The following is a 144,179-nucleotide window of genomic DNA, read 5'->3' on the forward strand; positions in this document are numbered from 1 at the left end:
TGGTATGTAACTGATGGAGTGCTGTGAAGTATAGTACTGCATTCACAGTGGCACATGATGCCCACAGGGTCCCATATATAAAGAAAAAACATATACTTAAAGGTGTACACCTCTGCGTGAAATAGCATGGCCTACTACGTTATTTCATATAGTTAAAAAAAGGTATGCCAAGACATAAAGAAAAACATCTTGGCACAGCAAACATTGGGTGAAATAGAGTGCTATATGGCATATGTGCTACAAGTTTTCCTCAACTCATATGCTGAACATAGTTCATAAATGAAGTGTGAACAGAGCCTTATACTGGGTATAACCCCGCCCACAACCAAGCAGCCACTGCGGGGACCCCAGCACTGACTCACGCCTCACTTGACATGAAGTCAGTGGGGGGTCACGTGCTGCCTGTGAGCGGTCACCGATAGCGCCGCTCACAGGCAGAAACAGCACCAGGAGGTAATTAGAAAGAAGCTTCTGTGGCACCCCAGAGGGTCTGGTTGCCACAGTGATAGTAATACCATGTCTGGGAGCAAAAGAGGAGTTTCCTGGTCAGGAACACACTACATGCAACACCTCCTGCTCCAGACCAGAAAGGGGAGGATCCTGCCCTATATAACTGGATCTGGAGGCGGGATTAGCTCAGACAGGGCTGTAGTCGAGTTGAGGATACAAGAGCAAGAAGCCAGGGACTGGAGCTGGATATAGCTCATCCTGGACAGTGTACACAGAGGGCCGGACACCGGAGTCCGAGGCTGTGGGACCCTTCAAGCCCAGCAGCAGATACCGCAAGGCAGGAGATTGCAGGTCTCCTGGCCTACAGAAGCCCGGAGGCTCAGCCACACGACAGGACCAGTACCGCCACAGAGGAGCGAGGAATACACGGGATCCGAGTCGCCAGCCATGCGGGTGAGCACAGCACGTCACACTCAGGGACGTGGGCTACAACACGACTATAAGCGGGATAGCCAAAGAGTACAGTCAGAATGGCAGGCCTACAACTCCACCTGGCCAGGGGAATTCTAGGACTGCTCCCAGACTGATCAGGCCCTCATCCCGTTGGGGCCTATACAATTACCACCAGTAAAGACCCTAGGACTGCACTGCAAAGACTCCGTGTTCTTATTACTGATCGAGGCACTATCACCACCATCATCCATACACGCTGCCCTGAAGCTCTACTCTTCCTGTGGGGAGTTACATCACCTTGCTGCACATACCATCAGCTTCAGTGGACTGCTCCGCAGCGGCAGTTCCCGATAACCGCATCCCACAGGTGGCGTAGTCGGACTATCTATAACTGAGACACATAGACTACCCTGGTTTGACCGCCCTGTGTCACGGACCGGGTCGCCGCCACGGTGACTACAACCCCCAGCGTCTACAAGGCCCGGCTCCGGGTACCCCACGGCCCAGGGGGCGCGTCACTTCTATTTATCATAAAAAAACACATTTTCATATTTTTAAAAGTACTGGACAACCCTTTTAATAATTAATAAAATGTTAATAATAATGGTAATATAATAATATTTAAGGAAAAGACAATTCACGGTTTTGGGCTGCGCTAACTAAAATGAAGATCCTTGATCCAATACATAAAGCGTTTTTTATTTCGCAACGCGTTTTCACACCAGACTGGTGTCTTTGTCAAGTGTAATAGCCAACTGTACAGTACACACAGGAGCACGAGGGGTTTAAGTAGCCTAAAATATGTCATAAATAGTGAGTATAGATACTGTAAGAGATATATTCAAAAAGTAAAAAAGGGAGTATAGAAAGATTTGGTTATATAAAATGATGAATGAGTGGTGATATCCGGGGAGAAAAAATAAAGGAGAAGAAAAAAATCAGGGCCAGATGCAGAAGTGAACCACCGAGGAAGAGCAGGACCACAACCAGTGTATATAAGTCATTCATCTGCTGCATATATCCTGCAACCTCATTACCATCTTTGCAAGTCTGTTAATGGTATATATTTCATTCATCTGCTGCATATATCCTGCAACCTCATTTACATCTTTGCAAGTCTGTCAAAGGATATATCCAGGACTTCATGTAAAAACAAAAAATGTGCCTAAGCACTAACAGGCAGGTAATTGCAACTTACCTGCCAGTTGTGCACGGCGCCGTTCTTTCCCGGCACAGAACGGGAAAGAATTTGCAGTCATCATTGGCCCCGATCTCCTTCCTTTCATGTCCTGACTGCACTGAAACATTATAATGATGCATTGCAGAGTGCCCTGGATGAAGCTGCACCTCCTACATGTAGAACAACTCGGCACATACAGCGACAACCTGGCACACTGTGCAAACACGTTTTCTCCAACAGTGCTCCAGGTGAGCCAAACGTCTATTGAGAAAATCCAATGTGGCCGAAGATTTCGTCCATTATATGTTTATGCTTAAAACATACAACTTTGCCCTTTACCCCTCCAAGCAAACCTACTTCAACAACCTCATTAGCTCACTTTCAAACAATCCTAAATGTCTCTTTGACACTTTTCATTCCCTTCTCAATCAAAAAGTGCAGGTCCCAAACACCGACCTCAGCGCTGATGATCTGGCCAATTATTTCAAAGAAAAAATTTGCCATAACCGACAGGAATTTTTCTCCCGATCCCTTTATACCATGCACTGTCCTCCCTCCCCCCACTGCATCTACCTCACTCTCGGTCTTTGAAGCAGTGACAGAAGAAGTGATCAGGCTCCTTGCATCTTCTCGCCCTACTACTTGCACCAGTGACCCTATTCCCTCACATCTCCTCTAGTTCATTTCCACTCACCTAACTAAAATAGTCAACCTCTCTCTCTCATCTAGTATCTTTTCCTTCTCATTTAAACACGCCAACATACATCCATTACTTAAAAAAAACACCCTCAATCAAAACAGTGCTGCTAACTATAGACCTGTGTCTAATCTTCCCTTCATCTTTAAACTCCTGGAACGCTTGGTCCACTCCTGTTTAATCTGTTATCTCTTAGACCCTCTACAATCCGGTTTCTGCCCTCACTAAAGCCTCTAATGATCTACTAACAACTAAATCTAATGGTCACTACTCCATGCTGATTCTCCTGGATATTTCTGCAGAATTCGACACTGGATCTCCAGTTCCTCCCCACTATGCTACTCTCTATCGGGCTCAAAAACACCGTTATCTCCTTGTTCTCCTCCTATCTCTCTGACCGCTCCTTCGCTATATCTTTTGCTGGCTCTTCTTCCTCTCGTTTTCTCCTTACTGTCGGAGTTCTTCAAGGATCAGCCCAAGGCCCCCTCCTCTTCTTCTTGTATACTGCCCCTATTGGACAAATATTCAGTAGATTTGGTTTTTACTACCATCTCAATGTCGATGATACCCAAATATATGAATCATCTCCTGACATCACGCCTGCATTACTACAAAACACCAGTGATTGCCTTTCCACTGTCTCTAACATCACATCATCCCTCTATCTGAAACTGAACCTGTCAAAAAAAATGAACTCATTATGTTTCCCCCCTCCACTGTACCTATGCTCGATATTTCCATTTCCGAGTGTGGTTCTACCATTACTCCCCGGCAACATGCCCGCTGTCTTCGGGTCATACTTGATTCAAATCTCTCCTTCACTACCGACATCCGATCACTCGCCTACTCATGTCATCTACACCTCAAAAACATTTCTAGAATTCAACCTTTTCTTACCTTCGACTCTGCAAAAACACCTTCCGTAGCTCTCATTCATTCTCATCTGGACTACTGCAACTCTCTACTAATCGGTCTCCCTCTTACTAAACTCTCCCCTCTCTATGCCGTCCTGAATGCAGCAGCCAGGATCATTTTCCTCGCCAACCGCTACACCGATGCCTCTACCCTGTGCCAGTCATTGCACTGGTTGCCCATTTGATATAGAGTTCAATATTAACTCATCACTCTTACCCACAAAGCACTCCATGCTTCAGCACCACTCTTCATCTTCTCCCTCGTCTTAGTCTAACCCCCTACCCATGCCCTCTGTTCTGCTAATGACCTAAGATTAGCATTCTCAAAAATCCCATTCCAGTCCCCAAGACTTCTCCTGAGCTGCGCCAATTCTTTGGAATGCATTACCCAGGACACTTTGATTAATGCCCAATACCCACAGTTTTAAGTGTGCACTAAAAACACATTTCTTTAGACTGGCGTATCGCCTCACCTCACTCATCTAACAATCCCTGTTTGGTTTTGTTTATTATATTGTTGGCATGACTGTACAATACAAGCAATTGTTACCATCCACCTTTCGTATCTCCCCCATTTCCTCATAGATTGTAAGCTTGCGAGCAGGGCCCTCTCTCCTCCTGGTATCAGTTGATTTATGTGGTTGTTGTTATTCTGTAATGTCTTTTATTGTCAGTACAATTCCCCTTTAAAATGAAAAGTGCTGCGCAATATGTTTTCCCTATAGAAATATATACAAATAAAATTATTATTATTTAAAAAATAAATGTATAAAACAAGATGGAAGAGGGACTAGAACACCATAGTAAAAAAAAAGAAATGGGAATAATCTAGTAGAGCCACAGAATAATTGGAATAATTCCACTTAGATTATTGAGAAAACTGAGAAGGCAGAAGGGAATGGGGAGAAGAGGTGAAGGATAAGGAATAGTGATAAAGAATTGTATATGACTTAATAGTGTGAAGGAAAGAACAGGTGCATGAGCTTTGCGGTCGGTGTGGTTTTATGGGATAAAGGTGAGTAAAGTGGTGAGAGAATGGATAAAAATGAGCAAAAGGAAGAAGGTAAAAGGGGTGGATACCAGAAAAAAGAAAAAAAATGTGACCATAAAAGTGAAAAAGGAAAAAATCACTTGAGAAAAAATTTTGTGAGCTAAATAGTGCTTTAAAAATGGGAAAAGAATAAGTAGGTGAGAAAAGGGGGGATAAGAGCTGCAGTCATGATGAGAAGAGTAACAGCAAATTGTGGCCTCCAGGTGAGGGAAGTGGATAAACTGGCATATCTAAGGCACAATGGAATAAATAACAAAGTACGATCGATAAAAGAAATGAAAAGATAGGCAAACATGGTGAAGACCATGAATAGGATTAAAAATCACCTTAATTGCCTTCAGAAGCCATTCTATAGGAACTGTTTGGAAATTAAGATTTGGATATATGATAAAAGGGGACTATATGTAAAAATATTAAATGAAACCAACATAAAAAAGGGCAAAACATCACCACATCCCCCTCAAACCTAGAAACTAACACCTGTCCCAGCAATGTTTTTAACTTGTCTAATTACTCACTATTGTCCTCAGAAGCTTCCCTTCTCTCAAAGGGTTTATCCTTTTGCCCCATCTGTAGTCTTGATGATTGTTCTACCTTTTTTGATTTAGACTCCTTAGTGTGTAAATTAACATCAAAGGCATTAATTCTTAAAGACAAACCGGAAAACCCTGTCACTACCTTTCCCGGATTTCACATTGATGGCCAAAAAAGTTCAATTTTTATCCGCTTGAAAGCCAGGAACATTTGGTAACTACCTATTTGCAGATTTGAAGCATATAAAAAAGATCAAAACCTGCACGCCAACTAATAATCTCTCAAAAATTAAAAGATTGCCCTCAAATCCCTGCAAGAGAATTCCAACATTGTCATCAGATCAGCTGATAAGGGGGGAGGTATAGTCATTCAGAATAGAGAAGATTAGATTAAGGAGGCTTTTAATATTTTATCAAACCCAAAACACTGCTGCACTTTAGATCCCTTCCCACCCACCAAGATGAAATATTTTCAGCTTATCACCAAAGCATACAGGCAAGGGGTATACTAACCAAAAAAAGAATAGACATTTCTGACTATTTCAGATCCAGATTCAGATTTCATGTACCATCTACTGAAGATCCACAAAAGCCTTTCAGACCCCACATATTGACCTATTATCTCTGGCATAGGATCTCTCACATGTAACCTTTCTCTCTATCTTGATAACATTCTCCAAAGGTACATTCAGAGGCTATCTAGCCTTACAAGACCAAAATGTGGCTAGAAATAATTAAAGTGTCAATACACAACCACAACCGCAGGTGCTCAAAAGATCCCGAGTGTCGGGGGATTGATGTTACATAACAGCATAGTACCTACATGAAGCCTAATAGGCACCACATCTTAAACCATAGCAGATAGAGTATCTCTGTGTATTGGAACGCAATAAGAAGAGGCAGGGTAGGTATGGAAATACAGGATGGAAATAGATACAAACTGCTAGCACCCATGGAAAAACAGTTGTCCGAGTCAACGGTTTGGAACGATCAAAGGAACCATAACTGATTTAATGAGCCATTCGCAGTTTCACTGTACCGTCCGTGTGTACTTACACATGCATGGCTTAATCTTTGAGACAAGCATATGCTACTGGCAGGATCAACCAGGTGATCGCTCCAAACCGTTGACTCAGACAACTGTGGTAATTCTAGAGCTAATACGTGCAAACGAGCGCTGACCGCCAGGGATGAGTGTATTTATCAGAGGGCTCCTTCTACATTCCACGCTATCTTTCCAGCCTTGTAGCCTTTTTTTTCGTAGGTGCCAGCAGGTTGTATCTATTTCCATCCTCAGGGGATCTTTTTGTTCATTCATTTGCAGTCGTAGCCGCCAGAACTTTCTCATCTTTATGTAGCTTCCTTATACGACATCTGGCTTTTTTGTCTCTCTAAGGCCGTGTTCACACGTTGCAAAAATATATATATTTTTTTGTTTGTTTTCTGTAGGTGTGGGCATCAAAGTACAAGATAATAATCTTCTCTGATTGCTGCATTTTTTAGGCCTTTTCCCCATTATTTAATACATTTTTTGGTGCAGATGTGAAGCTCCATTTTTAATGTGTTTGATATAGTACAGAAAAGCTTTAATTCTGCACTTAAAAAAGTAACTGCAGTTTTTTACATGGGTTTTTTTTTATGCTCCACGCAGATGATTACAGAGAAAAAAAACATCAAAACCGCACAGTTCAACACCGTCTTAAGACCACAGGGGGCGCAGTTCTCATGAGATCACATCCTCTTTGCTTGGACAGTTAAACACAGCAGAATTTTTGTGCAAAAAAAGCAGCAGAAAATACGCAGCATTTGCGCTGCAAGGTCTAAATGTCCAAGCAAAGTGGATGTGATTCCATGAAATCTCCTCCATCGGAGCGTCTAAAGATACCGCTGAACTCTGAGGTTTTGGTGTATTTTTTCTCTATAGGCTTCTTCTGAAAAAACACATAAAAAACCAACGCCGCAGCATTTTTAAGTGCAGAATCAAAGCTTTTGTGTAGTATTAAAAAAAGCATTAAAAACTCTGCTTTATACCTGCACCAAAATCGCATCAAATAAGGGGGAAAACGCATAAAAGAAACGCAGCAAACACACAATAATCAGAGAAGATTATTGCATTGTGTGGTGAGGACCGCTGCAGAAAAAAAGCAGCAAAAAGAACGCAGCATTTATGCTACGTGTGAACAATGCATCAGCATTAAATTTTTATTACATTTTTTATGGATTTAATAGAGAAAAAATTTCAATCACGCCATTTTTTTACGTCATTTACCGATCTCCATAAATAATCTGATTGCTGTGCTGTGCGGGTTCTTGCGATTACAGGGACACCAAATATGTCCGTTATTTGCTGATTTGGGATGTTTATTATTTTTTTTAAACAATGCATAAATAATGACATTATTTTAAGTGTTTTTCATTATTTTTTAGTAATTTTATAGGATGAAAAAAATATTTTATTCTCCCTCTAGAACAGGATTCCCCAACTCCAGTCCTCAACTCCACCAACAGATCATGTTTTCAGGATTTCCTTAGTATTGGCCAGGTGACAATTGCATCACCTGCACAGGCAATAATTCCATCACCTGTGTAATATTAAGGAAATCCTGAAAACATGACCTGTTGGTGGAGTTGAGGACTGGAGTTGGGGAACCCTGTTCTAGAATACAAATACAAAGCCTGTGGCTCAATTGCTTTAGCTCCTGCTTGCAATGTTGAAGTTTGTGGGTTCGATTACTGGGAATGACATTTTTGTAATTGCTTTTTATTATTTTTAGTAGTTTTAGGCATGGGCACACTAGCGTATAGCATCTGATGCAAGAGTATTGAATGCGATATGCTAATGACACTCGGCACCAGCTCTGCTGTGAGCGGGAGCCGAGTGTCAGTGCTCTGTGCTCCAATTCTCTTGCATGAGAGAATCACATCACATCACAGGTACGCAGGAGATGGAGACAGTATTTTCTCCATCTCCTCCATTGCCTGTCTCTGCGTATATCGGACTGCACTGGGATGACATCTGAGTGCAGCCCGATGTTTCACTTGCACCCATAGACTTGTATGGGTGCGTATGAGCCGAGTCTCGTTGCCAATCACAGCATGCTTCCATTGTTTTCTCATCCTTAATTGCCATGAGAAAATAATCGCTGATCTGCACTGCCTCATAGTATAACACTGTATAGCACTCGGCCGTGTTATACACTCGTGTGAGCGAGGCCTTATATGAGCAAAACAATCTGACTTTTTCCTCACCTCTAGTATACAGGTAACATAGACATACATTGCTATATTCAATGTATCTCTATGGACATGCATATTCTGCTTCTGGGTTCACTGCCTACATTATGATTCAAGATTACCAAATTCTCCTATGTTTATCATTGTGGACTGTGGCTCATCGATAGAGCTGCTGCTTATGAATATGAAGATGCAAGTTTGGGTCCTGGGAGACCTGATCACAGAAGATGTGAATTAATTAATTGATGCACTGAGTAGAGAGATGCAGCCTCCCCCTGGGTTTTGTTAGGCTGTGTGCCCACTATGCATTTTTCAAGCGTTTTTGCCGCGGGATTTCCGCAGCGAAAACGCTTAAAAAAAGCTTGGTAATACGTGCCCCATGGTCCCCAATGATAATCCGCATGTGCTGTACGCAGCATGTCCATTAATTTTGCGGACACACAGCGTAATTGCCGCCATTGACTTGCATTGAAATGCTTGATATCCGCATAACTACATGTGCACACGCGGATATGAAGCGATTCAATGTGCGGATGGTACCCAGGCCTGGAGAAGAGGAGACTCTCCTCCAGACTCGGGTACCATAGAAACTGTAAAAAAAAAAGAATTTAAAATAAAAAATAAAGATCATACTTACCTTCCGATGTCCCCCGGGTTCCTCAGCGATGCGTGCAGTGTGTTGGGCGGCTCGCGGTGGTGTGAGGACCTGACATGACATCATTGAGTCATGTGACAGATCACGCGACCGCTGACGTCGGCGGTCACGTGACCTGTCACATGACTCAATGAAGTCATCGCAGGTCCTTCACACCACCGCAAAACACCGGGGAGACCGGACGCATCGGAGAAGGTGACCGGGGGACATCAGAAGGTAAGTATAATCTTTATTTTTTATTTTTCACCATTCTTATTCTTTTTTTTTAACTATTACTTGGTCACACTATATAAATTCATGCTGTTTGCATGGATTTATATTGTGTGACCAAGTTGTCAAGCACTTTTCCAAGTGATGCTAAAATCGCTTGGAAAAGCGCTTGATAACCCGCATGCAGAAATGCATGCAAAAACGCTTGACAAACGCTTCTACCTGGCGGGAAAAACAAATTTAAAATCCGCATGCGTTTTTCCTGCCAGGGAGAAGCGGAAAAAATATGCAGCATTTCTGCATCGTGGGCACTTAGCCTTAGGCTCCAGAAAAAAATGCACCAAAACTGCACAGTTTAGCAGCGTCTCTAGACGCACAGGGGGCACAGTTTTCATTAAATCACATCCACTTTGCTTTGACAGTTAAACACAGCAGAATTTCTGCGCAAAAAAAGCAGCAGAAAATATGCAGCATTTACGGTACATGTGAACATGGTGTAAATGTCCAAGCAAAGTGGTTGTGATTTCATGAAATCTCCGCCCTCGGTGCATCTAAAGACGCTACTAGACTGGGAGATTTTGGTCCTTTTTTACCTCTATAGGCTTCTATGTGGAGCCTGAAAAAAATGCTGTTGCAATTTTAAGCACAGAATCAAAGCTTTTCTGCACTACTATGAAAAACCTTAAAAACACGGATTCACATCTGCAGCAAAAATGCATCAATTATGGGGGAACACGAAAAGAAGAAAGGCAGCAAACACGCAATAAATTAGAGAAGATTGTTATTGCATTGTGTGGTGCGGTCACCTGCAGAAAAAAACAGTAGAATGCACGCAGCATTTACGCTATATGTGAACAGTGCACGGCCTCAGTGTTTTTATTAAAAGTGTTTTATGGGTTTAATAAAGAATCTCAATTTCGCCATTTTTTTACGCCATTTACCGATCCCCGTAAACAGTCTGATCGCTGTGTTGTGCAGGTCGTTACGATTAGAGGTACACCAAATATGTCCATACTATTGGCTGATTTGTGATGTTTATTATTTCTTAATAAAACACATTAAAAATTACATTATTGTAAGTGTATTTCTTCATTAATTTTTAGTAATTTTATAGGAAGAACAAACATCTTTCTTTCATTGTACCTCTAGAATACAGAGACACAAAAATACATTGTTATACACAATATATCTCTATGTCTCTATAGCATAATCTGCCTGTGGAGTTAGTCGCGCCAATACAGATCAAGTATCCAAAATGCTCTCAGTGACATCACCAGAGTCTATGACTCAAGAGCTTTAGCTCCTCAAAAAAGAGAAAATGCATTTTTTTTGTCATTTGATTTTCCTTATTTTTAGTAGTTTTATAGGAACAAAAAAAACCTGACTTTCTTCACCTGTAGAATACAAATACATAGAAATACACTGTTATGTACAATGAATATCTATGTATAATCTACTTTTGACTTTTGGGTTCACTGACTGCAGTACAGTTCAAGATTACCAAATTCTCCTATCTACATTAGTGTAGGCTGTGGGTCATTGCTAGAGCTGCTGCCTGCAAACATGAGTTTGTCAGTTTGAGTTTCAGAGAGTCCTGATCACAGGAAAAGAAGATAATAGAATTTATGCACTGAGCAGAGAGATGCGGCCCCACCCAATTGGAGTGAAGTGAGTATTAGAAGCGCGGGACAAAGCCCTGACGTGCCGGGATGGTGGGAATGAGCCCTCAAATCGGGATAGTCCTGCTGAATCCGGAACGGTTGGGAGCTATGCACATGTGTGTGCAGCAACAAAGCACACTTGCGACATTTCGGGGTCAAATAAAGCACTGTCTCCTTGTTTTTTTTCAACCCTATTTGTACATATGGGATTGGAAAGGCTCTCTTGTCTAGTCATTGCTTATTTTTCATCGCCATACAGCTGTCAATTTCCTGCAGTTGCAGAAATTGACAGCTGTACTTAAATGGTTAAGCTGCAGTGATTGGAGTAACCGTCGCGGCAGATACACCCAGATGCCGGCCACGTCACAAAGCTGACATCTGAGGCTGCGTGCACACGATGCGTTTTTCATGCGTTTATGCTGCGGAATTTCCGCAGCGGAAACGCATCAAAAACGCATGGTAATCCGCACCCCATGGTCCCCAATGGCATTCCGCAATGTCAATGCACATGCTGCGGATTTTTCCACAGCGTTTCTGCAGCTCAAATAAATCCGCAGCATGTTCATTAATTTTGCGGAAGTGCCGCCATTGACTTGCATTGAGACGCATAATATCCGCGTCTGTACATTTGTACAAGCGGATTTTATGCGTCTCTATGTGCGGATGGTACCCAGTTCTGGAGGAGAGAAGACTCTCATCCAGACCTGGGTACCACTGTACCTGTAAAAAAAGAATAAAATAAAAAATAAAGTTTATATTCACCTGTCCGGCGGCTTCTCTCTGCTTGCCGGCAGCGCTTCTCCCTCCAGGACCTGAGATGACCGCAGGCTGTCTCGCGATGTGCCGGCAACCCGGAAGAAGCCAGGACGAGCGCGACAGCACACGCCGGGGCATCGGGGGTGAGTATAGCTTTATTTTTTTTATTTTTACGATCACACTGTATAAATGCATGCCGTTTGCATGGATTTATACAGTGTGACCTAGTTGTCAAGCACTTTCCAAGTGATGCTATCGCCTGGAAAGTGCTTGTCAGTCCACATGCGGAAACACATGCGTTAACGCATGTGAATCCGCATGTATTCCGCATGTATTCTGCAGGAAAAACGCATGCACAATCTGCATGCATTTTTTCTGCCAGGGAGATGCAGAAATGCTGCAGAAATTTTCTGCTTCATTTCTGCATCGTGGGCACATAGCCTGATTGTATGAATCCGGCTCAACTAAGTTTTGAGGATTTATCAGTTTTAACATGAAGCATGTTATCGATTTTTACATGACCAGAACAACAGTCGGGACAGGAATACATCCCCAAGTGTATTACAGTGATTCCAGTTTCACGTCAGCCCCATATATACTTATGTAACATGAACCTACAATTCCCAGTATGTCCTTAACAATGGTAAGGAAATACTGGTAGCTGTTGACCATACAGGAACCACTGCACTGATGAGACATAGTCAAAAATAAACATTTACACCCAGGTACCTTATAGGTGATATCTTCTCTGATTGAAGTTGTTCCCACACCTTTTGTCTCCACATAGTACAGATGTTGAGATTTCATGCTCAGAGCTCCTCTCTGCAGACTTCCCTCTTCTCCTCTTCAGCAACACTTTCCTACACAGTGGCCTTAAAAGTATCATTATACTGCCCCATAAATATAAATATCTCCCTTGGTGCACCCTTGATTAAATACTTCACTGTGCTTCCTGTAAAAAATATCCCCCTCACACTGCCCCTCTTTATAATATCCCCCCACACTGCCCTTCTCCATAATAGTCCTCCACACTGCCCCTCTCCGTAATGTCCCCCTAAACTGCCCTTCTCTATAATATTCCCCCACACTGCCCCTCTCAGTAATGTCCTCCACACTGCCCTTCTCCATAACATTCTCCAACTACTGCCCTTATCTATAATATTCTCCCGCACTGCCCCTCACACAGCTCCTCTCCATAATGTCCACCATACAGCTTGCCCCTCTGCATACTATGCTTAATTTACAATCCCCCTCGTCATTGCCCCATAAGGTGCCCTCATAGTAACACCAACTTCCCTCCCTTCTACAATAAGATATTTAATCTTTGGCTCACTTACAGTTTCTGGCCACATCCTAGCATCCTCTACATTGTAGCACCGGCAACAGCAGCAGTGTGACAAAGTCACATAGTGGCGCAATGACCTCATCATGCTGCTGCACGTAGGGGTACGGGTTGGCATTTACTCCCCCGCCCCTGTCCCGGCTCCGAAGTGTTTAAGACGCGTTTTTAAGACGTGAATACAGTTGAATATAGGAAGATGAAAACCGGAGTCTCCTGTGGGCCGCACAGCATTCTTCGTTGGGCCGCACAGCATTCTTCGTTGGTCCACATGCAGCCCACAGGCCATATGTTGTGCAGGCCTGTTTTAAATGAATGGCCTGTTCATGCAAAGCTCAGATGAGCAGAGTCCTCCAGAGTGATACAGAAATAATAAAGTATTTAAAAATGGGTTTTCTAAAACAGAAACTTTTCTAAAAGGCTGCAGCAAAATTACGATGAATTGTTATATAGTGATTGTGCTCTTGGTTGCTTGGTTTTCTGGAAGTATCACTGTGACTGTAGAGGAACTCCTATAGTAAATTTTCTCATAAGAAGCAGAGTGATCTTGTAAACCTCCTGTGTGATCCTCCCTGTCAGGGGCAGTAGCTGTGATGGCAGGTGATGGAAGCCTAAGTTCAGACAAAATTCATTTCCCAGCAAGTGGTTAAACAGAACATGGAGCAGCTGTACTTGGTGTCTGTCAAACTCAAGTCCAGGGGGTGAAAAATTACAAGGTATGTGACAATTAGCACTGAGACAAAACAAGAGAAAAGGAAGAAGAAGCCTTGGATGATGCCCTCAAAGAAAACATTTCCATCTTCAAAGTAAAGGGATTAGCAAACACTGGCAGGTTTCAAACATATATGTGAGAATTACGCTCCAAAAGGAAGTGAAGAGTGGATACTGAGACATCTACCAAATAAACAGATGACTTAATACACTCCCAACCACTTTAAATGCAGCAACAAGACATCGTCCATTATCAAGAGAGCGGGCGGGACAGACTCAGGCCACGTCTGAGAGAGCTCAGCACTAACCTTATGAACAAGACTCTGCTCACATTCATTTAACTTAGATTATCTTTATGCATCACAGTTTATGGCTGGTGCATCTTGGAATAAAACACAATGTTATTTGTAAATGTTGGCTACCATATGGTATTAGGAAAATATTCCATAGTGTTTAGGCTGTATTCACATCACTTTTTAGCCAAATGTCAGTGACTCTGTCGAGTTTCCATCTTAGGGTTTGTGAACACGTTTCAGCATTTGATAGCAGAAATTTCTGCAAGGTTTCTGCATCATTTGACAGCAAAAATGTTGTAGCAAAAATGCACGTTTTGCCGCAATTTTGGTGCATTTTTGAATGCTTTTCTGATGCGTTTTTGTACAGCATTGAATGCTTTTTGGAGCTAAATAAAGAAATTTGAAAAAAGAAACGTGGGCAACCCTTGGATTACCATCAAACCTGTGGTGAGTATATTGGTTAATTTAAATGATTAAAGAATGTGCCTGTTGTATTTCAAATAAAGTGTTTTACTCTATGTGTGTGTGTTTATTTAACTCTTTACTTACAGATTTAGTAATGAGGGTGTCTGGTTGACACCTCTTCATCACTAAACAAAGGGCTTTGTGTCAGCGACAACTAATCCCATAAACCCTAATCCCATTAGCCCTAATTTCCATTCATGTCATTTCTGGGGCAGCGGAGCCCTGCTATTTTTAGCCTAGGAAGGGGCTATTAGGCCAACATGTTCCCTGACACAGCTCACAGCTGTTTGGTTAGCCACTACGTCCCCACGATCAACAACTAGCAGCGCTTTGGATGCAGCGTATTTTCGCTGCGTCCAGAATGCTGTGTTCTAGTGCCGCACTTGTTTTGTCAGTACATGCAGATCCAATTTTACTGATTATGCTATCTGGTTGATATTGTACACAGCGCTTAACTAAGTTAAAGGGAACTTGCCAGCTGATTCATGCTGCCCAAATCACGGGCATGATTGCAGCCAGGTATATTTTTCTCTGAGATGCCAGAGCTCAAGGCCATTTGATATGACCTGTCTATCACCTCCAGCAGTGCTAGGAAAAGCCGGACAGTTCTTCTAACTATATTTTATCTGAAATGCTCCAATCGTGGCAATCATGCCGCCATTCTCTGATACTTGCTGCCTGTGTTTGGTAAGTATGAATCAGCTAGTAGGTTCTCTTTAATCAGCTAGTAGGCCTAAGGCCACGGCCCCAATATCAGTATTTGGTCAGTATTCAATCAGTGTTTTTCTCAATGCAGAATTAGTGACTTGTTTCTAGTATACCTTTTCTCTGATTGTTTCTCACCTGGTTTTGGCTCCCACTCTTGAGAAAAAATACTGACCGAATACTGACCAAATATTGAGAGTAGGGCCACAGCCTTAATGTCATTATTGCACTATCAAGGCTTGTTAGCATGGTTGCCAGTTTTCCATAATTGATGGATAGTATGGTTATTGTTTGTTTGACACTGAATAGGACAATATGAGAACTGAATGGTGCTGTACTAACATTACATGACACTATCTATCCAGGCACAGTATGGCAGTATTTACAGTAAATGTTCATATATATTGCATACAAGGATACATTAATATAGTATATGACCTAAGTAGTTATTGAATCAGCATTAATGCATGTTTCAGAAACAGACATTAAATGTGAAGATATTAATTCCACATATTCCTGTATAATTGAAAAGTAGCCAAATAGAATAACTTCAAGGAAAAGACAAATCAACAAATTAGTATTTTTTTTTTTATAATATTTGCACATATTAATCTAAAATATAATGCACCTTATATCCTAATGCGTTACTTAAAACACCCCCCAGATATACAGTGGGTTCATTTAGTCACGTCTCAGTTTCTCTCAGCTCTATTTTTGGTGACTGATTATGCCATTGCCACTCACTTGACAAGCAGCAGGATAACAAAGAACACTGACACTGGATAGTATCTCATTTCACTCTGGAAATTAGCATTGTCACTCTTGGACCTTCCTGTACCACAAATACAAACTATGCCTAGCATTGTCAAAATGGCAAAACGTTGAAGAATTTGTGGAGACAGAAAGAGTCAGACACAGGAGCAATGACACTAAAGTGATGGAATACAATAGCTGGATTGAAAATATAAAAACATGGAAAAATATAGAAGCAAAATAACTAAGAAAGAAATACAGTGGGTATGGAAAGTATTCAGACCCCTTTAAATTTTTCACTCTTTGTTTCATTGCAGCCATTTGGTAAATTCTAAAAAGTTCATTTTTTTCTCATTAAAGTACACTCTGCCCCCCATCTTGACTGAAAAAAAAACAAACAGAAATGTACACATTTTTGCAAATTTATTAAAAAAGAAAATCTGAAATATCACATGGTCATAAGTATTCAGACCCTTTGCTCAGTATTGAGTAGAAGCACCCTTTTGAGCTAGTACAGCCATGAGTCTTCTTGGGAATGATGCAACAAGTTTTTCACACCTGGATTTGGGGATCCTCTGCCATTCTTCCTTGCTGATCATCTCCAGTTCCGTCAGGTTAGATGGTGAACGTTGGTGGACAGCCATTTTCAGGTCTCTCCAGTGATGCTCAATTGGGTTTAGGTCAGGGCTCTGGCTGGGCCAGTCAAGAATGATCACAGAGTTGTTCTGAAGCAACTCCTTTGTTATTTTAGCTGTGTGCTTAGGGTCATTGTCTTGTTGGAAGGTGAACCTTCGGCTAAAGTCTGAGATCCAGAGCACTCTGGAAAAGGTTTTCATCCAGGATATCTCTGTACTTGGCCGCATTCATGTTTCCTTCAATTGCTACCAGTCGTCGTGTCCCTGCAGCTGAAAAACACCCCCATAGCATGATGCTGCCACCACCATGTTTCACTGTTGGGATTGCATTGGGCAGGTGATGAGCAGTGCCTGGTTTTCTTCACACATACCGCTCAGAATTATCACCAAAAAGTTCTTTGTCTCATCAGACCATCTCTTGGTCTTATTTCTCATAGTCTGGGAGTCCTTCATGTGTTTTTGAGCAAACTCTACGCGAGCTTTCATATGTCTTGCACTGAGCAGCTTCCGTCGGGCCACTCTGCCATAAAGGCCCGACTGGTGGAGGGCTGCAGTGATAGTTGACTTTGTGGAACTTTCTCCCATCTCCCTACTGCATCTCTGGAGCTCAGCCACAGTGATCTTGGGGTTCTTCTTTACAAGGCTCTTCTCCCACGATTGCTCTGTTTGGCTGGACGGCCAGGTCTAGGAAGACTTCTGGTGGTCCCAAACTTCTTCCATTTAACGATTATGGAGGCCACTGTGCTTTTAGGAACCTTGAGTACTGCAGAAATTTTTTTGTAACCTTGGCCAGATCTGTGCCTTGCCACAATTCTGTCTCTGAGTTCCTTGGGCAGTTTCTTTGAGTTCATGATTCTCATTTGGTCTGACATGCACTGTGAGCTGTGAGGTCTTATATAGACAGGTGTGTGCCTTTCCAAATCAAGTCCTATCTGTTTAATTAAACACAGCTGAACTCCAATGAAGGAGTAGAACCATCTCAAGGAGGATCACAATGAAATGGACAGCATGTGACTTAAATATGAGTGTCTGAGCAAAGGGTCTGAATACTTATGACCATGTGATATTTCAGTTTTTCTTTTTTAATACATTTGCAAAAATTTCTACATTTCTGTTTTTTTTTTTCAGTCAAGATGGGGTGCAGAGTGTACTTTAATGAGAAAAAAAAAACTTTTTAGAATTTACCAAATGGCTGCAATGAAACAAAGAGTGAAAAATTTAAAGGGGTCTGAATACTTTCTGTACCCACTGTATACTGCAGACATGCACATGTCCAAGAGCAAGAGAAAATAGAGAAACAACAAAACATCTAATTTTTACTGAAATATTGGAAAACACAATGTCTTGGTTTCTGCTTGATGATTGTCCAGTATTGGCGATTGGAAGTTTTCAGGTCCTGCATGGGTCATCACTGATGTTGATCTGCGATGGCTGCAATAACCATCAGCAGATGAATGACCATAAACCTTATGCATTCTTACTTGCAAAGATAGAAATTCAAATAACAACGCATATGAGAAATATGAACAATCTAGTTTAATATACAAGTAGGGTCATCAGATATGACTCCTTAAATGTGTTCTCCAATGTAGAGAATGCCTTTTGTTAAAAGGTAACAGGTTGAACCCAGGGCATCCAACTGTGAGAAAACTCCCACAATCAGCTGTAATCTGTGGAGGGACACTATAGCATGTGTTTGAAGGGAACCTTTCTGTAGGATGAACCATCCTAAGCCGTCTATGTACATGTAGGTTATAGATAGTTGAATAAAATTATACCTTGATATCTGCAATCCAACATCTTATTACAAAATCCACGTTTTTCATATATGTAAATGAGCTGCTCAGGACTATGGGCCGGACACTCATCTCCATTAGACTCCGCCTCTAGAATGTATTTAAAATAAGAGGAGGAGTTACCAGTGTGATGTGTAATGGTTCCCAGTGTTCCCAGTGTGATGTGTAATGGTTCCCAGTGTTCCCAGTGTGATGTGTAATGGTTCCCAGTGTTCCCAGTGTGATGTGTAATGGTTCCCAGTGTTCCCAGTGTGATGTGTAATGGCCGCTCTCTGCTCTCCTGATCTCACTGCAGAGCTGTGTGTGATTATACCTGACACATCTGCATGTTCCTCTCAGCTTCATCTCACAGGCAGACAGGGTTGCAATAAAGCAGAGCTGTGATAGCTGCAGCAAATGTGTTTGTAAGATCAGTGTCCGGCCAAGGATCTTAACAGCTCACTTACCTATAAGAAAAACATAGATTTCTCCAGAATAACAGATTAGATTGCAGATATCAAGGTTTCATTTTCTCCAGATTCCTATGACCTACATGCCCATATAGACGACTTAGGAGGGTTTATCCTACTGATAGATTCCCTTTAATTTCCCTAAAACACCACCAATGGTGAAATTAGCTATTGTACAGTGCTGATTATAATATATGGTTGTCCATGCAATGTAGGAATGTGGTAGATCTGTAGGGTTTAGACATCAAATTGGATTTTTTGATCGTTTGCATGAGGTGCAACAAATACACTGAGATTAAGGACAAGTACAGTATGTGTCCAAAACTTGTTGGTTAATGCAGTCATTTCTTTCTGCAACACCGTGTTTGTGTTATGTTTTCTGATTTTTAAAAAAGCTGCTAAAATGAAACAGAGAAGTTTTTATACGGATTGTCTGGACTACTTGCATTTATCTTTGCTGTTCACTTTTGACTTTCAGGCTCCATATCTCACCATCCACTATTGCTTCAAATGTGAGTGTCACACACAGTGTGGGAAAGACTAAGTGCAGCACAAAGGGATGAGGGGATGGTAGCCCAAATGCTAAGGAAAGGGGGAGTGGAGACCCTAGGCAGATCTAATATCACCCTACCTGGCCTACCTGTCCCTATATAGGTTCCGCACTTATAGCCGAACAGGAAACCTACTCTCTGTACATCCCTAGAGCTAGGCCCTAGATAGGGAGGTGGGTGAGCACTGGTCAGTCCCCACTATAAACTAAAGACAAGGGAGACAAAGAAAGGGGGGAAAACTTAGCTTGAGCAGACACCAGAGAGATAACACCAAATGTCCTCCAAGGGCACCAGAGAGGAAGTTAGCCAACTGCTATTGCTCTAAGCCTTCACAAGGGAAAAATGAGAATATCACCGGCGACTCCCTGAAGCAAACTGAGAGTTTATAAACACCCAGACCAGGGTGTGTCAATCAGAGCAGGAGAGAGATTGCTGCTGGGTCAAAAAGTGAGAAGGATTAAGAAGGCGTCTGCAATGCCAAACGCCGTGACCTTCTGCAGCAAGATCCAGAGCGACTGTCTGTTACATCTGACACACCCGTTACAGTGAGACTACCATCATTGTATAGTCAATCATCTTGGCTATCTCATACATAAATTTGACTTGCAACTATTTTGCATATGACACCGAGCTATTAGGGAATGTGAGAACAGCTTGTAATTTGTAGCATACAGGAAGAAAAAGATTTTTCCACCACCAGGAGCAAAACAGTAACAATGCAATGACAAGACTCTTCATAGCTAATCATATGCAAAATAGTTGTAAGGCAAATTTATGTATGAGATAACCAAGATGATTGTCTATAAAATGATGGTAGTCTCACGTTCAAAGCTGTAGTGGATGGTGAGATATGGAGCCTGAAAGTCAAATGTTCAAAATATTGTTACCCTTTTGCTCGTCAGTGTAGTATAATGCACTTCCCATAGTCCTCCTCTATTATACTATATGGATGACTATGGGTAGTGAATTATAGTGTTATAATTCACTCCCCATAGTCCTTCTCCATATAGTATAATAGACTCCCTTTAGCCCTCCATATAGTATAGTACACTCCCCATACAGTTAGGTCCATATATATTTGGACAGAGACAACATTTTTCTAATTTTGGTTCTAGACATTACCACAATGAATTTTAAACAAAACAATTCAGATGCAGTTGAAGTTCAGACTTTCAGCTTTCATTTGAGGGTATCCACATTAAAATTGGATGAAGGGTTTAGGAGTTTCAGCTCCTTAACATGTGCCACCCTGCTTCAAAAATCGTTCAAAAATTCCTTTAAAAATTCTGAAAAAATACTTCCTCTTCCTCTTCATCTTCATTGTAAAACAGTTTTTCTGTTCATATCTTTGGTGTTTTAGGTTTTTTTTTTACTTCACATTTTGAAAAACACCTGGTGGAAATTAAGAAACATCTTTGAAGCAGCTCTTGATGGAATCTGCTCCAAACCAGGCACTGTCTAATCAAAAAGCTGCAAAAATGCCTCAGGAAAAAAGAAAAACATTGAAAAAATTCTTCAAAAAAATGCTTCTGTAAACATTTCAGGAAAAGAAAAACTCCTCCAAAACTCCCCAGAAATGGAAAGTTTAGTGAATTGGTTTCCACGTGAAAACGTAAGAGCATTTTGAGGAGTCTTTTGCAACTAATCCGTTCCAAAAAATGCTCGCTCAAAATTTTTTGAAAGACTCTTCCTATTGAAAAATGACTTTACTGTTCATATGTTAAGTCTTGTGATCATTTTTAATTGGCTTCAGTTTTTCAAAGTTTAAAAGCATTTAAAAAAACTAAGCAGACCATTCTTCAGGTGTTTTCCACTTTGAAGCCGCTAGGTACTTTACATTAGAATTCAATGAGAAGGCTACAAAAATGCCACAAAGATGCACGGGTGTCTTGTTCAGCATTTTGTATGTGCTTTTTTGAGAGGTTTTGCCTCTATTGTTTGTTCAATTACTTAATTGATTTAAAAAATATGACAAAATTTCCCACAAAAAAAGCTGAAAAATAGCCAAAAAAGTTTACAAAACATTAACCAAAAATGGCTGAGATAAAATCAATGCACATTAAAGGAGCATTTCCTCATTTTTGACTGCCTAAAAAAAAATGCCGCCTGCAGACCAGACTCCTGAGCAGGGATTTTAAAGGGAATTTGTCACCAGGTTTTTGCAACCTAATCTCAGAGCAACATAATATAGTGAGACCCTTATTCCAGCGATGTGTCGCTTATTTATTTTTGATAATACTAGTAGTAAATAGATAGTAGTTTGACTAGTAAATTAGATTATCACTAATCACTAGATTATAACTAGTAAAGCTGCTGCCATGTGGTCCTCCATATTCATGAGCTCTGTATATCCCCGCCCCCACCCACTAATTGGCAGCTTTCTGCCTATGCACAGTGTACACAGAAAGCTGCCAATCAGTGGTGTGGGAGGGTTATACAGAGCTCAGCATTCACAGAGCAGCTAGATCTGCAGCAGATAAAATAGTGATTTTATCAAAGCTACAGCAAGAACCCCAGTAAGTGACACATCGCTAGAATCAGGGTCGCTGCCCCTAGATTATGCTGCTCTCAGATGGGGTAGCCAATTCCTGGTGACAGATTATATTTGAATAATATAATGCAAGCAACAATGAATCCCACAGAGCTACATATTAAACTTCTTAGCATCGTCTGCTCTGTTACATGCTGCTTGAAAATTGGGGAATAATAGGTTCTCTTTAAGAATAAAACTCATCCTACACTTCTAATGTTGAAAAAAAATGATGATTGTTACAATTCTGCTATATCGAAACAATTTTGGTAAAACTCCATTTATGTTCATTGAGTAAGGCATTCCAATATGTCTCCTGCTATTGCACCATTGGGATGAATGAGAATACTCCTCACAGCTTTAGTTCTGCCCTTATGTCCCTAAAAGCCTGACTGGAGACCTGTCTGTAAAAACATTAACAACCAGCTAGGTATCACATTGCATTCCACCCAGTGATAAACTTCCTAAGACTGTGTGCCCACTATACGTTTTTCAAGCGTTTTTGCCGTGCAATTTCCGCAGCGAAAACGCTTAAAAAACACTTGGTAATACGTGCCCCATGGTGCCCAATGATAATCCGCATGTGCTGTGCACATGCTGTGGAAATTTTCGCTGCGGATTATCATTGCGGAAAAATCTGCAGCATGTCCATTAATTTTGCGGACACGCAGCGTAATTGCCGCCATTGACTTGCATTGAATCGCTTAATATCAGCATGACTACATGTGCACATGCGGATATTAAGCGATTCAATGTGCGGATGGTACCCAGGTCTGGAGAAGAGGAGACTCTCCTCCAGACCTGGGTACCATAGTACCTTAAAAAAAATAATTTAAAATAAAAAATAAAGATTATACTTACCTTCCAATGTCCCCCGATCTCCTGTACGGTGCGTCCGGTCTTTTGTATGGCTCGCGATGGCCTAAAAGGACCTGCGGTGACGTCATGTAGTCATGTGACAGGTCACGCGACCGCTGACGTCAGCGGTCGCGTGACAGGTCACATGACTACATGACGTCACCGCAGGTCCTTTGACCACTGTGAGCCGTACAAGAGACCGGACACATCGGAGAAAAGACCGGGGGCCATCGGAAGGTAAGTATAATGTTTATTTTTTACCATTTATATTCTTTTTTTTTAACTATTACTTGGTCACACTATATATGGATTTAGTGTGACTAAGTTGTCAAGCACTTTCCAAGTGATGCTAAAATCGCTTGGAAAAGCACTTGATAACCCGCATGCCAAACCGCTTCACAAACGCTTCTACCTGGCGGGAAAAATGCATGTACAATCCGTATGCATTTTTCCTTCCATGGAGAAGCAGAAAAAATCTGCAGCATTTCTGCATAGTGGGCACTTAGCCTAACAGTGGGAAAACCAGCTACAAATGCCAACCCCTGCCTGCAATGAGTCTGGATTTCCTTACAGCTTCCCCTATAAGTAACAAGTCACCCATATATGCAGAGCACAGTGCCCAGAACCCTGCAGGTGCCCATGTACCATGACATCTGCCACATATCACCCACATCTAATAATCAGAACTTTCCTAGGTACAATGCATGGCAGCCACATTAACCCTGCGCTGGAGGGGGTCAGTACAGTGGGTGAAGCAGTGTAAGGTTACACTGTGGAGGGTGATGGCACATGGATGGCTGCGGTCACTGGCACACACCCAATCCCCACCTATCCATTCACAGCAGCCCTGGAAGGAGGCATGTTCTGTGTAAGGGGGCTGTATCTCAGAGCTGACTTGGGGCTTGGCTTGTGCTGACGTCCTGTGCTTCCACTTTGCCACTCATTAAGCCTGTAACCCAAACATTTTACTACAGAGCTGCATAGCCAGTCACAGAGGAAGGTGCCCATATTCTACCCCTGACTAATCCACAAATGTGAGTATCTGATTTACTGCCTGCTCAGATCTCCATCCTCTGCATCTGCCTCTTTCCTATGCATGTGCATGAAATGTTCTCTAATCAATGGCTGTATATTCTTCTGAGCATTGAGGATCTCCAGAATATTAGACAAGAAATGCTGCTCCCAATATTAATACTATATGTAGATGTGCAGACAACCCTCTGCAACCTGTTGCTGTGCTGCCAAGTGAATCCTTTATCATGTTGTCACTATTTATGTTATTATTTATAATATTTACATTCTTTTCTAATATTTGTATCCATAGTCTATTATGTATCTGACCATATTCCACATAAGATTATGCTCACACATCAGTGAGGGCTGCAATCTGGTGTCTCACAGATACTTTAGGGACATTTTATACCCAATGATTTTGTATTAAAGTTAGGAGAGTATTGAACAAAAGAAGTCTTGTTCCCAGTGATGCTTTACACAAAGAAGACAAGTATTAGAGGAATTAAGATGCGGTAATTGATGGCTCTTGCATACTCAGGGCTGCAGTCGCTTTCTGCTACTTTTAGATCTGATTTCCCTTCTTTCCACTTTCTCATTGTGAATTGTTTCCTGGGTAAATTTCACCTACTATTCCAAACAGATGTCAGTTTGGTTACCCAAGAGATGGGAGGACTATGGGAATGTGTCCCCCTCTGCTGGTGTGACTCTGGAAGCTATGGATTCCTAAACTTTCATGTCTACACATTATTAGCAGTGTGGTCATCCTCCCCACTTTCTAAGAATCTGTCACTATGGCAGATCAACAATCAGGTTTCCTTTGTATGTCTGCCAGGGTATAGGAGGTTCATCTTGGTTGTTTTTTGTGGCCTGATTGTATTATTAGCAATCATCACTGCAGCCTGTCCAATATATTTCACTATCACTACTAGAATGAATGACATTTTACACTCCTGACATTTTTCATCGGTTAGTAATGATCTGTTTGTTCTTTGCCACTTAAGATCCAACTATAGTAACTCATTAAATGAATGTTTGTAATAGTCTACCTTCAGCGAAGGCTTCTGGATGTGTCATTGAGTAACCTAACAGAGCACTATTTGACACCCAACTTACTAAAATATATGGTGATAAAATTTGATCCTTGACTGCTGATGTCAGAGACTGAAGCTGCAGGAGGACAGAGGCTATATACTCACATAGTGTGGGTGAAAAAAGACATACTGTGTGTCCATTAAAGGTGTTGTCAACCTTTGGGGATGCACATTGTGTGTGTGTGTATATATATATATATATATATATATATATACTGTATATATATATATATATATATATATAAATTTTTTTTTACTTGACTTCATGTATTGGTGCACATTCTGCACATTCAACAGTGAGTGGTCTGTGGTTATAAAACAGCTAAAAGGCACTCAGATAAAGACAGATAAAATAATTACAGCCTCTCTGCCAGACTGAGATCACTGGCAGATTCTCAGTTAACTTATTCTGCAGCCAGTAATAAATATAGAAGGCAGACAGTGCAAATATTTTATTGAATCTCATTTGAAAAAATTATTTTTTTTCTCCCTAAAATACATGCATTTAAGTAAAACAAAAGTCTTCAAATATGGACAACCCCATAGAGGGGAAATATACACATGATTGAATGTATGCTTTAGATCTATTCATAGACCTCTATGGCTGTATTTTATCTTATGAGCAGTATATTTAGGTAAACTAGTTTAGTATACATTTAAAAAATGGTATCTAGAAGATAATAGACTACATAGAAGCATTTTGATACATTCCCTCTGGCCTTAAATACACTGACCATGCACCAATAGTTCTTAATTAGAACTCCCATAATGACAGTCCGCTTAACTTACTTTTATGTCATTTTCTGATCCTGTCATCAGATCAGTGCAGCAAGATTCTACAGATTGCTTGTCTGGCAGAAGCACTATGGTTGTTGTCTGGGATTCTTACAGTACTTTACCTACTGGTAATCTGGGGAGGACTTTTTTATTTTGAGTCTCCTAAACAATCTCATAAAATCTCATAAAAAAAGACAAGTAGACATAGTAATACAATCTCTTCTGAAGCCTTAACCACTCAGATCTGCACTTCGGGCAGCACGGTGGCTCAGTGGTTAGCATTGCAAACTTGCAGCGCTGGGGACTGGTTCTGGGTTCAAATCCCAACAAGGATTGGGATTTGTTCTCTCTGTGTTTGTGTGGGTTTTCTCCAGTTTCCTCCCACACTCCAAAGACATACAGATAGGAAATGTAGATTGTGAGCCCCCATGGGGACAGTACCCATAATGTCTGTAAAGCACTGTGGAATTAATGGCGCTATATAAGTTAGTAAAATAAATGAAATATTAACAGTATTTAATTTAGAAAACTAAAGCTTGTCTATTGCTCAGATATTTTAATGTTTGTGATGAACCTGTAGCCGCCATCTTGGTAATGATAAATCATATCCAGGGATGGCCACACTTCAGCAGCCCCCACCCTTGGGACCTTCTGTTAAAACGTCAACTAGATAGTTTCCCCCCATCCAGGCTCCTGTAAGATAAGAAGCCTACTTAACACTTGAATGCTAGGAGCTTCAAAGACTTCGAGAGGAAACACAGCCAGCAGGGGGGGGTGCTTCGTCTATCTGTACCTGACCATTTGTCCCATAGGACTAGTTTCTTTGTCTGTCACAAGCATGGAGGCATAAGATATAGAAACATGAAAAGTACACGCATGTTGCATGGGATGGGCCAATAAAAAAATATCACGGCGTCCCGGAGCCATTGCGCACACAAGCCTCCGCGGTAGACGTTTGTACGTGCTCTGGAAGCCAAGATATAGCGCTGAGCCATTCCTGAGGACCGTATGGTATCATAATTGATATCAAAAGGTCGGTTACGGCGGCCCGAATCCATGGGAACCCCTGGGGGTATCATGAGACCATCCCAGAAGAAGTTATTGGGTTCCATAGAATTTGGGCTTCTGATCGAAGTTAGACCTGAGGGTGGAGACTGAGCCAGCTGACCTCACCAGCAGTGGGCGGGACGGGGCAGGTAAGATAGCAGGACAGACAAGAGACAAGTCAGTCTTGACCCAAGAGTGGTGTGCTGAACATCTGAGCACCAGCTGAGGCCACCAAGGGGAGGAGCAGTTTGACCATGCGGTGGTAGGCCTCAGCCTGTAACAAAGAACCGTGCCTGCGACCGCAGAATCCTCTCCCTGCGTCACAAGAAAATCAAGAAACCGGTAACTGATATGCTGTGGTGATTCTGTGTGTTGTATTCCATTGTTGTATAGTTTAGCCTGACCTTATACCTGTGTATATTTAGTTGTATATCGTGTATCTAGTGTATTATTATAATCAATTACCTCAAGTAATTGTGGGCCTGCCTTTTATTCTGCATAACGAACGCACGTCCGTGTGAGCTCGGCTCAAGCCAAAAACGCTACCCAGGGTTGGTTCCTGACCCGATATAGGCCCATTCACGGACTGGGCGTATATCTAAAATAGGGACTGGTGGCAGCATACCAACTGGGGATTGGGGAAGGCTGGTAGTGACGGTCGGAGGTTCAGATATATATATTCCTGGCGCGGCCAAGGAAGATATATATACCGCCCTCACTACAGAGGGCCCCGATACCCAGTAGGTTACAGGACAGTCTCCCTGGCGACCGCTTATCCTAGGTGCAGTTCCTTGACTGACCTGAGGCTAAGAGGGCGCTAGCGAGTTGTGCTGTGTAGTGACGTTACGGTTTAGTGACGTTGAAGGGATAACACACTACCGTGTTCCCTGCGCTGGTTGCAGCTACCTGGCACTACTTTCTCTAGGTGCAGTACCTTGACTGACCTGAGAGGTAAGGGGGCGCCAGAGAGCTGCACCCACCGGCCGGCTTTCATCACAATGTTATTAAAGGGAATCTTGTCAGTAGGATCAATCTTCCTAAGCCGTCTATATGGGCATGTAGATCATAGGAAACTGAATAAAATTACTTCTTGATATCTGCGATCTGATGTTTTATTCCAGAGAAATTCACGTTTTTATTATATGTAAATGGGCTGTTAACATCTATGGGCCGGACACTGATCTGCATCTGCCTCCACAGCTTATTATAAATGATAGGGAGAGTTACCAGTGTGAGACAAGTAACTAACACAGAACAGGAGAACTAAACTTTGTCTCCTTACAAACACATTAGTAGCTGCAGCTCTCACAGCTCTGCTGTATTGTAACACTGTCTGTCTGTGAGATGGAAGCTGAGAGGAACCTGCAGATGTGTCAGGTATAATCACACACAGCTCTGCAGTGAGATCAGGAGAGCAGAGAGCGGCCATTACACATCACACTGGGAACACTGGGAACCATTACACATCACACTGGGAACACTGGTAACCATTACACATCACACTGGGAACCATTACACATTACACTGGTAACGTCCCCTACATGTAAAATAATCTCTGGAGGGAGATTCTCCTGCAGATCAGTGTCCGCCCATAGCCTGGAACAGCTCATTTACATGTAATAAAAATGTGGATTTCTCTGGAATAAGACATCGGATCGCATATATCTAGGTACCATTTTATTCAGCTTCTTGTGACCTACATTCCCATATAGATGGCTTAGGATGGTTCATCCTTCAGACAGATGCCTTTTAACCGATGAATTTCACTTTTTAGAGACAGTACAGAGGGAGTGAATTGGAGCCCAGTATGCCTGGATTGCATTATGTGGGAGTGGCAGAAAGATTCTTCAAAAGTCTTGCCCTCTGGAAATAGATGAGTTCATAGGAAATAATTCTAAAGATAAATGGAGGGTGAACATCTGCATTGCACACCAAATCCCTATAATGCCTGTCATTACACTTTTCTTTCTGTATTTCTAGTATTTGAAAGCTGTGTTTGGTTTCTCACTTTGTAATATTAGAGGCGTCCTGTGACCAGAATGGTGCATGTTCCGTTAAAGTCAATGAATTCCTGCCAAAGTTAAGCTAATTGACCTGCAAAAATTTTATTCTCTGGGTAAAATGAGAATTTTTATTCCAGTTCCCGGTGACAACACCTTTTGCAACATGGATCCTTTCTCCACTTCATTTTTGGTAACCCACAAAATAAGAGAGGGTGCAGAATCTGAGATAACTTTTAATATACATATATACCTGTACATTTGTAATGACATATTTTCTTTTCTGATAAACTGGAGTAGACCTAAAGGGAGTGCAGAAATCTTGAACTGAGGAGGCCAAGAAGATCCTTCTATGAGCAGACGAGTGCTATAAATAATATGTGATAGTTGTAGGACCCTTTTTTCAGATTTTGCATTCAGAAGACCTGGAAGAGTTATCCCCCAAAAAATGCGTTATCTTCTTTCCATGGTTAGGGAATAACATGCTGATATCTGGGGATCCGACTGCGATCCAAACCCCATGAAGGAGTTCTGCAGCCCCTTCCTAAACGTACTGACTATGGGACTAGCCAAGCGCTATGGTCGGATTCCCAGTGATCAGCAAGTTATCCCCTATCCTATGGATAAGGGATCATTTTTATTTTTTAGGGAAATAACCCTTTGATTATGAAACTAAAACATATTTAAACACTGTATCCTGAAATGTGCGGTGGAGCCATAGATAATAATAGAGATGGCGCTGGTTTTGTGGACATCATGCACGTTATAATGGGATACACATGACAGGATTCCTTATCCTTATAGCATCCTCTACTGGAATGATTGTAATTATGGACGGGGGAGGTGATCTGACCTTGATGTGTCAGTCTCTCCACTTAAAATTCCTTGGGAAATAACTACGTTGTCCTGGTTATACATTGGCCAGCTTTATCTTCTTTCATTTCCTTTTGGTTCACATAGGTCAATGTGTCTTTATTTTTATAACCCAAACTTATTTATTCTGCCATTGTTAGGAGAGGTGGGTATGAACTACACAGGGACACGCTAAGGTGTGCCAGTGCTCCTCTAAGGATGTGGACTGCAGTATTGCCCATTGTAGTGGACATACTAAGTCATTTAATACTCTTCGGCTATGTGCCCACGTTGCATTTATGAAGCAGAAAATTTCTGCTGCATAAATGCAAGTCCTCTCCCGGAAAAACGCATGCGGAATTCCGCACGCGTTTATCGCGCATTTTTCGTGCGTTTATCACGCGTTTTCCACATGCGGAATTGCCTTGCGTTTTTTATGCATTGGACAAAGGCAATTCCGCTTGCGGAAACGCAAAATTAAATGACATGCTGCGGATTTTTGAACGCGGCATAAACGCTGCGGAAAAATCCGCAGCATGTGCATAGAACATTGGGGACCATGGAGTGAGGATATACATGCGTTTTTCAAGCGTTTACGCTGCGGAAATTCCGCAGCATATATGCTTGAAAAATGCTACGTGGGCACACAGCCTTCCAGTAAGATTGTGTTAAGTGTGAGGGACTGTAAAGAGATTTTTCTGGATCATATAGCGCCAACATAATCTGTAGTGCTGAACATGAATCACTCATTTCAATCCCTGTCCCTAACGTGGCTCACCATCTAATCACACTTATATAAATGTGCCAACACATGGGCCCATTCCTCTTGACCACCATACACACATACTCTCTACCAAGTTTCTGCAATTTTAATAGGGAGAGGGGAGTAAGCTGCGGCCAGACACATCTAACTGCGACTTGCCTCCCCTGGGAACAGAGGTCTCCGGCATTAAAGGGTTTATCACTGATCAGGACTATTTTTTTTTTTACTATGGGTCTAAAAACTAATAGGCAGGTAGTTGTTAACTACCTGCCTATTCTACCCTATACCGGCACACAGCAGTCACCAGGGCTGGGACAAGGTATTTTGGGCAGGTGAAGCTAATGGCACCCCCCCCAAAACCTGCCCCGAACCAAAGAAATGGGTCAGAGACTAAGGTAACAACAGTACTTGGTCAGTATCTTACATCAGTATTTGTAAACCAAAATCAGGAGTAAAAGTATAATAGAAATGACTCGCCCCCTGGGCCGTGGGGCACTCGGATCCGGGCAATAGGGGGAACGATGGGAGTAGTAGTGGCAACCCGGTTCCGTGGCTCAGGGTGGTCAGGCCAATGGTAGTCCGTTATATTGATTATGTCCGACTACGCCACCCGTGGATTGCGGTTATTAGGAACCGCCGCTGCATGCAGACCGCTGGGGCTGATGAGGTGTGCAGCTATGGTAGTGTGACTCCCCACGGGAAGAGTGCGGCCCCAGGGCAGTATAGTGGATGGTGGGAGTGATGGTAGTGCTGGAGGAGCAAGGAGCACACAGACAACAGGTTGCAGTCCAGGGTCTTTACTAAACAGGTAAACTGACCCACAAACAGTCCCAGCTAGGAGGGGACCTGGATGTCTGAGAGCAACGGGGAAATTGGCCCTTGTCAGGGTGAGGGTGTAGGCCTACCGTGCTTTCTGCGCTCCTTCTGACTATCTCCTCCTGATAGGATAACAGCCCACGTTTCCGAGCTTTCCGTGCTTTCTCGCCTGTATGGCCTGCGATGTGGGTTCCTTTCTGCTCCCAGCCTTGTACGGCTTTACTGGTCCCTTCGGTTGTGGCAGGGCCTCCAGGCTTCTTAGGCCAAGGAATGTACAGTCCCTTGCGGGCTGGTTCTCTGCTGGGGGATGTGGAATCCTTCCAGCCTCAGACACCAAAGTCTGGTAAAGTTAAGTCCTTTCTCTGCCAAGACAGGCTCTCTTCGCCTCTTGTCTCTGGCTAGTGGCTCTCTCCTACTGCCACACTTCCTCTTAGGTTACAATGCAACTTTCTGTCCCTGCTCCACTCTGGGACACGTCTCAGAGCTGAGACAGGCAATCCAGTTCTCCCTAACCCTGTCCCCAGTACCAGCTTTTATTGGGGCAGCCTGCTCCCCCTACTGGCCTGAGACAGGAGGCATTGCATGCTAATGTTCCCCTAACCAGAGAACCTCCCCCTTGCTCTCAGACACAGCTTTATTACACTTGTGGCATCCAGGTAGGGTGACACATTCCCCCCTAGTGAAATTTAGTACTCCGGGACTAAACAATAAACAAAGACAATATGCACAACAATAAAACATTAATAGACAGACGACGCACAAATTGAGTTCTTTAGGTCACAGTGTGGTCTGTGACCGGGTGTCCATATCACCAACACAACGAGAGCCTTAACCAGGTGGGGGGTCTGTCCTACCCCAAGTCCTTCACAGTCTTAGTTCATTCCTGGGTTAGGCTCCGAACGCAGTCCATACAAGGTCCCGGTTCTAAAAAGTCCATAACCTGTGAATCCTTACGGTAGCTGCAAGAAACTGAAACACAGAATTACCAAACAAGCATGTAACTTGGCAAACAATTCAACATTTGGAAACAGGGTTATTTACAATCTTATTGCACACTATATTCTCCAGCGAGCGGGTATCTGTCCCTTTGTGCTCCTGGTTGACCTCCTTAACCCACTGTCTGGTGGTGGACCAACCTGGTTTTCCCCACTAGCGTTAGGGGTACAGCTACCAGCTGGGTGTATAGGTAAGGCAGGCAGCTGTCTGCGGGTCCTTTGGCTTACCGCAGGCATGGCAGACTCACTGTCAGCAGAGGGTTGACTCTCCTGGGCTGCTGGTACGGGCTCTTCTGCCTCTGGAACCGCTTGCTCCTCTTCACCTTCCGGCTCTGGTGTTGGTTGTTGCTGGGCCGGTTGCAGGAAATGCAGGACGGGTACCACTATAGCATCATTTATGCGAGTCCAGGACTGAGGGAACTCTCCGAGAACGGTGCTGATCATTTCTTCCTTGTCCTCTGCGGGTTCAAGGTCACTCTGATCTTCTTCTGCACTACGGAGTTGCTCGGGGCACCTTTTGAGGTGGTCTCTGGAGACGACACTAGTGGTTTCTCCTCCGTCCTTGGTGATTACGCACACCTTTGGGTTGTCGTGGTCAGACTGCAGTACGGTGTAGGGTTCCCTTTCCCACTGGTCGTCCAACTTATGTAGCCTTCTCTTCCGCTTTAGGACTTGCTCACCAGGTTCTAGGGGACCAGCAGGGGTGTGTTGATTGAAGAGTCTTTCTTGCTTCTCTCTCACCTGGGCCAGGCTCTTCTCCACACTCTCCTGTACCTTCTTGTACTGCAGTTGCCTTTCCGTATCCCAGTCCGCATCCGGGGAGGTGTCCTCAGGTATTAGAACTCCCATCTCCAGGTCTACGGGCAGCTTACCCGGTCTGGCTCGCATCAGGTAAGCCGGGGTGCAGTTTGTAGCGTTCACCGGGATATTGTTGTACATGTCTACCAGGTCCGGCAGTTTTTCTGGCCACAGGCTGCGTTCCTCCAGGGGCAACGTCTTCAGGAGATCAATGACTATATTGTTCATCTTCTCACACATCCCGTTGGTTTGGGGGTGGTAAGGCGTTGTCTGAATCTTCTTACAGCCATAGAGGTTGCAGAACTCCTGGAAGATTTCAGCCTCGAACGCTGGACCCTGGTCTGTCAGGACCTGTTCTGGATACCCGTGTGGACGACAGAAATATTGCTGGAAGGCTCTGGCCGCTGTTTGGGCTGTCAAGTCCTTTACCGGGACCACCACTAGAAAACGGGAATAGTGGTCCACGATTGTCAGGGCATAGATGTATCCAGACCGGCTTGGAGCCAATTTGACGTGGTCCAGAGCTACCAGCTCAAGAGGCTGCGTGGTGACGATGGGCCTCAAGGGTGTCTTCTGGCTGGTGCGGTCCTTCCTCCTCAGGTGACAAGGGCCACAGTCTCTGCACCATTTTTCTACAGCTCCTCTCATGCCGACCCAAAAGAATCTTCCTCTTAGTAGGAACTCCAGTTTCTTCCAACCGAAGTGTCCTGCTCTGTCATGGTAAGCCCCCAGGACCATAGCTGCATCTCGCCTTGGGACCACGACTTGCCAGGTCAGCTCGTGCGTCCAGTGGTTAACAATCCTTCTGCACAACTTGCCTTCGTAGAGGAACAGCTTGCTCTTCTCCTTCCATAGCTGCTTGGCTTCCTCTGGGGCATCTGGATCTAGGCGGGTGTCTTCCTGGGTCAACAGATCTTTCACCAGGCAGATGGCAGGGTCACTATCTTGGGTCTCGGCCCAGCTGTGGTGAGGTAGGGGATTCATCATCACAGTTGTTAGATCCTCCTCCTTCACGCGGTGAGAGTGTTGAGCGGCTCCATACCGGTGAAACGCGGGGAGTTCTACCTCTTCCAGCTCTTCTGGGTCTTCGTCACCTTCAGGTAAGTGAGGCATTCTTGATAGGGCGTCTGCGTTGGCGTTGGTTTTGCCTGCCCGGTACTTGATCACGAAGTCATAGTTGGAGAGACGGGCCATCCACCGCTGTTCCAGGGCACCCAGTCTTGCATTGTCCAGGTGTGTCAACGGGTTGTTGTCCGTGTACACGGTGAACTTTGCGGAGGCCAGGTAATGCTTGAAGCGTTCCGTCACGGCCCACACCACCGCCAAGAATTCTAGCTTGAAGGAGCTGTAATTCTCCGGGTTCCTCTCGGTGGGCCTCAGCTTCCGGCTGGCGTATGCGATCACCCGTTCTCTGCCCTGTTGGTTTTGGGACAGTACGGCTCCCAGTCCCACATTACTGGCATCTGTGTGGAGAATGAAAGGCTGGCCATAATCAGGGTAGGCCAGGATCTCGTCCCCTGTGAGGGCCATCTTTAGCTGGCGGAAGGACTCCTCTTCCGGTTTATCCCACTTGAAGGGTGGCTTTTGACTTCTGGACTTGGACTGTCCGATCAGGAGGTCCTGCATAGGAGCTGCCATCTTAGTGAACCCGGGGATGAACCTTCGGTAGTAGCCTACCAACCCGAGAAACTGTCTCACCTCTTTGATGTTCGAGGGGCTTGGCCAGCTCTTGATTGCCGTGACCTTGTCAGGGTCGGGGGCCACTCCTTCCGAGCTTACCACGTGCCCTAGGTACTGGACCTTTGGTTTCAGCAGGTGCCACTTCGATGGTTTTACCTTCAGGCCATAGCCTGCCAGGGCTTCGAACACCTCGGCCAGGTGCTTCAGATGATCCTCGTAGGTCTTCGAATAGACGATCACGTCGTCCAGGTAAAGGAGGACCGTCTCGAAGTTTCGGTGCCCTAGACAGCATTCCATCAGCCGCTGGAAGGTTCCTGGTGCGTTGCAGAGCCCGAAAGGCATGCAGTTGAATTCGCTCAGTCCCATCGGGGTGGTGAAGGCGGTCTTCTCCTTGTCAGCCTCTGCCACAGGAACCTGCCAGTACCCGCTAGTAAGGTCCAAAGTAGAAAAGAAGTTAGCAGATTTTAGTGCGGCTAAAGACTCTTCTATTCTAGGCAGCGGATATGCGTCTTTGTGGGTGATACGGTTGATTTGTCTATAGTCCACGCACATTCTCATAGTGCCGTCTTTCTTTTTGACCAGAACCAAGGGGGCTGCCCAGGGGCTACAGCTGTCTCTAATGACCCCAGCTTCTTTCATCTCCCTTAGCATACCCTTGGCGTTCTGATAATGTGCAGGGGGTACAGGTCTGTGCCTCTCTTTTATTGGTGGGTGGCTCCCTGTGGGGATGTGGTGTTCTATCCCTTTTACTCTGCCGAAGTCTAGCGGGTGCTTACTAAAGACTCTCTCGTACTCCCGTACCACCCGGTAGACTCCTTGTTTTTGGTGCAGGGGAGTGGAGTCAGCACCCACGTGGAGTTTCTGGCACCAGTCCTCCTTTTGTTTCTGGGAGCCATTACCCTCCGCCTGAGGAGATGGAGGCAAGGGTTCCACGGCCCTGATAGCTTTGTGTTCTACGACAAACAGTTTGGCGAGTGTAGCGTACCTGGGTAAGTGTACTTCCCTCTCCCCAATGTTGAGGATGCGGACGGGCACCCTCCCATGACGGACATCAACCACCCCCCGGGCTGTCAAAATGGTGGGCCTGCTGTCTGAGTACACGGGTTCTACCATGGCTTGGTAGTCTCTACCTCTCAACCCGATTGCAGTCCGACACCAGGTCATCATTTCACTTTTGGGAGGCATGGAAATGGGGAATGGATCACTGAGTCTTACGCTACCGATCTCACCACCAGACAGTTCTACCTGCTGCCGTCTCATCAGGGCTTTTATCTCCTTGTTGAGGACTCTCTGTTGGCTGGAACTAGCATTCACCGCCACCTGTTGTAAGATTACAATTACCTCTGAAAGACAATTTTCAATTATGTTAGTACCCACAGTTATTTTAGGGTGACTTTCATGACGGTCAATGTCCACAATAATCACTCCCTGTGCCGGCAGTTCAACTTTACCAATTTTAATGGTCATCTCCTTGAACCCCATCTGCGGCACGGGTAAGCCATTACTGGCGATGATGCTCAAGTTACTGTCTGGATACCGTGTGATATCAGCATCAGTCCAATACTGCTTAAAAAGTACATAAGGGATTGTGGTTACTTGTGACCCAGTATCCAGCAAGGCGCTCATGGGGATACTGTCCAGCACCACGGGTAAAACCGGGCGCCCCCCAACGTACTTATCACGCCAATTATAAGGGCCTGGTGATCTTATGCCTGGGGGTCGGCCCTCTGCCCCAGGTTGGACCCGTTTAAATTACAGTACCTGGAAATGTGTCCGGGCTGGTTGCATCGACGGCAAATGGGCTGTCCATCCTCTGCGTAGCGGTCTGTGGGCCTCCCTCGGAACGACGGGATCCTCCTCTGTCGACGCCACGGGACATCCTCCGGACTTGAAGCCAGCTCGATGGGTCTTGACGGGTCCACTTGCAACGCCTGGACGGTCCTGGTCAACGCCGCGACGCTCCTGGTCAGCTCCTGGACTTGGTGGTGCAGGCCTTTCGACGGGGCTTGGTTCAGGGCCTGTGCATCAGCCTCCACGGAGTCCATAGAGGAGGGCGCCGCCTCCTGGTGGTAGGTGATAGCAGGGCGCCGGGGGTTTATAGCGCCACTGGTTGCAGATTCACGGAGCACCCTTATGGCCCTATCCTTAAATTGGGCAAAGGTCAGGTTGGGGTTCTGAAAGAACATGAGGCGCAGCTGGGCCCTGTGGGCGCTGGACAGCAGACCCTCTATGAATTGTTCTGTTAGCAGCTTATCGGTTTCCTGCACACTGCCAGGGTCAGTTTGTTGAATAGCCCTCAAGGCTTCCTGCAGATTTAGGGCATAGTCTCTGATGCTGTCCTGTGCCCGCTGCCTACATCCATAGAACCTCATTTTAATCTCAGCGGAGGTACGTGTGTCAAAGGTACCCCGCAGCCGGGCCAGAATACCCTTCACAGTCCTTTTCTCCTCAGTGGGCCATGATTTTACCTCCCGCTGGGCTGCGCCAGTTAACTGCCCTGTTAATATGCTGACCTTCTGTTCCTCTGTCAGGGTGTAAACGTGGAACAAACTGTATAGCCTTTCCTTGAAGTCAGTTAGGGCATGGGGCTCCCCTGAGTATTTGGGCAGCCAGGCCGCTCCAGGGATGTAGGGCAAGGAAAAGGGCATCACCGCTGCTGCAGCTGCGTTGGTGGTAGTGGGCGCCTCTGTGTCCGACATCTTCCTCCCCCCTAGTTAAGCGTGGCCTACCTTCCGACGATCCTCTTCTGTAGGCCGCGGCTCCGCTGCTGCTGCTATGGACGAGGACCTGGCGTCGCGTCCTGATGACGTCAGCGTCGCTCTCTTTCCCTTCCAGGACCTTGCGCAGCGTCGGTGCGTGGGGCGGAGCTTCGGATCTCGCGCGGTTTTGACGTCCACGCCCCTCTTCTTCCCGCGCGGCGTCCTGGAGATGGCGTCCGATGGCGGGAAACAGCTGCAGATGGCGGGAAGACGGCAGAAGACGGCGGGAAATGGTCCAAGATGGCGTCTGATGGCGGGAATCGGCTCCGGATGGCGGGAAACGACTCCACAGGTAAGTTACAAAAGTCTTTTTCAGGCACGCAGTACCCGGTGGTTGCGGGCACGAAATCCTGCCGACTACGCCAAAGCTGACTCGCTCCCTGGGCCGTGGGGCACTCGGATCCGGGCAATAGGGGGAACGATGGGAGTAGTAGTGGCAACCCGGTTCCGTGGCTCAGGGTGGTCAGGCCAATGGTAGTCCGTTATATTGATTATGTCCGGCTACGCCACCCTTGGATTGCGGTTATTAGGAACCGCCGCTGCATGCAGACCGCTGGGGCTGATGAGGTGTGCAGCTATGGTAGTGTGACTCCCCACGGGAAGAGTGCGGCCCCAGGGCAGTATAGTGGATGGTGGGAGTGATGGTAGTGCTGGAGGAGCAAGGAGCACACAGACAACAGGTTGCAGTCCAGGGTCTTTACTAAACAGGTAAACTGACCCACAAACAGTCCCAGCTAGGAGGGGACCTGGATGTCTGAGAGCAACGGGGAAATTGGCCCTGGTCAGGGTGAGGGTGTAGGCCTACCGTGCTTTCTGCGCTCCTTCTGACTATCTCCTCCTGATAGGATAACAGCCCACGTTTCCGAGCTTTCCGTGCTTTCTCGCCTGTATGGCCTGCGACGTGGGTTCCTTTCTGCTCCCAGCCTTGTACGGCTTTACTGGTCCCTTCGGTTGTGGCAGGGCCTCCAGGCTTCTTAGGCCAAGGAATGTACAGTCCCTTGCGGGCTGGTTCTCTGCTGGGGGATGTGGAATCCTTCCAGCCTCAGACACCAAAGTCTGGTAAAGTTAAGTCCTTTCTCTGCCAAGACAGGCTCTCTTCGCCTCTTGTCTCTGGCTAGTGGCTCTCTCCTACTGCCACACTTCCTCTTAGGTTACAATGCAACTTTCTGTCCCTGCTCCACTCTGGGACACGTCTCAGAGCTGAGACAGGCAATCCAGTTCTCCCTAACTCTGCCCCCAGCACCAGCTTTTATAGGGGCAGCCTGCTCCCCCTACTGGCCTGAGACAGGAGGCATTGCATGCTAATGTTCCCCTAACCAGAGAACCTCCCCCTTGCTCTCAGACACAGCTTTATTACACTTGTGGCATCCAGGTAGGGTGACACAGAAACACGTCACCACTTCTGTATTTATCACCCACTCCTGGTTTTGGCTTACAAATACTGATTAAAATACTGACCAAATACTGAACATGTGAACGTGGCCTAAGCATTGCAATATATGTACTGCACCTTCAAAAACACAAGTTTAAAGGATAGCAGATCATAATAGAATAACAATTATCCAAAAAATAAAAAAAATAAAAATAAATTTAACACAGCCTGATTTAGGCTATGTGCCCACGATGCAGAAATGAAGCAGAAAATTTCTGCAGCATTTCTGCATCTCCCTGGCAGAAAAAACGCATGCGGATTGTACATGCGGATTGTACATGCGGATTGTACATGCGGCTTGTACATGTGTTTTTCCTGCCAGGGACATGCGGATGTGAAGCGCTCTTCACATGCATTTCCGCATGCGGGTTGACAAGCGCTTTCCAAGCGATTTTAGCATCACTTGGAAAGTGCTTGACAACTAGGTCACACTATATAAATCCATGCAAACAGCATGGATTTATATAGTGTGACCGAAAGAATGGTTAAAAATAAAAAATAAATATCATACTTACCTTCTGATGGCCCGGGGTGTGCTGCTGCGCTCGTTCCTGGTTGCCGGGATATCGCGATGCCCTGTACTGAAGGACCTACCGTCAAATGACTGTGACGTCACCGCAGGTCCTACAGTCCAACGCGATGTGCCGGCAAAGGAGAAGGAGCGCAGCGCGGGCCATCAGAAGGTAAGTATAATCTTTATTTTTTATTTTATTCTTTTTTTTTACAGTTTCTATGGTACCTGGGTGTGGAGGAGAGTCTTCTCTCCTCTACACCCGGGTACCATCCGCACATTAGAACGCACCAATTACGCAAGTACAGATGCAGTCTTGCGGAATTGGCGCGTTCTAATGCAAGTCAATGGCGGCGAAAACGCTGCGCTTCCGCAAAATTAATGGACATGCTGCGGATTTTTGAGCGCAGCATAAGCGCTACGGAAAAATCCGCAGCATGGGCATTGAAAGTGCGGAATTGCATAGGGGACCATGGCAGAAGGCTTACCATGCGTTTATCATGCGTTTACGCTGCGGAAATTTCCGCACCAAAAATGCATGAAATACGCATCGTGGGCACACAGCCTTAAAGGGAATCTGTCACCTGTTTTTTGCTATGAAATCTGAGAGCAGCATCATGTAGACGCAGAGACCCTGATTCCAGCAATGTATCATTTACTGGGCTGCTTGGTGCAGTTTTGATAAAATCCCTGTTTTATCTGCTGCAGATCTATTACTTCCCTGAATGCTGAGCTCTGTGTAACCCCGCCCACACCACTGATTGGCCGCTTTCTGTGTACACTGTGAATAGACAGAAAGCTGCTAGTCAGTGAAGGAGGCGGGGTTACTCAGAGCAGGAGGACTATTGTACATGGCACGAGACAACTAGTCCTCTAGTATAATCTCCTTATTTTATTGAAACTACAACAAGCAGCCCATTATGTGACACATCACTAGAATCAGGGTCTCTGCCCCTACATCATACTGCTCTCACATTAAATAGGAAGAACCTGGTGACAGATTCCCTTTAAATAATAGCTCATTTTCTGATGATTAAAGGTTTTTTTTACTACTTTAAATGTTATTCTCAGTAGTCCCACAGTGGGCTAATTAAAAAACCCTATGTCACCTACAGGACCAGTTCTGCTCCTCTGCACTTGTTCTGTGTATTCTGACGTTCTTGGGGCATCAATATCCAGACATGATGTGACTGCTGGAGCAGAATGTGTGTCTAGATAAGGCTGCCCTATAGAGATCAAGCATACACTGAAATAATGGCCCTGTCTTGTGTAAACCATATAAAATTCAGCCCTTTCCACCTAAAGCTGCACTTTCCCTTCTGGGTCCTGAAGCGCATAGTGATAACAATATTTATAAAATAGTTATAAAATCCTAGAGGGCTCCTATACATTATCAGTGCTTTCTACATGTGGCCACATCACAAGGGTCAGCCGTTTGTTGTTTCTAACACTTCGGTGGAAGGGTCAGAATATGGGGAAGGAAATGTCCCATAGTTAAAATTCAGTTTTGAGAGGTAAAGGATTACTTGTTGGCTTAATGTATGAAAGAAGTAAGTCTTAAGAATGCAAATAGAGTAAGAAACTGGATCATCTATATGTTACCCCTGAGGTTGGCTGGATGAACATAGCCATTCATTTATACAGCTGTTATGGTTTCATTAAATACTCTGTGGGTGGAAGAGTATGTGAGATTTTGCCTCCTGATTTTTTTTTTTTTTGGGTTCTCCGCATTTCCTATGGTGAACATTTAATTAGACTGCTGTAGCTTTCTGCACTTTTCTTTATATTTGGGTGCAGACAGACGTGCTGCCAATCATTGCATCTATACAGGACAGGAAAAACAACAAGGTTTATGGTTTTCCCCCAATGCCAACAAGGCAAACATCCTGCAGCCCATAGCAATCAGCCATATACTGCCTCCATCAGCACAATCCGATATATCTTAGTTTATTCCATGTTATTAAATATGAAGGTGTTTGGTTATAGAAAAATCACACCTTTTACTACCCTGAAATGAAATAAAATGGAGAAATCCGTGCCAGAGTTTGCTACTATTTAAGACCATTTTTGGAAGCAACAGTTGTTCCATTTCATCATGGTCGCTCGGCTTTCCATTGCCCTTGGGGTGAGTGGGTAGTGAAGTCAAATATCTTCATTGTCTATTATATCTTCAGCTTCTGACTATCATTGAATGCTTTACTATTCATCTTCACATACCCAGAACTTTGTGACAGTATTTTTCCATGTTGTCGGATTAATTTTCAATGTGCTTTGTCTTTTAGTGGAACGGCCGCTAAGTTGGGATCTTAAAGTTAATGGGGCGCAGTGTTTTGTGTACATAAGTCAGTACAAGGGGACTTCAGCAGATGTACTCTCTTCAATTCTGCAAAGGGTTCCTCCGAGGATTTGATTGCCGTCTGCTTCTTGTCAGTAATGCTATGCACATGATGAGAACATACGGGATACACCCTTCCAGGTTATAACCTTCCCTAGTGAAAGAAAAAAAACAAAAAACCAACTAGATTTATTAGTGAAATGTAGTAGAAATGACATCATCGCAGTAGACTGGAGCTCGGTTCAACATGTGCTAAGATTATAGCTCCATTAAACATAGGTGTATTAATTAGCAGCTCAGGAATTTTGATTGACAGCCTGGGGTGGAAAGAGGGGAAAAATAAATAAATTCATATGAGGTCTGTTACCTCTACTGATGACTGGCGTTCCTGCTGGATATTGTAACCGGGCTGCACCCTACCTCTACCACAAAATGCTCTTAAGAAGCTAATTTTTATTGATGTCATAGGGCAGATATAGGTCACTGGATCTTTTTTAAACCAAGCAGCTTACAAAGTGGTGCAATCCATGGGCAGCATTTTATAAAGACACTCTCCCGATTGGTATATAGGGTTGTAGGAAAAGATTCTGCATAGGTTGTATATTATTTATTGAAATTTTAGGTCTCTTTATGCTGAACAGTCCAGTAGGTGGTCCTAATCAGTCCTTAAAGGGGTTTCCATTTAAATTTTTTTATGCCAATATGCGTGCGCTAAGGAAAAGTAATAAAATCAGTGTTACTGATCCTCCCCAGGTTTAGCGATGCCTCTTTGCTATTGCTCTGGTCTATGTTTTCAGACTGCAGTTGCGATGTCACACATGACCACTTCTTCCAATCGTTGGGCTCTGCAGCTTGTGCCATCTAATTTCAGCATAACTGAAGGCAGTGATTGGCTGCAGTAGTCACCTATGTTGTAGTTGTAGCATCACCTCAGCCTGTATATATAGACTGGAGCAATAGCACAGAGACATCATTGTGACGCGCCCCCTGAGCCTGTGCTGTGCAGGGGATACCCGGAGCCAGATCGCTGGGGGTTGTAGTCTTCCGTGGCTGTGACCCGGTCCGTGTCCAGGGCGGTCAAACCAGTGGCAGTCTGAGTGTGATAACAAATGTCCGACTACGCCACCCGTGGATTGCAGTCAGTGGGGACCGCCGCTGCACTGCAGACCGCTGAGGCTGATGTTGTATGCGCAGCCAAGTATGCGATAACTCCCCACGGGAGAAGTATTGCCTCAGGGCAGCTTAGTGTAGATGATGGGAGTGATGGTGTGAGCGTCCCAGTACTGATGGTGCTGGTGCGGTGATGAAACACAGAGACGTGTGGTTGCAGTTTCCAATGCTTTACTCACAGTTGTTATTCGTGTCAATCCTGCAGGCGATGACTGCCCAAGCCGTGCTGCGTCCACCAGGCAAGGGGCTCGACCAACTCCCAGGCAATTCCAGAGCGTGGCACTGTGCTCCCCTCTCTTCCCTTCTCTGGCTGTCCTCACCAGTGACCCACCTTTGTCCAGTTTCCTCGGGCCTTCTATTGGCGAAACCTATCTCCGGTTTCCCTGACCCTATATGGTATGCTTTCCTGGTGGATGTAGTGAGGGGTCGCACCAAGATGTGGTCACAACCTCCGGTCTTTGGCTGAGGAATCTGCTGCCTCCACCAATTTGGGTTCCGGTACCCTGCTCTGCCAACCCTTCACCCGCAATCTCCTGGGCCTTTGGGGATCCTTCTGCCTTCGTGTCTCTGGGCCTTTCTTAATGTTCTGTTCCTTGTTTCCTTTCTCACTTCTGTTCCTGTTCTCTCTGCTGTTTCTTGCCTCTACTCCAGGCCCGCCTCATGGAGCTGGGCCCAGACTGAGCCACAGCTCCCTGTCAGCCCTCTCTGGCTGAACTCCTCTCTGAACTGAACTAACTGACTCTAAGATGGTGCCCACCTTATATACCTCCCTCTATGTGTGAGCCCAGGTGACTAGCAACCAATGGGCTCCTACCTATGCCCAGAGACCCACCCCTATCTGCTCCTACACCACTGGGTTTTCCTCCCCCTCCCCACTCCAGCCAGGGACAGATGCTGTCGTGCCTGCACTTCTGTCTAGTGGGAGCACCGTTGAGCTGTCCCTCGGAAATGGGGTGTGTGTGGTGCATGCAGCCAAACGAGTCCTGGTCCACACTCCCTCCTTACCCGGGAGTGGAATATCACACCTCAGGTTTGAGGTGCAATACCCCTGTAGCAGCCGAGCCCTCGGGGTGCTACATTCCCCCCTGGTAAATCACAGCACGTCCTCGGGCTGGAAAAGAGCAAAACAATTTAAACATACAAAAATTTTTAGAATGCATTCGCATATAAGACATCAACTATTAACCCATCCCTTTATGGGAGGCACTTTTCCCTTTTAACGTTACTGGTATAAAACATTACAAGACTTTCTTCACACACATATAAAATACTATAAACTCTTTTAGCAGGATATGAAACTTTTTCAGTACAAGACATTCTTAAGTAAAACATTTTTTTCAAAAACACATTCTTGAACTCTGGCCGGCGTGCAACTTGCGACCAGGGGTTCACTCTTCTTTTAAGTGCATCAGTCCATTTAATCCGTCTTGAGGTAGACGTTGCAGTTCTTCTATAAAACCAGTAGGGGGCGCTTTAAGAAGCGCAACTATTTACAGGATGGCCGCTCTCAGTCCTCGGCCAGTTTTGGGAAGGGGGAATGGCTGCTCACAGTCCTCAGCCTGGTAACTTAGGAAGGGGCATTTTTTTTTTAAACAGTCAACAGTTCACTATTTGTCCCAACGGGGACCACACTTTCAAAAACGGGAACAGTTCCAAAAACAGTCCTTGTACCCAGACGGGTAACTATATACAGTTCCACTTTACCATTCACTGGTAATGGTGTCCTCCTCGCTCTTCCGGGTAGTCTTCAGATCCGTCCGGACCCTCAGGGTAGCCCATGTCTGGGCGGTACCGCAGTTCCTCCTCCGTTAGACGGTGGACATGGAGGGCGTACAGTCCCTTTGCGCCCTTGTGCCGGTTGTAGGTGACCACGTCGCCGGGGTACAGGTCACGGCCGTGATGTCTCTCGGGCAAGTGGCTTTCATGTCCCTTCTAGTGACGAAGACGTCGGTGTCAGCCTCCGGGTCTCTTATGAAGCCCCAGCCGTGCTCCAGCTGGAACTTTACTACGGTCCCGGTGGCTCGGGGACCGCGGATGGCTTGGGAGTCCTGACAGGCCCTCCTCTTTTGTTCCACGCTCCGGGCTTGGAGTCGCTCCTCCCTGATGCGCCTCTGCCGCCTCTCCCTATCAAAGGTGGCCAGCTGCTGACGGCAGGGATCCAGGCGATGGGCTGCGTCCGCCCGTGTTCCTTGGGGGAACCCCATTAGATCTTCGCCGGTGGGGTCCCATTCGCCTGGGCTTCCTGTAGTGCGGGCTGGGCGACTTCCGCGGGCTCCGGAGCCGGTATTAGAGGCTCACTCGGGGGTGGAACTCTCCAGGGCTCACCGCTGGTCAGTTCGGCCGGCCACACCAGGGGCATCCCATCCGGGCCCGTGTGCTGGGCGAAGAGATCCGCGCCCAGGGGTGGTATGGCATGGGACCCCCTTTGGGGAGCAGCGCCCGGGGGCACTCGGCCTTGCGACCAGGCTGGTGGTCGTCTGATGGTCGCGCCCGGGGATGGCACAGTCACGGTAGGGGGCGCTGGTGGGGCAGCGGCGCCCGGGTGTACTAGGCCCTGCGTCCCGGCCAGTGACGTCTCCTGCTTTACGGCGCCCGGGTTCAGAGGGCACAGCGCGGGGCAGGGCGTGTCAGCGACGCTTGCAGCCTGAAGCCTAGCTGGCGGCGGTGGAGGCGTGGTGTCAGGTACGGTCCCCGGGGCTTCGGGTCCCGCAACGGAGGGTGTGGGCAGGTTGGTGATCTCAGGGCTTGGGGCGATGACGTCCCTGTTACCTGCCTCAGCCTCCGTGGCTTCCTCCGCGGCGTCGTCTGCCACCACCGGTCCTTCTTCACTGCGCTCAGCGGCAGGCGCGCTGCTCGGTCCTTGCGGGGTCCTCCGCTGGCTGTTTTCGTGTTGCAGGGCCAACTCCTCCTTCCACCCGGCAAACACATCTCGCTGCGCCCGGACCATCCTCTGGTTTAGGTCCTCCAGCACAGCTCGCGCGCAGTCCGGGTCTCTGGGCAGCTGTGCCAGCAACTCCGTTAAGCTGCAGGGTGGCTCAGCTTGCAGCAGGCTGCGAGCCAGGGTGCTGGTGGGGTTCGCTGCTCCCTCCATCTCCGGGTGCAGCAGGTCCAGACTGATCCAGGCCGCGCCCGGCCCCACAGTTTTCTTTCCTATCCGCCCCCATGGGGGTGGTCTTGGGGGCATCTGCTGACAATCACCTTTAGGGGCAGCCCCTCCACGTTGATGGACATCTCCACTGCTGCACTCATATTTGCTGGGGGCAGGCCCCTTCTTTGGCGCCACTCTGGGACCTGGCCCACGATGGGAGGCGGCTTCCTGCTGTCTTTAGGTGCGCACATAATGGCGTCCGCTCTGCCACGGCGGGAAGAACTGATGAAGATGGCGGGAAATGGTCCAAGATGGCGTCTAATGGCGGGAATCAGCTCCGGATGGCGAGAAACGACTCCGGACGGCGGGAAACTTCTGGAAATGGCGGGAGACTTCTTTTCAAGGTACATGTACAATCTTCTACAGGCACGCAATACCCGTTGGTGGCGGGTTGGTTTGAATCCTGCCGACTGCGCCAAAGTTGACGCGCCCCCTGGGCCTGTGCTGTGCAGGGGATACCCGGAGCCGGATCGCTGGGGGTTGTAGTCCTCCGTGGCTGTGACCCGGTCCGTGCCCAGGGCGGTCAAACCAGTGGCAGTCTGAGTGTGATAACAAATGTTCGACTACGCCACCCGTGGATTGCGGTCAGTGGGGACCGCCGCTGCGCTGCAGACCGCTGAGGCTGATGTTGTATGCGCAGCCAAGTATGGGATAACTCCCCACGGGAGAAGTATTGCCTCAGGGCAGCTTAGTGTAGATGATGGGAGTGATGGTGTGAGCGTCCCAGTACTGATGGTGCTGGTGCGGCGATGAAACACAGAGACGTGTGGTTGCAGTTTCCAATGCTTTACTCACAGTTCTTATTCGTGTCAATCCTGCAGGCAATGACTGCCCAAGCCGTGCTGCGTCCACCAGGCAAGGGGCTCGACCAACTCCCAGGCAATTCCAGAGCGTGGCACTGTGCTCCCCTCTCTTCCCTTCTCTGGCCGTCCTCACCAGTGACCCACCTTTGTCCAGCTTTCTCGGGCCTTCTATTGGCGAAACCTATCTCCGGTTTCCCTGACCCTATATGGTATGCTTTCCTGGTGGATGTAGTGAGGGGTCGCACCAAGATGTGGTCACAACCTCCGGTCTTTGGCTGAGGAATCTGTTGCCTCCACCAATTTGGGTTCCGGTACCCTGCTCTGCCAACCCTTCACCCGCAATCTCCTGGGCCTTTGGGGTTCCTTCTGCCTTCGTGTCTCTGGGCCTTTCTTAATGTTCTGTTCCTTGTTTCCTTTCTCACTTCTGTTCCTGTTCTCTCTGCTGTTTCTTGCCTCTACTCCAGGCCCGCCTCATGGAGCTGGGCCCAGACTGAGCCACAGCTCCCTGTCAGCCCTCTCTGGCTGAACTCCTCTCTGAACTGAACTAACTGACTCTAAGATGGTGCCCACCTTATATACCTCCCTCTATGTGTGAGCCCAGGTGACTAGCAACCAATGGGCTCCTACCTATGCCCAGAGACCCACCCCTATCTGCTCCTACACCACTGGGTTTTCCTCCCCCTCCCCACTCCAGCTAGGGACAGATGCTGTCGTGCCTGCACTTCTGTCTAGTGGGAGCACCGTTGAGCTGTCCCTCGGAAATGGGGTGTGTGTGGTGCATGCAGCCAAACGAGTCCTGGTCCACACTCCCTCCTTACCCGGGAGTGGAATATCACACCTCAGGTTTGAGGTGCAATACCCCTGTAGCAGCCGAGCCCTCGGGGTGCTACAATTGGACCCAGGGAGGATGAGTAATTCTGATTTTATCATTTTTCCCTAGCGCAAGCCTATTTGCATAATAAAAATGAAAATGGAAAGTGTTTTAAAGTAACACAATTCATATAACATACAAAGCACACATCACACAAACGCAACGCACACATCAGACACATTACACAAGCAGAGCTCAGACATTGTACGTGTCACACAAGCATAGTGCTCATATCAGACACATTACACAAGCACAGCACACACATCAGACACTTCACACTTCACTCGAGTCCAGCACACACATCAGACATGTCAAACAAACACAAGGCTAATATCAGACATAAGCACAGCACACATGTCAGACACATTACACAAGCAGAGCTCACACATCGTACATATCACACAAGGATAGGGCTCACATAAGGCACATGACATTACACAAGCATAGTGCTCACATCAGAGACTTCACTCGAGCACAGCGCACACATCAGACACTTTACTCGAGCACAGCGCACACATCAGACACTTCATTCGAGCACAGCTCACATATCAGACACTTCACTCAAGCACAGCGCACACATCAGACATGTCAAACAAACACAATGCTAATATCAGACATAAGCACAGCAAACACATCAGACATAAGCCACAGCGCACATATCAGAAATTTAATGCAAACACAGCCCACATATCAGACTAGTTAGTCAAGCACATCACACACATCAGACATAAGCACAGTGCACACATCAGACACATCACATAAGCATATCGCATTCTCACACATCAGACATGTAACAAAAGCACTACACATATCAGGCATGTAACACAAGCACATTGCACACATCATCCATGTCACACGAGCACATCGCACACATCAGACACATCAGACAAGACACAAGCACAGAGCACTTATGAGACACATCTCACAAGAACATCGCACACATCACAGAAGAGCAGGACAGACACTGAACATATACATCAGACAAGCACAAACCCATAGCATGTGCCAAATTATCACTGCACACATTACAAGGCATAATTACTACTTCCATGGCTCACCTCCGGAGGATCAGTTCAGCAGATCCAATGCTCCGGCCGATCGTTAAGACCCACCTACTAATGCTGCTATCCCCGCCTTGATTAAAATCATACTGCAAACTTCTGTTTGCTTTCGGGGCTTATACATTATGTAATACACAGTTCTGGGTCCTCTTCTGGGCCTCACATCCCCTCTTTGCAGTTGTATCGGCTACATAGACTATGTGTTTGCTTTTGCCCTTGGTGCCCTTTGATGTTACAATTTTTGTTGTCCATGCACCATTAATGAGCACCAATCAATTATAAATAAGATGTTTGCTCAGGTCAAACAATAATTGGGTACAACAATCGCTAATCTGGGAAATGACAATGTGCTGTTGATAATAATGATTTATGCGTTGTGTGACATAAATAATCTGATCACCTGAGAAACAAGCGTTTTGGGTAATCACTGGCATGTTTACACCGGAAGATAATTGGGAAGAAGCATTTATTCCAATTATCTACTGGTGTGAAGGCAACATAACCATACAGATGGAGACAGCTGTCAATCTCTGCTTGGCTGCAGCATCCAGATTGGGAGAGAAGAAGAGACTGTTGGGTGCCACGACCACCGGGATGGAAGAGCGGCAGGGGATTCATGGGGCAGCATGGGCCATTTCTTTTTTTAATGGAACATTATTAGGGCCATAAGTGGATTACAAGAAAGAGGTAAACCCCTTAAAGGATAGCAAGAATAATTCAATAATCAAGGGACCTACAGTATGTGCAAATGTGTTATATATAGAGATATGAAATCTCCGTTCAATGATGTTCCACCAATAGGCAAAAGGTTTTCTCATAATCAGAATTTTCACCTATCCTGTGGAGAGGTGATACATTTATGATCACTGTGCCCCCCCCACCAATTATGAGAATGGTGGTCCCAAATTCAGAGTTTCAGTGGAGTAGTCGATTATGAGGACTACCGCTCCATTATAAGTCTATTAGACTTATCCTCATAGATTGTAAGCTTGCGAGCAGGGCCCTCACTCCTTTCTGTGTCTGTATAAGTCCCCTTTAAAATTGTAAAGTGCTGCAGAATATGTTGGCGCTATAAAAATAAAAACTATTATTATTATGTAGTTCTATTGTTTTTTTTTTGTCGTTTTCAAAGACAAGCTACGTTCCAAGTGACATACAGTATCACATCCAAATATAAACTAGTCACTTGTATGTTTGCTACTTTAATAAAATATTCTGTACAGATAAGGAACATACTATATTATTATTTATATAGTGCCATTAATTCTACAGTGCTTTACAGACATTATCATCACTGTCCCCATTAGGGCTAACAATCTATGTTCCCTATCAGTATGTCTTTAGTGTGTGGGAGGAAACCCACACAAATGGGGAGAACATGCAAACAACTTACAGATGTTGTCCTTGGTGGAATTTGAACTCGGGACCCCAGTGCTGTAAATCAACTACTAACCACCATGCTGCCCACTACTAAATGAACCTCTTTTGTTGCCGCTTGCTATAGACCAGTCCCATAGTGCATGGTTGCTCATGTTTTCCTTCTGGACACATATTGATTGTTTTGCTCCATGTGCCTAGAATGACTCAGTTTGACTTGATTATTTTGAAGAACTGTAAATGAAAAGTCCAGGTGTTCTCAATGTAATAGATAAGACTAATTGTTTGACTTTAATCATTACCATATATTATATTTTACAAGAACCTTTAGAGATGAATAGGCTGACAAATTAGTAGCCAGAGCAGTTTTTTTGCCTTAATTCTTTGGGGAGCCCTTTAATTTTGTAATCTAAGGAATGTAAGTACATAGCCACTGGCCTTGTTCTGTTGTATACAATGAAGTCAGACATCAATCTGCTCCTAGACATGAAGATAAAGTTCAAACAGTAATGTTAGGCTGTGTGCCCACTATGCATTTTTCAAGCGTTTTTGATGCGGAATTTCCGCAGTAGAAACGCTTTAAAAACGCTTGGTAATCCGTGCCCCATGATCCCCAATGAAAATCTGCATGTTCTGTGCCCATGCTGCTGATTTTTCCTCAGCGGATTTTCCTTGCAGAAAAATCCGCAGCATGTCCATTATTTGTGCGTTTCTGCATGCGGATTTGAGGTCCCAATGCACTTGAAAAACGCAATTCAAATCCGCATGTAAAAACGCTTCAAAAACGCGCGTAAAATCCGCAAGCGTTTTTGACTGCAAGAACATGCAGAAACGCTGCAGAAATTTTCTGCTTCATTTCTGCATCGTGGGCTCATACCCTTATGTGCCCACGTTGCATTTATGAAGCAGAAAATTTCTGCTGCATAAATGCAAGTCCTCTCCCGGAAAAACGCATGCGGAATTCCGCACGCGTTTATCGCGCATTTTTCGCGCGTTTATCACGCGTTTTCCACATGCGGAATTGCCTTGCGTTTTTTATGCATTGGACAAAGGCAATTCCGCTTGCGGAAACGCAAAATTAAATGACATGCTGCGGATTTTTGAACGCGGCATAAACGCTGCGGAAAAATCCGCAGCATGTGCATAGAACTTGCGGAATCCCATTGGGGACCATGGGGTGCGGATATACATGCGTTTTTCAAGCGTTTACGCTGCGGAAATTCCGCAGCATATACGCTTGAAAAATGCTACGTGGGCACACAGCCTTAGAGTACATCAACTATACCCTTCCATCCATGTTTTTGTAACTTAAGAGCTCTATTTAAAGAAAACCTGTCATCAGAATTTTATGAAAATCAATAGGTTGGGAGATAGATCTAAGGATATGATCACTGACCAAACTGTACCAGCAAGAGTATAAAAACAGCAAATGTTATTACACAAAAAGAAATATATACAAAAACACATAAATAAAATGAAAAAGCACCTCAGACTGTGAAGGACAGCAGGACACAGTATAGGGCTGCCACAATATTCAGTTATAAGCATCTCAGGTACAGTATGTACCCAAAGGGTTGTATACTATGGAGCAATGAGTGGCTAATGAATATGTACCCACAAAGGCAGAAGCATATCCAATGGCAATAGGTGCTACAAAAGAACCTAGAAACAAATCAACAAGTTGTAACTCACCTAAAGTACAATGTATATAAGGCTAGTGCCTGGAGGCTAGAGAAAATACATAGTATACAGGCTCAGTCAAATTGTTAGTGCCTAAAAAGGGCTGCCACGATGCAGGTGCCAATAGAGTCCCGAGTCCCTCTACCCCAACGCACGTTTTGTGCTTGACTTCCTCAGGGGATGCCAGTGATAATATCCTTAGATCTATCTCCAAACTTATTGATTTTCATATATTGACATTCACAGCAATACCTTACATGGTACCTAAGGACAAAAAAATATTTTTGCTGATTATAGATTCTGATTATTCTGAAAATTCTGATTATATTATTATCAGAATTTTATACCCCAAACTAATGTCATGCATGTAAAGGCGCTTTAATGCTGAGTAAATCATTACCTTTCTGTACAAATCTGTTTTGTTGTTTTAGAGAAATCCATACTTGAAATTGTAAGCTAATGAGATGCAAGTGCAGTGGGTGGGCCCTGCACTGACAGCTCTCCTGCCCTTCTCCATTCCTGTCTCCTGTCTCTGACTAACAGGTCACTGAAACATGAGTGACCTGTTCTGCATCATTACTGTCAATGGCCTTCGTCAGCACATACGCACGAATCCTGCTTAGTGGGAGTTTGTACGTAGTCTTCGATGGAGACACTGAACATGAGATAAAATGGGATGTGAACTTTGCCTAAGATACACCCTGACATATTTTAGTATTTCCTATGTCATTATATATCAGTATATGACATTTCTGAAATGTAAGTATAAAGTAGTTAACTCATTTAACTCTAAAGGATTTGGAACTTTGTGTAAGAAAAATGTAACTTTATCGCTTATGAAGATATATTGATCAATAATTATAATGGGCATTGTAAGGGATCATCTCTCTGGTAGACGCTGGTGCACACACACACGAGTCCGATTCGATGGTTCAAAACAAATGTGCGGTTTATTAAATGTCCATAAACCATCCAGCTTAACAAAACAAAATAGCTTTTTCTAGGTACTAAAGGTACAGCAAAACCAAAACAGAAAATAAACAGTCCACAGGCTCACCCATTTAAATGTCAGTCCTTCACTCAGCCTCTAGCAGAGACTGAGCCATGCAAGCAAGGTATTTTCACCTTGCACACACAGACCACAAATTATAGAGCTGGACTTCCTTATATCCGCCATACCGCACCCCGGGGTGGGGATATGTGAGCAGCCAGTCCCAACCATCTCTCTGACTGCTCGTAAACCTGGTCCTTGCCTCGCCCTATTAACACTCTCAGCACTATATGTGCTGGTGCTTGCTTCCTGTCTTATATCACTGAGGATAACTACCTCTGTGATACATATCTCCCTTCAATAATGCGGCCATCTTGCATACCCCCCCCCTCTTCCCAAAGCGGGGGTTTTGGCACCTTCCGCCATCATACAGTGGACCTTCAACAGAGCGTCAGCATTGCTATGCAGTTTTCCAGGCCTATGCTCTATTTGGAAGCTAAAATCCTGAAGAGCTAGGAACCACCTGGTCACTCACATTATTTTCCTTCTGCGTCATCCACCTTAGCAGGGAATGGTCTGACACTAACCTGAACATCCTGCCTAAAAGGTAGTATCTTAAAGTGTCCAATGCCAACCTGATGGCCAAACACTCCTTCTCCACGACAGAGTAGTTTTTCTAGCTGGAAGATAATTTCCGACTCAGGTACATTATTGGGTGTTCTTTGCCGTTCACTTCCTGAGACAAGACGGCCCCTAATCTGACATCCGATGCGTGCGTCTGGACCACAAACTCCTTGGAGAAGTTCGGAGCCACCAACACTGGCTGTTTACATAAGGCTAGCCTCAGTTCCTGGAATGCTGTCATAGCTACTGGAGACCATTTGGCCATAGCCGATTTCTTACCCTTAAGGAGCTCCGTCAGAGGTTCCGCTATCATGTTGAACCAACGGTAGTGACTAGTGTTGCGCGAGCGTGCTCTGTTAACCCTTTCACCGATCACGCCTAGATGACTTCCCCAATTCTGGCTGAAGAGCACGATGTCATCCAGGTAGGCTGCTGCGTACTTCTTGTGGGGAGCTAGAATTCTGGCCATGGTTCTCTGGAAGTTGGCTGGAGCTCACTGCAACCCAAATGGCATCCTGACATTCTGGAAACAACTATCTGGTGTTGAAAAGGCCGTCTTCTCCTTGGCATCCTTGGTCTAGAGTGGTAATGTACCGGGCTGGCCCCAGCCTTTCAATGAGCTTGTCAACATGGGGCATTGGATATGTGTCAAATTTAGAAACGTCATTCAGCTTCTTGCAGTCATTGAAAAACTGCCATTCTCCATCTGGTTCTGCACCAAGACACTGGGACTGGACCAGCCGCTCTTGGACTCTTCAATGACACCTAGGTTCAACATTAGTTTCACCTCCTTCGAGGTTACCTCTCGGCGAGCTTCGAGAAGCTGATATGGCTGCAAACTTGCTCGGACATGAGGCTCCGTGCGGACTTAATTTTCTATGACCTGAGTACAACCTGGCAACAGGTCTCTGTTCCAATGAAGAAATTCTTGGCACTGCTGTTTCTGGGCAGGTGACAGCGTTTCTGACATCTTTCACGTCATCTTCGGACTTGGTCAGCAAACATGGAGCTTCTATGGGGTCCCTATATCGCCATGTCTTGATCAGATCGACGTGGTACACCTGGTAGGGCTTCCTTCTCCCCTGTTGGTGGACCTTATAATTAAACTCGCCAATGTTTTCTACCATTTCGTAGGGGTCCTGCCATTTGGCCAGAAATTTGCTCTCTATTGTGGGTACCTGTACTAGTACCTGATATCCAGGGCTGAACTGTCTCACCCTTGCCGACTAGTTGTATACCCGTGACCTCTTGCGCCTCGATGAGGTGCTCTCTCACAATGGGCATTACTTCAGCAATCCTTTCTTGCATTTGGGTGACATGCTTGATCATGCTCCTGTATGGTGAAACCTCTGTTTCCCAGGTCTCCTTCGCTATATCCAGGAGTCTACAGGGGTTTTGGCCATACAAAAGCTCAAACGGGGAAAACCCTGTAGAGGACTGTGGGACTTCTCTGATGGAGAATAACAGGTATGGCAGTAGACAGTCCCAGTCTTGGCCGTCTTTCTCTATGACCTTCTTAAGCATGGCCTTCAAGGTTTTATTAAACCTTTCCACCAGACCGTCTGTCTGTGGGTGGTACACTGAGGTCTTGAGTTGTGTAATTTGCAGGGTTTTGCACAACTCTCTCATCACTTTTGACATGAATGGAGTCCCTTGGTCCGTTAGGATCTCCTTAAGACACCCTGTTCTGGAAAAGATATGGACCAACTCCAGATCTATACACTTAGAGGAGTAGTTTCATAGTCTTATGCCTCTGGATACCATGTAGCATAGTCCAGGACCACCAGGATATACTGATGACCTCTGGCAGACTTGACCAGGAGTCAGACTAGATCCATGGCTATGCGTTCAAACGGGACCTCAATGATGGGCAATGGCACTAAGGGACTACGCAAGTGAGCTGGCAGATGGGACAGGACCTACAATAATTCATGATCTCTCGGTGACAGCCAGGCCAGTGGAACCTCTGGAGGATCTGTTCTCATTTTTTTTTTTACCACAGCAGCTATTAATCATTTACGAGACCATTTACAGTTTCCTATGTTACAGATTTACAACGTATCTGTAAAAATCGTATGCTATACTGTGGCTCTGTGTGGCATCCGATTTTTTTTCACTCACCCATACACTTGAATGGGTGAGTCTCATCCGATTTACAGAGGAAACTAGTGCTTCTGCGATTTTTTCACAAGCAGATTCGGTAAGTGAAAAAAAAATCGCTCATTTGCACTGCCCCATGTAATAACATTTATTCAAGTGCTGTCCGCTTTTTTCACGGACAGCATTTGGACTGAAAATACGGTTGTGTGAATGAGCCCTTTCAGAAAGAGTTTTTGACATAGATCCCTATAATAATAATAATCTTTATTTTTGTATAGCGCCAACATATTCCGCAGCGCTTTACATACGTTATAATTGCTGTCCCCATTGGGGCTCACAATCTAAATTCCCTATCAGTATGTCTTTGGAATGTGGGGGGAAACCCACGCAAACACGGGGAGAACATACAAACTCCTTGCGGATGTTGTCCTTGGTGGGATTTGAACCCAGCGCTGCAAGGCTACAGTGCTAACCACTGAGCCACCGTGCTGCCCTTATCATAAGAGGCAGGATTACAATGACAGATATGGCAATCACAAAGGGAGATTTCATGTCACAGTTGACCTCTCTTCATAATGAATTTTGCACACAATCATTAGATGCTTCAGTACAAAAGATTGGGTTTGATTGTGGTCATTGTGGTCATTGTGGTCTAAAAAAGCCCCCATCGTCAATGTGAAAATTGTAAAATTTATAATATTGTTAATAAAGATTGTAAAATGAAAAGAAAAAACACTGGCATTTTTTTTTAATTACATGTAACATAAAACCTGATTTAAACAAGTTATTTTCTGATAATAGCTTCCCTTTAATGTACTTAATTATTAATAATAGCCCTACATCTCTAGGGCAGTCTTGATAATGAAAGGTAAAGAAAAAAGTCAATGTTATGGAAGAATTTAAATTGGCAAATGTTACATCCTTGTTTTGTCTTTCTTTTCAGAGATGGTTCATCTGGAGCACAGACCTAGTAAGTCGCCATGCAGACGGGAATAGCTGCCTTCCTCATACTCGTCGGCACTTGTCACTGCCTTCCTTTCTATAATGGTTTCTACTATGATCATATCCTGAATAATAAATCTGGAAACGGCAATGGAGACGGTAGGAACCTCAGGAACCCTGCATGATTTTATTATGATTCATCACATGATATTGTGTTATTGTGGATGGATTCTTAAAGTGAATTAAATATGTATATCTTCAATTTAGGGCTCTTTAACACTACAGATTTGTTGGTACATGTGATATTTGTTATTTTTACAGATAGAGCACAAGGCAAATTACATGGAACATGCCTTTTCACATGTCCTTTTTTTTTTTTCATGGTCAGCAAATAAAAGAAAAACGGAGGCTTGTTCTATCTTGATCCGTGTTGCGTAACAGAGTCGCCAATGCAAAGTCATTGGCCCTTGAGGAAAATGGATAGGACACAGATGTCATCTGTATATTGTCCATATTTTACTACTTATTGCAAATGCTAAGATTTTTTTCATATGAGAGAAATAGGTGCAAAAGAGATTGTAAAAACCCACACATGGGCCAAAAAATGGATCCAACAAACTGAAAAAATCACGGATCTTTTTTCATATTTGAGCAACAAAAAAAAAACCTCTGGCTTTCAGTCATAGAGGTGTGCATGGATCAGCTACAGTCATTGCTCAGTACATAGTGATTGGCAGCTGTAAGCACACCCAGCATTTTGATTGACAGCGCGCTCTGCACAGATGCACTGCACTGCGAACTGTCAATCAAAGTGCCAGGGTGTACTTACATCCGCAGCTTACTGTATACTGAACGGTGACTGAAGCTGCGCCAGTACACTGGAGGCTGCCAGGAGGACTAAAGTACATTTTATCCCAGGAGCCATGCTTTTAGTAAAGAGGTCATACAGCATTGTAAAGCTATTAACCCTATATCTGCAGTTTAATAGCATTTGGGGACATGACAGGTTCCCTATAAAAAATACCACCAAAGACTTGATAGGTGTGGGATTATCACAATTTGCTACTCATAGAAAGGCGCAATGCCTCTGCTGTGCATTTGTATACCTCCAATATCAATTATGGCATGCTATATTGTGTACTATATATATATATATACAAACCAGAGAAACCTGACCAGCACCTCCTAGTGTGAACTGGTGCCAGCTGCCGTAACTATAAAATATATCAAAAGAATGCAGCAGCACTCCATATGGCCAAGATGCGTCTTAACAATGAAAAGATTAGATCTAAACTGTTTTGCTCAGCAACAAGTACTTACAAAAAACAATGGTTTTTAGTGCATAAATTGGCCAATTCATGTGTGCCCATCAACCACGGCAAGGTAACCCCCCCATAATGGGTAACTACTCTGCCTTCCATGCCACTTTTGGGATACAAGCCTACAACTAAACGGACAAACATGTCTTCTTCTGGGCTAAAAACACCTACATTTAAAGGGACAGCAGAGCTGCTTATACAACACCTGCTGGTTAATGGGAGGATGGCAGAATCAGGCAAGAGGCAGTTACACCCCCTTATAGTAATACAAACCAGAGAAACCTGACCAGCACCTCCTAGTGTGAACTGGTGCCAGCTGCTATAACTATAAAATATATCAAAAGAATGCAGCAGCACTCCATATGGCCAAGATACGTCTTAACAATGAAAAGATTAGATCTAAACTGTTTTGCTCATCAACAAGTACTTACAAAAAACAAAGGTTTTTAGCGCAGAAATTGGCCAATTCATGTGTGTATTACTATAAGGGGGTGTAACTGCCTCTTGCCTGATTCTGCCATCCTCTCATTAACCAACAGGTGTTGTATAAACAGCTCTGCTGTCCCTTAAATGTAGGTGTTTTTAACCTAGAAGAAGACATGTTTGTCTGTTTAGTTGTAGGCTTGTAGCCCCAAAGTGGCATGGAAGGCGCAGTAGTTCAGGGGGAGGTTACCTTGCCATGGTTGATGGGCACACACGAATTGGCCAATTTATGCGCTAAAAACCTTTGTTTTTTGTAAGTAATTGTTGCTGAGCAAAACAGTTTAGATCTAATATTTTCATTGTTAAGACATATCTTGGCCATATGGAGTGCTGCTGCATTCTTTTGATATGTATATATATATATATATATACAGTACAGACCAAAAGTTTGGAGACACCTTCTCATTTAAAGATTTTTCTGTATTTTCATGACTTTGAAAATTGTACATTCACACTGAAGGCATCAAAACTATGAATTAACACATGTGGAATTATATACTTAACAAAAAAGTGTGAAATAACTGAAAATATGTCTTATATTCTAGGTTCTTCAAAGTAGCCACCTTTTGCTTTGATGACTGCTTTGCACACTCTTGGCATTCTCTTGATGAGCTTCAAGAGGTAGTCACCGGAAAAGGTTTTCACTTCACAGGTGTGCCCTGTCAGGTTTAATAAGTGGGATTTATTGCCTTATAATTGGGGTTGGGACCATCAGGTGTGTTGTGCAGAAGTCAGGTGGATACACAGCTGATAGTCCTACTGAATAGACTGTTAGAATTTGTATTATGGCAAGAAAAAGCAGCTAAGTAAAGAAAAACGAGTGGCCATCATTACTTTAAGAAATGAAGGTCAGTCAGTCCGAAAAATTGGCCAAACTTTGAAAGTGTCCCCAAGTGCAGTTGCAAAAACCATCAAGCGCTACAAAGAAACTGGCTTACATGAGAACTGCCCCAGGAAAGGAAGACCAAGAGTCACCGCTTCTGAGGATACGTTTATCCGAGTCACCAGCCTCAGAAATCGCAGGTTAACAGCAGCTCAGATTAGAGACCAGGTCAATGCCACACAGAGTTCTAGCAGCAGACACATCTCTTCAACAACTGTTAAGAGGAGACTTTGTGCAGCAGGCCTTCATGGTAAAATAGCTGCTGGGAAACCACTGCTAAGGTCAGGCAACAAGCAGAAGAGACTTGTTTGGGCTAAAGAACACAAGGAATGGACATTAGACCAGTGGAAATCTGTGCTTTGGTCTGATGAGTCCAAATTTGAGATCTTTGGTTCCGAACACCGTGTCTTTGTGCGACGCAGAAAAGGTGAACGGATGGACTCTACATGCCTGGTTCCCACCGTGAAGCATGGAGGAGGAGGTGTGATGACGTGGGGGTGCTTTGCTGGTGACACTGTTGGGGATTTATTCAAAATTGAAGGCATACTGAACCAGCATGGCTACCACAGCATCTTGCAGCGGCATGCTATTCCATCCGGATTGCGTTTAGTTGGACCATCATTTATTTTTCAACAGGACAATGACCCCAAACACACCTCCAGGCTGTGTAAGGGCTATTTGACCAAGTAGGAGAGTGATGGGGTGCTACGCCAGATGACCTGGCCTCCACAGTCACCAGACCTGAACCCAATCGAGATGGTTTTGGGTGAGCTGGACCACAGAGTGAAGGCAAAAGGGCCAACAAGTGCTACTCATCTCTGGGAACTCCTTCAAGATTGTTGGAAGACCATTTCCGGTGACTACCTCTTGGAGCTCATCAAGAGAATGCCAAGAGTGTGCAAAGCAGTCATCAAAGCAAAAGGTGGCTACTTTTAAGAACCTAGGATATAAGACATATTTTCAGTTGTTTCACACTTTTTTGTTAAGTATGTAATTCCACATGTGTTAATTCATAGTTTTGATGCCTTCAGTGTGAATGTACAATTTTCAAAGTCATGAAAATACAGAAAAATCATTAAATGAAAAGGTGTCTCCAAACTTTTGGTCTGTACTGTATATATATATATATATATATATATATATATATACATATATATATATATATATATATATACAGTGAAGGAAATAATTATTTGATCCCTTGCTGTCTTTCTAAGTTTTCCCACTGACAAAGACATGAACAGTCTATAATTTTAAGGGTAGGTTAATTTTAACATTGAGAGATAGAATATCCCAAAAAAATCAAGAAAATCACATTGTATAAATTAGATAAGTTTATTTGCATTTTGCAATGAGAAATAAGTATTTGATCCCCTACAAACCATTATGAGTTCTGGCTCCTACAGACCAGTTAGATGCTCCTAATCAACTCGTTACCTGCATTAAAGACAGCTGTCTTACATAGTCACCTGTATAAAAGACTCCTGTCCACAGACTCAATTAATCAGTCAGACTCTAACCTCTACAACATGGGCAAGACCAAAGAGCTTTCTAAGGATGTCAGGGACAAGATCATAGACCTGCACAAAGCTGGAATGGGCTACAAAACCATAAGTAAGACGCTGGGTGAGAAGGCGACAACTGGTGGTGCAATAGTAAGAAAGTGGAAGAAATACAAAATGACTGTCAATCGACATCGATCTGGGGCACCATGCAAAATCTCACCTCGTGTGGGTATGCTTGATCATGAGGAAGGTGAGAGATTAGCCTAAAACTACACGGGGGGAACTTCTTAATGATCTCAAGGCAGCTGGGACCACAGTTACCAAGAAAACCATTGGTAACACATTACGCCTTAAATGTTTAAAATCCTGCAGTGCCCGCAAGGTCCCCCTGCTCAAGAAGGCACATGTGCAGGCCCGTCTGAAGTTTGCCAATGAACACCTGGATGATTCTGTGAGTTATTGGGAGAAGGTGCTGTGGTCAGATGAGACAAAAATTGAGCTCTTTGGCATTAACTCAACTCGCCATGTTTGGAAGAAGAGAAATGCTGCCTATGACCTAAAGAATACCATCCCCACTGTCAAGCATGGAGGTGGAAACATTATGTTTTGGGGGTGTTTCACTGCTAAGGGCTGTAAGGCAGCACTAGTCATCATAATGGGGGGATACTCGCTGCACCGGGTAAATTAAGCACACGTGCAATGTCCTTCCGGTGTTTTCTCAATACAGCAGTTTATTAGATTATCATAAACCGCATATTACACAGTCCTTCTTAGTTTCTCACCGGCATGTTTACACACTTAACATCCGGGAGTCTCTCAAGTAGCAGACAGGCCCAGCCTTCAGCAAGGTAATACTATAGCAATGTCTATATAAGAGTCCATATAACAAAGTGTATTACCTTTGCCGGGTTTTAGCTGCTGCAGTCCATTTAATCCGCCACCACTGTGGCTTTGCAGCTTCCCAGGTGGGGGTCTCTAGCCGTCGTTCCCTCAAAGGCCACTGACATCCACACAGGATCCAGGCTTTGCCTTTCAGGACTCTTCATCAAGCCTCTGCCTTCCAAGGCCACTAGCATCCACACAGGATCCAGTCTCGACCTTTCAGGCACCAGGCTTCACTCGGCCTCGCTAGGCCTCACACGGTCGGTGTCCCACACACACGGGAACAGGCCTTCCGCCTCTCTCACAGAACACACCTGTCTCCCATCAAGCAGGGTTTATATATCCATCCTCTGCACACACACACACACACACACACACACAGACAGGACCTTGCTGATGTCACAGTCATGTGATCAGACAGACATTCTGTGCGCGCAGGACCTGTGCTATGTCACAGTCATGTGACCAGTCACCTGAGGGGGAAGGTACATGGTCAGGTAAGACACATCCTGGACCATTACCGTAATGCCAGCGAGTCGCTGCATTACAGGGCCCAGGACTGCTTCATCACATCAATGGGAGAATGGATGGAGTCATGTACCCTAAAATACTGAGTGACAACCTCCTTCCCTCTGCCAGGACATTAAAAATGGGTTGTGGCTGGGTCTTCCAGCAAGACAATGACCCAAAACATATAGCCAAGGCAACAAAAGAGTGGCTCAAAAAGAAGCACATTAAGGTCATGGAGTGGCCTAGTCAGTCTCCAGACCTTAATCCCATAGAAAACTTATGGATGGAGTTGAAGCTCCGAGTTGCCAAGCGACAAACTCAAAATCTTAATGATTTAGAAATGATCTGCAAAGAGGAGTGGAGCAAAATTCCCCCTGACGTGTGCGCAACCCTCATCATCAACTACAAAAAACGTCTGACTGCTGTGCTTGCCAGCAAGGGTTTTGCCACCAAGTATTAAGTGTTGTTTGCCAGAGGGATCAAATACTTATTTCTCACTGCAAAATGCAAATAAATTTATCTGATTTATACAATGTGATTTTCTTGATTTTTTTTGGGATATTCTATCTCTCAATGTTAAAATTAACCTACCCTTAAAATTATAGACTGTTCATGTCTTTGTCAGTGGGCAAACTTACAAAAACAGCAAGGGATCAAATAATTATTTCCTTCACTGTGATATACACGTATATATACAGTACAGACCAAAAGTTTGGACACACCTTCTCATTTAAAGATTTTTCTGTATTTTCATGACTTTGAAAATTGTACATTCACACTGAAGGCATCAAAACTATGAATTAACACATGTGGAATTATATACTTAACAAAAAAGTGTGAAACAACTGAAAATATGTCTTATATTCTAGGTTCTTCAAAGTAGCCACCTTTTGCTTTGATGACTGCTTTGCACACTCTTGGCATTCTCTTGATGAGCTTCAAGAGGTAGTCACCGGAAATGGTTTTCACTTCACAGGTGTGCCCTGTCAGGTTTAATAAGTGGGATTTCTTGCCCTATAAATGGGGTTGGGACCATCAGTCGTGTTGTGCAGAAGTCTGGTGGATACACAGCTGATAATCCTACTGAATAGACTGTTAGAATTTGTATAATGGTAAGAAAAAATCAGCTAAGTAAAGAAAAACGAGTGGCCATCATTATTTTAATAAATGAAGGTCAGTCAGTCCGAAAAATTGGGCAAACTTTGAAAGTGTCCCCAAGTACAGTTGCAAAAACCATCAAGCGCTACAAAGAAACTGGCTCACTTGAGGACCGCCCCAGGAAAGGAAGACCAAGAGTCACCTCTGCTTCTGAGGATAAGTTTATCCGAGTCACCAGCCTCAGAAAATCGCAGGTTAACAGCAGCTCAGATTAGAGATCATGTCAATGCCACACCGAGTTCTAGCAGCAGACACATCTCTACAACAACTGTTAAGAGGAGACTTTGTGCAGCAGGCCTTCATGGTGAAATAGCTGCTAGGAAACCACTGCTAAGGACAGGCAACAAGCAGAAGAGACTTGTTTGGGCTAAAGAACACAAGGAATGGACATTAGACCAGTGGAAATCTTTGGTTCCAACCATGTGCCTTTGTGCGACGCAGAAAAGGTGAACGGATGGACTCTATATGCCTGGTTCCCACCGTGAAGCATGGAGGAGGAGGTGTGATGGTGTGGGGGTGCTTTGCTGGTGACACTGTTGGGGATTTATTCAAAACTGAAGGCATACTGAACCAGCATGGCTACCACAGCATCTTGCAGCGGCATGCTATTCCATCCGGTTTGTGTTTAGTTGGACCATCATTTATTTTTCAACAGGACAATGACCCCAAACACACCTCCAGGCTGTGTAAGGGCTATTTGACCAAGAAGGCGAGTGATGGGGTGCTACGCCAGATGACCTGGCCTCCACAGTCATCAGACCTGAACCCAATCGAGATGGTTTGGGGTGAGCTGGACTGCAGAGTGAAGGCAAAAGGGCCAACAAGTGCTAAGCATCTCTGGGAACTCCTTCAAGATTGTTGGAAGACCATTTCCGGTGACTACCTCTTGAAGCTCATCAAGAAAATGCCAAGAGTGTGCAAAGCAGTCATCAAAGCAAAAGGTGGCTACTTTGAAGAACCTAGAATATAAGACATATTTTCAGTTGTTTCACACTTTTTTGTTAAGTATATAATTCCACATGTGTTAATTCATAGTTTTGATGCCTTCAGTGTGAATATACAATTTTCATAGTCATGAAAATACATAAAAATCTTTAAATGAGAAGGTGTGTCCAAACTTTTGGTCTGTACTGTATGTGTATATATATATATATATATATATATATATATATATATACAGTATATATATATGTACAAGGGTACTCTTTCCTAAAAGCAATACTTCAAGGAAAGAATATATACACATATACAGCACCCCACAGAGCCTGCATGGCTGTAAACAGAGTGTCTGGGGTGAACTTTGTTTCTTAGGGAAAGTGAAAGTTTGACATTTTATTTCTCTTCCATATTTTGAGAAAATTGGTTATTACATAGGAAATTTGCCAGAATATCATACATCCCAGATTATCAAATGCCAGCTTAAAGTCATTTCAGTGTATTATTAAAAGCGAATTATTTTATTACAGTCATTTTAATGGCAGTATTTTATACAAGAAGGACTCTAAATAGGGGAAGATTGCACGTAAGATGTTTGTTATACAAAACAGTAAATATATAATATATCAACTTGCTATTACAAAAGAAAGTATGGATGATTGATCAATGATCATTGGTGCTTAAAAAATAAATAATAATGATTGGTAACTAGGACAGTGATAGTGATATGCATTTTCCTGACCACATTCTGACTAGATGGACGTGGCATTGTTCAATACAAGTGTATTAAGCGAGGCTGGAAACAGTCTAGTCTGAGTGTGGCTGGGAGTATGCAAATTGCATACTTGCAGTCACATGACCGCCGTTCCGGCAGCAGAGAATCCTCACAGCACGCAGAGCAAACAGTGACAGCAGACCTGTATTTTAAGACCGGAAAACCCCTTTAAGTCCCCTGTGTGAATGAAGTAGTAGTGAGCATGTGCAACCAGCACAAAAACACAAACCGTGCATGTCTGGCCAAACTCAGCGTACATGCTCATGGTGGAGTCAAGAGAAGTAACTGTTAGTGGAATAAGCGTTCAGTGACAGCAATGTTAAATGTGTTTTACACATCACTAATATTGAAAACCCCCATCTATCAGCTGTTATCAGCTCTGGCAGCATCCATATGTAAACAGCGATGAACAGCACCGCTCCATCACATTGTGTCCTGGCTGCACTCACGTTTTAAAGATAAGATCTTATTCAGATGATTGAGATGATCTGCTGAACCCGAGAGGGGCCACTAAATACTAAGGTTAGGTCATCAATGCTAGTGTAGTAAAACACACCTTTAAAGGGAATCCATCAGCAGGACTTCACCAACAAACTATTTATATGAACATGTAGCTCTTTCAGGGACAAGTCCAGCAATACCTTCACATGGCCAGGCCTTTCCTCCATTACTGAGAAATCAGCATTTGAATTGATATGCAAATGAGGCTAAAGGACTATGGTAGATCGGAAGCTTCTGTCACTCCAGCTCTATTCCCCTTCCAGCACCGCTTCCTTCTGTTTAACAACTTCTTTGCCTGAAGTCACACATCATATAGGTTGTCAGTGAGGTAGGAGAAGGTGACACTGGGCTGGGAATAGAGCTGGAGTGACAGATGCTTCAGTCTTCGGTCTCATTTGCATATCAATTCAAACACTGATTTCTCAAGAATGGAGAAGTGGACTGCCTAGGTAATGGAATTATTGAACTTGTCATTGACAGAGCTACATGCACATACAAATAGTTTGGGGGTGAAATACTGATGACAGATTCCATATGAAGGGACTGTCTGGCCTTAGACTACATATCTGTAGTCACTCTTTATGACTGCAGACTTGTGAATCCTCACATTGTGTGCACTGTGCACTGTGAGGATTCTCTGATGCTGGTGGCAGGTGCGTGACTGCAAGTATGCGATTTGCATACAAGCAGTCACGTGCCGACTAGACGTGCGTGACCTCGCTCAATGCAAGCGTCTAGTCAGAATGTGGGCGGAAGTATGCAAATCTCATACTTACCCACTCCTGGCACCTGAGAATCTTCACAGCGCGCCATGCGTATGATGTGAGGATTCACAAGTAAACTGCAGACTTGTAGCCTAAGGCTGGACAATCCCTTTAAGTGTATGGCAATGCTTTAATCAAAGCAATATGATTCAATCATGTTTTTTTTATTACGTTTGCATCTCCATTTAGTTCTCAAATATTTTTTTTCCTTGTGTTTATGAATAAAGGAGTGTGAGTTTTCTACCTTATTTCTGTTATGCAGATTTACTAGATGCTTTCTGATTTGTTTTTCATAGAATGATTGTTAAAGTGTAACTGTCATTTCAGGAGACCTTGTAGCAGAATGTCTGTGTCTGCCTCGTCCTCCCCCCTCTCCATAGAACTTTATAAGCACCAACTGTCATCTCCTATCTCTGTAATATAACAATCTGTATTCACTGGAGACAGATTTTACCTGTAATTTGAGAATTTTGAGAATGAATGATCTGTCCAGGAGGAGAAAGAAGCAGATTTCTCTGATAAGATATATTACAAACTTTCTTATTTTCTTGTTTACTATTGATTTATGACACTAAATTTCCTACATTTGAGCGACCTTCTATACACAACCCATTTACACATAAATTAATATTTCAATACCAGCTGGCATACGACATTGCACACTACTCATAAAAATAAAGGGAACACTCAAATAACACATCCTAGATCTAAATGAATGAAATATTCTCATTGAAAACTTTGTTCTGTACAAAGTTGAATGTGCTGACAACAAAATCACACAAAAATCATCAATGAAAATCAAATTTATTAACCAATGGAGGCCTGGATTTGGAGTCACCCCCAAAATTAAAGTGGAAAAACACACTACAGGCTGATCCAACTTTGATGTAATGTCCTTAAAACAAGTCAAAATGAGGCTCAGTATTGTGTGTGGTCTCCACGTACCTGTATGACCTCCCTACAATGCCTGGGCATGCTCCTGATGAGGTTACAGATGGTCTCCTGTGGGATCTCCTCCCAGACCTGGACTAAAGCATCCGCCAACTCCTGGACAGTCTGTGGTGCAACGTGACGTTGGTGGATGGAGCGAGACATGATGTCCCAGATGTGCTCAATCGGATTCAGGTCTGGGGAACGGGCGGGCCAGTCCATAGCTTCAATGCCTTCATCTTGCAGGAACTGCTGACACACTCCAGCCACATGAGGTCTGGCATTGTCCTGCATTAGGAGGAACCCAGGGCCAACCGCACCAGCATATGGTCAAACAAGGGGTCTGAGGATCTCATCTCGGTACCTAATGGCAGTCAGGCTACCACTGGCGAGCACATGGAGGGCTGTGGGGCCCTCCAAAAAAATGCCACCCCACACCATTACTGACCCACTGCCAAACCAGTCATGCTGAAGGATGTTGCAGGCAGCAGATCGCTCTCCACGGCGTCTCCAGACTCTGTCATGTCTGTCACATGTGCTCAGTGTGAACCTGCTTTCATCTGTGAAGAGCACAAGGTGCCAGTGGCGACTTTGCCAATCCTGGTGTTCTGTGGCAAATGCCAAGCATCTTGCATGGTGTTGGGCTGTGAGCACAACCCCCATCTGTGGACGTCGGGCCCTCATACCACCCTCATGGAGTCGGTTTCTAACCGTTTGTGCAGACACATGTGTGGCACCCCTGAGGGTTCAGTCGCAACAGAGGTTCTGCATCTCACCCAGATGGTGTGGTATCTCACCCTCAGGTAAGGATGGAGTATGGCTCAGGACCCTAACACCTGCATTCACTACACCACATTTCCGGGGGACAGGGCGAGATTGCTCCTACGGGAGAGCACAGTCCCTGGTCCCTGGCTGGAGTGGGGGGAACCACCTAGAGAGGGGGAACCATGTAGTGGATGGGGTGGAGGACGTAGATCCTGGGAACACATGACAGAGAGAGTATAAAATAGGGACACCATCTTGAGAGCGGAGTTCAGTCAGAGGAGGAGAAGTGATTGGAGCAGAGGCTCTGCACGAGCTCTGCTCCAGAGGCTGGCCTAGCCAGTGAGGCCCAAGTCTGGGAGAAGGAGAGAAGAGAGGAGAGGGAGCAGGAAGGCTCCAGGAACCGAAGGGACCCTAGGGGTACGGGCCGTGCAGAAGGCCACCCGTACGCCCGCTGCTACCAGGAGGTAGAGGGGTCAGGCCAGATAAGGGGAACTGGTCCCTCAACTAGCAGAGAAACAGCAAGGCTCAACTAGATACCGGAGGCTTCAGTATTTCATGTACTTCAGGCCAAAGTCCACACCAGTCTCACTAAGAAGGTTGCCACATAGGACCCAGGGGACAGAACACACGTCGCCCGCCAAGGCCCGAGGGTGCTGGATAGAAGTGTCACTGGGTGTGAGATGCAGGGAGAAGGCCAGAGAAAGGACACACAGAAGGGGGTCCTGCTAAGTACTCCGGAGCTATCTGGGGGTGGACTGAGCCCCTCATTGAGTACGCACAGCACGACGGGGGAGATTGCTCTGGTACCTGTAATCTGGACTGCAACAATTGTGAGTAAAGATCTTGGGACTGCATCACATGGACTCTGTGTTCTTTACTGACTCCCTGCACTACAACCACCATCATCCACCTACACTGCCCTGAAGCTACACTCTTCCTGTGGGGAGTTATACCACCCTCGCTGCCAAACCACCAGCTTCAGAGGACTGTTCCGCAGCTGCGGCCTCATTAACCGCACTCCACAGGTGGCGTAGTTGGACATTAACACCTATACCTATAAATTCCCCTTGGTTTGACCACCTGGGTCACGGACCGGGTCACCGCCACGGTGACTACAACCCCCAGCATCTACAGGCCCGGCTCCGGGTACCCCACGGCCCAGGGGGTGTGTCACATGCACATTTGTGGCCTGCTGGAGGTCATTTTGCAGGGCTCTGGCAGTGCTCCTTCTGTTCCTCCTTGCACAAAGGTGGAGGTAGCGGTCCTGCTGCTGGGTTGTTGCCCTCCTACGGCCCCCTCCACGTTTCCTGGTGTACTGGCCTGTCTCCTGGTAGCGCCTCCAGCCACTGGACACTACGCTGACAGACACAGCAAACCTTCTTGCCACAGCTCGCATTGATGTGCCATCCTGGATAAGCTGCACTACCTGAGCAACTTCTGTGGGTTGTAGAGTCCGTCTCATGCTACCACGAGTGTGAAAGCACAACCAACATTCAAAAGTGAGCAAAACAGCCAGAAAGCATTTGTACTGAGATGTGGTCTGTGGTCCCCACCTGCAGAACCACTCCTTTATTGAGGGTGTCTTGATAAATGGCAATAATTTCCATCTATTGTCTATTCCATTTGCACAACAGCATGTGAAATTGATTGTCAATCAGTGTTGCTTCCTAAGTGGACAGTTTGATTTCACAGAAGTTTGATTTACTTGGAGTTATATTCTGTTGTTTAAGTGTTCCCTTTATTTTTTTGAGCAGTGTATATTTGTCCTAAGTATTTAGAGCTACATAGTTACATAGTTACATAGTTTATAAGGCCGAAAAAAGACAAGCGTCCATCCAGTTCAGCCTATTTCTTGTGCACTGCAGCTATTCCGCAGCGTTGATCGAGGGGAAGGCAACAAAAACCCATGCGGTATAGGCCAATTTACATCATTGAGGAAAAATTCACTTCCCGACACCAATCTGGCAGTCAGATTAAATCCCTGGATTAATTAACTAAGCATAAGATGTAATTTTATTGTTCTCAAGAAAGGCGTCCAGGCCTCTCTTGAACTCTTTAAGTGAGTTGGACATCACCACTTCCTCTCCCAGAGAGTTCCAGAGTCTCACGGCTCTGACCGTAAAGAATCCCCTTCTATGCTGGTGCAGGAACCTCCTTTCCTCCAGACGCATAGTGTGCCCCCTCGTCTTTGTCACCATCCTTGGTATAAACAGGTCATGGGAGAGATCTCTGTACTGCCCCCTGATGTATTTATACATGTTTATGAGGTGTCCCCTAAGCCTTCTCTTTTCCAATGTAAATAGGCCTCATTTTGACAACCTCTCTGGGTATTCTAGTCCCTCCATTCCCTTTATTACCTTAGTCGCCCTCCTTTGTACCCTCTCTAGCTCCAATATGTCTTTCCTGAGCACCGGAGCCCAGAACTGTGCACAATATTCTAAGTGCGGCCTTACCAGCGCTTTATACAGAGGAAGAACAATGTTCTCATCATATGCCCCTATTCCTCTTCTGATGCATGCCATGACTCTATTTGCCTTCACAGCTGCTGCCTGACACTGGGCACTCTAATTTAATTTGCTATTAACCAAGACGCCCAGGTCCTTCTCCATGTCAGATTTCCCCAACGGTTTCCCATTTAATATGTATGGGTGACTGCTGTTTTTCTTTCCCATGTGCATGAGCTTACATTTATCGGCATTGAACCCCATTTGCCATTTTTTTGCCCAACTCCCCAATTTATCTAAATCCTCCTGTAGCTGTGCCCTGTCCTCATCTGTATTAACTACTTTACAAAGTTTAGTATCATCTGCAAATATTGCTATTTTACTATGCAACCCTTCCACTAGATCATTAATAAATATATTAAATAATATAGGGCCCAAGACAGACCCTTGAGGCACCCCGCTAGTAACCCTGACACACCCTGAGCTTACTCCATTGATAACCACCCTCTGCTTTCTATCACTCAGCCAGCTATTTACCCACTTGCACACATTATCCCCCAGACCAAGCATTCTCATTTTATATACCAACCTTTTGTGTGGTACGGTATCAAACGCTTTGGAGAAGTCAAGGTATACAACATCCACTGACTCTCCCCGGTCCAGCTGTGAGCTCACCTCCTCGTAGAAGGCGATCAGGTTTGTTTGGCAGGAGCGATCCCTCATGAATCCATGTTGATATGGAGTTAGACAGTTATTATCATTAAGATATTCTACAATAGCATCTCTAAGAAATCCTTCAAACAATTTACCCACAACAGACGTTAAGCTTACTGGTCTATAGTTCCCAGGGTCACTTTTAGACCCCTTTTTGAATATTGGTACCACATTTGCTTGGCGCCAGTCTAGTGGGACAGTCCCTGTCCATAAAGAGTGCTTGAATATAAGATACAGCGGTCTGTCTATCACATTACTTAATTCTTTTAGTACCCGGGGGTGTATGTCATCTGGGCCTGGTGACTTGTCTATTTTGATATTATTTAGGCGTTTCTGAACTTCCTCCTGGGTTAGGTGGGTGATATTTAGCGGAGGGTTTACTTTATCACTCTGCATTTCCTCCGATAAATTGTTTTCTTTTGTGAAAACAGTGGAGAAGAAGCTATTGAGTAGGTTTGCTTTACCCTCATCGCCCTCTATGATTTTACCCAGGTTATTTTTCAATGGGCCAACGCCATCAGTTTTAATCCTTTTACTGTTTATATAGTTAAAGAACAGTTTGGGATTCGTTTTACTTTCCTTGGCAATTAGTCTCTCTGTCTCCTCTTTTGCTATTCTTATTTGTTTCTTACAGATTTTGTTTTTTTCCCTATAAGATATTAGCGCTTCCTCGCTGCCTTCTTGTTTAAGTTTACCGAAAGCCCTTTTTTTGTTTTTCATTGCCCTCTTGACTTCCTTATTTAGCCACATTGGCTTCCTCCTATTCCTAGCCCTTTTATTCCCATAAGGTATGTACCTTCTACAGTGACTATGTAGGACTGTTTTGAAAATTTCCCATTTTCTATCCGTGCTCCTATTACTGAAGATACTATCCCAGTCTATAAGGTGAAGGGCATCTCTTAGCTGATCAAACTTTGCCCTCCTGAAGTTCAGTGTTTTTGTGACTCCCTTGCTGGGCACCCTACTGAAGCACATGTGGAATTGTATAATGTTGTGGTCACTATTTCCCAGGTGCCCCCCGACCTGCACCTCAGTTATTCTGTCTGGCCTGTTAGTTAATATTAAGTCTAAAAGGGCCGTCCCTCTAGTTGGTTCCTGCACAAGTTGTGACAAATAATTGTCTTTGATAATTGACAGAAACCTGTTTCCTTTCTGAGATCTACAGCTTTCGGTTTCCCAGTCTATATCGGGGTAGTTGAAGTCCCCCATAATAATCACCTCGTTATTTTTTGCTACTTCGTCTATTTGTCTCATTAATAGACTTTCCGTGGCTTCTGCTATATTTGGTGGTTTATAACAGACTCCTATGATAATTTTATTATTGTTTTTTGCCCCATGTATCTCCACCCATAAGGACTCGACCTCCTCATTTCCCTCCCATACATCCTCCCGTATTGTAGGCTTTAGACACGTCTTTACATATAGACAGACTCCACCCCCTTTCCGACTTCTTCGATCCCTTCTAAACAGACTGTACCCCTGTAAGTTAACTGCCCAGTCATAGCTTTCATCTAACCATGTCTCGGTTATTCCCACTATGTCATAGTTACCTGTAGATATTTCTGCTTCCAGTTCATCCATCTTGTTTGTCAGGCTCCTGGCATTTGCTAGCACGCAGTTTACACGATTTTGTTTTGTTCCAATCTTCTCCCTGTGGATTGTATTAGAAATTTTCTTACCTTTCTTCCAAGTATCTTGTCTTGGACCTTCTTTGTCGCACTTCATATCTTTCATTAATATGTTCTCTGGTTTCATGTTCGTGTCCGGCGTTTTTCTTCCCATCCCCTCTTCTTCTAGTTTAACGCCCTCCTGATGAGTATTGCGAGTCTCCTGGCAAATGTGTGTTTCCCGGGTTTGTTGAGGTGTAGTCCGTCTCTGGCAAGGAGTCCGTCATAGAGGTAATTCACACCGTGGTCCAGGAATCCAAATCCTTGTTGTCTGCACCATCGTCTCAGCCAGTTGTTCACCTCAAGGATCCTGTTCCATCTCCTGACGCCATGCCCGTCTACTGGAAGGATAGAAGAAAAAGCTACCTGCGCATCCAGTTCTTTTACTTTCTTCCCCAATGCTTCAAAGTCCTTGCAGATTGTCGGTAGGTCCTTCTTTGCCATGTCATTGGTGCCAACATGTATCAGAAGAAATGGGTGGACATCCTTGGAACTGATGAGCTTCGGTATCCTATCGGTAACATGCTAACGAGCATCTTGATGGCACAATACGCCCAGTGTCTGTATCACCTTCATTGTGTCATAAACAGCTGCAGACAAGCAGAGTAAATGCCCCTCTGGTGAATTATTACATGGTCCCTGTTTGCATTGATTCTCTGTAGTTAAAAGTAAGATGTTCACCTCCCTTCAGCAGGAAATTCTTGGATTAAGTCCAGCCACTTACAAGGAGTGCTGCCGCTGCTCCTTCTAATCATGACTTATACTGTGCCAGTTCCTGAGAATCAGACCTGTGATGGGCCAGGTAATGAGCCCGTGTGAAGTATACTTTATAGACTGCAGCGATGGCTGAGCCTTCTTACAATGATGGCGATATGTCAAGATGCCACTCAGCAATGACAGCATTTTCTAACACTCATTATAGTCAGAAATAACCCAGGAAACACTGAAAAGAGGATAATGATGAACAAGGGCTATTTATCACCAGAATGGTGCACATTGACCTCTGCCGTGATATTTGGGGCACATCTCAGTCCCTGATTTCTAGAATGGATATACTGTACGCTTTGTTCAGGTTTAAGTTTTTGTAGCATTAGTCTAAAGCATATATGATATAAATGTAGACGAGTGTACAGGTTCTCGAAACTATAACGGGGGCAACTACTTACCTTATAGATCGGGAAAATCACACCTCTAAAAACTTGCTTGTCGCCAATGCAGATTTTACAGGAAAGAATCATAGGTATAAAGAGTAGACCGTTACTGTAGGCATATCATGGCCAACTCTTCTTCCAATCATATGACAAATGTCAGGTAATCGGCACACAGCAGCTAAAATCATGCTGATGCCCTGGACGTGTAGCTCTAACCTTCACAATATAACATACTGTAATAAAACAAAGCTGTCAAACGTTATACAGAATCGTTTTCAGTCTCTTGTAATTTGTTTCCATTCACCAACATCAAACAGTTCTCTAAATACGCTAAATCACAAAGTATGTTCGAAATTACTAATTAATTCAATATAATAATTAAAGACGCACCCCTCCCATCAAAGTTTTTATCCTCTTAGTACATTGCAGTCATCATATTATATAGCACTGTGTACTTAAAATTGCTCATTTTGCCTGTTTCAAGGGGAGCACCTCCCCTTGAAAAAACATTGGTGAAACGCGCATCGGGGCAGCATGGGGCACACCTGCTTTTGCGCACATGGGTAAGTCTCAATAGATCACTGCCTTTACCTTTTCCCTTTTTACATTTGGGCATTTTTATGGGCAGTGTCCGAGTCATATTATATGTCTCCTCTTCTATCTATATATTTTCTTGGTTGGATCAAATTGACTTGACAGGTCATGCTGAGACAATATAGGATTGGTCATAACTATATGGTTGGTTACTATCTTACAGTGTAGAACATATTTTGTATACTGTATTTATTTGTACCAACCTATTGTACCTTATTGTTCCTTTTCCCATGGGATATATATTATATCGACAGATGTCCCTCATCATTCCTCCTGTATTAGACCTCATTCCTATATATGATGTATTTTTTAATGTAATTCTATCAATAAAATGTGTCTGTTTTTATCTTACCTGGTGGTTTATGGCTACTCCATGGTCCGTTCTTTTGTATATAGTATTTGGCAGTACTCCACCTCCTCGTGATTTTCTTTATTAATGTGGGGGAAATCATTGGTTCTTATGGTTCCCAGCCATGGTTATATATGATGTGCTATTTGAATATTTGTCTAACAGTATCACTGAGAGCATGGAGAGAGAAACAGAGAGCTTTCAAGAACACTGTGCCATATTAATGTAGGTATGATTGATAATGCAACTCACTTCATATTCACTTAATGGGAATATGTCAGCCGGTTTTTACTATGTAATCTGACTGCAGCGTTATTGTAGGGACAGAGACCCTGATTCCAGTCATGTTTCGCTTAGTTTACTGGGTGCAGCAGTCATGATAAAATCACAGTTTTCTCTGCTGTAGATTGAGCAGAGCGGAGATGTTGAGCTGTACAAAACTCCACCCCCACCATTTATTCGCAGCTTTCTGTGTACTTTGTGTAGTGACAGAAAGCCGCTAATCAGTTATGGGGGCATTGTTGGACTAGGAGGCATGAGGCAGCTTGTCCTGTAGTGATAATCTCCTGCTGATAAAATAATGATTGTATTCAAACAGCGAAACACAGGCCAGTAAGTAATACATCACTGGAATCAGGGTCTCTGACCCTACATCATGGTGCTCTTAGATGACATAACAAAAACCCGCTGACAGATTCCCTTTAATATTACTGAGGTGCAGAGAGCTGTAGTACTAGTTTATACCCCCTATATGGAACTATGTAAACAGTGAAGAGTTTGCTGCGCTCCAGCACCATGCATTTGTTGGTGGCTGTGCTTGGTACTGCAGCTAACGACAGCCAAGTGAACAGGACTAAGCTGTAATACCAAGACCAGCCACAACCATATGGTTCTGCGCTAGGTAAATAATGAAGCATGGTGGGGTCCCATGATGACTCAGCTGGTTGGAGGAGGAGCTGGGAGTTGGACTCCCACCAAAATATTATTGATTCTAAGAATATGAGTCTCTCTCTTGTTCAGAATTACTACTTTCTCCTATTATTGTAGCTTGGAAGACTTATATGCTTAACGGTACTTTCCCACAATGAGTATTTGGTGAGGTTTTGCAGCATTTTTGCACTTATTCATTTAGATTACGTGCATTTTTTCATCGAGTCTCAGTGCGTTTTTATCGCGTTTTTGATGCTGCAGGATTTGTCTATTTTTGTATCACCTTTTTTAAGTAAAGCTGCTTAGTTTTTGATATATTTCCTAACTTCTTGGTATTTGACTCTGACTAAACTTTATTGATACAGTCTTGTGCGGAAATGCATGTGCGATTTTTGCCTGTGGATTTTCTGCATCTAATGCAATTCTTTGGGGAAACAAATCTCAGAACGCCCACAAAAGAAATTGACACGTTACGAATTTTAAACACTCTCCGCTGGTCAGCTTACATTGCGTAAAAATAGCCCATGAGGGCATCATGAGATTTCTATAAATCCCATCCACTTTGCTGGAACTATAAGACTGGAAATGCAGCCTTAGGCCACGGCCCCACTATCAGTTTTTGGTCAGTATTCGGTCAGTATTTTTTCTCAGGAGTGGGAGCCAAAACCAGGAGTGGGTGATAAATGCTGAATTGGTGACTTGTTTCTATTATACCTTTTCTCTGATTGTTCTTCACCTGGTTTTGGCTCCCACTCCTGAGAAAAAATACTGACAGAATACTGACCAAATACTGATAGTGGGACCGTGGCCTTAATTGCTCTTCTGTCAGTAAATAAAGCTACTTTGTGACTGTCTGTTCCGGCTTCTTTGCCAGCTTGTTGTCTTATGAAAGACTAGAAGAAAACTGGAATCCGAATATCCCGTGCTTTCTATGATATTATTGCACTATTCTATACCTTCCACATATACAGGGAGTTCTTCCTATATTATGGGATTTCTATTTATACAGTTATGTATTACTGTAAGTTTTCTGATGGTGATCATACAAAGGATCTGATTGAAATAATTAACATGTTGTGAGATGGTACTGACGACAAGAAGCAGCAAGGTCTCCGCTATTGCTTTGTCTGGTGATTGGTGTGGTCGTGTGATTGGTGATATACATTGGTGTGGTTGTGTGATCGGTGATGGAGATTGGTGTGGTCGTGTGATCGGTGATAGAGATTGGTGTGGTCATGTAATTGGTGATGGAGATTGGTGTGGTCGTGTGATCGGTGATAGAGATTGGTGTGGTCATGTAATCGGTGATGGAGATTGGTGTGGTTGTGTGATCGGTGATGGAGATTGGTGTGGTTGTGTGATCGGTGATTGAGATTGGTGTGGTCGTGTGATCGGTGATGGAGATTAGTGTGGTCGTGTGATCGGTGATGGAGATTGGTGTGGTCGTGTGATCGGTGATGGGGATTGGTGTGGTTGTGTGATTGGTGATGGAGATTGGTGTGGTTGTGTGATTGGTGATGGAGATTGGTGTGGTTGTGTGATTGGTGATGGAGATTAGTGTGGTCGTGTGATTGGTGATGGGGATTGGTGTGGTCGGTGATGGAGATTGGTGTGGTTCTGTGATCGATGATGGAGATTGGTGTGGTTGTGTGATCGGTGATGGAGATTGGTGTGGTCATGTGATTGGTGATGGAGATTGGTGTGGTTATGTGATTGGTGATGGAGATTGGTGTGGTCGTGTGATCGGTGATGGAGATTGGTGTGATCGGTGATGGAGATTGGTGTGATCGTGTGATTGGTGATGGAGATTGGTGTGGTTGTGAGATTGGTGATGAGATTGGTGTGGTCGTGTGATCGGTGATGGAGATTGGTGTGATCAGTGATGGTGATTGGTGTGGTTGTGTGATTGGTGATGGGGATTGATGTGTTTGTGTGATCAGTGTTGGAAATTGGTGTGGTTCTGTGATCGATGATGGAGATTGGTGTGGTTGTGTGATCGGTGATGGAGATTGGTGTGGTCGTGTGATTGGTGATGGAGATTGGTGTGGTTGTGTGATTGGTGATGGAGATTGGTGTGTTAATGTGATCGGTGATGGAGATTGGTGTGATCTGTGATGGAGATTAGTGTGATCATGTGATTGGTGATGGAGATTGGTGTGGTCGTGTGATTGATGATGGAGATTGGTGTGTTTGTGTGATCGGTGATGGATATTGGTGTGGTGGTGTGATCGGTGATGGAGATTGGTGTGGTCGTGTGATCGTGATGGAGATTGGTGTGGTCGGTGATGGAGATTGGTGTGGTCGTGTGATCGGTGATGGAGATTGGTGTGGTCGGTGATGGAGATTGGTGTGGTCGTGTGATTGATGATGGAGATTGGTGTGGTCGTGTGATTGATGATGGAGATTGGTGTGGTCGTGTGATTGATGATGGAGATTGGTGTGGTCGTGTGATCGGTGATGGAGATTGGTGTGGTCGGTGATGGAGATTGGTGTGGTCGTGTGATTGATGATGGAGATTGGTGTGGTCGTGTGATTGATGATGGAGATTGGTGTGGTCGTGTGATTGATGATGGAGATTGGTGTGGTCGTGTGATCGGTGATGGAGATTGGTGTGTTCGGTGATGGAGATTGGTGTGGTCGTGTGATCGGTGAGGGAAATTGGTGTGGTCGGTGATGGAGATTGGTGTGGTCGTGTGATCGGTGATGGAGATTGGTGTGGTCGGTGATGGAGATTGGTGTGGTCGTGTGATCGGTAATGGAGATTGGTGTCGTTGTGTGATTGGTGATGGAGATTGGTGTGATCGGTGATGGAGATTGGTGTGGTCGTGTGATCGGTGATGGGGATTGGTGTGGTTGTGTGATTGGTGATGGAGATTGGTGTGGTTGTGTGATTGGTGATGGAGATTGGTGTGGTTGTGTGATTGGTGATGGAGATTAGTGTGGTCGTGTGATTGGTGATGGGGATTGGTGTGGTCGGTGATGGAGATTGGTGTGGTTCTGTGATCGATGATGGAGATTGGTGTGGTTGTGTGATCGGTGATGGAGATTGGTGTGGTCATGTGATTGGTGATGGAGATTGGTGTGGTTATGTGATTGGTGATGGAGATTGGTGTGGTCGTGTGATCGGTGATGGAGATTGGTGTGATCGGTGATGGAGATTGGTGTGATCGTGTGATTGGTGATGGAGATTGGTGTGGTTGTGAGATTGGTGATGAGATTGGTGTGGTCGTGTGATCGGTGATGGAGATTGGTGTGATCAGTGATGGTGATTGGTGTGGTTGTGTGATTGGTGATGGGGATTGATGTGTTTGTGTGATCAGTGTTGGAAATTGGTGTGGTTCTGTGATCGATGATGGAGATTGGTGTGGTTGTGTGATCGGTGATGGAGATTGGTGTGGTCGTGTGATTGGTGATGGAGATTGGTGTGGTTGTGTGATTGGTGATGGAGATTGGTGTGTTCGTGTGATCGGTGATGGAGATTGGTGTGATCTGTGATGGAGATTAGTGTGGTCATGTGATTGGTGATGGAGATTGGTGTGGTCGTGTGATTGATGATGGAGATTGGTGTGTTTGTGTGATCGGTGATGGATATTGGTGTGGTGGTGTGATCGGTGATGGAGATTGGTGTGGTCGTGTGATCGTGATGGAGATTGGTGTGGTCGGTGATGGAGATTGGTGTGGTCGTGTGATCGGTGATGGAGATTGGTGTGGTCGGTGATGGAGATTGGTGTGGTCGTGTGATTGATGATGGAGATTGGTGTGGTCGTGTGATTGATGATGGAGATTGGTGTGGTCGTGTGATTGATGATGGAGATTGGTGTGGTCGTGTGATCGGTGATGGAGATTGGTGTGGTCGGTGATGGAGATTGGTGTGGTCGTGTGATTGATGATGGAGATTGGTGTGGTCGTGTGATTGATGATGGAGATTGGTGTGGTCGTGTGATTGATGATGGAGATTGGTGTGGTCGTGTGATCGGTGATGGAGATTGGTGTGTTCGGTGATGGAGATTGGTGTGGTCGTGTGATCGGTGAGGGAAATTGGTGTGGTCGGTGATGGAGATTGGTGTGGTCGGTGATGGAGATTGGTGTGGTCGTGTGATCGGTGATGGAGATTGGTGTGGTCGGTGATGGAGATTGGTGTGGTCGTGTGATCGGTAATGGAGATTGGTGTCGTTGTGTGATTGGTGATGGAGATTGGTGTGATCGGTGATGGAGATTGGTGTGGTCGTGTGATTGGTGATGGAGATTGGTGTGGTTGTGTGATTGGTGATGGAGATTGGGGTGGTCGTGTGATCGGTGATGGAGATTGGTGTGATATGTGTGATGGAGATTAGTGTGGTCATGTGATTGGTGATGGAGATTGGTGTGGTCGTGTGATTGATGATGGAGATTGGTGTGTTTGTGTGATCGGTGATGGATATTGGTGTGATCGGTGATGGAGATTGGTGTGGTCGTGTGATCGGTGATGGAGATTGGTGTGGTCGTGTGATCGGTGATGGAGATTGGTGTGGTCGGTGATGGAGATTAGTGTGGTCGTGTGATCGGTGATGGAGATTGGTGTTGTCGGTGATGGAGATTGGTGTGGTCGTGTGATTGATGATGGAGATTGGTGTGGTCGTGTGATCGGTGATGGAGATTGGTGTGGTCGTGTGATCAGTGATGGAGATTGGTGTGGTCGTGTGATCGGTGAGGGAGATTGGTGTGGTCGGTGATGGAGATTGGTGTGGTCGGTGATGGAGATTGGTGTGGTCGTGTGATCGGTGATGGAGATTGGTGTGGTCGGTGATGGAGATTGGAGTGGTCGTGTGATCGGTAATGGAGATTGGTGTCGTTGTGTGATTGGTGATGGAGATTGGTGTGATCGGTGATGGAGATTGGTGTGGTCGTGTGATCGGTGATGGAGATTGGTGTGGTCGGTGATGGAGATTGGTGTGGTCGTGTGATCGGTGATGGAGATTGGTGTGGTCGGTGATGGAGATTGGTGTGGTCGTGTGATCGGTAATGGAGATTGGTGTCGTTGTGTGATTGGTGATGGAGATTGGTGTGATCGGTGATGGAGATTGGTGTGGTCGTGTGATTGGTTGGGATGAGGATCAGACACGCTGCTAGGACTGGCCTTAGTTTTGCTTCCTGGCCTTGTTCCTTAGTTGGAGACAGCTGGTGCAAATCCTGGCCAGAGTGCTACAGAAATAAAAATGATAATATAAGACATACTTTGTGTAGCGGTTCACAGACGTGGAGTTAGAACATGTTTTAAAAGAATTCCTCAAAAAAAGAATCAGATATGATAGTAGTTAACTCCCAATATCTTCGATATACCCATTGTTATATTTGATAATTTACTACTTATCTTCACTAAGAATAGCTGACAAGTAAGCTATGGTGACTGGTTAGACTCCACAAGTCTAACACAAAATCATTATCCACTGATGACCCTCATTTCTTGAGTTTGTGGAATCTGCCACACAAATTGCCCACATCCAACTTTCCTAGATTCACACTTCAATTGTAAAGCTTTATAAATACTTTGTTGTGAATCCTAAACATTTGCACATTCTCCTCTAGATTTCAGTGAAATGCTAGAAGTGCTCCGATTCTGTAAACTTAGTGGTTGTTAAAGTTACAAATTGGCTCCCTCTAGTGGTCACTGATCAGAATAGCAATCAGTGAAATTGTGCCGAGTGTTTTAGGCACTTCTGGGAATGTACGTAGCAGCAATGTTCTTCGGGAATAAGTGAAGCATTTTGTGCATTGGTAATGTAAGTTTTAGTTCATTTGATTATATTTTATAAATAATAGAAATAAAAATCATGTTAATTTGGTAACACGGCTCCAGGTTGCTTCTTTAGAAGTTCTTCCTTAGTTATGCATGTCACATTATCTGTTTAGCACAATAGTATCCAGGTATGAGGCCGTGGTATCCGGAAACGCAGCTGCTATGGAGCTTGGTTTATAGGGTTCTACTTAGCTGTAGTTATTGATTAGTGTGGAGAGGGAGACATGAACGCTGATCACTGTAGAATGAAGAACAGGAAATAAAATCCACAGTCCTTTAGGCCACGTTCACACTATTTAGTGAGTTTTTTACATCAGTATTTATAAGCCAAAACCAGGAGTGGAACAATCAGAGAAAAGGTATAATAGTAACACGTCACCACTTCTGTATTTATCACCCACTCCTGGTTTGACTTACAAATACTGATGTAAAATACTAACCAAATACTAAACATGTGAACATGGCCTTAATGTCCTGGTGGAGTAGAACGTTGTTTTAAAGTGCTAAAAAGTCACAAAATATAACAACATTTCTATGCCATAAAAGTGATGCACAGCCATTGCTAAATTCCTCCCATCGTGATCTCAGCTCTGTAAATTCTCTTCATGTTGCTTTGTGTTACAGTTATTCAGTTCAATGGTGTGAAACTTGTGGTTAACACTCTGGAAGATGCCCTCTTCGCCTACCGAGGAGGTAACATCACACTGCCATGTACATACCACTATGAACCAGACCTACAGTCTCCAAGAAGACTCCGCATCAAGTGGGCCAAGCTGCACAAGGACAACACCAAGGAGAAGGATGTGCTGGTGGCCATTGGTTTAAGGCATCGCAGTTTTGGAGAATATAAAGGTCGAGTACATTTACATCAAAAGAAGCCTAATGAGGTGTCCCTGGTTATCACTGATCTACGTCTGGAGGATTATGGAAAGTACAAGTGTGAGGTCATCGATGGACTTGAAGATGAAAGTGGCATTGTGGAACTAGAATTAAGAGGTGAGCAAAGAATATGAACACACAACATTAGCTGATAATGGAGACCTTCTGGCATATATAAAGGGTTTGTGTAAAGTTTTGACCTTATCCCTTATCCGTAGAATAGGGTCTAATTTCATGATTGCTAGGGATCCGACCATTGGAACCCTCACCGATCCTAAGAACGGGCATCTGTAGAGCCCCATCTGAATGGAGCAGAGGTCGAGTATGTGCACATCCATTCTCTATGGGTCCCAGATAATGAATGGAGGGGAGGTGCTTTCTCATGATCGGCGGGGTGTAAACTTGGCAATAGCCTTTAAGACCTACTGGGACTTATTATAGTGTATGAGGATAGACTTATTAGGGCGCTTTCCCATTGCGTTCCAGCCCCGTTAGGGCTTACCTCCGAACCACCCCTCACAAATTCAGATTCGGACGTATGCGCCAATGGGACCATAGACTATAATGTCTCTGTCTCTTTCACTGGACCCCAGGAAAATTGACCTGGACAAAACCATTTGATCAGGGCTGGGAGTACATGTCCAGTGCTACAACATGTTGGATCCTGGCATCTTGTGGGCTGCAACACAACCACTTTTACTTTCACTATGCTGTGATGTAGCAGAGGGATTTTCTGGTCTTTAAGCAAAGTCACCATGTGGCCTTAGCCTAAGTTAAAGGAGACCTGTCACATTTTGTGGTCTGATCTGTGGCCAGCACGGTATAGAAGGAGAAGCTGAGCAGAATGATATATAAATTCAGTATAGTTTCTTTTTTATTCATTGAAATCCCTGGTGTTTGTATGTATATAAGTCCAGTGGGCTGTCCTACTAGTGATTGACGGCATTTCTGCATACACAGTCATACAGGAAAGACTGTCAATCATAGATTAGGACGCACACTGGACTCCTATACATAAAACTGCAGGGATTTCAGTGAATAAAATGCAAGATTGACTGAAACATTTCTCATAAAAATGTATCTAAATCTGATCAGCTCTTCCTGCTCTATGGCATCCTGCCTACAGATCAGATCCCATTATCATCATGAAAGGTTCCCTTTAAAATTCAATGAAAGAGGGAAAGTATTTGCTGATAGTTTCCCTCTAGCCCCAATTCAAGCTTCAAATTTCCGAATCCTTCATTTAGGACCAGAAGACGTCTTCCTCTGAAAATTACAAGGGGAGGAAATACCAGTTCCAATACCACCGATGCTTCTGTAGATGAGAATGTGGCTATTGTGATCCCCAGGAAACTAAAAGAAGCGAGATCAATCACTATGCTGGCGCATATTTTTAAGCAATAGCCAGAACATATTGAGAAAGAATAATTTAAAGTTTAACAGACCAAATAATTGCTAGATTATTTTTTGCATTTCTAAAATTGGCCACTAGATGTCAGAATTAACAAGATATTTGAAATTATCGCTACATCTAGAATTTCGATCATTAAAATGTATAATTTATTTTGCCTATGAAACAAAAAGAAAATCAGAATTGATGGATAAAAAGAACATGTGACTGAATGTAGATTGACTCCTTGTTCAAATACGTTGGTTTGGAGAAGATAAATCTGTGAATAAATGTAAATTTCATTTTTTATCAGGGAAATCAGTAATTGAAGGTGTATTCAGAATATGTGGAAGTCATAGGGGGTCCCACACTCAAGACCTCATCCTCTATGAGAGATAGATGCTACTTTAATGCTCAAAATTGTGTAAACCTTTAGAATAAATTGCATTTTTGACGTTTGATGGCTCCTAACACCAGTTTTTTTAAACCACTTAGGAATTGCACAGTGCTCTATCACTGTATGAAGCAGGTTTGCACGCCAGTCTTAATTAAGTATGATGAGCCAAATTCATTAAGATGCGTGTACTTCATTAAGCCAAATTCATTAAGAAGTTGCAACTTACAACTGCCGTGCCCCTCTGCCAGAAATGTTACTCCAGTCAGGACTGATATACATTTCAGCATATGCCAAAAGACTCTCAGTTGTTGCACAGAACGCATGATGTGAGGATTCACAAGTCTGCAGTCACATAGAGTGATTGCAGACTTATAGTTTCAGACTGGACAACCAGGGGTGCAACTACCGCGGTCGCAGAGGTCACGACCGCGACCAGTCCCGTGAGGGATGCCAGCACAAACTTCAACTGGATGTACATCCTTGGATGCACATTCAGCTGAAGTGTATTGCGGCGCAGAGACCGTGTCAGGTCAGTGCGTGGCAATACACGCTGCCGGCCAATCAGAGGCCAGCAGATGATGTTGGCGTGCATGTGACTGGGGACACATGGCAGTGACATCATGCGCTTCCGTCGCTTTCAAACTGAAGTCAGCTGCCGGCTTCAAAAGAGGAGGGATAGGTGAGTATAATTGTTTCTTTTTTTCTATGCATTAAAGAACAGCGGCAGAATGAGGGACACATATCAGGATGATGTTGTGGCATAGGATAAGAGACATATATACAGTGCCTACAAGTAGTATTCAACCCCCTGCAGATTTAGCTGGTTTGATAAGATGCAAATAAGTTAGAGCCTTCAAACTGCAAACGAGAGTAGGTTTTATGAACAGAAGCATAAATCTTACAAACCAAAAAGTTATGTTGCTCAGTTGAATTTTATTAAATTTTAAACATAAAAGTGTGGGTCAATTATTATTCAACCCCTATGTTTAATATTTTGTGGAATAACCCTTGTTTGCAATTACAGCTAATAATCGTCTTTTATAAGACCTGATCAGGCCGGCACAGGTCTGTGGAGTTATCTTGGCCCACTCCTCCATGCAGATCTTCTCCAAGTTATCTAGGTTCTTTGGGTGTCTCATGTGGACTTTATTCTTGAGCTCCTTCCACAAGTTTTCAATTGGGTTAAGGTCAGGAGACTGACTAGGCCACTCCAACACCTTGACTTTTTCCCTCTTGAACCAGGCCTTGGTTTTCTTGGCTGTGTGCTTTGGGTCGTTGTCTTGTTGGAAGATGAAATTACGACCCATCTTAAGATCCTTGATGGAGGAGCGGAGGTTCTTGGCCAAAATCTCCAGGTAGGCTGTGCTATCCATCTTCCCATGGATGCGGACCAGATGGCCAGGCCCCTTGTTTGAGAAACAGCCCCACAGCATGATGCTGCCACCACCATGCTTGACTATAGGGATGGTATTCTTGGGGTCGTATGCAGTGCCATCCAGTCTCCAAACGTCACGTGTGTGGTTGGCACCAAAGATCTCGATCTTGGTCTCATCAGACCATAGAACCTTGAACCAGTCTGTCTCAGAGTCCTCCAAGTGATCATGAGCAAACTGTAGACGAGCCTTGACATGACGCTTTGAAAGTAAAGGTACCTTACGGGCTCGTCTGGAACGGAGACCATTGCGGTGGAGTACGTTACTTATGGTATTGACTGAAACCAATGTCCCCACTGCCATGAGATCTTCCCGGAGCTCCTTCCTTGTTGTCCTTGGGTTAGCCTTGACTCTTCGGACAAGCCTGGCCTCGGCACGGGAGGACACTTTCAAAGGCTGTCCAGGCCGTGGAAGGCTAACAGTAGTTCCATAAGCCTTCCACTTACGGATGATGCTCCCAACAGTGGAGACAGGTAGGCCCAACTCCTTGGAAAGGGTTTTGTACCCATTGCCAGCCTTGTGACCCTCCACGATCTTGTCTCTGATGGCCTTGGAATGCTCCTTTGTCATTCCCATGTTGACCATGTCTGAGTGCTGTTCACAAGTTTGGGGAGGGTCTTAAATAGTCAGAAAAGGCTGGCAAAAGAGATCTTTAATCCACACATGTGAAGCTCATTATTCTTGGTGCCTGAACTACTTCTTAATACTTTAGGGGGACCAAACAGAATTCTTGTGGTTTGAGGGGTTGAATAATAAATGACACTCTGAATTAACTTTTAACGTTTTAAAAAAAAAACAAAAAAAAAAACAAAAACAAAATTTGCTGCAGTGCATTTCCCACTTCCAGGCTGATCTACAGTACAAATGTCACAAAGCCAAGTTAATTCCGCATGTGTCAACCAGCAAAATCTGCAGGGGGTTGAATACTACTTGTAGGCACTGTATACACCAGGATGGGGATTATATTTATATTAGGGTGGGGCCAGGAAGGGGAACATATACAGTACGGACCAAAAGTTTGGACACACCTTCTCATTTAAAGATTTTTCTGTATTTTCATGACTATGAAAATTGTACATTCACACTGAAGGCATCAAAACTATGAATTAACACATGTGGAATTATATACTTAACAAAAAAGTGTGAAACAACTGAAAATATGTCTTATATTCTAGGTTCTTCAAAGTAGCCACCTTTTGCTTTGATGACTGCTTTGCACACTCTTGGCATTCTCTTGATGAGATTCAAGAGGTAGTCACCGGAAATGGTCTTCCAACAATCTTGAAGGAGTTCCCAGAGATGCTTAGCACTTATTGGTCCTTTTGCCTTCACTCTGCGGTCCAGCTCACCCCAAACCATCTCGATTGGGTTCAGGTCTGGTTACTGTGGAGGCCAGGTCATCTGGCGTAGCACCCCATCACTCTCCGCCTTGGTAAAATAGCCCTTACACAGCCTGGAGGTGTGTTTGAGGTCATTGTCCTGTTGAAAAATAAATGATGGTCCAACTAAACGCAAACCGGATGGAATAGCATGCCGCTGCAAGATGCTGTGGTAGCCATGCTGGTTCAGTATGCCTTCAATTTTGAATAAATCCCCAACAGTGTCACCAGCAAAGCACCCCCACACCATCACACCTCCTCCTCCATGCTTCATAGTGGGAACCAGGTATGTAGAGTCCATCCGTTCACCTTTTCTGCGTCGCACAAAAACACGGTGGTTGGAAACAAAGATCTCAAATTTGGACTCATCAGACCAAAGCACAGATTTCCACTGGTCTAATGTCCATTCCTTGTGTTCTTTAGCCCAAACAAGTCTCTTCTGCTTGTTGCCTGTCCTTAGCAGTGGTTTCCTAGCAGCTATTTTACCATGAAGGCCTGCTGCACAAAGTCTCCTCTTAACAGTTGTTGTAGAGATGTGTCTGCTGCTAGAACTCTGTGTGGCATTGACCTGGTCTCTAATCTGAGCTGCTGTTGACCTGCGATTTCTGAGGCTGGTGACTCGGATAAACTTATCCTCAGAAGCAGAGGTGACTCTTTGTCTTCCTTTCCTGGGGCGGTCCTCATGTGAGCCAGTTTCTTTGTAGCGCTTGATGGTTTTTGCAACTGCACTTTCAAAGTTTGCCCAATTTTTCGGACTGACTGACCTTCATTTCCTAAAGTAATGATGGCCACTCGTTTTTCTTTACTTAGCTGCTTTTTTCTTGCCATAATACAAATTGTAACAGTCTATTCAGTAGGACTATCAGCTGTGTATCCACCTGACTTCTGCACAACACAACTGATGGTCCCAACCTCATTTATAAGGCAAGAAATCACACTTATTAAACCTGACAGGGCACACCTGTGAAGTGAAAACTATTTCCAGTGACTACCTCTTGAAGTTCATCAAGAGAATGCCAAGAGTGTGCAAAGCAGTCATCAAAGCAAAAGGTGGCTACTTTGAAGAATCTAGAATATAAGACATATTTTCAGTTGTTTCACACTTTTTTGTTAAGTATATAATTCCACATGTGTTAATTCATAGTTTCGATGCCTTCAGTGTGAATGTACAATTTTCAAAGTCATGAAAATACAGAAAAACCTTTAAATGAGAAGGTGTGTCCAAACTTTTGGTCTGTACTGTATAACAGGATGGGAAATATATATACCAGGATGGGGCCAGGATGAGGGACATATATACCAGGATGGAGGGCATATTTATATACCAGGATGGGTCCCAGGATAAGAGACATATATACCAGGATGAGGAATATATATACCAGTATAAAGCCAAGATGAGGGACATATATACCAGGATGGAGGGAATGTATATATACCAGGATGGAGCCAGGAAGTGGGATATATATACCAGGATGGAGGGAATGTATATATACCAGGATGGAGCCAGGATGAGGGACATGTATATAACAGGATGGAGGGGCCCCAGTTCAAATTTTGCATTGGGCCCCATCAGATTCTAGTTACGCCACTGCGAACAGCCCCTTTAACTTTGGCAGAAAATGAGCTGACTTTTGCCACATTTTGGTGAAAATTTGTTGCACTTACTTTTATAAGCTATGTGCCCACGATGCAGAAATGCTCAGGATTTTTTCCTGAGCGTTTCTGCATCTCCCTGGCAGAAAAAACGCATGTGGATTGTACATGCGCTTTTCCTGCCAGGGACATGCGGAAGTAAAGCGTTCTTCACATGCATTTCCGCATGCGGGTTGACAAGCGCTTTTCAAGCGATTTTAGCATCACTTGGAAAGTGCTTGTCAACTTGGTCACACTACACTGTGTTCCAAATTATTATGCAAATAATATTTTCTCAGATTTTCCCAAATTACCTATATGAATTGCAGTCATTGTAATTTTCCAGTCAAATAACTATTAGAGTACAATTGAAAGGTTTTTGTACAAACTGCCTATGATAACAGTATATTTTTAAAAAAATAAAAAACTCAAACTGCACTCAAAATGCATGTTCCAAATTAATATGCACAGCAGAGTTTTCAACCTTTTCATTTTAATAAAGAACAAAAAAATGGTCATTTTTGAAATTATAAGCATTAGCAGGTTATTACAAACTGAAATCAAACAGTTTTCAACTCAAAACTTTATTCTAGGTGATGTTACATTTGCACATAGGACCCCTTGTTCGAAAGGAGCTTCTGAACTCTCTCGTACATTGAATTTGTCAGGTTTTGGATGGTTTCTGCTTCAATTGTTTTGCATGAGGACAGAATACCCTCCCAGAGCTGTTGCTTAGATGTGAACTGCCTCCCACCATCATAGACACTCCTTTTGATGATGCTCCAGAGGTTCTCAATGGGGTTGAGGTCAGGGGAGCATGGGTGCCACACCATAAGTTTGTCCCCTTTTATGCCCATAGCAGCCAGAGATGCAGATGTGTTATGTGCAGCATGAGACGGGGCATTATCATGCATGAAAATGATCTTGCTGCGGAAGTGCTGTTTGAGAAACTCAACATACATTATGGAGTTCATCTTTACCCCTTCAGGGATCCTAAAAGGGCCGACAATCTCTCTCCCCATGATTCCAGCCCAAAACATTACTCCACCTCCTCCTTGTTAGCGCCGTAGCCGTGTTTGCATGGGGTGTCCATCAACCAGTCATCCTCCACTCCATCCATCTGGACCATCGAGATCATTTCATGTAACATCACCTAGAATAAAGTTTTGAGTTGAAAACTGTTTGATTTCAGTTTGTAATAACCTGCTAATGCTTATAATTTCAAAAATGACCATTTTTTTGTTCTTTATTAAAATGAAAAGGTTGAAAACTCTGCTGTGCATAATAATTTGGAACATGCATTTTGAGTGCAGTTTGAGTTCTTTATTTTTTTAAAAATATACTGTTATCATAGGCAGTTTGTACAAAAACCTTTCAATTGTACTCTAATAGTTATTTGACTGGAAAATTACAATGACTGCAATTCATATAGGTAATTTTGGAAAATCTGAGAAAATATTATTTGCATAATAATTTGGAACACAGTGTATATAAATCCATGCAAAAGGCATGGATTTATATACTGTGACCTTTAAAGAATGGTAAAAAATAAAAAAATAAATCTATACTTACCTTCCGATGGCCCCCGGAGTCTTTATTCGCTCCGTCCTGGCTGCTGGCAGCTCGCGGTACACTACACTGAAGGACCTGCCGTCACATGACTATGACGTCAGCGCAGGTCCTTCAGTCCACCGCGAATTGCCTTCAAGTGAACGGTACCCGGGTCCAGAGGAGAGTCTCCTGTCCTCCACACCCGGGTACCATCCGCAAATTGGAATGCATGGATTCCGCATTTACAGATACAGTGATGCGGATTCCATACGTTCCAATGAAAGTCAATGGCGGCGAAAACGCAGCGCTTCCGCAAAATAATTGGTAGTGCTGCGTTTTTTTCCGCAATGATAAACCGCAGCGGAAATTTCCGCAGCATGTGCACAGCACATGCGGATTATCATTGGGGAACATTCGCCGCCATTGACTTGCATTGAAACGCATGGATTACGCATCACTGCATATGTAGATGCGCATTCCATGCGTTTCAATGTGCGGATGGTACCCGGGTGTGGAGGACAGGAGACTCTCCTCCGGACCCGGGTACCATAGAACCTTGTGAAAAAAAAGAATAAAATAAAAAATAAATATTATACTTACCTTCTGATGGCCCCCGGTCTCCTTGTCTTCCCATGCCGGCAGATCGCGGTGGACTGAAGGATCTGCGCTGACGTCATAGTCATGTGACGGCAGGTCCTTCAGTGCAGTGTACCGCGAGCTGCCGGCAAGGGAGAACGGAGCGAAGCAAGACTGCGGGGGCCATCAGAAGGTAAATATAGATTAATTTTTTTATTTTGAAACATTCTTTAAGGTCACACTATATAAATCCATGCATGGAGTTATATAGCGTGACCAAGTTGACAAGCACTTTCCAAGTGATGCTAAAATCGTTTGGAAAGCGCTTGTCAACCCGCATGCTGAAATGCATGTGACGAACGCTTCACCTCCGCATATCCCTGGCAGGAAAAACGCATGTACAATCCGCATGTACAATCCGCATGCGTTTTTTCTGCCAGGGAGATGCAGAAACGCTCAGGAAAAAATCCTGAACATTTCTGCCTAAAAGCTGAATATGTCATTTGCTTCTTTAAAACCTTTGCTGTACTATTTGGCCGACACTCCCAGATCTTTATGCTTCTGGAGAGCGTGGTTGTATCGTTCTCCTCACTACACAGGGGCTGGCGCCTAGAACCTGTTAGTACACACCATTAATGAATTTGGTCCTTTTCACTGAAAGAAGGTGCCTCCAAACTCCACAACTTGGATTTCTAAATATTAATTTCATAATAGGAGACAATGATTGGTTTGAGAAACTTTGCCTTACTGTGTACTAATTTAAGAAAATAGAGCAGTCCTCTAGAAAATGACCCAGAGTTAAAGAGGAGCAGATCTGCCAGGATTCAACGTTGGCAAATTGCAAAAATATTATAAAGAAACTGGATGTGCAGTGAAGTTATTCTCTGCAAATTACTGTAAATGTTTATCTCTTGTCTCTCCAGACTCCAGAGCACAATGAATGTAGGATGTAAAAAAATAAATGAATACTCTCCTCACCTGTCCTGCCTTCCCCCGTCCGGTCCGCCACTCCTTTTCCATTCCGTCACCTATTGCACACATCCTCTTTCGCCTCTTCAGTTTAGGCCAAGGTACAACTAGGTCTTTGATGTCCCTGCGTGCCGTGCTATTACTTTTGCAATGCCACGATGGCACGGTGAACAGTAACATCGTAAGCCTAGTCATGCAGTAAATCCAGGTCTGGAATGAAGAGGCTGATGGTGATTAACATCATAATGGATTTTTAATCATTTTGCAGTTGGCTGCCATTTCACTGAATTCTCGCTAAGCGAATTACAAAAAAATGGTATTCTGGAAAACACAAATTTTTGAGAATTCAATTCCATTAGAATAAATTTGCTCTTCTACACTCATTAGTCCATATTAATATTATGAGATGTTATCCCAAATGACACAATTATCTTGCATCGACTCTTGTGTGTTAAACTGTTACCAAAGTCTATTTTCCTCATGGTCTCCGGCATATTTGTATTGCAATTTACAAGTGGACAGGTTCCTCGGTCCTCATGTGTTTTACTAATAAAATACTCTTATGTGCAGGGGTTGTGTTTCCATACCAAACACATCATGGAAGGTACCAGCTAAATTTCCATGACGCAAAGAAAGCCTGCGAAGCTCAAGACTCCATGATGGCTTCATTTGAGCAGCTGTTTAGAGCTTGGGAAGAAGGTCTGGATTGGTGCAATGCTGGATGGTTAATGGATGGTACTGTTCAATACCCTATTACTTTACCCAGAGAACCTTGTGGTGGGAAGGAGACAGCACCTGGAGTAAGGAGCTATGGGGAACGTCACAAGCACCTACACAAGTATGATGTCTTCTGCTTTTCTTCAGCATTGAAAGGTGAGGTCCAAAGCCCAGATCCGTGAATTATCCTCAAAGATTTACTGTCTGGTATTGCTCCTGAAAGTTGGTTAGTCAGGAAAAAGGGACAGAAAAAAATGGGTGAAAATTCACCAAAAAATGTTGGCTCTATGTAACACAGGTTCCCTTTATCCTTAAAGTGAAGGCTGTGGACTTTACCTTCATTTTAGACTTAAAGAGGTTAGCCACTACTTTTCTATAGATGATCTATCCTTAGGATAGGCCATCAATATCTGATCGTTGGGGGTGCAATACCTGGCATCCCCGCTGATCAGCTGCGATAGAGGCGACTGGAAGTTCTTACATGCTGCTGGAACACAGCAGCTCTGTCTTTCAATGCTGTGGTAACATGTGGATCTGCAGCACTCACCCACAGCCACTATCTTTTGGCAGAGCTACATCTTGGCAGAGCTGTTCTGGCAGCATCTGTGAACTTCCTGACTCTGTTGGCACCAGTAATACCTGATCGTTGCCGGGTGTTGCAACTTCACCGATCAGGTATTGCTGATTTTATTTTTTTAGGGCGGTCCAAAGACAAAAAAACCCCAAGAATTTTGACATTTCAAATATTTTCTCTTTACATCGTTTACCATATGGGTTAATTTATTTTATACAGTATTTTGATACATCAGACATTTATGGATGTGGAGTTATCAAATATGTTTATTAATTACATTTCTTGATTTTTAACTGGGAAAAGAGGGGTGATTCCAACCTTCAGTGTATATAAAAAAATATTTTCTCCTTAAACAGGGGTACCGCGATGGAAGCTGGTGCACGTGGCCAGTATTTGTCTGCTATGGTGCGGGTTATGTCCCTTAGCCCACTCCATACATGGTGACCTAACATAGGATGTACTATTATGTTCTATGTTGGGAAGGAGTTAATAAAAAATTCAGAATCTTGCAACTTTCACACAGGCCATTGTAAATTATCAGCAATAGACTGGCTCACAGCCTATTCTTGTATTGAAACGTCTAATAAGCCTGTGCCTGTAAAGGGAGGGTCAGCAGGGTCATCTGTGACATCACTTATTATGACTGGTGGATCCGGTGTTATCAGCTGTGTATAGAAGTGTCACCTGTCATTCTAATCCTGCCTCAGTGGCCAGTGTGAAAATTGGCAGACAATCTGCAATAATAAAGAAAAGAACGAAAAAAAAGTTCATTTAACATAAAGAAACCGGTTTTAAATCATGTTCTGATGACACGTTCCCACAGCTGCCTATCTCCTGTGGGAGCAAACAACTGGGCATGTTAGATCCCTTTTCAAATAAAAATATTTAAAGCAGTCAAATAAAAATTTTTATTAATGTAATAGTTCAAGACTGCGAGTGACTGAATTGCCTCCTGGAGCAACAATAGAGAATGTATAAAGATTCTAATTGTAAGACACCTAACGTATAATCATTAAAGGGGATCTCCAGGGTCACAATATTGATAGCTTACATTTAGGATAGGTCAACAATATCAGATTGTTGAAGAAATTATGGTACTCGTGTGAGCGTTGCGGCCTCTCCAATGTTTACGTTGCTCTCTCTGCCTGCTATACTGGGTATTACATTGTTGCCCTGTCCGCTTGAATGGGACAAAGCTGCAATACCCACAACTGCTACTATGATGGCATGCAAGTAGATGGATCAGTGTAAACATTGAAGAGGTTGCTTGCTTGACTATTCGAACTTCTGATGTTAGGGGGTGCTGAAAGTTGGACATTAGAGGCCTACCCTAAGGATGGGTCATTAATCTTGCTATTCTGTAAAATTCCTTTAAGGAACTTGGGATGACATGGAAACGATGGAAATAGTTATGTTATTAGCCTCCCTCTGGAATGCACATTGTGTAGCTGATAAAAAATTATTTGCAAAGGTTGAAGTGGAAACCGTTGGCAACCTTGAGTTAAAGAGTAAATAAATGTTTTTATTTTTACTTATTACCCAGGAAAATGTATGATTTTTTTGTAAAACACTTCATTACCATTATTTGCTTTTTTTATCTCCCAAACTGTATGCTGCAGTGCTTTTTCAGTGTCAAGTTCATGCTCTGTCAGAGGCTGCTTTCAACTGCTGCTCAGTACATTATTCAAACAGTCTGTATACAGGTCTTTCCCTTTTCCAATATCGGGCAGGAACATAGAGGCTCAGACAGGGAAAGTTCTAACTGCACAGATTGTTTGAGTGAAATGCATGGGTTTTTTGTGCGGCAGTTGAAAGCATATTTTAAAGGAGCATGAACTAAGCATTGAAACTGCACTGCAGCATTGTGTTTGGGAGATAAAAAAGCAAAATAATGTAATGAAGTATATTAAAAAGATTCATAACCTTTGAGTACCTGGTGGATAACTAAATAAAATAAAAGTTCAGCTGCTCTTTAAATCCTATCAAACACATGTAATAAGAATGGGAGTGTTGGTTGCTTTGCAGGCTTATTGCTTATAATACTTGCAGCCAGTAATAATTATTGGGGAACCAAATTCGCTTTAATCCCCATGATTTTTGAAGAACATGTACAACACGCACATGTGGATATGTCCATGCCTTCCCTATATTTTGTTATCATATATTCAATTACATATCTTTTGATAAAAATAAAGTACTATATGTAATGGCAGCATTGTCAATACATTACATAACATAACGACTTTAACATATATTTCATTAAATTCTTTAAGGAGTATTCCCATCTCCAAGATCTTATCCCAATATGTAGTAGGTGTAATAGTAATAATAATATTAGCAAATACCTCCAATTAGAAATGTAGTATAGTTTTTTTGATTCACTATGTGTCTTTCCTCATGTGCAGGCATTGCAGGACCTTAGGTATCCATGGTTACGACTACTGATTCAGTGACTGTCAGCTAGTTGCTAGAGGTCGTAACCATGGATACCTAAGGTCCTGCAATGCCTGCACCTAAGGTCCTGCAATGCCTGCACATAAGGAAAGAGACATAGTGAATCTGAAGAACTATACTGCATTTCTAATTGGAGGTATTTGTTAATATTATTATTATTACACCTACTACATATTGGGATGGAATCTTGGATATGGGAATACCCTTTTAACTGTTAGCAAATTCATTGAAAGCATACATGGAAATGATGGCTCTCTTCTATATGAATAGTTAGTTATTTTTGTGCATTATTTTTTATTTAACAGGTCGAATTTACTATCTTGAACACCCTGACAAGTTGACATTTGAAGAGGCCAGAGATGCCTGTGTCCAAGATGGTGCTCAGATTGCAAAAATCGGTCAACTTTATGCTGCATGGAAATTTGTGGACTTAGATCGCTGTGATGCTGGATGGTTAGATGATGGAAGCGTGAGATATCCAGTTGCTTTTCCACGTCTTAATTGTGGACCCCCAGAACCTGGCGTACGGAGCTTTGGTTTCCCCAGAAAGCACACAAAACATGGGGTTTATTGCTATAAGATGAGTTAAATGCTGGTGTGACCCCCACCCAGGGAGTGTGAACATTTATGAACATTTACTTTATGCGGCATATTCTCTTGTTCCACCAAAAGGAAGGTAGAAATGGAGAACGCCTGCTGATAAACTTGTCCTACAGCAAAGACTGGCATAAGACATGAGCCGGGGGCTTCTATCAAGTAAATCGGTGTTGTCATATAGTCCTTATATTTTATTTTTGACAATTTTAAGACTATATTTTTTCACAGTTGCCATATGGTATTTGATGTTTTATGGAGGTAAAAATGATACTAATTATGGCAATGCTGTCACAGCTCAATGGCCTAAGAGTCAAGCATATAGGCGAAATTATAGCAGGATTGTATATAGTACAGGTCGAAGCATTGGTGCATATTAACATCATTATTCATTCTTAGATTACTGAGAGAGAAACATACATAATGTACTGTACGGTTCTGTACTCTACTGTATTGAGTACAGATGCAATATTATAGTTTACCAACAGAGGGCGCATTGTGAAATAGGAGGGAGAAGTAGTCACTACACACAGGCAAGGGCCATCATTAGAGGGGGTGTATATTTATTTAAAATCAGCAAACATTGAATGCCTTTTTTATGGTTTATGAAGGAGATTATAGAATAAATCCTGAAAAAGCATATGTCTTCAGTACTGTTTGGTTTCTGTACCTATAAGAATTAAAAAATAAAGCCATGAAGTTATATGCATTTATTTTAATTATCCTGTTTTTTTTCATTTTATATGGATCTATAAAGCACGGCATTTCTAATAAAGGTGTAGCATATCTTTAGTTATATGATCCGTAGTTCATAAGATTTTTGAAGAATATTTGGTAGTTTTTGTGGGAGACCCCAGATTTCGTCACACATTTTTTCCCTTATAACCATGCCTCATTTAACAGGGCAGCACCTGTTTCATGTCCCAGTCTTCCTGAATATTTGTGTTCTTAGCCTAATGTCGAAGCATCTAGGTGTCATGCATATGTGGCGCCCTGCTGCGCATTGGTGCCACAGATCCCAGAGGGGTGCATGGATGGACTTCTCCACAAGGGGCCCTCATAGCATTCACACACCTCCTCCCTACCACCTCAGACCACCAGAGGGAGCCCGGATAGGGATATATATACTGGAGGGTGGAGTTAGGCAGTCAGTCTGTTGAGAGGAGCTCCTGCAGAAGCTAGCCTGCAGTGGAGCTCAGTCAGTTCAGTCCAGACTCAGAGAGCTCGAGTTAGTGAGCCTAGGGCGTGCCGACGCCAAAAGAGCGGTGAAGAGTAGTGAGGCCTACTGCCCATGTGGTCCTAGAGAGGGCCCCGAGCGTGGCCGAAGGCGAGTGGAGAAAGTAAGCAACATAGGGGGCAGAGGAGCTTAACCAGCTCACCCCAAAACCATTTACCGGACACCGGGTCCGCGTCTGCAGGGATTCCTTACATCCAGCAGAAACAACCGGAACCCCTGGCGAACTATATGTCCCAGGAACACCAAAAGCTGATTACGTACCAGGGTCAGGAGTCACGGAGGCCCAAGAGACCAGGGAGTGTGATCTCCAACAGAAGGCCCTACCACCTGGTCAGCAGATGCAAGACAGAGACCAAGTTAGGCCTAGCTCCAGGCAGGTCAGAAACTTATCAAGGAAAGGCAAGGAACAGGAGGCCCCACACCTGCTCACTGGGGAGAGTCCTGATATGCACCCTTCACCCTGAAGTACCCTGGACCATGCCAGAAACACCACCAGTAAAGGTACTGAAGTGGACTGTTGTGTATGTGCCTATTCTTCCTCTGACCCGGCTCTGTCCCCTCTGTCCTGCATCCTTCTCCTACACCGCCCTGAGGCCCCACTCCACTGTGGGGTGTCGTATCAACTAAGCTGCCTAAACACCGGCCTCAGAGGACTGTCGCAGAGCTGGTGATCCTCACCAGACACCACGGGTGGCGTCACGAACATTCGCTATCCCATATAACTTACCCTTTCTTTTAAGAGTGACCCCAGGGTACAGGCCCAGGAGCCGACCACCGCGACATCCCCCAAGATCAGGCAACAACAAGGCCCGGGCGCCGAGTCGTCCCCATCCCCTGGGCGCGTCACATAGGAGACCTTTGTGAAGTGCTACTTTCTGGAGGTAGCAGGAAGCCTCTGAAGGACTTGGGAGATTTGCCATCTCCACCGGGAGTCCAGAAGGTCTCCTCTTTTTTTCTGGCAGTCTTTCGGACACTCCTGCATAGGTGGTAAGTATGACTCAAAGCGAAACTCTGGAGAAATGTCCTAATTACTGTTGGAATCCCATTGACATGGGCCTACAAAGTGCCAGGCTAAAGTTTCAGTCCCAAATAGCTAAAACAAAATTGCACTACATTCCATGATTTCTGAAAAGTGCAACTCAAAAAGATTTGTTATTCTAAACAAATTTCATAATTACACAGATAGCACATACAGTATATTACAAGATCAATCATCTAATACATGCTGTTACTATATAAGGAGAATCCCAATAGCGAGCCCATACAACAAGAGGAAGGATTCTCATGTGTAACAGCATACAACTTTCCATTAGTATGTCTTAAGTACTGAAATGGTGATCATCACCCAAATAGTGACACCATAGTTATTAAAAAAAGGAACAACAACCTATTGGACACATCCGTGATCGCAAGAGAAATATATATATATGTATGTGTGCTGGTCTATAATGTTAAGCAAACCAAATGTATGTAGTTGGAGCAGTGGAGTTCTACTTAAATGGAGCTATCAAGAATATGGACACAAATGCATTAGTGGACTTTTAACTCTAAAAATGTTGTTATTGTGTTGTACTCTCACACCTGACAACCTTGCCATGGTTCCAACCCACAGTGTAAGCAAATTATTTCACCTGTGGAGTGTTTAATGCTGTGGAGGTTTCTGAAATGACAGGCATTTTTTTCCCTTCAAACGAATCATAATAATTCTAATGAAGATTACGATGAATCACTCATAAACCATCTTAGCCCTTGGCTGCTTACATCAAGTATTTTTTAAATCACCTCCAAGAAAGGTCTCAAAACAAGCAAAGGTATTTATGATTTTGTGTGTATGGAGTATTTTATGCATACAATATTCAGATAAGCAGCGTACAAAGCCAGCAATGCTTTCCTCCCCTGCTGATGTAATTCACAATTATTTCACCCCCCCAAAAAATATTGATTTTAATGTGCCTGTCCTTATTTCCAAATAAGAAGGTGGAATTTAGCCGCTCTTAGTTGAATGTGCCTTCTTGGCTAAAAACTTTACTTCCTCACTTGAATAGTATGTGAAGCAAGGAAAATGTGCAAAAGTACCATTAAAAGACTCGAGAAAAAAACTTAGATAAGGATAAAGTTGTCCCCTCTAGCTCATGTCATCAGAAGACCCTTGCACTTTTGTTGAGGAACATTTAGTAGATGCTTCACTATTTTCACCTTTATTGACCACTGAGGAGCTAGGAAATATTACACGTGTCAATTACATCACTAAATGACAATGACACATGAGCATCCCTGTCTTGATTGTGAATACTGGTGACTATGTATTTAATTGGTGTTAAAGGAAAAGATTAAAGAGATACGGTGCCTTGTGAAAGTATTTGGCCCTGGTGAACTTTTCTACTTTTTGCCACATTTCTGGCTTCAAACATAAAGATATAAAATTCTAATTTTTTGGGGAAGAATCAACAACAAGTGGGACACAATCGTGAAGTGTAACAATATTTATTGGATATTTTAAACAAACTTTTTTAACAAATTAAAAACTGAAAAGTGGGGCTTGCAATATTATTCGGACCCCTTGAGTTAATACTTTGTAGCGCCACCTTTTGCTGCAATTACAGCTGCCAGTCGCTTGGGGTATGTCTCTATCAGTTTTGCACATCGAGAAGCTGAAATTCTTGCCCATTCTTCCTTGCAAAACAGCTCGAGCTCATTGAGGTTGGATGGAGGGCGTTTGTGAACAGCAGTTTTCAGCTCTTTCCACAGATTCTCGATTGGATTCAGGTCTGGACTTTGACTTGGCCATTCTAACACCTGGATACATTTATTTTTGAATAATTCCATTGTAGATTTTGCATTATGTTTGGGATCATTGTCTTGTTGGAAGATAAATCTCCGTCCCAGTCTCAGGTCTATTGCAGACTCCAACAGGTTTTCTTCCAGAATGGTCCTGTATTTGGCTCCTTCCATCGTCCCATCAATTTTAACCATCTTCCCTGTCCCTGCTGAAGAAAAGCAGGCCCAAACCATGATGCTGCCACCACCATGTTTGACAGTGGGGATAGTGTTTTGAGGGTGATGAGCTGTGTTGCTTTTACGCCAAACATATCGTTTTGCATTGTGGCCAAAAAGTTCGATTTTGGTTTCATCTGACCAGAGCATCTTATTCCACATGTTTGGTGTGTCTCCCAGGTGGCTTGTGGCAAACTTCAAATGAGACTTTTTATGGATATCTTTGAGAAATGGCTTTCTTCTTGCCACTCTTCTATAAAGGCCAGATTTGTGCAGTGTACGACTGATTGTTGTCCTATGGACAGACTCTCCCACCTCAGCTGTAGATCTCTGCAGTTCATCCAGAGTGATCATGGGCCTTTGGCTGCATCTCTGATCAGTCTTCTGCTTGCTCGAGATGAAAGTTTAGAGGGACGGCCGGGTCTTGGTAGATATGCAGTGGTCTGATACTCCTTCCATTTCAATATGATCGCTTGCACAGTGCTCCTTGAGATGTTTAAAACTTGAGAAATCTTTTTGTATCCAAATCCGGCTTTAAACTTCGCCACAACAGTATCTCGGACCTGCCTGGTGTGTTCCTTGGTCTTCATCATGCTCTCTGCACTTGAAACAGAACCCTGAGACTATCACAGAGCAGGTGCATTTATACGGAGACTTGATTACACACAGGTGGATTCTATTTATCATTACCAGTCATTTAGGACAACATTGGATCATTCAGAGATCCTCACTGAACTTCTGGAGTGAGTTTGCTGCACTGAAAGTAAAGGGGCCGAATAATATTGCACGCCCCACTTTTCAGTTTTTAATTTGTTAAGAAAGTTTAAAATATCCTATAAATTTCGTTCCACTTCACGGTTGTGTCCCACTTGTTGTTGATTCTTCCCCCAAAAATTAGAATTTTATATCTTTATTAGTGTTGAGCGAACATGCTCGACACTGCTCGGTACTCGCCCGAGCATCACGCTACTCGGGATGTTCGGCGAGCACCGAGCATTTCCGGGTTACTCGGGCGGGAGCTCGGGTCTCCGCCCTGCATGTTTGGTGCTCTTTACAGAGCCAATGAACATGCAGGGATTGCCAGCCAGTCACTGTAATGCTGCAGCCATGTTGGTTGTGGGCATTACAGTGATTGGCTGGCCGCACAGCGTCACCTCGAGTATTTAAAACGGGGCGCCGCCATCTTGGACACAGTCGCTCCGGATTAGACAGTGTAGGGACAGCGCTGCTGATTTAGGGAGAGATATAAACTGCGAAATAGTTAGTGTAGGGTCTGTAAAGGCTGCCAGAACAAACAAACAGTCCTTTTCAGGACTAATATCCATCCCAGATTCCAGGCAGGCAGGCTGTATAGGAGACACAGTGGTTATACCAGCAAACGCTGCATTACAGTCCTGTGTGCTCCTGTTGCTGAAATTGCTGGACTTAGCACCAGGTGTCGGGGGCCAGGAAAAATCCTTTTGTTTTCATCTAAATCCTCCTTTTTTTTTCCTCCTTCACACTGTACAAATACCCGTCTTATCAACCTTTTGGTGTGTCCCCCCCCCCCAAAAAAAAAGCGTGTCTCTGATTTTTCAGACACAAATATAACTGTTGAAAATAGTCTGGTGTAGGCTAGAGAAACAGAAGTGTTGTTTTGCACTTCCCCGGTTCAAACCTCTGTATTATCCATTTTGGGCCATTTGTATCTAAAAAAAAAACAGTTTGAGTGTGTCGCTCACTGTTCAGCCGCAAATATCTCTATTTAAAAAAGTGTGGTATACCCCAGTAAACAATAACTGTGGTTTTGCCATCCCACGGTAAAAAAATCTCTATTATTCAGGTTTTGGTAGTTTTTTCCGTAAAGAAAAACAGTAGTGTCTCCTGACTGTTGTGACACAAAAATATATCTGTTGAAAATAGTCTTGTGTAGGCCGACATCCCAGTGTGGTTTCACAGTTCCACGGGTCAAATCGCTGTACTATCCAGTTTTGGGCCTTTGGTATCTAAAAAAAAAGCAGTTTGAGTGTGTCGCTCACTGTTCAGCCGCAAATATCTCTATGTAAAAAAGTGTGGTATACCCCAGTAAGCAATAACTGTGGTTTTGCCATCCCACGGTAAAAAATCTCTATTATTCAGGTTTTGGTAGTTTTTTCCGTAAAGAAAAACAGTAGTGTCTCCTGACTGTTGTGACACAAAAATATATCTGTTGAAAATAGTCTTGTGTAGGCCCGACATCCCAGTGTGGTTTCGCAGTTCCACGGGTCAAATCGCTGTACTATCCAGTTTTGGGCCTTTGGTATCTAAAAAAAAAGCAGTTTGAGTGTGTCGCTCACTGTTCAGCCGCAAATATCTCTATTTAAAAAAGTGTGGTATACCCCAGTAAACAATAACTGTGGTTTTCCTCTTCCACTGTTCTAATCTACTCTTTATTACCCTTTTTCCATTGATAGTGAAAGTGTAAGCTATTTTACTTCATTTACAATGGGCAAGGCGCGTGGCAATGGACGTGGAAGTGGACGTTCTGGTGATGGTTCGTGCAGAGGATGGGGCCGTGGCCAAGGTGAAAATGTGCCACAACCAACAGCCACATCTTCTCGCTCCCACTTCTTGACCGAATTACTAGGGAAGCACAGAACAACACCAGTATTGAGAACTGATCAGTGTGAACAGGTTATTAATTGGATAGCAGATAATACTTCCAGTTACCTGGGCACCACCACCTCCGGTCTGTCTTCCACACGGTCAACTCTTAGTAGCCGTGAGTCTCGACCGCATACTCCTCCTCACCCTGATGCTCCTTCCTCCCACCATGCCGAGTGTCGTCAGACAGCAAGTGATCCCACACTTGGACACTCTGAAGAGCTGTTCACTGGTCCATTTCCATATTTGGGCCCCTCGCCTGATACGCTTGAAGTGGTGGAAGAGGAGATCCCATGTTGCGATGCCCAAATATTTGAACAGCCACGGCCACAGGAAGTCGACGCTGGCAATCTGTCACAAGAGGCGGACGATGACGAGACACAATTGCCAGGAAGTGAGGAGGAGGATCGTGGTGCGCAAGTGGAAGAGGAGGAGGTGGTGGATGATCTAGTAACTGACCCAACGTGGAAGGAGGACATGCAGAGTGAGGCCAGCAGCACACAGGGGGAGGGAGGCAGAGTACCCCAACAGGCAGGAAGAAACAGTGTGGTGGCCGCAGACAGAAGGCAGGCAACCGCTCCCCGTAACACCAACACGAGGGACGTTGCCAGTACAAGCGGTAGGTCTTCCAGAGTCTGGAATTTTTTTAAAGACTCTGCTGATAACCCCAAAAAGGCCATATGTTCCACCTGCCATGCCAGCATCAGCAGGGGTGACAAAACTACCAGCCTGACCACCACCAGCATGATCAGGCACATGGCACCAAAGCACCCGACTTTGTGGGGCGAAACCCAGGGTCCACGACCAGTGTCAGCGGTTGTCACCACTGCTTCTTCCACTGTTGTGCGTGCAATAGAACCCCCTGTTGAGTGTGCAAGGCAATCCCATGTCCATACTGCATGTAAAGATGCCCCCTCCTCTCAGTCTTCACTTGTTATGGCAGTTTCTCAAGAAACAGCATCAACGTCCACGTCCACGTCCCACCGCAGCGTTCAATTGTCCATATCCCAGACCTTTGAACGAAAGCGGAAATTCGCAGCTAACGCCCCACAGGCCACAGTCCTAAATTCGCACATTTCACGACTGCTTGCATTGGAAATGCTGCCTTTTAGGCTGGTGGAGACGGAATCCTTCCGCAATCTTATGGCGGTGGCCGTCCCTCGGTATTCGGTCCCCAGCCGACACTCTTTTGCCCGGTGTGCCATCCCCGCACTACACAAGCAAGTGTCCCAAAGCATCTGCCGTGCCCTCAACAACGCAGTTACTGGGAGAGTCCACCTGACAACGGACACGTGGACAAGTGCTTGTGGCTAGGGATGGTACATCTCTCTGACGGCACACTGGGTAAACATAGTGGAAGCCGGGACCCAGTCGGACCTTGGGACGGAACACATCCTCCCCACACCGAGGATTGCGGGCCCTATGTTAGTCAGAGTTTCCCCAACAGTGTACAGCTCCTGCGCATCCTCCTCCTCTTCATGTCCAGCCTCCATCTCATATATCACCACATCAGTTACAAGCTGGAAGCATTGCAGTACTGCCTCCGCCAAGCAGCAACAGGCTGTGCTGAAACTCATAAGCTTAGGTGATAAACCTCACACTGCTTGTGAGTTGTGGACAGCTGTGAAAGAGCAGGCAGATCTGTGGCTGAGACCGCTGAACCTACATCCCGGCATGGTCGTGTGTGACAATGGCCGTAACCTGGTGGCGGCTCTGAGGCGAGGTGAGATCACACACGTACCATGCCTGGCTCATGTGCTTAACCTCGTGGTTCAGCGGTTTCTTAAATCGTACCCCAAGTTGCCAGATCTGCTCGTGAAAGTACGCCGCCTGTCAGCTCATTTTCGCAAGTCGGCTACAGCTTCCGCCGTCCTTGCTGTGTTGCAGCAGCGTTTGCAGCTTCCGGCACACCGACTGGTGTGTGATGTCCCCACACGTTGGACCTCTACCCTCCACATGTTGCAAAGGATTTGTGAGCAGAAGAGAGCAGTTGTGGAGTACCAGCTGCAACAAGGCCGTCGATATTCAGGTCAGACTACACACATAAGACCTCAGGAGTGGACCTGGATGTCTGACATATGTACCATCCTGACAAACTTTGAGGAGGCCACCAAGATGGTGAGTGGCGATGACGCCATCATTAGTGTCAGCATCCCACTTGTCTGTCTTTTGCAACGCTCTCTGCAGAGAATTAAAGAGGAGGCATTGCAGCCAGAGTATGATGAGATGGATCAAGAAGCCGTAGCGGGCGATTACACACAGCCCAGCCTCATCTCATCCCAACGTGCATTGGGGGACAATGAGGGAGAGGAGGAGGAAGAACAGGAGCTGCTATCATGCGTTGTAGACGGTAGTACCTGTACAAGTGTCATACCGTCGGTTCAGCGTGGGTGGCCTGAGGACAGGGGGGAGGAGGAAGAGGAGGAGGAGGAGGAGGAGAGCATGGTCAGTCGTCATCTTGGTGAGGACACGGAAATCTTGCCCGTTTCCAGTCTGGCACGCATGGCTGACTTTATGTTACGCTGCCTTAACCGTGACCCTCGCGTTGTCAAAATGTTGGGTGACAGTCATTACTGGTTTTTGGTGACACTTGTAGACCCCCGCTACAAGGAGAACTTTCACTCTCTTATTCCTGAGGTGGAGAGGTCTACAAAAATGGGGCAATACCAGAAGGCCCTTGCTGCAGAACTCTTAAAAAAATTCCCATCTGAACACGCTAGCGGCAGAGGTCACAGTTCGTTGCCCAACCAAGGCGTACAGGCGAGAGAGATGCAACTCCAATCCAGCAGAGGCAGGGGAACACTGTCAACGTTCTGGGACAGTTTTCTGACACCCGCCCAGCTTACAGGCCCTGAGGCGCGGGGTACTCTCACAAGGAGTGGAAAGTTTCAAAAGATGGTGAGGGAGTACCTTGCCGATTGTACCAGCGTCCTCCGTGATTCCTCTGTGCCTTTTAATTATTGGGTATCCAAGCTGGACACTTGGAATGAACTCGCTCTGTACGCCTTGGAGGTCCTGGCATGCCCTGCTGCTAGCGTGTTATCGGAGCGTGTTTTTAGTGCCGCTGGGGGAATTATAACTGATAAGAGCCCTCGCCTGTCAACTGACAATGCTGACAAGCTGACCCTTAACAAAATGAACAAGGGCTGGATTGGGCCAGACTTCTCATCACCACCAAATGACAGCAGAGTAACATAAAGTCAAATCCACTGTGTTATTTCGGGAGGTGTATTCACATGCACCGCTTCACACCCACACATGGCTATACGCTTCCTCGTTTCGGCTGTTTAATCTTCTTCTCCTTATCCTCAGCCTCCACCACCACTATACCACCAGGGTGCCAGCATTGCAAGTTCCTCCGTCCTTATTTTTGGCAGCTTTTGCTTGCAAGGCATAAGCAAATACTATGGGACACCCACTCCCCAATAATGGGACTTATGTTTGTAATATGCTGTACTGCATAGCTCTTGTAAGGGGCATTGCAAGTTGCTCCATCCTAATTTTTGGCAGCTTTTGCTTGGAAAGCATAAGCAAATACTATGGGACACCCACTCCCCAATAATGGGACTTATGTTTGTAATATGCTGTACTGCATGGCTCTTGTAAGGGGCATTACAAGTTGCTCCATCCTAATTTTTGGCAGCTTTTGATGGGAAAGCATAAGCAAATACCATGGGACACCCACTCCCCAATAATGGGACTTATGTTTGTAATATGCTGTACTGCATGGCTCTTGTAAGGGGCATTGCAAGTTGCTCCGTCCTAATTTTTGGCAGCTTTTGCTGGGAAAGCATAAGCAAATACTATGGGACACCCACTCCCCAATAATGGGACTTATGTTTGTAATATGCTGTACTGCATGGCTCTTGTAAGGGGCATTGCAAGTTGCTCCGTCCTAATTTTTGGCAGCATTTGCTTGGAAAGCATAAGCAAATACCATGGGACACCCACTCCCCAATAATGGGACTTATGTTTGTAATATGCTGTACTGCATGTGACGCGCCCCCTGGGCCGTGTGTACACGTGTGTGGGATACCCGGTGCCGGGTCTCTGGGGTCTGTAGTCTCCGTGGCGGTGACCCGGTCCTGTGGCTCAGGCTGGTCAAAGCAGTGGCAGTCTTTCTTAGGTTTTGAGGTTAATTGTCCGACTGCGCCACCCGTGGATTGCGGTCAGGGAGTACCACCACTGCGAGGCAGACCGCTGAGGCTGGTGTTGTGTGCGCAGCATAGAATGGGATAACTCCCCTCGGGAGGAGTATAGCCTCAGGGCAGTGAGTGTGGATGATGGGGGTGATGGTGCACGAGCGCAGCAGGAATGACTCAGAGTCTTTGCAGTGCAGTTCAGGGTCTTTACTGATGATTATAAGGTAGACCCTCCCGGGAGTACTGGCTAGCATAAGAGGACTGGTCAGTCTGTGAGCAAGCAGGAGTTCCCCTGGCCAGGTGGAGTTGTAGGCCTCCCCGTCTGTCTGCACTCTTCCTGGCTACCTTGCTGTAAGGGGGTAGAAGTAGCCCAAGTCCCTGAGTGTACCGTGTAGTGCTCACCCGTATGGCTGGTGACTTGGGGCCTTCTGTTAGCCTCCGCTCCACGATGGCGGTGCTGGTCCCTTGCTTGTGACTGAGCCTCCGGGCTTCTATGGCCAGAGGACCTGAAAACCCCTGCCAGCTGGTTTCTGCTGCTGGATATATAAGTCCTCACAGCTTCGGACTCCTGTGTCTGGTTCCTATTGTCTTCTGCCAGGGCGAGCTCTGCTCAGCTTCCAGCCCTTGGTCTTTAGCTCCTAACTCCTACAGAGCTCCTTGCTGTTACTTTCCCTTGCTCTCACTCTGACTCTGACTGTTCTCTGACTCACTCAACCCCGCCGCAGATCCAGTTTATAAGGGCAGAATTCTCCCCTCCCAGGACTGGGGCAGGAGGATGTTGCATGTTTAAGGGATCCTGACCAGGAAACCTCCCACTTGCTCGCCGACGTAATATCTCTATTACTGTGGTGACCAGACCCCTGGGGTGCCACACATGGCTCTTGTAAGGGGCATTGCAGTTCCTCATAATTTTTGGAAAGCTTTTCATTCACTGCTTAGGCCAACAGTGCACGGGAGACCCAGTTGCTATAAATGGAAAAAAAGGTTTAGTTAAGGCCCTCCGACCTCCATGTCATTTCCAAGGGGCATTGGAGTGGCTCGAAATTTTTGGTAGGCATTTCACTCACTGTATGCCCTATAACTGTGTAGCCGAACCGCTCCTTTTGTTACAGAAACATATCCTACAAGACATATCTGGTTGACTGGCCTGATATTGATGTGAATGGTCCCTGTTCCTCCTGCTCTTTCTCCTTTGCCACTACCTCATTCATCATTTATCACCTGAAGCTTTGTTTTAACGGGAGTCATAGAACTTGGATAGTAGCAGGAAAACATCCAGCAATCCTCGGAGGAGGTAGGATATGCGCCAAAACGCTGACCACCTCAGGCCTAGCCGCTACTACATACATGCGCTTGCATTACAACAAAACAAAGCAGATGCTAACTTCTATCATCCTTATCATGCTCCTCACCTTGGCACTCTCAACTCCCCTGATGGAGAAGCCAGGGCCCACCGGAGGAGTCTGATAGTCCGGTGGGCTCGGCCAATGCTGCCCTAAAGCAGGCCAGGCTAAGAAAAGTGTGGGAAAGGTTACCGGGACAAATAGGGGTGGCTGGGGACCGACTATGGACACCCGGTCACCCCCTGGAGGCTGGGGAGCAAGCGGGGACACCCGGCCACCAGGCGGCTGGGGACTGAGTATGGATACCAGGCCGCCGACACAGCCATGGCGTGGTGGCCAGATTCCGCCTCCACATGCCTAAAAGGCCCAATTTAAAGTGCAAGCAAGCCAGCAGTATGGTATTGCAGCCTGGGGGTGGGTGGGTGGCAGGCTGCATACTTGCGCTTGCATTGCAAGGAATGGGAGAGGTACAATTGAACACTGCCCTGGGACAAGGACTTGAATGGGGATAGTTGCAAGTCTGCAACGACAGGTGCAAGGTGGGAGGCATCTTCGCTTGTACCATGAACAGGGGTTTGGCATGCACACACTACAGCGGAATAGGCTCTCCTTCCCACTAAATGCACTGGGGAGGGCACAGGTAATGTTTTGGTATACGCGCTTAATCTTATGTATAAGGCACACCAGGACAAATATGGGTGGCTGGGGACTGAGTATGGATACCTCGCTGCCGAAGCAGCCATGAGGTAGTGGCCAGCTTCGGCCTCCTCCAAACTAAAAGGCCCCATTTCAAGTGCAAGCTAGCAGTATGGAATTGCAGTCTGGGGGTCGGTGGGTGGCAGGCTGCACACTTACACTTGCATTAAAAGAAAACATAGCAGATGCTAACTTCTGTCATCATCATCATGCTCCTCACCTTGGCACTCTCAACTCCACCGATGGAGAAGTCAGGGCCCACCGGAGGAGTCTGGTTCTCTGGTGGGCTCGTCCAATGCTGCCTAAAGCAGGCCGGGCTAAGAAAAGTGTGTGGGGGGATGTTCCAAGGAGAAATAGGGGCGACTGGGGACCGTTTATGGACACCCGGCTGCCCCCAGGCGGCTGGGGACCGTGTGTGGACACCCGGCCGCGGGGCGGCTGGGGACCGAGTATGGACACCCGGCCGCCGGGCGGCTGGGGACTGAGTATGGATTCCAGGCCGCCAACACAGCCATGACGTGGTGGCCAGATTCCGCCTCCACATGCCTAAAAGGCCCAATTTCAAGTTCAAGCGAGCAAGCAGTATGGTATTGCAGCCTGGGGGTGGGTGGGTGGCAGGCTGCATACTTGAGCTTGTATTGTAAGGAATGGGGGAGGTACAATTGAACACTGCCCTGGGACTAGAACTTGCATGGGGATAGTTGAAAGTCTGCATCTTCTGATGCGGTAAGGATCACTTATGATGGGCACACTTTTAGACAGTGACCTGGGAGTCAGAGATGCTTCCAGGGGTCTTCCCCATGCTGTTCCCTTGTCTTTTCAGCACTTTATGCATGTGTCACACAGCACATGGCCAGATAAGGTTGTAAAATGTTAAAATGACATTTCACGGTGAATGCATTTGTCATAGTTGAAAGCAATACAAAAAGTGCAAAAATGCATAAAAAATGCTACTTGTGAACATAGCCGAAGGTGTGGAGGAGTATTTTTGTTTTTGGTCATTTATTTTAACTTATACACAAGTCTTTACCCTGGAACGGATGTTCCTTAACATATTTCACAGGAAAAATGTTTCACTTTCGTTTTTGAACGTTTTATTGTGAGCCTGTAAAAGTGGCTTAATACCTCTGACCACGTTGTTGACAGCAGTGACCTGGGGGTCAGAAATGCTTCCTAGGGCGATCCCCATGCTGTCCCCATGTCATTTGAGCACTGTCACTATCGTTTTCGGCACTTGTTAGGCTTTTAAAAGACTGCCGGGAGTGCCACCGCAAAAATGCTCGAGTCTCCCATAGACTAACATTGGGCTCGTTGCTCGGGTCGAGCACCCGAGTATCACGGCGAGCTCGGCCCGAGCTTCGAGCACCCGAGCATTTTAGTGCTCGCTCAACACTAATCTTTATGTTTGAAGCCAGAAATGTGGCAAAAGGTAGAAAAGTTCAAGGGGGCCAAATACTTTCACAATGCACTGTATATTAACCCCTTAACCTCCCAGGCCATTTTCCAGTTTTTCATTTTCATTTTTTCCTCCTCTCTTTCCAAGAGCCATAACTTTTTTATATTTCCCTCAATATAGCCGTATGAGCACTTACTTTTTGCGGGATGAGTTGGACTTTTGAATGGCACCATTGATTTTACCATATAGTGTAAGTGTAGCGCCCCGAGGGTTCGTCCGCTACAGGGGTATTGCACCTCTGCCAGAGGTGTGATATTCCACTTCTGGGTAAGGATGGAGTATGGACCAGGGCTCAGTTAGCTGCATGCATCACACACACCCCATTTCCGGGGGACAGCTCAATGGTGCTCCCATTTATACAGTAATGCAGGCACGACAGACCATGTCCCTGGCTGGAGTGGGGAGGGGGGAGGAAAACCCAGTGATGTAAGAGCAGAAGGGGACGGTTTCTGAAGCATAGGTAGGAGCTCATTGGGTGCTGGTCACCTGAGCTCACTCTCAGAGGGGAGGTATAAAAGGTGGGAACCATCTTAGATCAGGGTTCAGTTCAGTCAGTTCAGAGTGAGTGGGGAAGACAAGGAGTGGAGGCTCTGTAGGAGCTCTCTGCTCAAAGGCAGGCCTAGGGTGAAGGCCGGAGCCTGGAAGGAGGAGAAGAAGGAACAAGAAAGGAGGAGAAGTGACAGAGAAACAGAAGGGCTCAGAAACAAGAAGGCAGAAGGGACCCTAAGGACCCAAGAAATTACGGGTGACGGGTCAGGCAAGAAAAGGGTACCGGATCCCAAATTGGTGGAGGTAAATTATCCATCAGCCAAGAACCGGAGGTCGTGATCATCACTTGGTGCGACCCCCTGCTAAACCTTGCTAGGAAGGCACCATATAGGATAGCGGGAAACGGGGCCCACGTTTACCCGCATAGATCCGCGGCAGCTGGACAAAAGCTTGGTCACTGGTGGGGCACGAGCCAGAGGAAGGATAGAAGGGAGTTCTGTGCCATACTCCCGAATTGCCTGGGGGTTGACCGAGCCCCTCACCTGGTGGACGCAGCACGGCTTGGGCAGTCACTACCTGTACAGAAGTGACTTGGAGTATACGAACTGTGAGTAAAAGACCCTGGACTGCAACACGTTGTCTTTGTGCTTTTTACTTCGCCAGCACTAACGGTACTGGGACTCCCTGCACCATCACCCCCACCATCTACACCTCCCTGCCTGAGGCTACACTCCTCCCGTGGGGAGTCGTACTATTCCCTGCTGCATCCACAACACCAGCCTCAGCGGTCTGCACTGCAGCGGCGGTTAGCCCTAACCGCAATCCACAGGTGGCGTAGTCGGACATTACAAAGCACATAGTAGGCTACCACTGGTCTGACCACCCTGAGCCACGGGACCGGGTCGCCACTACTACTCCCAGCATTGCCCTGAAACCCGGTCCTGAGTGCCCCACGGCCCAGGGGGCGAGTCATAAGTATACTGGAAAACGGTAACAAAATTCCAAGTGTGGTTAAATTGCAAAAAAAGTGCAATTCCACAATTGTTTTTTGGGTTTTATTTAGCATGTTCATTATATGTTAAAACTAAACTACCAATATGATTCTCCAGGTCTTTTTTATTTAATAGGTGAAAAAAAATTCCAAAATTTGCATGAAAATTTTTTGGCTTTTGTGACCATTTTCCGAGACCCATAAAGTTTTTATTTTTCGGGATCTGGGGCTGTGCGATGGCCAGGGGCTGGGATTTTGGTCTGGAAGGCAATCATAAAGCAGTGGGCCACGAGCTGCAGCAGCCCACCTTTAGCCTGCTTATCTCTGGCCGTTACATTAAAACAGCAGAGGTAAAAAGCTTTCAAAATAAAGGTGGCTGGAACATGGATACAGAAACAGAACGGCGCTCACTGCATAGATACAGAAACAGAACGGAGCTCACTGTATAGGAACAGAAGGGAGCTTACTACATAGATACAGGAACAGAATGGAGCTTACTGCATAGGAACAGAAGGGAGCTTACCACATAGATACTGGAACAGAACGGCGCTTACTACATTGATACAAGAGCAGAACCAAACTTACTGCATAGATACAGGAACAGAACCAAGCCTACTACATACATACAGGAGCAAAACCAAACTTACTATAGAGATGTGGGAACAAAATGATGTCAGAATAAAAAGTGGATTGGAAATTGCAAATTATTCTCACAGTTTTGCCTAATTCATCAAACACCAAGTTGTATTGACGAAAAGTTAACACTATACTAAAGTTATACAGTGAGTCCTTTTTCTACTCCACCTTTAAAAAAAAACAAAAAACATTTTTTTGGGAAACATTATTTTCACCTTCAAAAAATATATTCTTAATATATTAATTAATATAATTTTTTATTTTAGGATTTAGCCGTTTTCACACTCTCTGCACTCGTCACATCACAGCTCCTTATGCAAATTGCCTACTTATAATCATGTGCCAAGCTTTCTTTTCTACTTTTCTCAATTGAAACAATGAGAGAAGCATAAAAGATTGCGGGTGACAAGTTATTGTCTCTATGCGCATTGCCTATGGGGCAGTGATGTGACAAGCTCAGAGAATGTGAAAACAGTCGAACCCTAATATTACATTACACAATGTTAAGAGTCAGGGTGAAATCCAACAAGTGTACTGGACATGGACACCTCTTTAAAAGAAACTTGTCACCTCGAGAAATGCTATTTATCTACAGATATAGGTTTAATCTGCAGGTAAATAGCGTTTAAATCCTGATTAGCCAGCATACTAGAAAAGAAAATTAAGTTTTATTATTCCCCCTGCTGCCACCCTGATTCCTATCATAGGTACGGTGCAAGGAGCCATTACATTTTCCATTTTTGCAGGATGCGGCCAGGCCCTTTATTGTTGGGTGGGTGAATTGGGGCATCTGTCCTGTGGGGTGCACGTATATAGTGCTGGGCAGCCCGCTTGATTTAAAATTATGGGCGTCATTAATAGGCTGTAATCCAGACACTGTGCATCACACGTATCTGTGTTACTGGCGTCCTATGCAAGCCCCATCTGTGTGCATGTATAATACTACACAGCCGTTCGCATATCTGCCAATTCATGGAGGGGGTGGCTGTTACATCAGTATTTCGCACCTGTGCGGCTCCCGCCTTTATCATGGGGGTCTGCCGCGTCCTGCTTGTGCTTTGGTAATCTGACCTGGTGTTGGTAAAGCTGTTTTTTTCTATGACATTTTTTTGATTTCTTGTCCTTTTCTGTGAGCTGTTTTTAATGCGCAAGTATGGGGACCCTTGACGCAGGTTGCGAGCTTCCGTATTTTGGCCAAAATATCGACCAATACCTCATGTAATGTATTTATCTTATACATTATTTTTCATCTTTTTATTGCACATTTTCCATTTTTTTCAGGATGCGGCCAGGCCTTTTATTGTTGGGTGGGTGAATTGGGGCGTCTGTCCTGTGTGGTGCACATACATAGTGCCGGGCAGCCCACTCGAATTATGGGCGTCATTAATAGACTGTAAGCCAGACACTGTGCACCACACCTATCTGTGTGACTGGTGTCCTATATAAGCTGCATTTGTGTGCATTGTTAATACTATACAGCCGCTCGCATATCTGCCAATTCATGGAGGGGGTGGCTCTTGCATCAGTATTTCACACCTGTGCTTGCCCCCGCCTTTATCATGGGGGTCTGCTGCATCCTGCTAGTGCATTGGTAATCTGACTTGGTGTTGGTAAGTCTGTTTTTTTCTGTCTTTTTTCTCACTACAAAGTGAGCGTGCTGTAATAATGTCCCAGCACTTTGTGACACCTTCCAAGGAGCCCAACCTCAGACCGGCCATCATAGAATGACCAAAATTGCAGCAACACATGGCAACCCATCAGAAACCCACAACTGCATCACAGGGGGCTGATGGGAGCTGTTGAGTGCATACACCGGCCATCATGCCATTTAATGTCGCTGACAGTGATGAAGAAGGGCTTTTAAATACTTAAAACAGCAGCAATCAAGGCGAGCTCTGATCACTGCTGTTACAGGCAGAAGCCGGCTATGTATCACAGCTGACATCTGCCTGGTATGGAGCGGGCTCAGTTCCTGAACCAGCTCCATACAAGCACATCCCTATGGTAACATAGTTATGTCAAGGTGCACAAAGGGGTTCATTTCACTTGTTTGTTCCTAAACTTGGAAAGACAAATGGAAATCTGTAACACTGGTGGGAACCAGCACTTATAGATTTATTAAATGTTCCCCAAACATACAAATGTTGTTATACACCACAATACACTATTACATACATGCATCTTACAAAAATACATACAATTCCAGATACACAGACACATTCACAGAAATGCATACATACAGTACGCAGACATCATGGCCGGCTCCAGGTTTTCATGGGCCCCGGGCAAAAGAGTCTCAGTGGGCCCTTTAACACATATCACGATTAATGATGCACAGATATGGCAGAGAAATATAGGTATAGTACAATGCCAAAGAGGTCACTTACTTCTCACATAGGCTTCCATACAGTATTATGGGCACCACATAGTCCTCCATACAGTATTATGGACACCACATAGTCCTCCGTACAGTATTATGGGCACCACATAGTCCTCCATACAGTATTATCGGCACCACACAGTCCTCCATACAGTATTATGGGCACCACATAGTCATTCATACAGTATTATGGGCACCACATAGCCCTCCGTACAGTATTAAGGGCACCACATAGCCCTCTATACAGTATTATGAGCACCACATAGTCTTCCATACAGTATTATGGGCACCACATAGTCCTCCATACAGTATTATAGGCACCACATAGTCCTCCATACAGTATTCTGGGCACCACATAGTCCTCCATATACTATTGTGTGCACAACATAGTCCTCCATATAGTATTATAGCTCCATATATTGCTCCATGCAGTATTCTGGACACCACATAGTCCTCCATACTGTATTATTGACTCCATATATTGCTCCATGCAGTATAATGGGCCCCATATATTGCTCGTGCTCCCTCTCTGATCATTGAACTTTTGATTATGGGCGGGGGGGCCTGATGCTGGCACTGGGGGCCCCCTGCCCTCTTGCTCAAGGGCCCCATAGCGGTCACATGGCAGTGCAGGGACAAGTCTTCCTGCTGTGCCCCAGAGTGTAATTGTATCGCGTGCTGCGCACGCCCATACAGTTGAGCTAGCGTAGCTCCGGGTGGGCCCCTCAGAGGCCACCGCCCCCTCTGCCCCCCCGGTAACTCGGTAACTAGGCTACTGCCCAGAGTATTTTTACTAGGAGACAAAATGACAGGTCTCCGCAATCAAAAATACAAGTTTTACAAATACATGTAATAGTAGGTTTAGAAGGCGCTACCGGCTAAACACTAACAAAGCGGCGAATTAATGGACAGGGAACCACCGGTGTCCAGGTAAAGGTTAGGTTAAATAATAGGTATAAATTCGCGCCAGTGGTAGTGGGCCTGGAGAAAGGAAGCCAGAGGCGGACAATTAAAAATATATTTATTGAGAAGATAAAAAGCAAATAAATTATAAAATGTAAAATATAAGAGGGTGAGGACAAAGATAAAAGGTAGTGGGCGTCACTCAGATTGATGGACCAATAGCTTTGGAGGGTACCACGCTAATTATAAAAGGAACATCAATACAGCATAAATACAATATAAAATTGGTTGAGAGATCTTTCTTCTCAGATGCGACGGGCGGGTAGAGTCAGCTGGGCCCGTTAAGGGTAGGGACTCACGTAATGCCTATAGCAAAAGAGGGGGAGAAGGAGTATTAATATAATGGATGTGGTAATCGCGTAGGATCCCACTGGGTTAATGGTTACGAAATGTAAGATAAAAGCAAATCTGAAAAGATACCTGCTTGTAGATGGCAATCAGTAGGTAGTGGAGGGTACGCAGAGTATCTTAGTGGGGTAGTGGCTAGAAGTGGATCTAAGGGGGGAAAAAAAAAAAATAAAAATAAATAAAGGCGACTGAGAAATAGAGGAATAGAGGGTGAAGAACAATTGTTCAGTCAATTCCTCCTTTGGTGGGGATGCCAATAGGATGGAGGTGATTCTAACTCGTACTGGAGGGAAATTAATTAAAAGTATGTAATGGTAATCAGTAGTAGCTTGGATAAAAATAAATATAAAGTAAGTACCTGTAAGGCCGGAGAAGCGGCGGGAGGTGTCCAGGAAGAGTGAAGTTGGACTAGTAAATATTGACCCCTTAGGTCGGTACAATAACTAGTTAAGACTGCACCAGGAGGCTCAGGATGAGCCGGGTAGGTCCAAGTTAAAATAGACTATCGGGTAACAGGAGATTCTGATTCTAAAAAACGTAAGCGATAAATATAAGTAAGCGATAAATAAATGTTTGGTGGTGTCAGTATTGGTGAAAGAGCCAAATTTAACGCAATGGATGCTTAGTATGAGGGTATAAGGTTATATTTACCTGCCCGGTAGTAGGTATAGGATATTGGCGACTGGTTTAAGTGATGTCTCAATAACTAGTTAAGACTGCACCAGGAGGCTCAGGATGAGTCAAGTAGGTCCAAGTTGAATAGACTACCAAGTAGCAGGAGGTTCCGATTCTAAAAATAAGTAAGCAATAAATAAATGTTTAGTGGTGTTAATCTGGGTGATAGAGCTAGGTTTAACGCAATGGATGCTTAGTATGAGCGTATAAGGTTATATTTACCTGCCCGGTAGCTGGTAAAGGATTTGGGCGATTGATCTGAGTGATGTCTCAAGTAGATAGTAATTCCTGGAATAGTTAGCCAGAGATAGGTAGGGCACAGGGTTACAGCTGCATCAGGAGGCTCTGACTGAGCTTGGAGTCGGTCAGCGTCTAGCGGACTAAAAGAGATCAGTAAACAGATAAATAGAGCTAGCAAGTAGGTCCTAAGTCGTTATTGTGAGGTTTGAATACCTAGAGGATGGTCTGGATGGCAGCAGGATGGTGCAGCAGGAGGCTTGTCCCAATATTGGGGAGCTGCAGGTGCTGCTTAGGAGAAGAAGGATTGTCATCACTGTAAGGCTGTGATGTGCGGTGCGGTGGGGCCGTGGCCCGAATCTACTTACAGTACGTAGTCCCCGATGTCAGGTGGTGTCGGTGGTCCGGGGCGAATGCGGGGTCCCTGATGAAGGCAGCCGCAGCTGCCGAAACGCGTAGGATTATACTCTGACCCAGCACAAGAGGCACCGGCCAGGCCTCCGTACACCAGCGCGTTGCGTACCACGTGACTGCTCGTCACATCGCTCCTCTCGCGCGCTTTTCTCCTGGAAGCGCGCTCTTTCCTCTCTCCTCCTCTCCCCCTCCCGCTACCCGGAACAGCGAACACGCGGCAGTCACCGGCCGGGACTCCGCATTCGCCCCGGACCACCGACACCACCTGACATCGGGGACTACGTACTGTAAGTAGATTCGGGCCACGGCCCCACCGCACCGCACATCACAGCCTTACAGTGACGACAATCCTTCTTCTCCTAAGCAGCACCTGCAGCTCCCCAATATTGGGACAAGCCTCCTGCTGCACCATCCTGCTGCCATCCAGACCATCCTCTAGGTATTCAAACCTCACAATAACGACTTAGGACCTACTTGCTAGCTCTATTTATCTGTTTACTGATCTCTTTTAGTCCGCTAGACGCTGACCGACTCCAAGCTCAGTCAGAGCCTCCTGATGCAGCTGTAACCCTGTGCCCTACCTATCTCTGGCTAACTATTCCAGGAATTACTATCTACTTGAGACATCACTCAGATCAATCGCCCAAATCCTTTACCAGCTACCGGGCAGGTAAATATAACCTTATACGCTCATACTAAGCATCCATTGCGTTAAACCTAGCTCTATCACCCAGATTAACACCACTAAACATTTATTTATTGCTTACTTATTTTTAGAATCGGAACCTCCTGCTACTTGGTAGTCTATTCAACTTGGACCTACTTGACTCATCCTGAGCCTCCTGGTGCAGTCTTAACTAGTTATTGAGACATCACTTAAACCAGTCGCCAATATCCTATACCTACTACCGGGCAGGTAAATATAACCTTATACCCTCATACTAAGCATCCATTGCGTTAAATTTGGCTCTTTCACCAATACTGACACCACCAAACATTTATTTATCGCTTACTTATATTTATCGCTTACGTTTTTTAGAATCAGAATCTCCTGTTACCCGATAGTCTATTTTAACTTGGACCTACCCGGCTCATCCTGAGCCTCCTGGTGCAGTCTTAACTAGTTATTGTACCGACCTAAGGGGTCAATATTTACTAGTCCAACTTCACTCTTCCTGGACACCTCCCGCCGCTTCTCCGGCCTTACAGGTACTTACTTTATATTTATTTTTATCCAAGCTACTACTGATTACCATTACATACTTTTAATTAATTTCCCTCCAGTACGAGTTAGAATCACCTCCATCCTATTGGCATCCCCACCAAAGGAGGAATTGACTGAACAATTGTTCTTCACCCTCTATTCCTCTATTTCTCAGTCGCCTTTATTTATTTTTATTTTTTTTTTTTCCCCCCTTAGATCCACTTCTAGCCACTACCCCACTAAGATACTCTGCGTACCCTCCACTACCTACTGATTGCCATCTACAAGCAGGTATCTTTTCAGATTTGCTTTTATCTTACATTTCGTAACCATTAACCCAGTGGGATCCTACGCGATTACCACATCCATTATATTAATACTCCTTCTCCCCCTCTTTTGCTATAGGCATTACGTGAGTCCCTACCCTTAACGGGCCCAGCTGACTCTACCCGCCCGTCGCATCTGAGAAGAAAGATCTCTCAACCAATTTTATATTGTATTTATGCTGTATTGATGTTCCTTTTATAATTAGCGTGGTACCCTCCAAAGCTATTGGTCCATCAATCTGAGTGACGCCCACTACCTTTTATCTTTGTCCTCACCCTCTTATATTTTACATTTTATAATTTATTTGCTTTTTATCTTCTCAATAAATATATTTTTAATTGTCCGCCTCTGGCTTCCTTTCTCCAGGCCCACTACCACTGGCGCGAATTTATACCTATTATTTTACAAATACATATTTAATGATGCAAGCATTCAGATTACAACACGATGAAAAACCTCAACTTTGTCTATTTCAGCTGTAATAAAGCTGGTCTCTAATATGATGAATTATGAAAAAGTATATGCTGTCATAACAGGTTGTATGAATGCCTTTCTTTCAACATGGTATTCCCAGATAACAGTGTCATACTTTGATACGCCATCTCTCTATTACACAATAGTATTTAAACTATAATGTTTATTTGATCTTTTATTTCTTTCTCCCTTTAAAGGGGTTTTCCTACTATCAAAAGTACATTTTAATCAATAGATCTTGGAATAATAATAATTTCCACAATTGGATGTGTTTAAATAAAATGTTCCTGTGCTGAGATAATCTTATAAATGTGCCCCTGCTGTGTACTGTGTAATGGCTGTGTCTGACCGTGCAGGAACATGGTCTGATCATACCACAGCTCCTGGGTAGGGGAGCGGGAAGAAAAAAAGTATACAGACATTTTACAACACGGGATTGCAGAGGATTCTTTCTTTGAGGTAAATCATTGTTTAAAAACAGACAGGGGAGTGTTTTACCTCACAAAACTAATCAGCTACGATCCCCTGCTGTAATGTTTGTATACTCTTTTGCTTCCTCCCCTGCCCAGGAGATGTGGTATGATCAGACCATGTCCCTGTACAGTCAGACACAGCCATTACACAGCACACAGCAGGGACACATTTATAAGATTATCTCAGCACAGGAACATTTTATTTGAACACATCCAATTGTGGAAGTTATTATTATTCCAAGATCTATTGATTAAAATTAACTTTTATTCATAGGAAAACCCCTTTAAGTTAACAAGAAGATATTTACATCTATAGCCAGTCGCACACCTTGCTTCCAGTGATTTTCCAACTCTTCCTCCCTCCCTTTAATTTCGATCCCTATTGACTGTATTCATGATTTCATGATGTTTCCTGCAAACTATTACATATTTAGGATATTAAATGAAATACTATGTGAATATATTTTTTGTTTGCAATACTGGTAAACCATTAGTACTCCTTAAGTCCCTTTCACCGATGCATAATTGCACAGGTATTATATACTTTGAGAAAACTACTGATAGAATTATAGTTTGTGCTTTGCCATGCTAGTATTTTTCTACTTTTTGCAGAAATCAGATATACAATTGTACAAATAAAAAGTTATATGTTGCTTTATTGTTGTTGTTTTTTTAAATACATTATTTTTAGGTAACTCTTTTATTATCCTAGCCCTATCCCTATCCCTATCCCTATCTCTAACTCTAGCACTATCCTTACTCATATTCCTAAACCCAGCCATGGCACTATCCCTAACCGTAGCAATAATAATTCTAACAAATCCCTAGTCCTAATGGTTACAAAAAGTGTAAGGACGTTTATAAGCTCTTAATAATGAAGAAATACAGTTTGAATCATGTGCACTTGATCCAAACTGTCTTTATTCATTAACTGCTCATCACTTATGCAGAGTGCAGCAGTGAAGATGAGTTTGTCATCCAATGCTGCATTCTCCTTAGCTTTGTCGTTTTGGTTACTGGCTATGCAGAGTGCAACAGTCGATGATAAACTCGTCTTGCCCATTGAGCTTTGCATTAGAAGAAGCGGCATTTGCAGACACCAATCCTTTGACATAAGGGATGGCGTGGGGGAGAGCTGGTGAAATGTTGTGCTTCTATTGCCAGACACATATGAGAAGGCAGGTGACTGCAGGTATTTAAATTGCATGCTTGCTTTCATATTTCTGCCTGCTCGAGCTGGAAATAGATGAGAAACCGGACAGGGTGCACATTATACACTGTTAGGATTCAGCAATCAGCAAACGCTTTAGAAATTTATATTGAGCCCGGAAAAGCCCTTTAACGTTTGCTAAGTTGCTGTTGTTTAGAAATGTGTATGTGAATAGCTTGCTCATATTTGGATACATAGTCGAAATAAGTGCAGTATCTCAGCTATCATGGCCTGTAATATTATTATCTTTCTCCTACATCACTTTTACATCCTGACAATGATCATTGACATAAAGAAGAGACAAAATTACATTCTTGTTTCATAAAAGCAGAGTGTAGTACTTTTTATTGCTCCAAAGCCATGTGGGTTCATTTACCCATAAAGCTATTGCTGACAGTCATTGTGCCGTGACACCTACTATTTCAGTACAGATGCACAAGAGGTCCAGGCTGTGAATGGTGCTTTAATAGACTTTTCAAAGTGATTGCAGGTCACAGGTTACAGTGTTGCTCTCCCAGTAGGAAATTGATTTTGCCATCAGACACAGAGAGTTATCTTGTCAAAGGATCAAAAACCTACTTGATGCAAAATCAATGAGCATGCATTTCATCTGTACCACTCATTCCTTTTAATGATTCCTGAGAAATCAAAGATTTGGAACTTTGACAGTAGCAGTATTGATTAGATCATTGTGCAGTTTTCGGTATTTCACCCATCATGAAAAGCCTGAAATGTATTTACATGATTAGTACTGGCAGACTTTTTCGCACTGAGCAGACAAATTAAACAAGATTTGTATTTTATAGACCTGTCATCAGTGTTAAATAGTGGAAAGGAACCTATGGCAACCCTATATTTCTCCAATTACAAGCGGTGTATTAAAAAGGACCTGTTAGCTCTTCTGGCTTGTCTGTTTTAACACATACTTATATTGTTCATTAAAGGGTGTTATATTTTCAAGTAACTTTTCAAAATAAGCTGGCTTGGGTGTATATGAATAACACTAGTTCTGGAAATTATGACTTGGATCTTGCATTTTGACAAGTTTTTCCCTTTGCAGACTCTGTCCCTTAACCACTTCGCGCCAGAGCCTGTTTTTGCCTTCGTGACCGGGCCAATTTTTTCAATTCTGACCACTGTCACTTTATGAAGTAATTACTCTAGAACGCTTCAACGGATTCCCCTGATTCTGAGATTGTTTTTTCGTGACATATTGTACTTCATGATAGTGGTAAAATTTCTTTGATATAACTTGCGTTGATTTGTGAAAAAATCTGAAATTTGGCGAAAAATTTTGAAAATTTTGCAATTTTCAAACTTTGAATTTTCATGCCCTTAAATCAGAGAGATATGTCACACAAAATAGTTAATAAATAACATTTCCCACATGTCTACTTTACATCAGCACAATTTTGGAACCAAATTTTTTTGTTCGTTAGGGAGCTATAAGGGTTAAAAGTTGACCAGCGATTTCTCATTTTTCCAACAAAATTTACAAAAACATTTTTTTAGGGACCACATCATATTTGAAGTCACTTTGAGGGGTCTTTATGACAGAAAATACCCCAAAGTGACACCATTCTAAAAACTGCACCCCTTAAGGTGCTCAAAACCACATTCAAGAACTTTATTAACCCTTCAGGTGCTTCACAGGAATTTTTGGAATGTGGAAAAAAAAAATTAACATTTAACTTTTTTCACAAAAATGTTACTTTAGACCCAATTTTTTTTATTTTTGCAGGGGTAACAGGAAAAAATGAACCCCAAAATTTTTTGTGCAATTTCTCTTGAGCGCGCTAATACCCCATATGTGAGGGAAAACCACTGTTTTGGCGCACTGCAGGGTTCGGAAGGGAAGGAGCGCCATTAGACTTTTTGAATGTAAAATTTGTTTGAATAATTAGCAGACGCCATGTTGCGTTTGAAGAGCTCCTGATGTGCCTAAACAGTGGAAACCCCCCACAAGTGACACCATTTTGGAAACTAGACCCCTTAGGGAACTTATCTAGATGTGTGGTGAGCACCTTGAACCACAAGGTGCTTCACAGAAGTTTATAATATTGAGCTGTAAAAATAAAATTTTCACATTTTTCCCACAAAAATGTTTTTCATCCCCTAATTTTGCATTATCATAAGGGTAATAAGATAAATTGCACCATGAAATTTGTTGTGCAATTTCTCCTGAACACGCCGATACCCCATATGTGGGGAAAACCACTGTTTTGGCGCACGGCAGGGTTTGGAAGGGAAGAAGCACCATTTGACTTTTTGAATGTAAAATTTGCTTGAATAATTAGCGGACGCCATGTTGCATTTGGGGAGCCCCTGATGTGCCTAAACAGTGGAAACCCCCCACAAGTGACACCATTTTGGAAACTAGACCCCTTAGGGAACTTATCTAGATGTGTCGTGAGCACCTTGCACCCCCAGGTGCTTCACAGAAGTTTATAATATTGAGCCGTAAAAATAAAATATTCACATTTTTCCCACAAAAAATGTTTTTCATCCCCTAATTTTGCACTATCATAAGGGTAACAGGAGAAATTGCACCATTAAATTTGCTGTGCAATTTCTCCTGAGTATGCCGATACCCCATATGTGGGGGAAAACCACTATTTGGGTACACTGCAGGGTTCGGAAGGGAAGGAGCGCCATTTGACTTTTTGAATGTAAAATTTGTTTGAATAATTAGCGGACGCCATGTCGCATTTGGGGAGCCCCTAATGTGCCTAAACAGTGGAAACCCCCCACAAGTGACACCATTTTGTAAACTAGACCCCTTAGGGAACTTATCTAGATGTGTGGTGAGCACATTGGGAGACATAATAAACAAATCAGTAGCAGGTGAAGAATTGGTTTTATTTATTTTTTACGCCGTTCCTCGTGCGGTATAAGTGATGAGATTACTTTATTCTTCGGGTCTTGAGAGCTATAATTTTTCCATATTTCGGCCGACAGAGTCATATGATGGCTTGTTTTTTGCGGGACGAGTTGACATTTTTATTGGTACCATTTTTCGGTACGTGACATTTTTTGATCGCTTTCTATTCTGTTTTTTTGGGAGGTAAAATTAACAAAAACCAACAATTCAGGAATTGTTTTTTGAGTTTTTTTTTTATGCCGTTCTGCGTGTGGTAAAAGTGATAAGGCAGCATTATTCTTCGGGTCAGTATGTTTACAGCGATACTACACTTACTGTATATTTTTTTATGTTTTGGCGCTTTTACACAATAAAACAATTTCATAGAAAAAATATCACTTTATTCTGAGCACTATAACTTTTTTATTTTTCGGCTGATGGAGCTGTATGGCGGCTTTTTTTTTGCGGAACAAGATGACGTTTTCAGCGGTACCATTTTTATTTCCATTTTGCTTTTTGATCACATTTTTTTCCACTTTTTGTTTGGCGATATGAGGAAAAAGCATAGTTTTTTGCTCCGTTTTTTATTTATTTTTATTACGGTGTGCACAGAAGGAGTTAATTAGTGTGACAGTTTTATAGCTCGGGTTGTTTTGGACGCGGTGATACCAAATATATGTACTTTTTTTGTTTTTGCATAAATATACGGATTTATCGGTTTAATATTTTATTTATTTATTTTTATTTATTTTGTGATTTTTTTTTAACAGTTTCAAAACATTTTTTTGACTTTGTTTTTACATTTTTACTTAGTCCCTGTATGGGACATTAATTTTTATTTTTCTGATCACTGATCTCATCCAATGTAATAAACATATATTACATTGTATGAGACCAGTGCTGACAGTTTCACACTGTGTCTCCTGCTGGACTCAGCTTGCAGGCTGAGCCTAGCAGGACACCATATATGGCAGATCTGGAGGCGGTCATGTGACCTCCAGCTGCCATAACAACGCCAGGTCCTGGAAGGTATCAGGGTCGTCGGATAGGTAAGTAGACGACCCCCTCTCTTCTTGCTATCTTCTATATGCCACGATCACTATAGATCGCGGCATATAGAAAATAGCAAAGGGTTAATATCACTGGGACCTGATCCAATCAGGTCCCGATGATGTTCCCTGTCAGAGCTATTGCTCTGCACTGCACCCGCAGCACTTGCAGGACCCTCGGGGTCCTGAGCTCTGCGGGACCACCCACTGTTTTTAAACATCGGTGCTGCACAGAGCCCAGGCAGCGCTGACGTTTATCTACAGTGGGCGGTCGCGAAGCGGTTAATTTGCAATTAACTCTGAGCTAGTGGTGAGAGACTAGCTGCTCTGATTTCTCCCATTTACAGAAAGATGGATTTCTGTTCTTCATTTCTTAGTTAGCACACAGACAGAAGCAGCGGTAGCTTTGAGCTAAAAAGAAAAAAAGCCAGCTCACTGCAGTTGCCTAGTCCCTCCGGATCACGGAATGACCATTATTGCTTCCGACAATGTTGATCAGAATGTGGTAGAAGAAGTCCAACTCAATGGTACAAAATCTTCAACTTTATTTGTATGTGATTAAAACACCCCAAATGCATTATTAGTCCATAGAATTAGGTACATCTACTCTTTTTGGTGCACTCAGCAACCTTGCCTAAATGTGTAAGTGTACCAAAAATTTGTAGATGTACCTATCTATGGACTAATGATGCATGTGGAGATGTTTTAAACATATGCAAATAAAATTGAAGATTTTATACCATTGAGCTGGAATTCTTCTACCACAGTAGTATGGAGCGCATTATATTGTATTATGCAGCTGTGTGAATATAAGTCCAGCTCTGGGGTGAGGTCACAGACTTGTTAGAAAGCTCAGGATGACCTTTCTGTGTCTCCTTTTAACTTTTTTCTCACTCTACTTCTTACTCCTCCTTCCATCTCCTCCCCAATAAGTATAATATGAAGTGTAACCTCCAGTATAATAGGAAGTGTAACCACTGTGACACATCACAGTGCTGTCAGTCTTTCTTGTATGGAGCAAGTTGAGCTGTTCTTTCAGAGTAGATCATGAGTTCAGGAAGGAGCTGTGGGAGAAGAAGTGTCTCATAAGTGGAGAAAGGAGAAAATTTCTTTGATAAGATGTATTACAACATTTCTTATATTCACATGTACTATTAATTTATCCAGTTTCCTGAAAATACAGCTTCCCTTTGAACAATAATTTAATGGTATCTTGTCTTAAAACTTTACAGTGTGCCATTGAGGTTCTATACCACCAAGAAAATGTAAGAACAATTTTATAGTTGTCTATTTAAGATTTCCTTTGACAACAGTGTTTGTCCCTGCATTTCATCAACATTATAAGCACATATTGGATAGTTTTAAAGAATACAAAGATTTAAAGCTTCCACAGGAGAATAGTGACAGGTAGAGCCAGACTCAGGTCAGAGAAGGAGACTGGTGGTGTAGAGCCAAGCAGGACAAAACTTCTTTAAGACCAAACAGGGTTAAATCTTTTGTGAGAGGGCAAGGCAGGATACAAGCTGATATGTGAAAAGGGTCCGAAGTCCAAGATTGAGAACTGTCAGAAACTGTAAACTTATTGGCAACTTGCTATCTCAGCTTGGAAGACTGATTGTCGACAAACACTCTCCGATGCCACGAGCCAAGACACAGGTAAGTACCATCACTGAGACCTAAGTTTATGCCTGTCAAAAATAGAAACATTTGCACCTCTTGCATGTTTTTATCCCATTCCTGGCTTCAGCATTCAATACTGACCAAAATAATGTTGAACGCATGAGATATTTTTGCATCATTTTCCAATTATGATAATTTCAAAGGAAAATGACCACATACAGTACAGACCAAAAGTTTGGACACACCTTCTCATTTAAAGATTTTTCTATATTTTCATGACTATGAAAATTGTACATTCACACTGAAGGCATCAAAACTATGAATTAACACATGTGGAATTATATACTTAACAAAAAAGTGTGAAACAACTGAAAATATGTCTTATATTGTAGGTTCTTCAAAGTAGCCACCTTTTGCTTTGATGACTGCTTTGCACACTCTTGGTATTCTCTTGATGAGCTTCAAGAGGTAGTCACCGGAAATGGTTTTCACTTCACAGGTGTGCCCTGTCAGGTTTAATAAGTGGGATTTCTTGCCTTATAAATGGGGTTGGGACTATCAGTTGTGTTCTGCAGAAGTCTGGTGGATACACAGCTGATAGTCCTACTGAACAGACTGTTAGAATTTGTATTATGGCAAGAAAGAATCAGCTAAGTAAAAAAAAACGAGTGGCAATCAATACTTTAAGAAATGAAGGTCAGTCAATGCGAAAAATTGGGAAACCTTTGAAAGTGTCCCCAAGTGCAGTTGCAAAAACCATCAAGCGCTACAAAGAAACTGGCTCACATGAGGACCGCCCCAGGAAAGGAAGACCAAAAGTCACCTCTGCTTCTGAGGATAAGTTTATCCGAGTCACCAGCCTCAAAAATCGCAGGTTAACAGCAGAGACGAGCGGTGTTCGACTCGAACTGTTCGCCAATCTCAAATTCAAGCTGTTTTGGGTGGTGTTCGAGCCATTCGACGAACACGAACGATTTGAAAAAAATCCGGCTGTTCGAGATTATGTTTGATAACTGTTCGTGCACCAAAATCGTAACTGGATTTTTTCACAGTAATGCTGTTAATCAATGTTAATACACAGTTTGAGTGTACAGTGGGCGGGGGGAGGGGCAGGGGTTGGATCTCTGCAAGAAATAATGAAGATCTCCATTTTTTTTTCTTTCCCGCATTTACAGTGGGGAGGTGCAGTCTGTCAGCCTATCAGTAGCGCACACACGCAGCGAAGTGTTTTTTTTCACACAAGCAAGGGCATGTGTCATTGGCTGTGTATGTCACATGTCCTTGCCCTATAAGACCCAGCCATTTTCCACGTCGCCACCATTTTCTCACTGCTGCAGCTGAGTGTTAGACGGCACTGCTGCTGCTGTGGGCGCTATACTTTGTAACTGTGTGAATTGCAAGCGAATTTGCTCTTAAATAGACAGATAGGTTTAGGGAGTAGGGACTAGTTGTAATTGCAGCCCTTTTGAGGGCTAGGTTACAGTATTTCCTAGGACTTTTTGCCAGGCAAGTCTGTTTTAGTGCTGTGCAAGTGTTTTTCACAGCATTTGGCTAAATCTAGCTAGGCAAATCCTTTTGGGCCTCTTGCAGTGTGTGTTAGTCAGTGGAGTAGCCTATCTGTGTTGCAAGCTACACCACCTGTGTATGTAATACGAATTTTTTACTGCACCTAGCCAAGTAAAACCTTTTGGGCATAGTAGCAGTGTGTGTTACTCATTGTATTAGGCCATCTATACCAAGCTCCACCAGCTTTGAAATTAATAATAATTTTTAGCTGCATCTAGCCCAGAAAATAATTTTGGGCCTGTAGCGGTGTGTGGTACTCAATCTATTAGGCCATCTATACTAAGCTCCACCTGCTTTGAAATTAATAATAATTTTTAGCTGCATCTAGCCCAGAAAATAATTTTGGGCATGTAGCAGTGTGTGGTACTCAATCTATTAGGCCATCTATACTAAGCTCCACCAGCTTTGAAATTAATAATAATTTTTAGCTGCATCTAGCCCGAAAAATAATTTTGGGCTTGTAGCAGTGTGTGGTACTCAATCTATTAGGCCATCTATATTAAGCTCCACCAGCTTTGAAATTAATAATAATTTTTAGCTTCATCTGGCCCAGAAAATAATTTTGGGCCTGTAGCAGTGTGTGGTACTCATTGTATTAGGCCATCTATACCAAGCTCCACCAGCTTTGAAATTAATAATAATTTTTAGCTGCATCTAGCCCAGAAAATTATTTTGGGCATAGTATCAGTGTGTGGTACTCATTGTATTAGGCAATCTATACCAAGCTCCACCAGCTTTGAAATTAATAATAATTTTTAGCTTCATCTAGCCCAGAAAATAATTTTTGGCCTGTAGCAGTGTGTGGTACTCATTCTATTAGGCCATCTATACTAAGCTCCACCACGTTTGAAATTAATAATAATTTTTAGCTGCATCTAGCCCGGAAAATAATTTTGGGCATAGTAGCAGTGTGTGGTACTCATTGTATTAGGCCATCTATACCAAGCTCCACCAGCTTTGAAATTAATAATAATTTTTAGCTTCATCTAGCCCAGAAAATAATTTTTGGCCTGTAGCAGTGTGTGGTACTCATTCTATTAGGCCATCTATACTAAGCTCCACCACGTTTGAAATTAATAATAATTTTTAGCTGCATCTAGCCTGGAAAATAATTTTGGGCATAGTAGCAGTGTGTGGTACTCATTGTATTAGGCCATCTATACCAAGCTCCACCAGCTTTGAAATTAATAATAATTTTTAGCTGCATCTAGCCCGGAAAATAATTTTGGGCATAGTAGCAATGTGTGGTACTCATTCTATTAGGCCATCTATACCAAGCTCCACCACCTGTGTATGTAATAAAATTGTTTTACTGCTTCTAACCCAGCCAATGCTTTTGGGCTAGTACCACAGTTTGGCCACTCAGCTCTGCTCGGTTTCCATCCATCGTTTTTTGTGCAAACAACTACAGAGTTGTCAATTAGTTAACCACCAAAATGAGTGGCAAAAGGCCTGCTGCTGGTGGAAAGGGGAATAGGCGTGTTGGGAAGGGAAAAAAAGGTTGTGTCCGTGGGGTAGGTGTTAAAGCAACAGTAACATCTGCAGAAGAAAGACCATCTTCCAGCCAAACTAAGATGTCTACTTCTTTTCGTGGACAATGTGATCCGATCCCTTTCTTACGGCCACGCCCTTCGCTACACATTACAGATGAGGCACAAAAACAGCAGGTGCTTCAACGGATATCAAGTGCTCCTTTAAGTGGTCTCTCCTCCACCTCAACTTCAACATCACAAATACTCCAGTCCTCAGAGGTGTCACCCCAATCGCACTTGCTTCCTCACAGCTCCCAAGTCTCCAGCTGCCCCTCTGAGTATGGGGTAGCACAGATGGTTGAGACTGCAGAACTGTTTACTCATACTATAGCCTGGGAATCAGAGGTCTGCTCCAGAGCTTCTGAGAATCCAGACGAGGAAATGATCTGCACTGATGCCCAGAATCTTTATGAGTCGGATCCAGGACCTGATGAAGAAGGTTCTGAGCATAATGTAGACCCTCGTTCCCAAACTGTAACTCCTGTTGGTGGAGACAATGATGAAGACGATGATGAGACTCAAATACCTGATTGGAGCAACAACTTGAGTTTTCGGTCAGGGCAGGAAGAGGTTGGCTCTGAGGACGACGGGTGTGAGAACACACAGGGTGATGATGACGAGGTTGGAGATCCCACTTACTGTCAACCCACAGTCAGCCAGTCGATGAGGTCAGCAGAGGAGGTGGAGGAGGATGCTAGTGACGACGAGGTTAGGTTGCGCCTTCCTGGACAGAGACGTAGTACTGGAAGCACGTCAACAACTGCATCCTCAAACACAACTGTGCCTCTGACCACAAGTCGTGGTGGCTATTCAGGTCGTATGGGCTCTAAGCCTTGCATAGCCTGGGCATTTTTTCAGATCGATAAGGATGACCCAACTCGTGTTATCTGTAACATTTGTCACCAAAAGCGAAGTAGAGGCAAAAAAATCCATAGTTTGAGTACTTCTTGCATGAACCGTCACATGGATATGAAGCATAAGTTGCAGTGGGAAGCTCACTGTGCTACAATGCGGCCTAGCGGGCCAGGCCAACCACCGTCTGCCCCATCTTGTGCATCCACGGCCTCTTCATCCTCTGTGACTGGGGGGACAGCAGTCACACATGTTTTTGGACGCAGACCTGCCACCTCTTTACCCGCAACAGCCAGTGTGATTGGCAGGTCATCATTTCATTTGGAAGTGGAAACACCAGCTGGTGTTGAGCGCTCTCCGACATCGAGAGCACCACCTTTGGATCAAGGCAACCTAACTTTTCTGCCTGCATCTTCCTCACAGACCGGCAGTTTGCCGGGGACACCCTACTCAACCCCGTCTAAGCACAACAGCCAGCCCTCGGTCCCTCAGATGTGGACAAGTAAAAGACCATTTCCTCCTAGCCATGAGAAAGCTAAGAAGTTGAATTTCACCATCTGCAAGCTCTTGGCTACAGAAATGCTGCCTTTCCGCCTGGTGGACACAGAGGATTTTCGAGACCTTATGTCCGTCACAGTGCCCCAGTACCAGATGCCCAGTCGGCACTACTTCTCAAAGAAAGGTGTGCCTGAGCTCCACCAGCATGTCGCATACAACATCACCGCTTCTTTGAGAAACTCTGTGTGTGACAGGGTGCATTTCACCACAGACACTTGGACAAGTAGGCATGGACAGGGGCGTTACATGTCGCTGACTGGGCACTGGGTAACTATGGTGACAGCAGGACAAGGGGCTGCTGTCCAAGTCTTGCCGTCTCCACGAGTTGTGCGTCAATCCTCTTTATCTAGAAGTTCCTCCACTGCTTCTGCCTCCTCAACCTCCTCTCGGTCCTCCACCTGCACCCAAAGCCTGTTTGGTAATGCCACCCGCTTTCTAACTGCGCAGAAGGAATCCTGCACACCTCCTTACTATGCTGGCAGCAGGGCTCAACGTCATCAGGCGGTTTTTACTTTGAAATGTCTGGGAAATGTGAGTCACACAGCTGAGGAGTTGTGGTCAACTCTGGAGAACCAATTTCATGAATGGTTGTCTCCACTGGACCTGCAACCAGGGAAGGCCGTGTGCGACAATGCTGCAAACCTGCGTGAGGCCCTTCGCCGGGGCAATGTCACACACATGCCTTGTATGGCTCACGTGTTGAACCTGGTTGTCCAGCAATTTTTAGGCCACCATCCCGGACTAGTTGGCCTTCTGCAGAGGGCACGGTCGCTGTGTGCTCACGTCCGCCGTTCGCATCCCACAGCTCAGCGACTTACATCTCTACAGAAGTCGTTGGGCCTGACACTTCACCGGCTGAAATGTGATGTGCCGACATGGTGGAATTCAACTCTGCACGTGTTGCAGCGACTGTGGCAGCACCGACAAGCCCTGGTGCAATACGTTCTGACGTATAGCCTGGGCCAACGAGATCCAGAGGTGGGGCAAATCACGCTGGAGGAGTGGTCTCAGATCAGGGACCTATGCACCCTTCTGCACAGTTTTGAAATGGCGACGAAGATGTTTAGTGCTGACGATGCCATTATCAGCATGACTATTCCGGTGATTTACATGCTGGAGCACACATTAAAGAGAATTCAGAGTCAGGTGGTGGGACAAGAGGAGGTGGAGGAAGTAGAGGAGGAGGAGTTGTATGCGGAAGGGCTAACATCTGCAAGGTCCAGGCTGTCGGCAGCACCAAGGCGGCAGGCATGTGAGGGTGGGGCAGAGGTAGCAGCCAAACTGTTGAGGAAGGTGCAGGAGCCGAGGAAGAAGTGGAGGATGAACTGGCGGTGGGCATGGAAGACTCATCAGATGAGGGAGACCTTGATCACATTTCTGTTGTGCGAGGTTGGGGGGAGAGGGCAGAGGAAGGAAGCATGATTCTTACCTTGCCACCAACAGAACAGGGACTTGGTGCACCTGGATGCGCAAGACACATGAGTGCCTTCTTGTTGCACTACCTGCAACATGACCCTCGGATTGTCAGAATTCGAAATAATCCTGACTACTGGGTTGCCACACTCTTAGATCCCCGGTACAAAAGTAAATTTGCAGAAATAATTCCTGCCATAGAAAGGGATTCAAGCATGCAGGAGTATCAGCAGAGACTGTTGCAGAATCTTACATGTGCTTTTCCACAAAACACCAGTGGTGCACGTAGTGAATCTCACAGTTCTAACTTGCCAACCGTGGGACTGTCGAGTCTTCAGCACTCAAACCGTAACAGAAACACTGTATCTGCTGGTAACAGCAATTTTGTGCAATTATTTCACCACTTTTTTAGCCCATCCTTTGCAAGGCCACAGGAGACAAGAAGTCTGACACAAGTCAACTCCTAGAGACGATGGTACAGGAGTATCTCCAAGTGAACATCGAAGCCATGACTGTGTCACTTGACCCTTGCTCATTTTGGGCTTCCAATCTGGAAAAACGGCCTGAGCTCGCCTCTTACGCCTTGGAGATCTTGTCGTGCCCCGCAGCCAGCATTCTCTCTGAACGTGTGTTCAGCGCTGCTGGTGTTGTGCTGACAGATAAGCACACGCGGCTGTCCACTGAGAATGTAGACAGACTCACGTTCATAAAGATGAACAAATCATGGATCCGCAAGGACTTTTCTACCCCTGTGTCATCCTGGGGAGAGTAAAAGCTTGAGGATTTGTTAAAATCACCTCACCAACTGTTATAAGCAACTCTGGGGCAATTGATGCCACTTAAGTGGTGTCTGTGCCACAAATTTTTGGAAAAAAGGAGACTCTTCTTGGAGTCCCCTTGCTGTGTTTTATGTGACGTTGGCATCGTCAATTACAGGTGGGTTGGGTCTCCCCCCCTTTTAACCGTAAGAAACTACATACACTATGGCTTGGGGTAACACAGATGGTTGAGTCTGAAGAGCTGTTTACTCAGAGGTCTGCTCCAAAGCTTCAGTGTCTGCTAGTCAGCGTAGTAGCCCAGCTGTGAAACAAGCTGCGCCGCCTGTGTATCTAATAATAATTTTTAACTGCATCTAGCTTAGGCAGACTGTGGGGACCCCCAACCAAACCCAGATGCTCAGCCCCCCTACCTCCCCCCTTTCCTTGACAATACAATCATTTAACTCTTACAACTGGATGGGTGAGGATTGGTCACAGCTTTATTAACTGTTTATACTCATGACATTAGAATGGCATTTTATTTCTAAAATAATTCAGCTTGTTGCAGCATGCCCTGTGTCTCCACACCGCCAAGTTGGCCAACAAGTGTAACTCTCCAACATGTCCTTTCTATTTCCAGGCCACGGAGGATCCTGCGTACTCATATGCAGGACTCTGACCCCCATCCATCACTCTTAACGCTTGTTCCACTCCGTCCTGGAGTCCTGACAGGAATATATCCAGTCCAATATCCATTAAGTGAACACCGTCGGGCCGTATGAGGCCTGCTTTATCTCCTTCCAGTTGTCGGTGTCGTATCACTACACCGCCTCTGTCTCTTATAAATTTTGCCATCCAAATATTTATTAGCCGCCTTGTCCGTTCAATGGCCGTGATGTCTCGGGCACCTTGCCATACCGCTCTCGGCACAATCTCTGACCATACTATAGTTATTTTTGTGCAAAATTCTCTGAAGCGCTCAGTGTCTAGTTTCACTATTGCCATTAGTTATGCGCTCTTGTGATAACCTATGTCGTTTCCCCCGGCCTGTATAACTAAGATGACCTCTTGCCTCTCTCCCTACCTTGATTACCTCCATTATTACCTGTGGCCATTGCAGACCTCTAATACCTCTCCAGTTGAAATATGTGTTATGAAACTCAAATTTCTTCCCGCCTGGGCGGACTTTCGCCCTTTTTTCTGCACAATATATATACGAGTGGCCTATCACCCACACTGTTGGCTTAGCATCACCTGTAAAAGAAACTAACCACGTTAGGATAACAAGTCCGGTCTTATGTATCTCGCCAAACATGTGGATCGCCAACTCTCTATCCTCTGAACTTCCGTTTGTGACAGTCCTGCTCTTGCTGTTTCCGTGGCCGCGCCTATGCGGAATGAGTGTGTCACATAATCTTTGGGGTGGTTCCCTGCCGATGTTAGGCATTTATTAAATATAGCTTGGAACTGGTATCTTGATAATGGCGTTCCATCAATGTGTAATAGGAAGAAATTACTTTGTGATCTGATGGTTATATATGTTTTTACTATTGTTACCCAACTCAGAGAACCGTTTGTGGGTTGTAGAAGTACCCAAGTGCCCCGGCCCGCTGGAACTATTTTCGATTTGCGTATGCGTAGACGTATTGCATTATTGGCTATGACTACGTCCTGGTGTAATAAGCCTCCACTGGTGGTAATTTTGGATTGAGGGACTAATTCGCTTATGCATAGCGCCCCGAAGAAGACGATCGCAAATGCAGCAGACAGTAGTGTTGCTTCGAATTGTGAGTGTCATGTTAATGGTGTTAGGGATATGATGTGAGAAATCAGTTTTAGTGACACGGGACGGGATGTCTACACTCCTGACTTGGCTGACCCCTTTTCCACCCTTTTATGGATTGTCTGATGATGAATCTCTTTGTCACATCCCCCCAATTCAGTAGTTGGAAGTGAAATGCTACTCCGGTCAACCACCGCTGCGCTGACGCCCCTGATATGCCCCTCATCATTAGCTGGTGGAGAAATTCTATGGTGACTTGTAATCTGGCTTGTTCACATTGGTCAACCCGTCTGCCTGCTACTAGTTGTGTCCACTCTTCCCATGCCTTACCATATGATTGCCACATCGACGGGGCAACTGATGCTCTGATTAATAGCATCAACTATTCACCACTAGATACCATAGGGAGGCTGGACAACGGTTGCCCGATGGGTGGGCGTTGGGGAGGAGCTCTGTGAAAATCTGCCAATTGAATTGTGATAAAGCGTTAACAGCAGCGTTAGACTCCTTAGCATCGTGGCTAGCGCGGACCCATACATTGTGTTTTAGGCACAGGAATGCTAGCCGGCGTAGTAGGCCTAGCACTGGGAGAGACGATGATGCCATATTATTAATGAAGTGCGCTAGGCTGGTGTTTTTTGTTATGAAGCGTATATTTTTGTTAGCCAGGCGCGCGCCCCATATTTCTATTGCTACCCCTATTGGAAACAGTTCCAGGACTGTCTGTTTTTTTGTCAGCACTTGTTCTGCCCAATACGGAGGCCATAAGCTTGTGCACCATTGGTTATTTAGTATCGCTGCATATCCGCCTGATTCTGCCGCCCCGGTGAATAATTTTAGTTCAATGTTGGACTGTTCTGCTGACATAAATAACGTGCGACCGTTGAATGATTATAAGAAGGTTTTCCACACCTCTAAGTCCGCCCGTATCTGCCTGCTGATTCTGATTGTATGACTCGGTTTAGATGCCCCTTTTGTTGCGGGCGATAAATGAAGAGAAAAAACCCTTCCGACTGGCATCACCTGGCTCGCAAACACGAGGAGACCTAGTAATACTTGTATCTGCTGTAGTGTTACTTTCCATACTGCGCAAAAAACCTAGGTCAGGTGTAATGTTTTGGTATTTTTTCCCATGGGAGGTGGAACAACCTTGCTGTGGTGTCGATTTCGATGCCTAAGAACGATATCTTTGTTGTGGGGCCTATGTTTTTGGTTGGGCATAATGGGACTCCAAACCGACGGGAGATGTTTGTGAATTCGTTGAGTAAGGGGCAGCGAAAGTGGATGACCAATCGCCACGGCCCTCGGAGGGGCCACGACAGTCAATGAATCATTCCTTATTTAGTATAGAGTCTACCAATACTTTGGGCATAGTAGCCCTGCTGCGAAGCAAGCTGCACCGCCTGTGTATCTAATAGGAATTTTTTATTGCATCTAACCCAGCCAATCATTTGATAGTATTGCCACTAGCAGAGTCGCATGCGCTCTAAACCTTGCATAGCCTGGGCATTTTTTGAGATGTCTAAGGATGACCCAACTCGTGTTATCTGTAACATTTGTCACCAAAAGCTAAGTAGAGGCCAATAAAACAATAGTTTGAGTACTTTATGCTTGAATCGTCACATGGATATGAAGCATAAGTTGCAGTGCGAAGCTCACTGTGCTACAATGCGGCCTAGCGGGCCGGTCCAACCACCATGTGCCCCACCTGTGTCATCCTGGGGAGACTAAAAGCTTTAGGATTTTGGAAAATCACCTCACCAACCATTTTAAGCAACTCTGGGACTATTGATGCCACTTAAGTGGTGTCTGTGCCACAATTTTTGGAAAAAATGGAGACTCTTTTTGGAGTCCCCTTGCTGTGTTTTACATGACGTTGGCATCATCAATTCCAGGTGGGTCGGGTCTCTACCTCCCCTTTTAACCGTAAGAAACTACATACACTATGGCTTGGGGTAACACAGATGGTTGAGTCTGAAGAGCTTTTTACTCATACTATAGCCTGGGAATCAGAGGTCTGCTGCAAAGCTTCAGTGTCTGCTAGTCAGCGGAGTAGCCACCGCCTGTAGATCTAATTACAAATTTTTAAATGCATCTAGCCCAGGCAATACTTTGGGCCTAGTAGCAGTGTCTGCTAGTCAGCGGATTAACCCAGCTGTTAAGCAAGCTACACCACCTGTAGTTTGGACACTTAATTTTTTCAAAGGAAATGCTTCGGGCCCCCGGGACACTCAGTGAAGAGCATCGGGGGAGGCACCCCAAGGCACAGGGGCTGGGACTGGCGGTAGGACGCCTTGCGGTGGACCGCCAAGTTCGATCCTTATGAAAGCTTTTTAGCTGCAGCAGCTTTAGTGGACGCTACTGGAGCTGGAATTACCACGGCTGCTGGCATCAGACTTGCCCTCCAATAGATCCTTGTAAAAGGATTTAAAGTGTACTCATTCAAATTAGAGAAACAATTTAAATTACAGAGCTTAGACCTGCCTCCACCGTGGGGGGGCTTGACCCACCAGCGGACAGGCACCAGTATTGGGAGAGGGGGGCTGGCCGTCAGGGTCCACCTCAGCTCTGGCAGAAACCCGACGACACGGAGGTCGCACGGGCAGGAACGGACTGGCCGTGACGACTTCTCACTTTTTTGGTTTTAGAAGGTCATGACATGCCTATATCTGTGTCTCCCCCTCCTTTTACTCCTCCACCTCTTTCTTTTCGCGTGACTATATTTACTTGTCACTTTTCCATGTGTTAGTTGTGTCTTCTGAGTAGTTTGTCAGGTTTTGGACACCTTTGAAGGTGTTTTCTATGTGTTTCTATGTGTTTTTGTTTGCCTGCCATTGGTTTTAACGGTGTTCGACGAACAGTTTGACGAACAGTTCGGCGAACATACCGGTGTTCGACGAACCGAACCCGAACACTACGGGGGTGGCTCAACACTAGTTAACAGCCGCTCAGATTAGAGACCAGATCAATGCCACACAGAGTTCTAGCAGCAGACACATCTCTTCAACAACTGTTAAAAGGAGACTTTGTGTAGCAAGCCTTCATGGTAAAACAGCTGCTAGGAAACCACTGCTGAGGACAGGCAACAAGCAGAAGAGACCTGTTTGGGCTAAAGAACACAAGGAATGGACATTAGACCAGTGGAAATCTGTGCTTTGGTCTGATGAGTCCAAATTTGAGATATTTGGTTCCAACCACTGTGTCTTTGTGCGATGCAGAAAAGGTGAACGGATGGACTCTACATGCCTGGTTCTCACCGTGAAGCATGGAGGAGGAGGTGTGATGGTGTGGGGTTGCTTTGCTGGTGACACTGTTGGGGATTTATTCAAAATTGAAGGCATACTGAACCAGCATGGCTACCACAACATCTTGCAGCGGCATGCTATTCCATCCGGTTTGAGTTTAGTTGGACCATCATTTATTTTTCAACAGGACAATGACCCCAAACACACCTACAGGCTGTGTAAGGGCTATTTGACCAAGAACGTGAGTGATGGGGTGCTACGCCAGATGACCTGGCCTTCACAGTCACCAGATCTGAACCCAATCGAGATGGTTTGGGGTGAGCTGGACCGCAGAGTGAAGGCAAAAGGGCCAACAGGTGCTAAGTATCTCTGGGAACTCCTTCAAGATTGTTGGAAGGCCATTTCCGGTGACTACCTCTTGAAGCTCATCAAGAGAATGCCAACAGTGTGCAAAGTAGTCATCAAAGCAAAAGGTGGCTACTTTGAAGAACCTACAATATAAGACATATTTTCAGTTGTTTCACACTTTTTGTTAAGTATATAATTCCACATGTGTTAATTCATAGTTTTGATGCCTTCAGTGTGAATGTACAATTTTCATAGTCATGAAAATCAGAAAAATCTTTAAATGAGAAGGTGTGTCCAAACTTTTGGTCTGTACTGTATGTATGGCCAACTCTCCACTGCAGGCAGAGCCGGGAAAAAGAGTATGTGAAGGTAGGCACTTGCCTATGGCATGATCTAGCTATAAATGTGAGGGTTCACAATAAAGAATATCACTTTACAGTTTTCTTACACATGCTGTACGCATTGTAACAGCAGTCGCTAGGTCGGTTGTTAGTGCAGTTGTGAGTCTGTACCCAACATTCCTACTGCACAAACGGGAAGCACTTATTGGTTAAAGAACATCCTCTAACTTAAGAGACTCATTTGTTTTATCCAATCAAGTTGTCATATCCCATGATTGGGAATCAATCTTACAGACTGTATTGCACTTCTTACAATTGTTATGTATTGCTGTTTCATTGCAGTTATATTTGCTTTCCTTATAAGTTTGTCCTTTCTCTCTCCCTGTCTCCCTCTGATGTGTCTGTGATGTAAGTAACCCCTCCCTTCTTCCCCATTCTCTTTCCTCATTCACCATCTTCAGCGATAATAGAAGCTCATGTGCTTCCAGCCTGTATCTAAAAAAAATCTTTTTACTTGCTACTTATGTTTGCACATCAACAAGTATTCTGCAAGAAAATAAATCTTCTGAATCTTCAACAATGTGCTTCCTGCAGTCGAGTTAAACTATCTGAGAACATCGCTTCCTGTGAGTAAGGTTAAGAGACAGCCTGGACACCGTATCTCCCAGCGCCCTGTGCTTGCAGCTTAGTTATGGAGTCAGAATAGTAAAAATACTTTTGTCAGATTCAACTGTAAAGCCAGTCTAGCAGCTTCTATAAAGCTCCAGAACAGTTATCAGAGCATCTGCTCTCAGCATATAAGAAATCAGCCAGTGTTCATTCTGCCTGTGAATTACTATGGCTGAGGGGAAAACTACACGGTCTCTACCTGATCCACTGTTAGATGAAGAATGTTTAATCCACAGTCCAGTGAGAAGGCTAAACATTCTACAAAACCTAAATGGAAAGTTAGAGAGAACTTTGAATCCATTAATCACAAACTTTCTTGTGTTATAGCAGACTTATGACAAAAACTGCTACACATTAACAGCCTCTCTCAACCGGCTTCTCTCGAACTACTACTAGAGGGAGCCCTCGAACAACTGTGTTCAGATTATCAATTCTATGTCAGAAGGACAAACGAATACATTACAGTTCTACTAAGGATTAATACATCTGTTTCTCTTGAATAGCTGCAGGTTTTCCAATAACTTAACTCTGAGAGAGAATGCATAGTGCGAGATATTAAAGCCAAGACAGAGGCAAGAATTGCTCAAATCGACTTTCTGGGTCAGCCAGGCAGTCAAAAAGCTCAACTAAGTTACGCTCTTCAAAGTCTTCAACCCTCAGCGAACAGCTTATAAGAGCATGTGCAGAAGCTGAAGCTACTAAGGTACAAGCCACTTTTGCGCAAAAGAAAACTGAAATGGAAGCACAAACAGCACGCAAGAAGACAGAAATAGAGACGCTAAAAAAGGAATGTGAACACGCCACAGCCATGGCAAGATCAAAGGTCCTGGAACAAGCTATCAGTGGGAACCAAATTTGATACTGAAGACCCTCTTAAGTGTACAAGAGACTATGTGCTAACCCAAAATAGTGCACCCCCAGCTCCAGCAATCCTTCCTGACAGCACAGACATTCCTCTAAGGCAACAGGACGCAGATCATTCACCAGCATCCTGCATTCAAGGTCAGTACAACACATTGCCAACCTTTCATCCTGAACCTCCTTCGTGCACCAGAATGTTCCAGGCTCCTGCACCTCACCAAACCCTAATCACAGAAGCACATGTGCAAGCCAATATGCAGGCAAGTCATCACATTCCGGTCAGCCACACAGTTCCAGCTCCATGTGTGGCAGAAACTATGCACATTAAGCCAGTTACTGGACTGAATGCAAATGCTGCACCATACTTTCCTGCATTCCTAGGTCAAAACGCCACAGACTATATGAACAATGCTACTCAGCCAGCAACTGCCTTTCCAAAATCAGAGAATATTGACATGCCTGACTTTGCAAGGTACATGGTTCACTGCGAATTAACTAAGACTGGTCTTACAAGGTTCAATGATCAACCTAAAAACTACAGAGGCTGGAAATGGGCCTTTAGAACCGCAATTAATGACCTCTGTATCACTGCTGCTGAAGAGCTAGATCTGCTTATCAGGTGGCTCGGGCCACAATCCGCAGAATGGGTCAAGAGACTTAGATCTGTCCAGATCAGTAATCCAGTGGCTGGTCTCACTGCTGCATGGGAGAGACTAGAACAAAGCTTTGGTAGTCCTGAAGCCATAGAAAATGCCCTGTTCAAGAGACTAGAAGATTTTCCAAAAATATCCAATAAAGACAGTTTAAAATGCCAAGACCTCAGTGACCTCCTGTTAGAGCTTCAGCTGACCAAAGCAGACATGCACCTATCTGGCCTCAGCTACCTGGACACTGCTCATGGGGTAAATCCAATAGTTTGTAAGCTACCATACAATAATCAAGATAAGTGGTTCACAATTGGGTCAAGATACAAAAGAGCTAACCAAGTCTCTTTTCCTCCATTTTCCTAGTTCTGTGAGTTTATCAAGGACATTGCAGAGTGTAAGACTGACCCAAGCTTTTCCTATGGAGAGCCCAGCGGCCCTGGTTCATTCCCTCCCAAGTGTTAAAGTCCACATTCAAGCAACTGAAACCACAGCAGTCCTGTGTCAGTGAAGAAGACTGACGTTCTTCCCACACTTTCACCAGCTCCAGACAAGAGTGAGGTATTTGAAAAGGTTGAAAATCCTAATCGTATGTGTCCCATTCATAAGATTCCACACCCCCTAAAGAAGTGCATCGGCTTCAGAAAGAAACCGCTCCAGGATCCCAAGCAGCTTCTAAAGAAGTTTGGAGTATGTTGCAGATGTTATGCTTCTACTGAACACTTTGCTAAAGACTGTAAAATCCCTATTAAGTGTTTTGAGTGCGACAGTGAGGACCACGTACAAACGCTCCACCCATCCCAACCTATCTCTCCACCGCTTTCGTCTTCTTCCACCACAAGGCATGTAGATCAAGTATCAAGTCCTATCACAATATCTTCTTCATGCACAAAAGTCTACGCAGAAGACTTGTGTGATAAGTCTTGTGCGAAGATATGTCTGGTGAACGTGCATCCTATGGGTCAACTAGAGAAAACCGTAAAGATGTACACCATCCTGGACGATCAGAGTAACCGATCACATGCAAGGTCAGAACTCTTTGATCTGTTTAATTTAAAGGGATGAATACAAAGAGAGAGAGAGCGCAAAGACCAATAGAGTTTCACCTGTAGACATAGGAATGAATAATAAAAAGGTGGTGCTCACCTGGTTTGGTTGTGTAAGGACACAACCACCATAACGTATAAAAAGCAGCTGCAGCGGATCTCCAATGGGTGTCCCACAGGACCAGAATACCTTGTCCAACAGACAGGTAGTGAATCACCTGATGTGCGGTGGCGTGGAAGGAGAGAGGTGTGTGATAGTAGCATCCAGCAGAGCGCTGCGATGCGGGTTCGAATTATACTACTCCCAGAAGGAAAACATAAAAGAGGGAATATTTATAATAGCGTACATGATTTTAGAGGAACACCATATTTGTGTCAAAAAACTATGATAAATGTAAAACCAAGGATTTATGTGTATATATGTGAAAAACAATATTATTTATAGATCTTGTGAATAACACAATAAAAAGGAATAGTAATACAATAAGGAAGTAATTATGAAAATAGAAAACTTATACATTAACTATAAAAAAACTTCAGAAACATCATTCAGACCAAAGGGCTTAAGAGTATTCAGTCTGTAAATCCAATAAATTTCCTTTCTGTTTAGTTCTTGGAGCCTATTAGGATAATTCTCGGGAATTTGATCAATAGGGCTGATTTTTAGATTCAGAAAATCTTTATTATGCACCATTGTGCAGTGTCTAGAAAGACCTTGTTTTAAAAACCCTTTAAGAACATTATGCCTATGGGAGTTGAGGCGTAGGTGGAGGGGCTGTATCGTTCTCCCCACATATTGTTTATTACAACTGCATTCTATCAGATAAATAACAAAGGTAGAATTGCAGGTGAGATATTTATTGATCTCAAAACTCTCCATATTAGTATTTGATTGAAAGTGAGTAAGACCATGCGTAATACTTTTACAGCATAGACAATTTTTGTTGCCACATTTAAAAACCCCTTTACGGGATGTTACAGGAGTCATACTGTTGTTCTTTGTCGTATCCCTTATCCTACTTGGAGCTATGATGTTTCTTAGTGTGGGGGCACGCCTAAAAGTAATACCCGGTTTTTTAGGCAAGATCTTTTTCAGTATGGGATCATCCAGAAGAATTTTCCAGTTATCTTCTAGTATTTTTCGTATTTGTCCATGAGATTTGTTGTAGGAAGTTATGAAGTTCAAGGAATAAGTACTCTCCTTGGCATTTTTAGTTTTTTCTTTACCTATCAATAGACTATCCCTATTTTCTATATTTAAAGCCTCCAGATATGCTTTTTTAATTAGATTACCGGGGTATCCTTGGTTTTTGAACCTGTTAATAAGAGTGCTAGATTGCACTATAAAATCATCTTTGTGAGTACAATTCTTTCTAATCCTATAGAATTGGTTTCTAGGAATATTTTTTAGCCATTTAGAGTAATGGCCGCTTTTAAAATTAATATAGCTGTTTGTGTCAACATCTTTAAAATATGTTTTTGTGCAAATATTCTCTCCTATTGGAAATAATGTGAGATCCAAAAAATTGATAGTCTCAGGATTAACATAGGGTGTAAAAGAGAGACCCCAAAGGTTTCCATTCAGATGATTTAGAAACTCCGCCGGACCAACAAGTTCAGCAT

At 44.3% G+C, this 144,179-nt stretch overlaps 1 protein-coding gene across 1 annotated transcript; it reads left to right on the forward strand.

Annotated features, from left to right (window-relative positions):
• The first annotated feature begins 23,750 nt into the window (after positions 1–23,750).
• On the forward strand, positions 23,751–96,810 carry HAPLN3 (hyaluronan and proteoglycan link protein 3). Its single transcript, XM_073653270.1, has 5 exons — positions 23,751–23,916; positions 56,521–56,678; positions 82,180–82,551; positions 92,332–92,634; positions 95,812–96,810. The coding sequence occupies exons 2-5, from the start codon at positions 56,558–56,560 to the stop codon at positions 96,093–96,095; spliced, it is 1,080 nt and encodes a 359-aa protein (XP_073509371.1). The 5' UTR covers positions 23,751–23,916; positions 56,521–56,557; the 3' UTR covers positions 96,096–96,810.
• Positions 96,811–144,179: the final 47,369 nt, after the last annotated feature.

Source organism: Phyllobates terribilis, unplaced genomic scaffold, assembly GCF_046119375.1.
Source record: "Phyllobates terribilis strain yellow unplaced genomic scaffold, ASM4611937v1 Scaffold_11__3_contigs__length_659146591, whole genome shotgun sequence".
NCBI lineage: Eukaryota > Metazoa > Chordata > Amphibia > Anura > Dendrobatidae > Phyllobates > Phyllobates terribilis.

What these genes read in the sequence shown, in the direction of transcription:
- HAPLN3 (XM_073653270.1), top strand. Translation starts at nt 56,558, where the DNA reads ATGCAGACGGGAATAGCTGCCTTCCTCATACTCGTCGGCACTTGTCAC. An exon ending in TGTGGAACTAGAATTAAGAG is followed by an intron (nt 82,552 to 92,331) that starts GTGAGCAAAGAA and finishes TCTTATGTGCAG; the next exon opens with GGGTTGTGTTTCCATACCAA. An exon ending in CTTTTCTTCAGCATTGAAAG is followed by an intron (nt 92,635 to 95,811) that starts GTGAGGTCCAAA and finishes TTTATTTAACAG; the next exon opens with GTCGAATTTACTATCTTGAA.